At 46.8% G+C, this 124,880-nt stretch overlaps 5 protein-coding genes across 11 annotated transcripts in view; 3 read left to right on the top strand and 2 right to left on the bottom strand.

The window, feature by feature from the left end:
* The first annotated feature begins 3,576 nt into the window (after nt 1-3,576).
* On the top strand, nt 3,577-67,186 carry cacna1fb (calcium channel, voltage-dependent, L type, alpha 1F subunit). Of its 4 annotated transcripts, XM_072366585.1 has the most exons (51): nt 3,577-3,807; nt 22,968-23,224; nt 25,777-25,877; nt 26,355-26,460; nt 29,777-29,916; nt 33,569-33,723; nt 33,789-33,941; nt 34,181-34,377; nt 34,446-34,549; nt 34,658-34,809; nt 36,862-36,936; nt 37,811-37,892; nt 38,008-38,034; nt 38,107-38,267; nt 39,656-39,881; nt 39,961-40,168; nt 40,240-40,360; nt 40,910-40,985; nt 41,061-41,109; nt 41,181-41,241; nt 41,706-41,808; nt 43,554-43,683; nt 45,779-45,838; nt 45,914-46,020; nt 47,000-47,087; nt 47,388-47,495; nt 48,779-48,831; nt 48,901-49,047; nt 49,126-49,327; nt 50,724-50,882; nt 50,956-51,066; nt 51,146-51,229; nt 51,324-51,452; nt 51,920-51,985; nt 52,349-52,440; nt 52,555-52,714; nt 53,009-53,136; nt 54,257-54,353; nt 54,439-54,541; nt 55,453-55,554; nt 55,627-55,757; nt 57,529-57,657; nt 57,735-57,795; nt 59,226-59,445; nt 59,574-59,681; nt 61,823-61,956; nt 62,034-62,146; nt 65,331-65,529; nt 65,605-65,667; nt 65,750-65,850; nt 65,928-67,186. In XM_072366585.1, exons 1-51 carry the CDS (start codon nt 3,786-3,788, stop codon nt 66,189-66,191), a joined length of 6,225 nt encoding a protein of 2,074 aa, XP_072222686.1. In that variant the 5' UTR covers nt 3,577-3,785; the 3' UTR covers nt 66,192-67,186. The 4 variants fall into 4 exon arrangements, with proteins under 4 accessions (XP_072222686.1, XP_072222684.1, XP_072222685.1 ...); XM_072366583.1 differs by having other exon boundaries at nt 57,738-57,795; nt 65,331-65,667; XM_072366584.1 differs by having other exon boundaries at nt 61,853-61,956; nt 65,331-65,667.
* An 8,012-nt stretch (nt 67,187-75,198) lies between these two features.
* On the top strand, nt 75,199-96,124 carry sypa (synaptophysin a). Of its 2 annotated transcripts, XM_072366586.1 has the most exons (8): nt 75,199-75,271; nt 81,439-81,504; nt 83,411-83,535; nt 84,518-84,716; nt 84,880-85,071; nt 86,536-86,748; nt 92,382-92,462; nt 93,776-96,124. In XM_072366586.1, exons 1-7 carry the CDS (start codon nt 75,254-75,256, stop codon nt 92,445-92,447), a joined length of 879 nt encoding a protein of 292 aa, XP_072222687.1. In that variant the 5' UTR covers nt 75,199-75,253; the 3' UTR covers nt 92,448-92,462; nt 93,776-96,124. The 2 variants fall into 2 exon arrangements, with proteins under 2 accessions (XP_072222687.1, XP_072222688.1); XM_072366587.1 differs by lacking the exon at nt 92,382-92,462.
* A 3,446-nt stretch (nt 96,125-99,570) lies between these two features.
* pcsk1nl (proprotein convertase subtilisin/kexin type 1 inhibitor, like) lies at nt 99,571-114,065 on the top strand. The gene is made up of 5 exons (XM_072367570.1): nt 99,571-99,858; nt 110,827-111,082; nt 111,461-111,704; nt 111,777-111,869; nt 113,189-114,065. The coding sequence occupies exons 1-5, from the start codon at nt 99,805-99,807 to the stop codon at nt 113,580-113,582; spliced, it is 1,041 nt and encodes a 346-aa protein (XP_072223671.1). The 5' UTR covers nt 99,571-99,804; the 3' UTR covers nt 113,583-114,065.
* Nucleotides 114,066-114,227: 162 nt separating this feature from the next.
* lhfpl4b (LHFPL tetraspan subfamily member 4b) lies at nt 114,228-122,830 on the bottom strand. 2 transcript variants are annotated; one of them, XR_011907897.1, is made up of 8 exons: nt 122,493-122,830; nt 120,816-121,036; nt 120,433-120,637; nt 119,611-119,690; nt 119,280-119,427; nt 119,163-119,199; nt 118,960-119,076; nt 114,228-118,891 (listed from the first exon to the last, which is right to left on the bottom strand). XR_011907897.1 is itself a non-coding variant. In XM_072367571.1 (7 exons), exons 2-6 carry the CDS (start codon nt 121,032-121,034, stop codon nt 119,171-119,173), a joined length of 681 nt encoding a protein of 226 aa, XP_072223672.1. In that variant the 5' UTR covers nt 121,035-121,036; nt 122,493-122,830; the 3' UTR covers nt 114,228-119,076; nt 119,163-119,170. The 2 variants fall into 2 exon arrangements, 1 of the variants encoding a protein (XP_072223672.1); XM_072367571.1 differs by having other exon boundaries at nt 114,228-119,076.
* Nucleotides 122,831-123,529: 699 nt separating this feature from the next.
* The window catches only part of hdac6 (histone deacetylase 6), a 26,495-nt gene continuing 25,144 nt past the window's right edge, over nt 123,530-124,880 (bottom strand). Inside the window, exon 28 of one of the 2 annotated variants that reach the window (XM_072366556.1) lies at nt 123,530-124,176. In XM_072366556.1, the coding sequence (XP_072222657.1) occupies nt 124,108-124,176 (69 nt within the window). In that variant the 3' untranslated portion in view covers nt 123,530-124,107. The remainder of the gene's footprint in view (nt 124,177-124,880) is intronic. The other variant, XM_072366557.1, reaches the window with a different exon arrangement.

Genomic DNA, 124,880 nt, shown 5'->3' with positions numbered 1-124,880 from the left:
TAAAACAAAACAACTCAAAGCTTTAAATGTTCTAAGTCTGTTTGTGTCCTGGATTCATAACTGATATCAGATATAAGAGGCAGCTGATGCCGGCACAGTCTCGGTTCTGCTGGACCTGAGCGCTGCTTCTGACCCGGTTCACCTTATTCCAGAGGTTAGACTGGGCTGGAACCTCTGGTCCTGCTTTAAACTGGTTCCAGTTATATCCTGAGGACAGGAAGTATGCTGTTGAAGTCGGTAACTGTGTCTCAGACCAACTGGCTATGACCTGTGGGGTTCCCCAGGGGTCCATCCTGGGGCCCCTAATGTTCAGTCTGTGCTCCCATTGGGCCAGCTGATACGCAGCTATAGATATATATATCTATATATATATATATATCAGATCTATGTGTCACTGGCAGCAGGATTTATTGTACATTTTATATATATTTGTATTATATATATATTATATCTGATTTTATGTAGCTGTAAAGTACAACGGAGCATTCGGGCCACATTAAATAAGTTTTTTTGGAATTAACTACGAGATTAAAGTCGTTATTAAATAGTTATTTTTTAAATGTGGCCCTAATACTCGTCGTTGTAAAGCACTTTGAATTGTTCTCTACTAATAAACTTTTCTCTCTTCTTCATGCTCTGTTTTTATTCCTCTGTTGTCCTCCCATCTTTCCCCACATTTTGACCCTCTTTCCATCCTTTCCTTTCCTGCTCTCTCCATCTTTCTTCTCCGGCTGTGACGCTTTGTTCCTCCACCAGGGGGCGGCAGAGATACTTTATAATCTCAGGGATGACGTCACCCAGAGAGGAAGATGAGAGAAAAACAGTCACAGAGAAAATAAATGATATTTATATATGAACATATTGTGTTCTTATGTACTTCTGTCACTGGTCTGGACCGGAACCAATCAGCACTTTAAACTCTATCTTTGATTAAAACCTCCAGATCATGATGCTGCCGCCACAATGCATCTGAGTGTGTGACCTTTAACCTCTGTGGATCCTCACAGCGTCCTCAGGCCTGCTCTGAGGTTGGAGGTCTGTTCTATTCTTTAGAAAATGTTCTTCTTCTATGCTTTTTTATTCAAAACAGCCAAATTCACTGAATTTACAGGTTAAAATGCAACAAAACAGGAAAAGGTTCCCAGGCTGGTCAGAGGTAATTTTCTGCTGACCTTTCACCTCCTGAAGGGGTTGGCCAGGACCTGCCTGAACTCCACCTTTTGGGTGGAGCATCCAGTTCTGGATGAGTAGGGAGTATGGAGTAGGGAGCAGGGAGCAGGGAGTAGGGAGTAGGGAGCAGGGAGCAGGGAGTAGGGAGTAGGGAGTAGGGAGCAGGGAGTAGGAAGTAGGGAGCAGGGAGCAGGGAGTAGGGAGTAGGGAGTAGGGAGCAGGGAGTAGGGAGTAGGGAGCAGGGAGTAGGGAGTAGGGAGTAGGGAGTAGGGAGTAGGGAGCAGGGAGCAGGGAGTAGGGAGTAGGGAGCAGGGAGCAGGGAGTAGGGAGTAGGGAGTAGGGAGTGGGGAGCAGGGAGCAGGGAGTAGGGAGTAGGGAGTAGGGAGTAGGGAGCAGGGAGCAGGGAGTAGGAAGTAGGGAGTAGGGAGTAGGGAGCAGGGAGCAGGGAGCAGGGAGTAGGGAGTAGGGAGTAGGGAGTAGGGAGCAGGGAGCAGGGAGTAGGGAGTAGGGAGTAGGGAGCAGGGAGCAGGGAGTAGGGAGTAGGGAGCAGGGAGCAGGGAGTAGGGAGTAGGGAGTAGGGAGCAGGGAGTAGGGAGTAGGGAGCAGGGAGTAGGGAGCAGGGAGCAGGGAGTAGGGAGTAGGGAGTAGGGAGCAGGGAGTAGGGAGTAGGGAGCAGGGAGTAGGGAGTAGGGAGTAGGAAGTAGGGAGTAGGGAGTAGGGAGCAGGGAGCAGGGAGTAGGGAGTAGGGAGTAGGGAGCAGGGAGTAGGGAGCAGGGAGCAGGAAGTAGGGAGTAGGGAGCAGGGAGCAGGGAGTAGGGAGTAGGGAGCAGGGAGTAGGAAGTAGGGAGCAGGGAGTAGGGAGTAGGGAGCAGGGAGTAGGGAGTAGGGAGCAGGGAGCAGGGAGTAGGAAGTAGGGAGCAGGGAGCAGGGAGTAGGAAGTAGGGAGTAGGGAGTAGGGAGCAGGGAGTAGGGAGTAGGGAGTAGGGAGTAGGGAGCAGGGAGCAGGGAGTAGGGAGTAGGGAGCAGGGAGTAGGGAGTAGGGAGTAGGGAGTAGGGAGCAGGGAGCAGGGAGTAGGGAGCAGGGAGTAGGGAGCAGGGAGCAGGGAGTAGGGAGCAGGGAGTAGGGAGTAGGGAGCAGGGAGTAGGGAGTAGGGAGCAGGGAGTAGGGAGCAGGGAGCAGGGAGTAGGAAGTAGGGAGCAGGGAGCAGGGAGCAGGGAGCAGGAAGTAGGAAGTAGGGAGTAGGGAGTAGGGAGTAGGGAGCAGGGAGTAGGGAGTAGGGAGCAGGGAGCAGGGAGCAGGGAGCAGGGAGCAGGGAGCAGGGAGCAGCAGCTACAGCCCCCAGATGCCGGAGGTTTGGCTTCAGCACCTCCTGGTGTTACCTGTCCAGGTGCCCCGCCTCTGCCCAATGACAGCTGGAATGGGCCCCGCCCCCTGATTCAGATTCTGTCCAATCAGGTCAGAGTTTCAGTGACTCCTGACTTGTTCATTTTCTTCAGATTCAGATGAAACATTTCAGAAAAACAGCAAAGATTTTTCTGCGGTGAGAAAACTGATGGAGTCAAAAATCTGGACAGAAGCAACAGAAAGAGCTAAATCCTCTGAGTCCAGCAGCCGAGGATTATGAAGGGCTTAATATGGAGGCTTAGTGACACACGCGCACACGCGCACGCGCGCACACACGATCTCTGATCTGACCGGTTTCATCCCACAACGAGCCCGCGGATCTGCTCTGAACCTGAATATCAGAACCTGCGGGGCACAGACCCGTTCACCTGGTGTCAGGGTCAGCTCAGAACCAGGTTCTGGTTCTGGTTTGCGGGTTTTTATCGGTACCGGTTACATCTCAACACAAATATCTTCATTTTTACTTCTTCTGAGGAAAAAGGCCCAAAAATGATTCGTTTTCTTTCAACTTCGCATTAAAACATTTGAAAACATGATGAAATCATTCCTCTGAGGGAGAGTTCTGTGGGTCAGTGTGTGTTCTGTTCTGTAGAAGCTGGACCGAACCGGGCCTGATGCCCAGCAGCCCGAACAGAACCGGATACTTTAAATGTCTCCTTTGTTTTTATAAATTCTCCTTTTTTTATCTTTAAATATTTAGTTTTGATGCTGTGTTCCGACTCGGTACCACCGGTCCAGTAAATCAAACTAAAGTCTGTTGCTGGAACAATAAACAGGAAGCAGAATAAAACAATTGATCAATAAAATAAATCTGATCAATAATCATCAATAAAATGTTTAAAGTCACGTGTTTGAGTGAAAAAAGAAGAAATTCATCATCATCTGGATTTTCTCTCTCTGCGCCTTTAATTCACCCCCAACACACACACACGCGCGCGCGCGCACACACAAAAAAACCACGAACACGCGCGCACACGCGAGTTTTTCTGTTTAATCCCCAATTGGGAGACAGACCCAGGCTGACGGAGGCAGATCAGCGGAGCTGGATCCCGTCGAACCTCTGGACTGACCCGTTGCGCTGGGATGTGGATCAATAACCCGGCGGATCGATGACCTGATCGGCAGTTCTGGACTCAGAAGTTCTGGAGAATCGGAGGAAGAGGAGCTGATGAAGATGATCGTCGGTGTGAGGAGCTGAGCGGCACCGGAGATGTTCGAGGAGAACCGCAGAAGTAAGATGAGTTTAAAGTTCCGATCCGGTCTCAGTGCGCCTCAGAACCAGAACCGGGACCGGAACCACTTAAACTTCTGTGACTAATGCAAACAGAACCGGTCTGATCCACTTTTCATTCCAGCACCTTCTCACACTGTGCCGGCTCCGAGATGATCTGTGCACGCGCGCGTGTGTGTGTGGTGCTGTTGGTGGGCTGTCATGACCCAGCTGGTACCGTTTAACTTTGTAACTCTGTGTGTGTCTCTGTGGAGGTTCTGGAGGGTCCGACTGGGGCTGGAGAAACAACAGAGGAGGCTGTGTGCGTGTGTGTGCGCGTGCGCGTGTGCGCGTGTCAGCACTGAGTAACTGGCACAAACGACTTGTTCTGACTTTAAACAGCAGAGTTCTGTGGGGTCCAGGGTTCTGGTTCATGCGGCCCGGTCTGGTCCGAGCTGACATTTGGTTGGTTCTGTTCTGGAAAGACGGGTCGACGACTCAGAGGCACCTCTGGAGTTCTGAATGTTTCTGATCCAGAACTTCGGCAGAATTTTGGGTCCAGAATTGGTCTGGTTTGGTGTGTTTGAGGAGAACTGAACTGGGTCGGGTTTACAGAACCAGGAGCTTGTGAGAAGCTCAGAACATAAGAACATCTGAGTGATGAATAAAGTTCTGTTAGTTCTGTGGATCGTGTTGGAAATAAGCCCGGAACCAGTGATTTATCTAAATATCTGTAAATGTTGAACAGAACATTCTGAGAAAACCCAACTCGTATTCAGAGTGATTACAAAAGGTTCTGCTTCCTGCTTCCTGCAGACTTCGGGTTTTTCTGTGAACTTCTGTTGAAAAAGGAAAATATTTCTAAGTTAAATATTCAGGAAGATTAGCTGCTGAGAGAAGAAGCTAATGTTGGTCTGGGACAGAGCAGATAAGAATCTGACATTCAGAACCGGGACAAACGTGCACAAAGACCAGAAAACAACTTCTCCTTTAAAATAATTAAATGGAGTTTCTTATGATTGATTTATTAATGAATCCTATAGTCTTTAAGCTAATTCTATGTACAGAATAAATGAGCTGGGGGGGGGGGGTCATGAGACAAAATGGCGGCAGTGATCATGTGACATGTGTTAGCCAGAGAAGCTACAACAATGGCTGACATGTAGCCCACATGCTAACTGAGATCTGTGTTAGCACCAGTTCTGGTTAACGTCAGATGTTAGCGTGTGACACATGTTAATAAATAATAAATAATAATAAACATCATTAGCATAAAATGTATCTCTGTATGGCCGGTGCCAGAGTTTGGGCCGCATTGCCGGCAGTAAGTCGGATACGTTTCCGGTGAGAGTTGGACTCCGTCAGGCTGCCCTTTGTCACCGATTCTGTTCCTAACTTATGGACAGAATTTCTAGGCACATCTTGGGTCCATTAACAGGCGTTGAGGGGGTCCGGTTTGGCTCAGATGAGATGGGATGAGAATCAGCCTCCAAATCCGAGACTATGGTTCTCAGCTGGAAAAGGGTGGAACGCTCTCTCTGGGTCAGGAATGAGATCCTTCCCCAGGTGGAGGAGTTCCAGTATCTCTGGGTCTTGTTCACAGTGAGGGACGAATGGAGCGGGAGATTGACGGCGGATCGGTGCAGCGTCTGCAGTGTTGCTGCACCGACCCGTCGCTGTGAAGAAGGAGCTGAGCCAGAAGGAGAAGCTCTCTACTTACTGGTCAATCTACGTTCCCATCCTCACCGATGGTCCCGAGCTGTGGGTAGAGACCAAAGAACGAGAATACAAGCGGCTGAAATGGGTTTCTGGGCCTCCCTTAGAGACAGGGTGAGAAGCTTCTGGGTGAAAGTGAGGGAGGCCTGGGTTCTGGCAAAAGTGATCTGAGTAAAAGTACTTTTGGCAAAAGTACTTCTGGGTGAAAGTACTTTTTGGCGAAAGTAATCCGAGTAAAAGTACTTTTAGAAAGTAATCTGAGTAAAAGTACTTTTTTGAAAGTAATCTAAGTAAAAGTACTTTTTAAAAAGTAATATGAGTAAAAGTACTTTTTAGAAAGTAATCTGAGTAAAAATACTTTTTGGAAAAGTAATCTGAGTAAAAGTACTTTTTTGAAAGTAATCCGAGTAAAAGTACTTTTTTAAAGTAATCTGAGTAAAAATACTTTTTGGAAAAGTAATCTGAGTGAAAGTACTTTTTTGAAAGTAATCTGAGTAAAAGTACTTTTTAAATAGTGATCTGAGTAAAAGTACTTTTTTGAAAATAATGTGTAAAAGTACTTTTTTGAAAATAATGAGTAAAAGTACTTTTTTGAAAGTAATGAGTAAAAGTACTTTTTAGAAAGTAATCTGAGTAAAAGTACTTTTTAAAAAGTAATCTGAGTAAAAGTACTTTTTAGAAAGTAATATGAGTAAAAGTACTTTTTGGAAAAGTAATCTGAGTAAAAGTACTTTTTTGAAAGTAATCTGAGTAAAAATACTTTTTGGAAAAGTAATCTGAGTAAAAGTACTTTTTTGAAAGTAATCCGAGTAAAAGTACTTTTTTTAAAGTAATCTGAGTAAAAGTACTTTTTTGAAAGTAATCTGAGTAAAAGTACTTTTTAAATAGTGATCTGAGTAAAAGTACTTTTTTGAAAATAATGTGTAAAAGTACTTTTTTGAAAATAATGAGTAAAAGTACTTTTTTGAAAGTAATGAGTAAAAGTACTTTTTAGAAAGTAATCTGGGTAAAAGTACTTTTTAAAAAGTAATCTGAGTAAAAGTACTTTTTAGAAAGTAATATGAGTAAAAGTACTTTTTGGAAAAGTAATCTGAGTAAAAGTACTTTTTTGAAAGTAATCTGAGTAAAAATACTTTTTGGAAAAGTAATCTGAGTAAAAGTACTTTTTGGAAAAGTAATCTGAGTAAAAGTACTTTTTAGAAAGTAATCTGAGTAAAAGTACTTTTTAGAAAAGTAATCTGAGTAAAAGTACTTTTTAAAAAGTAATCTGAGTAAAAGTACTTTTTAGAAAAGTAATCTGAGTAAAAGTACTTTTTAGAAAGTAATCTGAGTACTTTTGGCGAAAGTAATATGAGTAAAAGTTCTCTCCTGGAATGAGATCCTTCCCCAAGTGGAGGAGTTCCAGTATCTCTGGGTCTTGTTCACAGTGAGGGACGAATGGAGCGGAGATTGACGGCGGATCGGTGCAGCGTCTGCAGTGTTGCTGCACCGACCCGTCTGTGAAGAAGGAGCTGAGCCAGAAGGAGAAGCTCTCTACTTACTGGTCAGTCTACGTTCCCATCCTCACCTGTGGTCCCAGCTGTGGGGAGAGACCGAAAGAACGAGAATACAAGCGGCTGAAATGGGTTTCTGGGCCTCCCTTAGAGACAGGGTGAGAAGCTTCTGGGTGAAAGTGAGGGAGGCCTGGGTTCTGGCAAAAGTGATCTGAGTAAAAGTACTTTTGGCAAAAGTACTTCTGGGTGAAAGTACTTTTTGGCGAAAGTAATCCGAGTAAAAGTACTTTTAGAAAGTAATCTGAGTAAAAGTACTTTTTTGAAAGTAATCTAAGTAAAAGTACTTTTTAAAAAGTAATATGAGTAAAAGTACTTTTTAGAAAGTAATCTGAGTAAAAATACTTTTTGGAAAAGTAATCTGAGTAAAAGTACTTTTTTGAAAGTAATCCGAGTAAAAGTACTTTTTTTAAAGTAATCTGAGTAAAAGTACTTTTTTGAAAGTAATCTGAGTAAAAGTACTTTTTAAATAGTGATCTGAGTAAAAGTACTTTTTTGAAAATAATGTGTAAAAGTACTTTTTTGAAAATAATGAGTAAAAGTACTTTTTTGAAAGTAATGAGTAAAAGTACTTTTTAGAAAGTAATCTGAGTAAAAGTACTTTTTAAAAAGTAATCTGAGTAAAAGTACTTTTTAGAAAGTAATATGAGTAAAAGTACTTTTTGGAAAAGTAATCTGAGTAAAAGTACTTTTTTGAAAGTAATATGAGTAAAAGTACTTTTTGGAAAAGTAATCTGAGTAAAAGTACTTTTTTGAAAGTAATCTGAGTAAAAATACTTTTTGGAAAAGTAATCTGAGTAAAAGTACTTTTTTGAAAGTAATCCGAGTAAAAGTACTTTTTTTAAAGTAATCTGAGTAAAAGTACTTTTTTGAAAGTAATCTGAGTAAAAGTACTTTTTAAATAGTGATCTGAGTAAAAGTACTTTTTTGAAAATAATGTGTAAAAGTACTTTTTTGAAAATAATGAGTAAAAGTACTTTTTTGAAAGTAATGAGTAAAAGTACTTTTTAGAAAGTAATCTGAGTAAAAGTACTTTTTAAAAAGTAATCTGAGTAAAAGTACTTTTTAGAAAGTAATATGAGTAAAAGTACTTTTTGGAAAAGTAATCTGAGTAAAAGTACTTTTTTGAAAGTAATCTGAGTAAAAATACTTTTTGGAAAAGTAATCTGAGTAAAAGTACTTTTTGGAAAAGTAATCTGAGTAAAAGTACTTTTTAGAAAGTAATCTGAGTAAAAGTACTTTTTAGAAAAGTAATCTGAGTAAAAGTACTTTTTAAAAAGTAATCTGAGTAAAAGTACTTTTTAGAAAAGTAATCTGAGTAAAAGTACTTTTTAGAAAGTAATCTGAGTACTTTTGGCGAAAGTAATATGAGTAAAAGTTCTCTCCTGGAATGAGATCCTTCCCCAAGTGGAGGAGTTCCAGTATCTCTGGGTCTTGTTCACAGTGAGGGACGAATGGAGCGGAGATTGACGGCGGATCGGTGCGGCGTCTGCAGTGTTGCTGCACCGACCCGTCTGTGAAGAAGGAGCTGAGCCAGAAGGAGAAGCTCTCTATTTATTGGTCAGTCTACGTTCCCATCCTCACCGATGGTCCCGAGCTGTGGGGAGAGACCGAAAGAACGAGATCACGGATACAAGCGGCTGAAATGGGTTTCTGGGCCTCCCTTAGAGACAGGGTGAGAAGCTCAGTCATCCGGGAGGGGCTCGGAGTAGAACCGCTGCTCCTCCGCATTGAGAGGAGTCAGATGAGGTGGCATCTGGTTAGGATGCCTCCTGGACGCCTCCCTGGGGAGGTGTTCTGGGCCCGTCCCACTGGGAGGAGACCCGGGGAAGACCCAGGACACGCTGGAGAGACTATGGCCTGGGAACACCTCGGGGTCCCCCGGAGGAGTTGGAGGAAGAGCTGGAGGAAGTGGGACAGGGAGGCCTGGGTTTCTCTGTTAAAGCTGCTGCCCCCCGACCCCCGGAGAAGGAGCAGATGATGGATGGATGAGCATAAAACCTTTGAAAAAAGACTCAATACGAATCTTTCAGTGCAAAGGATGTCTTATGTTTAGCCGTGTGACGCTAATGCTAATGCTAATGTGTGTGTTCTGCTGTTAGCACGATCCTTGGAAATGGTTCAGTCCAACGATAAAGAGGCTGTGTCCAGTTAAGGTCCAGTTAAGGCCCAGTTAAGGCCCAGTTAAGGTCCAGTTAAGGCCCAGTTAAGGTCCAGTTAAGGTCCAGTTAAGGCCCAGTTAAGGCCCAGTTAAGGCCCAGTTAAGGTCCAGTTAAGGCCCAGTTAAGGTCCAGTTAAGGCCCAGTTAAGGCCCAGTTAAGGTCCAGTTAAGGCCCAGTTAAGGTCCAGTCTTTGGTGTAAACCCTTTGTGATTCTGGTCGCTTCCTCTGGTCTTGGTGGAGTTAGCACTCAAGCTAAGTCTGGGTTTCTCATTAGTCTCCTGAACATTTACGCTCCATGTTTCACTCAGTCAGATCCTCTCTGTTGCTCCTGTTGTTGTCCGGCTCACAGTTCTGTGTTTCCAGGTAATCAATAAAATGATAAGCTGTAGCACAGCAACAGAGAGATAAAGTATTTCAGCCCAAACCAAATCTGTTTCTGAACAGGTCGATGTGAATCAGCTGGAAAGCAGCGCAGCTGAAAGCTCTGAGGCTCCTTCCTCCTTCCTCCTGGTGGAGGTTCCCACCAGCTGAAGCCTGCCTGGAGTTCTGAGTAGAATTCAGTCCAATTCAGTTTTATTTATAAAGTGCCCAATCACAGCAATACAGTCCAGTTCATTCAGAGCCAATTAAAACAGTTTCTGAGCTCAGGAAACCAGCAGATTGGATCTAAACTTCTCTTTGATCCAATCCCCGTCCTGAGCTGCACGAGGCGACTGTGGAGAGAAAAAACTCCCTTTAACAGGAAGAAACCTCCATCAGAACCAGAACCAGGAAGAAACCTCCATCAGAACCAGAACCAGGAAGGGTCCATCTGCCTGGACCAGCTGGGGCTGAGAGGACAGGAAAGAGGGGACAACAAGCAGCGTAACACCAGGCCAGAGACACCTGCTGAGAGAGAGAAACACAAGTTAATGACAGCAATGATGTCATCTGTACATGGAGGGAGGAGAGGTGCATCATGGGAGCTCCCCCAGCAGGCTGGGCCTATAGCAGCAGAACTATGGGATGTTTGCCTGCCTCCCATTCTGCTTTTAGGGGCCTGATAACTGAAGGCTCTGCCTCCCGTTCTGCTTTTAGGGGCCTGATAACTGAAGGCTCTGCCTCCCATTCAGCTTTTAGGGGCCTGATAACTGAAGGCTCTGCCTCCCATTCTGCTTTTAGGGGCCTGATAACTGAAGGCTCTGCCTCCCATTCTGCTTTTAGGGGCCTGATAACTGAAGGCTCTGCCTCCCATTCAGCTTTTAGGGGCCTGATAACTGAAGGCTCTGCCTCCCATTCTGCTTTTAGGGGCCTGATAACTGAAGGCTCTGCCTCCCATTCTGCTTTTAGGGGCCTGATAACTGAAGGCTCTGCCTCCCATTCTGCTTTTAGGGGCCTGATAACTGAAGGCTCTGCCTCCCATTCTGCTTTTAGGGGCCTGATAACTGAAGGCTCCGCGTCCCATTCTGCTTTTAGGGGCCTGATAACTGAAGGCTCTGCCTCCCATTCTGCTTTTAGGGGCCTGATAACTGAAGGCTCTGCCTCCCATTCTGCTTTTAGGGGCCTGATAACTGAAGGCTCTGCCTCCCATTCTGCTTTTAGGGGCCTGATAACTGAAGGCTCTGCCTCCCATTCTGCTTTTAGGGGCCTGATAACTGAAGGCTCTGCCTCCCATTCTGCTTTTAGGGGCCTGATAACTGAAGGCTCTGCCTCCCATTCTGCTTTTAGGGGCCTGATAACTGAAGGCTCTGCCTCCCATTCTGCTTTTAGGGGCCTGATAACTGAAGGCTCTGCCTCCCATTCTGCTTTTAGGGGCCTGATAACTGAAGGCTCTGCCTCCCATTCTGCTTTTAGGGGCCTGATAACTGAAGGCTCTGCCTCCCATTCTGCTTTTAGGGGCCTGATAACTGAAGGCTCTGCCTCCCAGTCTGCTTTTAGGGGCCTGATAACTGAAGGCTCTGCCTCCCATTCTGCTTTTAGGGGCCTGATAACTGAAGGCTCTGCCTCCCATTCTGCTTTTAGGGGCCTGATAACTGAAGGCTCTGCCTCCCATTCTGCTTTTAGGGGCCTGATAACTGAAGGCTCTGCCTCCCATTCTGCTTTTAGGGGCCTGATAACTGAAGGCTCTGCCTCCCATTCTGCTTTTAGGGGCCTGATAACTGAAGGCTCTGCCTCCCATTCTGCTTTTAGAAACTCTGGGAACCACAAGGAAACCTGCAGCCTGAGCCGTTAGGGTTAGGGTTAGTTAGCCGTTAGTCTGAGCCGAGTCCTCCAGTGATAATGGACCAGTTATAAGCAGTATTCAGTTATTTCTGACTGAGGCAGGACTGGGGGGAGCTGCCCTGTCTCCTGACATGAGACTGAACTCTGACCGAGCTTCTGATCTCATCGAGGGATAAAGACAAGAATCAACTAAATCTAAGACTGAAAACAGAAAAGAAGGAACAAAGCTCAAAGAAAATCCCAAAGAGGATCAGAACTGAGACTGAGAAACAGCAGGACCCTGGAACTGACGTCTCTCTGTGTTGGACCACAGGTTCTGACCATCAGCCCTCAGCAGAACCCAACAGAACCCAACAGAACCCAACAGAACCCAACAGAACCGCCGGACTCTGGTCTCTTTTTGTCCCTCGGGTGGTTCTGTTCGCTCAGTTCAGATGATTCAGATTAAAGTGGTTCAGACCAGATTAAACCACATGTTGGAGGTTTTTAACCACTTTACACCACCCACCTCTTCAGGCATCAACACCTGATTCCTCCACTCTCTTCTTCTTCCTCTGAACGGTTCTCTTCTTCTTCTTCTTCTTCTCTTTCATGGCGGGACAGTGAATGAACTGCCGTGTCTGCTGCTCAGATAGAAATCTGATAAAAACAGAACAAAGCCTCTGAAACAGGAAGTGACCGGCAGCCATGTGGCGAGCAGAAGCCACGATAGAAGTTAGTGAGCGAAGTTTCAGCTCAGGTGGGGGCGGGGCTACCTTCTTCCATCTTTTAAAGAGGGGTTCAGATTAATCCTGTTCATGCTAATGGCGGATTTCCTGCTCTGTGCTCGCTGAATTAAGATGGCTACCACGGACCTTCTGATAACGTTGGCATGGAAACGGGCATTAACACACGTAACATCAGCTGTTGCCATGGCTACAGAGTTAATCCACCCTTTTTTCTGTCTGTGAAACAAATCTTATTGTAACTCTGCCTAAAGCTCACAGTGACCTGGAGCGAGGAGGCGGTCCTGATGCAGCTGGACGGAGACGCTCTGATGTTTCAGCCTCAGAGTTTTAATTCAAGAAGCCTCATCATGAGAAAAGGTGGAAACTGTTGTTCTTTCATCATCTTCAGATTTTTCTGACAGTCACTGAAAGATAACTGATAAAAATATGGACTTCCCAGATGTTCCCTGAACGCCTCACAGGCTGGTTTAGAATAAACCTCGAAACTCAGAACACCAGAAAACAAGTAGTGTTTAGACTTTGTGTTATTTTATGTTTTTCTGTTTTATTTCATGTTATTTTGTTTTTTTCTGTTTTATTTCATGTTATTTTGTGGTTTTTCCTATTTTATTTAGCAGTTTTTCTGTTTTATTTTGTGGTTTTTCTGTTTTATTTTGTGGTTTTTCTGTTTTATTTTGTAGTTTTTCTGTTTTATTTTGTGGTTTTTCTGTTTTATTTTGTGGTTTTTCTGTTTTATTTTGTGGTTTTTCTGTTTTATTTTGTAGTTTTTCTGTTTTATTGTGATTAATTCATCCATTAATTTAAATCCAAGTTAATTTGTGATTTAATTTGAGTTCAGTTCTGCTGTTTTTCAATCAGTTCAGTTTGTAGATGGGTGTTCTACAAGGCTCTGTGCTGGGGTCTCTGCTGCTATCATTCATGAATTTATGTAAAACTCACATTTAAACACAGATTCTGCAAGTTAAACAAAATTTGGCTGAAGATTCTTTATTTCTTGCATAATAACAAGCTGTCATATAATTCTTGTTATTATAAAAAAATCTATCACAGAATAATTTGAGTTTAATTTCAAACAATAAGCAGTTTCTTTGGGCTCATGGAGCAGCCAATCAGAGTCCAGCGTTTAAGACTGGAATGAAGGGAGCTGTCAGGCTGCGGCTCTTCAGTTTAACACTCACGGTTGGTTTGGTAAACTGTTCGCCTGCAGCTGCTTCGCTCCTCTGTGGGGAACATCTGGCTCATCTGCAGCCGCCGCTGGTCGCTCTTCTGTCGACTCACAGAGGAAGAGGAGGATTTACAAGAGATTGGAATTTTCAGGAGGCTCAGTTTTTACCTTCTGTTTTCTGTTCATGTTGCAGAAAACTGGACTAATGTGATGATTTTATATTCTTATGATGTTAGTTTGATGAGTTTGTATTTAAGATGTAAAAACATTCACTCAGGTACTTTATTTTCACTAAAAACTATTTAAATATCATCTGATAACTAAATATGTCATCTCAGGCTACTTTACATAACAAGGTTTGAGCAGCACTTTGTGACAGTTGGGAGGAAAACCTGAGGGCTTCTTCCAACCTGGATTCATCTTCAGAGAAGCACTGAGCAGCTGCATTACGAGACTCTTTTATCTAAAAGGTTTCTGCACAGATTGAATTAAGAAAAAAACTGAATAAATTATTTCAAACAGCTCAGAATCTGAGATGAAACTGAAACATTTGGACTCAGATTGTGTAAGAGGATGCATTATTCAGCAGAGAAACAGCTCAAATTAAACTAAAAATGCAGCTTCGGAGGACTCGATTCTGCCCTTTATTTTCAGTTTGAAACAGTGGAAGGAGTTTGGGGAACAGTCTCTGGGAATGTGGCAGCCTTTAAAAAACTATTCAATGCAAGAGAAAATGTGGTTCTACACGGAAATAAACAATTAACCAAAACCCAGAAAATAACTGGACATTTTCTGTTCCTATTTGTACAAACTCTTTTATTTCACTCAGAAGATGCAGCTCAACCTCTCGCTGTGCTCCTGATGACATGATGACCTCTGACCTGATCTGCTGAATCCTTTCACAAATACACCATCTCATTAAAATACAGACGGAAATATTCACCTGTTCCTTCATAAAACAGTTTCTCAAAGCCATCTTTCTGCTGCTGATACGACGCATTTCATTTCTCAAAAGTTTTTTCATTCTTCGAGCTTCCAGTGGAGCTGTTGTTTCGATATGTGCTGCATCTGGATGGAAATGTTCATGCTGCAGCCATAAAAATGTGCAGTAATCGAGCAACAGAACAGTCACAGCAACCACAGAATTCATTTAGAAGAACTGATGTCACAAAGATGCAGGTGATAGCTGATATCAGACGTGATGATGTTCACAAACTGTGGCTGCTGCTGGACCATAATCTGATCAGTGATGAAGAAGAATACCGTCATCACCAAAGAGCTGATGACCATCCAGCTGGACGGGGCTGGAAGGCATCGTGACAAACGCACACACACTGAGCCTGAAAAGTACAAAGTTAACAAGGCGGCTGGAGGATGGGATGTCCTGCTAACACACACATACACAGATGTGTTTGTGCTCATGTCTTTGTGGGGACCTCGTTGATGTGATGAATTTCCAAGACTTCAACCCGTAACCTGCTCGACACCAACTTACAGAGAGGTGAAAAGGCCCGAATAACCTTCTCCAGCTCTTTGAGATGGAGATGAGAACTTAAAAACTGTCAAAAACATACTATATGGAGCCAAAAGGCTCAGAACAGCCGAACTGCCTAAAACCAAGTGACGTCCGTCTTATTTTCATGAGTAATGATTAAGTTAAACTTCAACCAGGTTTAAGGGTCTGTTAGACTGTTCAGTCTTCTGTGGAGTTGATGATTATCATCATCAGTGGGATTATTGTAGGTTAATATGTTTCCAAAAAGTTGAGCCAAAACTTACAGAGTGAATAACACTGGACCCAATAACACTGGACCCAAAAACACTGGACCCAATAACACTGGATCCAAAAACACTGGATCCAATAACCCTGGACCCAATAACACTGGACCCAATAACACTGGACCCTAAAACACTGGACCCAATAACACTGGATCCAAAAACACTGGATCCAATAACACTGGATCCAAAAACACTGGACCCAGTAACACTGGATCCAAAAACACTGGACCCAATAACACTGGATCCAAAAACACTGGATCCAAAAACACTGGACCCAGTGACACTGGATCCAAAAACACTGGATCCAAAAACACTGGATCCAATAACACTGGATCCAATAACACTGGATCCAAAAACACTGGACCCTAAAACACTGGACCCAATAACACTGGACCCTAAAACACTGGATCCAAAAACACTGGATCCAAAAACACTGGACCCTAAAACACTGGACCCAATAACACTGGACCCTAAAACACTGGATCCAAAAACACTGGATCCAAAAACACTGGACCCAATAACACTGGACCCTAAAACACTGGACCCAGTAACACTGGATCCAAAAACACTGGACCCAATAACACTGGACCCTAAAACACTGGACCCAATAACACTGGACCCTAAAACACTGGATCCAAAAACACTGGATCCAAAAACACTGGATCCAAAAACACTGGACCCAGTGACACTGGATCCAAAAACACTGGATCCAAAAACACTGGATCCAATAACACTGGATCCAATAACACTGGATCCAAAAACACTGGACCCTAAAACACTGGACCCAATAACACTGGACCCTAAAACACTGGATCCAAAAACACTGGATCCAAAAACACTGGACCCTAAAACACTGGACCCAATAACACTGGACCCTAAAACACTGGATCCAAAAACACTGGATCCAAAAACACTGGACCCAATAACACTGGACCCTAAAACACTGGACCCAGTAACACTGGATCCAAAAACACTGGACCCAATAACACTGGACCCTAAAACACTGGACCCAATAACACTGGACCCTAAAACACTGGATCCAAAAACACTGGATCCAAAAACACTGGACCCAATAACACTGGACCCTAAAACACTGGATCCAAAAACACTGGATCCAAAAACACTGGACCCTAAAACACTGGACCCAATAACACTGGACCCTAAAACACTGGATCCAAAAACACTGGATCCAAAAACACTGGACCCAATAACACTGGACCCTAAAACACTGGATCCAAAAACACTGGACCCTAAAACACTGGACCCAATAACACTGGACCCTAAAACACTGGACCCTAAAACACTGGACCCAAAAACACTGGACCCAATAACACTGGACCCTAAAACACTGGATCCAAAAACACTGGATCCAAAAACACTGGACCCAATAACACTGGACCCTAAAACACTGGACCCAGTAACACTGGATCCAAAAACACTGGATCCAAAAACACTGGACCCAATAACACTGGACCCTAAAACACTGGACCCAATAACACTGGACCCTAAAACACTGGACCCTAAAACACTGGATCCAATAACAATGGACCCAATAACAATGGACCCAATAACACTGGACCCAATAACAATGGACCAAAAAACAATGGACCCAGTAACACTGGACCCAATAACAATGGACCCAGTAACACTGGACCCAGTAACACTGGACCCAATAACACTGGACCCTAAAACACTGGACCCAGTAACACTGGACCCTAAAACACTGGACCCAGTAACACTGGACCCTAAAACACTGGACCCTAAAACACTGGACCCAATAACACTGGACCAAAAAACACTGGATCCAATAACACTGGACCCTAAAACACTGGACCCTAAAACACTGGACCCTAAAACACTGGACCCAATAACACTGGACCCAATAACACTGGACCCAATAACACTGGACCCTAAAACACTGGACCCTAAAACACTGGACCCTAAAACACTGGACCCAATAACACTGGACCCAATAACAATGGACCCTAAAACACTGGACCCAATAACACTGGATCCAATAACACTGGACCCTAAAACACTGGATCCAATAACACTGGATCCAAAAACACTGGACCCTAAAACACTGGACCCAATAACACTGGACCCTAAAACACTGGATCCAAAAACACTGGATCCAAAAACACTGGATCCAAAAACACTGGACCCAATAACACTGGACCCTAAAACACTGGACCCAATAACACTGGACCCAAAAACACTGGACCCTAAAACACTGGACCCAGTAACACTGGATCCAAAAACACTGGATCCAAAAACACTGGATCCAAAAACACTGGATCCAATAACACTGGATCCAAAAACACTGGACCCTAAAACACTGGATCCAAAAACACTGGACCCAATAACACTGGACCCTAAAACACTGGACCCAGTAACACTGGATCCAAAAACACTGGATCCAAAAACACTGGATCCAAAAACACTGGATCCAATAACACTGGATCCAAAAACACTGGATCCAAAAACACTGGACCCAATAACACTGGACCCTAAAACACTGGATCCAAAAACACTGGATCCAAAAACACTGGATCCAAAAACACTGGACCCTAAAACACTGGATCCAAAAACACTGGACCCAATAACACTGGACCCTAAAACACTGGACCCAGTAACACTGGATCCAAAAACACTGGATCCAAAAACACTGGATCCAAAAACACTGGATCCAATAACACTGGATCCAAAAACACTGGATCCAAAAACACTGGACCCAATAACACTGGACCCTAAAACACTGGATCCAAAAACACTGGATCCAAAAACACTGGATCCAAAAACACTGGACCCAATAACACTGGACCCTAAAACACTGGATCCAAAAACACTGGATCCAAAAACACTGGACCCAATAACAATGGACCCAATAACACTGGACCCAATAACAATGGACCCTAAAACACTGGACCCAATAACACTGGACCCTAAAACACTGGATCCAATAACAATGGACCCAATAACAATGGACCCAATAACACTGGACCCAATAACAATGGACCCTAAAACACTGGACCCAGTAACACTGGACCCTAAAACACTGGACCCAATAACACTGGACCCTAAAACACTGGACCCTAAAACACTGGACCCTAAAACACTGGATCCAATAACAATGGACCCAATAACAATGGACCAAAAAACACTGGACCCAGTAACAATGGACCAAAAAACACTGGACCCAATAACACTGGACCCTAAAACACTGGACCCAGTAACACTGGACCCAGTAACACTGGACCCTAAAACACTGGACCCAATAACACTGGACCCAATAACAATGGACCCAATAACACTGGACCCAATAACAATGGACCCTAAAACACTGGACCCAATAACACTGGACCCTAAAACACTGGATCCAATAACAATGGACCCAATAACAATGGACCAAAAAACACTGGACCCAATAACACTGGACCCTAAAACACTGGACCCAATAACACTGGACCCAATAACAATGGACCCAATAACACTGGACCCAATAACAATGGACCCTAAAACACTGGACCCAATAACACTGGACCCTAAAACACTGGATCCAATAACAATGGACCCAATAACAATGGACCCAATAACACTGGACCCAATAACAATGGACCCTAAAACACTGGACCCAGTAACACTGGACCCTAAAACACTGGACCCAATAACACTGGACCCTAAAACACTGGACCCTAAAACACTGGACCCTAAAACACTGGATCCAATAACAATGGACCCAATAACACTGGACCCTAAAACACTGGACCCAGTAACAATGGACCAAAAAACACTGGACCCAATAACACTGGACCCTAAAACACTGGACCCAGTAACACTGGACCCTAAAACACTGGACCCAGTAACACTGGACCCTAAAACACTGGACCCTAAAACACTGGACCCAATAACAATGGACCCAATAACACTGGACCCAATAACAATGGACCCTAAAACACTGGACCCAGTAACACTGGACCCAATAACACTGGACCCTAAAACACTGGACCCAGTAACACTGGACCCAGTAACACTGGACCCTAAAACACTGGACCCTAAAACACTGGACCCAATAACAATGGACCCAATAACACTGGACCCAATAACAATGGACCCTAAAACACTGGACCCAATAACACTGGACCCTAAAACACTGGACCCTAAAACACTGGACCCAATAACACTGGACCCTAAAACACTGGACCCAGTAACACTGGACCCTAAAACACTGGACCCAGTAACACTGGACCCTAAAACACTGGACCCAATAACAATGGACCCAAAAACACTGGACCCTAAAACACTGGACCCAGTAACACTGGACCCAGTAACACTGGACCCAGTAACACTGGACCCAGTAACACTGGACCCTAAAACACTGGACCCAATAACAATGGACCCAATAACACTGGACCCAATAACAATGGACCCTAAAACACTGGACCCAGTAACACTGGACCCTAAAACACTGGATCCAATAACAATGGACCAAAAAACACTGGACCCAGTAACACTGGACCCAATAACACTGGACCCTAAAACACTGGACCCAATAACAATGGACCCTAAAACACTGGACCCAATAACAATGGACCCTAAAACACTGGACCCAATAACAATGGACCCTAAAACACTGGACCCAATAACACTGGATCCAATAACACTGGACCCAATAACACTGGACCCAATAACACTGGACCCAATAACACTGGACCCTAAAACACTGGACCCAGTGACACTGGACCCAATAACACTGGACCCAATAACACTGGACCCTAAAACACTGGACCCAGTAACACTGGACCCTAAAACACTGGACCCTAAAACACTGGATCCAATAACAATGGACCAAAAAACACTGGACCCAGTAACACTGGACCCAATAACACTGGACCCTAAAACACTGGACCCAATAACAATGGACCCTAAAACACTGGACCCAATAACACTGGATCCAATAACACTGGACCCAATAACACTGGACCCAGTGACACTGGACCCAATAACACTGGACCCAATAACACTGGACCCAATAACACTGGACCCTAAAACACTGGACCCAATAACAATGGACCCTAAAACACTGGACCCAATAACACTGGATCCAATAACACTGGACCCAATAACACTGGACCCAGTGACACTGGACCCAATAACACTGGACCCAATAACACTGGACCCTAAAACACTGGACCCAGTAACACTGGACCCTAAAACACTGGACCCTAAAACACTGGATCCAATAACAATGGACCAAAAAACACTGGACCCAGTAACACTGGACCCAATAACACTGGACCCTAAAACACTGGACCCAATAACAATGGACCCTAAAACACTGGACCCAATAACACTGGATCCAATAACACTGGACCCAATAACACTGGACCCAGTGACACTGGACCCAATAACACTGGACCCAATAACACTGGACCCAATAACACTGGACCCTAAAACACTGGACCCTAAAACACTGGACCCAATAACACTGGACCCAATAACACTGGACCCTAAAACACTGGACCCAATAACACTGGACCCAGTGACACTGGGGGGATTTGATTTGTCTTTGCGCTGGCAAAGGGAGGTGGGAACAGATGAAACAGCCTATGTGTATAAGGGCCCCTCAGCTGATTTTATGATGGTGACTTGCTGTTTGTTAGCACACGGCTGAGATAGTGTTTTTCTAGTCTAATTGGCATGCTTAAACACTGCAAGCCACATTCAACCGTTCACACACACTTGCACATCACGACTTATTGTCTATCACACGTGATGAACGCATTGGTTCACGCCTACGGACACTTTGACATATGGTCTGGGGAAGCTGGGAATCAAACTCCTGACCTTCCAATTGGCAGATGAATGCTCTCTGCCTCTTACAAACAGCAATAGGTTAACAAGCACATCTTTTTGGCACCAAAAGGCTCAAACACTTTGTTATTGCGCTGACCCCCTCTCGTCCCAGTCATGTGACCTCTGCTGTCCAAACCTCAGCTGCTCATTGGACAGAAGTCAAACCTGCAGGAAAACTGTCGGCTCTGAGTTCAGTACACACTGAAACACTGAACTCTGCTGCCTGTACACCCAGCAAAATGTGCTGATTACTGAGCTAACTGAGCAGCTCCGAACCATCTTACCTCATCAGAAGAGAGCTAACCGGACCTCCCATGGAAAGGATAAAGAACTCATCTAATCTCTGCAGAGATCCTCCGCCTGAGGAGACCATGAATCAGTTGACAAAAACAAGGCAAAACAACAGCTAAAATTCACTCTGTCAGTGAACACTTCAAGTCCTCCTAACATCCCATAAAAACGGGAACCAGAGATTAAAAATGACAGTTGGATAAAAAGTGCAAAAGGCTAATCAGCCATGAGAGCACGCTGGGTTCCAGCAGAGGAACGGCATGCCTGTAGCAGTTACCACAGTCAGCTTCACTCCAACCTCGAGTGATGCCTGATACTCTTGGAGCAATGCATGCTGGTTAGAAAAGTTCGTAGACTTTCTCTGGAACAGGAGAACGCCACCAAGTCACATGACACTGAAACCTGTGGGGTTGAGGCAGTTTGGATTAGTTGGACATTCTCCTCATTTGGGACAGAGCTTAGAGAAGAAGATCAGGTGGAATTTATGGAGAATGAGGGCAGAACAGCAGCAGTCAGGGGACAACCTTGGCTGAAACTCCTCAGCAGAGAGGTCTAAGATGCCGTCAGACCTTTAAAACAATCTGAACCTGTGGGGCGGTAACAGCTTCGCTGAAACTTCACAGGTGTGAGTGACGGCGTGCTTTCCCACTGACCTTGAACGTGTCATCGGTGTGCCGCTCTACCTGCCTGTAAACAAACCAACAGCTCGACACATCAGCAAGGCATTCTGGGAAAAAGGAAATCTAGGAAATAACAGCAAAAGAAGGTGATTTGGTCACTGGGTGAAGCTGCGTGTCTCCATGAGGACTTCTTGGTGGTTGTGAGGCTCAGGTTGGATCAGGTTCAGGGTTAAAGTCGGCTGTTAAACTGCACATGATGATGATGAGAGCCCAAACAAATGCATAAAGACAAAGCGTGCATGTGTGTGCAGAGTCCTCAGGTTTTAACAGATAAATCACGGCCTAGATCACACACGCAGATCTAGGTCACAGCTGTTCACTACAATATTCACTCTGGAATCTGTCACTTATCTCCTCCTCTTCCTCCCTCAGTTCATTTGACCTCCTCTCCCCTGGTCTTCCTCTTCTGTGTAACCTTGCAGGAAAACAAAGATATTTGTGGACCTCCTCGTTATGAGTTTATTCTGAACGTCTGAAGAACTGGTTCGATGTGCTTTCTAATGTTCTGCACCTGCAGAGGTAACAAAGGGGTCCAAGCCAAACATCCAATTACTGAAGCTGTATTACACATTCAGCTCAGCTGAATTTCAACAACCTCACTGTGCTTTGCTTAAAGAAAGCCAACAATCTGCTTTGAGCAGCACAGTGAGGAGAAAAAGACTCCTGCCTGAGCCTATAGCAGCAGAACTATGGGATGTTTCAGGCTCACCTGAGCCATCCCTAACTATAAGCTTTATCAGAAAGGAAAGTTTCAGCCTGATCTTAAAGGTAGAGAGGGTGTCTGCTTCCTGAAGCCAAAGCCAGGACCCTCACTGTGTCAGTGAAACCAAAGAAATTATTATCCATTAGTAATAAAAAGCTACCAACCAGAATGATATATGATGTATATCTACAATTAATCCCTCAACAAACACTCCAACCACTTCATCTACATCTTTACTAACAAACTGTTTTCAGTCGACAATCAGAAAATTGGCAGGTTTGAACTGAAGGTTCAGGTTTGATTTAGAAATAACAGGAATGCATGTGTTCTGTGTGTTTTTTTGACTCCAGCGAGTGGTCGTAATGGCTACACCAAAACAGTGGATGGAGAAGATGGAGGGGGGGAGGGGGAGGAAGAGGAAGAGGGAGGGGAAGGGGATGGAGGAGAAGAAGAAGGAGGAGGAGGTGAGGAGAGGGATGCAGAGTGGGATGAGGAGCTTGACGGAGAGAATGAGGGAGGTGGCAAGATGACAAGAACAGATACGCTTCACTCAACCACGAGTTCAACTGGAACACAGAGAAGAAGAGGCCAACATGCTAAAAAACAGGTGAGACAACATGCTAATACACAGGTGAGACAACATGCTAAAAAACAGGTGAGACAACATGCTAAGAAACAGGTGAGACAACATGCTAAAAAACAGGTGAGACAACATGCTAAGAAACAGGTGAGACAACATGCTAATACACAGGTGAGACAACATGCTAAGAAACAGGTGAGACAACATGCTAAAAAACAGGTGAGACAACATGCTAAGAAACAAATGAGACAACATGCTAAAAAACAGTTGAAACAACATGCTAAAAAACAGGCATGACAACATGCTAAGAAACAGGTGAAACAACATGCTAAAAAACAGGTGAGACAACATGCTAACAAACAGGTGAGACAACATGCTAAAAAACAGGCATGACAACATGCTAAGAAACAGGTGAAACAACATGCTAAAAAACAGGTGAGACAACATGCTAACAAACAGGTGAGACAACATGCTAAAAAACAGGTGAGACAACATGCTAATACACAGGTGAGACAACATGCTAATACACAGGTGAGACAACATGCTAAGAAACAAATGAGACAACATGCTAAGAAACATGTGAGACAACATGCTAAAAAACAGTTGAAACAACATGCTAAAAAACAGGCATGACAACATGCTAAGAAACAGGTGAAACAACATGCTAAAAAACAGGTGAGACAACATGCTAACAAACAGGTGAGACAACATGCTAAAAAACAGGTGAGACAACATGCTAACAAACAGGTGAGACAACATGCTAAAAAACAGGTGAGACAACATGCTAAGAAACAAATGAGACAACATGCTAATACACAGGTGAGACAACATGCTAAAAAACAGGCATGACAACATGCTAAGAAACAGGTGAAACAACATGCTAAGAAACAGTTGAAACAACATGCTAAGAAACAGTTGAGACAACATGCTAAGAAACAGGTGAAACAACATGCTAAGAAACAGTTGAGACAACATGCTAAGAAACAGGTGAAACAACATGCTAAGAAACAGGTGAAACAACATGCTAAGAAACAGTTGAGACAACATGCTAACAAACAGGTGAGACAACATGCTAAAAAACAGGTGAGACAACATGCTAAGAAACAAATGAGACAACATGCTAATACACAGGTGAGACAACATGCTAAAAAACAGGCATGACAACATGCTAAAAAACAGGCATGACAACATGCTAAGAAACAGGTGAAACAACATGCTAAGAAACAGTTGAAACAACATGCTAAGAAACAGTTGAGACAACATGCTAAGAAACAGGTGAAACAACATGCTAAGAAACGGGTGAGACAACATGCTAAGAAACAGGCATGACAACATGCTAAGAAACACGTGAGACAACATGCTAAGAAACATGTGAGACAACATGCTAATACACAGGTGAGACAACATGCTAAGAAACATGTGAGACAACATGCTAAGAAACATGTGAGACAACATGCTAAGAAACATTTGAGACAACATGCTAAGAAACAGGTGAGACAACATGCTAAGAAACATGTGAGACAACATGCTAAAAAACAGGTGAGACAACATGCTAATAACCTGGTGAGACAACATGCTAAGAAACATGTGAGACAACATGCTAATAACCTGGTGAGACAACATGCTAAGAAACAGGTGAGACAACATGCTAAGAAACATGTGAGACAACATGCTAAGAAACATGTGAGACAACATGCTAAGAAACATGTGAGACAACATGCTAAGAAACATTTGAGACAACATGCTAAGAAACAGGTGAGACAACATGCTAAGAAACAGGTGAGACAACATGCTAAAAAACAGGTGAGACAACATGCTAAGAAACATGTGAGACAACATGCTAAAAAACAGGTGAGACAACATGCTAATAACCTGGTGAGACAACATGCTAAGAAACATGTGAGACAACATGCTAATAACCTGGTGAGACAACATGCTAAGAAACAGGTGAGACAACATGCTAAGAAACATGTGAGACAACATGCTAAGAAACATGTGAGACAACATGCTAAGAAACAGGTGAAACAACATGCTAAGAAACATGTGAGACAACATGCTAAGAAACATGTGAGACAACATGCTAAGAAACATTTGAGACAACATGCTAAGAAACATGTGAGACAACATGCTAAGAAACATGTGAGACAACATGCTAAGAAACATGTGAGACAACATGCTAAGAAACATTTGAGACAACATGCTAAGAAACATTTGAGACAACATGCTAAAAAACAGGTGAGACAACATGCTAATAACCTGGTGAGACAACATGCTAAGAAACAGGTGAGACAACATGCTAAAAAACAGGTGAGACAACATGCTAAGAAACATGTGAGACAACATGCTAAAAAACAGGTGAGACAACATGCTAATAACCTGGTGAGACAACATGCTAACAAACAGGTGAGACAACATGCTAAGAAACATGTGAGACAACATGCTAAAAAACAGGTGAGACAACATGCTAAGAAACATGTGAGACAACATTATTTTCTAATCATTACTATAATTTATCCTTTATGACAAAATAAATCACAGGACGAATGTAACTGAAGCTGATGATGTCACTTCCTCCTCAGGTACAGGGCAGTAATCAGGTCCAACGAGCTCCTCGAGCCTTATACTGTCTGAAGCTGAACAACCCAATCAGACGGGCTGCACTCTCCATCGTGGAGTGGAAGTATCCTTTAGTCTGACCAATCAGCAGCGGCGATCATGCTGCTCCACCCTGAGCTGACATGATGGAATTATTGATGATTATTGGAGGTTTATTGCTTGACAGGAAGTGTCTCGTTTCTGATGGTGTTTTACTAACAAAGCAAGGCAGTTTATTTTATAGCACAATTCAACAACAAGGTGATTCAAAGGGCTTTACAGAGGTTTGAATGCAGCTGTTTTTAGTGGCTCTGGAAACACACATTAAGGACAAGTTCAGGATCAGGTCCGACTGCAAAATCTTTGAGACCCCTTTGATCAGAACTTGAATAGAAACAGGTAAAAAGCTAAAAAACCACAGTAAAAAAAAATCATTTTCCACAGTTTTGGTGACATTTTGCCATTATTTAAGTCTGTCAGTCAGATTTAAACAGAAAAGAAAAGCTTCTCCATGGTGTTAAGCCTTTTCACCTCTTGTTGGGCTTCCTTAGCGCTCTCTCAGACCATTTGATATCTTCATCCTGTTAGCCATCTTTGCTAACTGTGTCGCTCTGGGAGTTTCCAAACCATTTCCTGAGGATGACTCAAACTCCACCAACCACGACCTGGTGAGCACAAAGTTATGAATATGATAAGAGAGTTACTAAGTCAATGATCTCTCCTCTATCTTCCCTGCTTCTCTTCTTCTGTCTTCCCTGCTTCTCTTCTTCTATCTTCCCTGCTTCTCTTCTTCTGTCTTCCCTGCTTCTCTTCTTCTGTCTTCCCTGCTTCTCTTCTTCTATCTTCCCTGCTTCTCTTCTTCTATCTTCCCTGCTTCTCTTCTTCTATCTTCCCTGCTTCTCTTCTTCTGTCTTCCCTGCTTCTCTTCTTCTGTCTTCCCTGCTTCTCTTCTTCTATCTTCCCTGCTTCTCTTCTTCTGTCTTCCCTGCTTCTCTTCTTCTGTCCTGTCTCAAACTTCGGTGCTTCTCTCCACATTGCTTTCAAAACTAAAATCATGGAATTAGTCGACTGGTCTTGACAGAATTTCCTCGATGAGGAGCTCGGGTTCGGGGGAACCTTCCTGCCCTGACTGTTTGCTGCTGGCTACAGGAGGGACTCCTGGGGGCAGTGGAGGGTCGTGTCCCCGGCGATTCTTTCTGTTGAGGACATCGAGGATCTTTACATATTCAGATCCATGATAACGGGCTTTCTGCTGATTGGATCAGGCGTTGCTCTGGTGTATCGAACAATGTATAAGTCAGAGACAGCATCAGGTCCCATTAAGCTGCCCAGCATGTTTGAAGCAGTGGGCGGAGCTATTGGCGCTCAGACTGTGGTCATTAACACCAACATGGAAACATCCTGGAGAAGCTGGTGGCTTTGCAAAGGAGTTTGGATCTTATCAGCATTCCTGCTCCTGGCCTCGGCCTGAAACAACCCCCTGAGATCGCTGCTGTGAGACGCTCTGAACCCCCCCCCATCCCTTTCTTCACGGACACCTGGTGATTGTTGACTCCGACTGGGACCGATTGAGGACTTCTCCATGGCAACCTGCTGTGGTACCACGATGACGTCCTGTGAACTGAGGCACCGGTTGAAAGCCAGACGTAGAACTCTCTGGGCTTATGGACTTGTATCTACTGTCATGCAGCTGTGTGACGACAGGATAGCGTAGTGGTTGATTGACCTGGGTTCAAATCCCCTGCATGAAAGGTATTACCTCCAGTAGGGGTCCTTAGGCCCCCTCACCCTACATGCCTACCTGTAAGTCACTTTGGATAAAAGCGTCTGCTAAATGCAGAAACATGAGCAGCACACTCCCGTCTTTATGTGTGAAGCGAGCAAACGTTTGCTTATGTTTTCAGTTCTATGTTGGATGGCGAGCCGATGTTTGCTGTTCTTGAGGTTTTTGAGGTTTTTTGGCCCCACATTGTGCTCCTGAAGGAGTCTGGAAGCTGTGTTTTTCCTCTCCTCTTTGCCCCAGAACTCCGGCTCTGGAGATGCCACGCTAACAGTTTCCCCTTACTTTCACTCATTGTGCTAAACTAATCTGCACTGGGGATGGAAATGGTGTCGATCTGAAACGCCTGAGCTGGAGGTTTCATCTGAGGAGCTGCTTCCAGCCTGTTACAGACCAGACTTCAGGAGGTCATGTGGGAGCTCTGCTCTGCAGGGTTGTCCTGCAGAATAAAGCTCCACAGCGTTCCCAGCCTGAGTTTGGAGTTCAGTGGTCACAGATAAATGCTGGAGCAGTAGATGATGGACAGGTCTGTGATCAGTTCGGAGGAGTTTCTGCTCTGATGCTTCAGCTCTGTCTCTTTTCTGTGTGTCTCTCCACCTTCGTTTCCAGTTGGGTTGCACTCACTGTTGCATGCATTCACTTCCTGTTGGAGTGATGCCTCGCGCAGCACTAACTGTGCTGGAACTAAATGTTTGATTCAGTCCGAGTTAAAGCAGCTAAACTCATATTTCACAAGCGAAATTAGTCAAAGCAGACTAGATGTTGGAGATGAACCTAAAGAGCATCATCAGCCAGATCTGCAGCTAGTGTTCAGCTGAATGGAGAGGATCACTCTGAGCGCTCTTATTTGGCCAGTTTCAGTCTAGAAAAGTGTGGGATTGATGCTCCTTTAGATCAAATACTCACTAATTATTTTGTGAATTTGTCCCCTTGATTTAAAATAATTAAGGAAACATTTCAAACCCCACTTCTAAGTATTTAGAATATAGAAAACTGTATTTAGAAAACTCATAAAAGCTGTTCTGGAGCCAAAAGAAAGACAGAAAGTTTATAGAATCTACAGCAACAGCTTCTGGAGCTTCTCCAAGCAGCAGGTTACCTGCTGACAGGTGAGGGTGTCAGGATTGGGTATAAAAGCAGCTTCCACCAAAGGTTCAGCCTCTCCAACAAGGATGGGTCGTGGCTCACCGCTTTGGGCCAAACTCCATCAGAGAATCATCAATAAGTTCAGGAAATATTCCTCAGAGTCAGACTGGAAAGAACTTTGGTCTTTCAGCATCTACAGAGCAGAATATTGGGAACAGATTCAGGGAGTCTGGGGAAGTCTCAGTGTGGAAAGGCCAAGGACAGAAAGCCCTGCTGGATGAGCTCGGAGCCCTCAGGCAGCACTGCAGGAGAAACCGTCAGGCCACCATGATCCATACAGCCACATGGGCTCAGGAGGAGCTGGGAGAAGCATTTCCACTCAACACAGTCCACGGCTGCATCCAGAAATGTGAGCTGAAGCTGCATCACACCAGGAGGAAGCCATATATCAGCTCTGAGCAGAACCACGGCCCAGTTCTCTGGACTCCAGCTCATCTCAGAGGGACAGAAAGACAGTGGACACGTGTTCTGTGGGCAGATGAGTCCACGTTTCAGCTGCTTCTGGGAAAAACTGCTGAGAAAGAGCATCCAGCTGTTCTCAGAGGAAGGTTTCAGCTGCTTCTGAAGTGTTTCTTCAGCTGATGACCAACAGCAGAATGAGACGCTGGACTCACATGTTTGTGTGATTGTTTGAGAATCAACACTTTTGTTTTGGAGAAAATGTTAAAGTTAAAAAGTGAAGATTACAGTTGAAATGTCCTGATAATGATGGTTAAAATAAAATTATGTGCGTGTAGCAGAGATAATGACAGATTAGTAATCTGTGGCCTGGTGGAGAAGAAGGACCCGAAGGCAGATATTTAAAGTGATTTATAGTATCTGGCAATGGGCCGAGAAAACCTGGAGACTAAATACTGAGGAGGTGATGCAGAAACAGGATGTGAAGCTGAGACAGGGCAAGACTGGCTGAGGAAAACAGGGTAAAACTAAAGACTGAACAGGAACTTAGAAGTTCAAACAAAACTAACAGACATGGCAGAAAGTAGTTCCGGTTAAAGCCAACAGAAAGTAGTTCCTGCTGTGTTCTCGGTTCCGATGAATAATCTTCTGTGTTTTAGGAACAAGTGGAGTACGTCTTCCTCATCATCTTCACCATAGAGACCTTCCTGAAGATCCTGGCCTACGGTCTGGTCATGCACCCCAGCTCCTACATTCGCAACGGCTGGAACCTGCTCGACTTCGTCATCGTCATCGTCGGGTAAGAGATGGTTCTCTGTTGGCATTTCCCCAGTTCTCCGGTTCTTCTGTTGTAGATCCTGGTTCTGGGGTTCTGGACTCGGATCAGGGCCAGGACCTGTGGTGGTGCCGCAGTCTGACATGCTGCAGGAACAGTATGACCCTAAACTCTTCTGGTTGGGGCTCTGCTCCGGTTCCTGTTGTGCAGCAGACTGAACACAGCTGCTGACTGATGTCTGGTTCTGGTTCTGGTTCTGGTTCTGTCTTTGGAAGAAAAAACATGCTGTCCTGGGACAAAAAGCAAAGGGATTGAAAACAGGAAACAGGTGCAGGTTCTGACCCAAAGACGATCTGAAACAGCGGTTCTGCCCCCCGGCCCGTCACCTGCTGCGGTCCCACAGCAGGTTCTGACCCAAAGACGATCTGAAACAGCGGTTCTGCCCTCCGGCCCGTCACCTGCTGCGGTCCCACAGCAGGTTCTGACCCAAAGACGATCTGAAACAGCGGTTCTGCCCCCGGCCCGTCACCTGCTGGTGCCACAGCAGGTTCTGACCCAAAGACGATCTGAAACAGCGGTTCTGCCCCCCGGCCCGTCACCTGCTGGTGCCACAGCAGGTTCTGACCCAAAGACGATCTGAAACAGCGGTTCTGCCCCCCGGCCCGTCACCTGCTGGTGCCACAGCAGGTTCTGCCCTCCGGCCCGTCACCTGCTGGTGCCACAGCAGGTTCTGACCCAAAGACGATCTGAAACAGTGGTTCTGCCCCCCGGCCCGTCACCTGCTGCGGTGCCACAGCAGGTTCTGACCCAAAGACGATCTGAAACAGCAGGTTCTGACCCAAAGACGATCTGAAACAGCGGTTCTGCCCTCCGGCCCGTCACCTGCTGGTGCCACAGCAGGTTCTGACCCAAAGACGATCTGAAACAGTGGTTCTGCCCCCCGGCCCGTCACCTGCTGCGGTGCCACAGCAGGTTCTGACCCAAAGACGATCTGAAACAGCGGTTCTGCCCCCGGCCCGTCACCTGCTGGTGCCACAGCAGGTTCTGACCCAAAGACGATCTGAAACAGCGGTTCTGCCCCCCGGCCCGTCACCTGCTGGTGCCACAGCAGGTTCTGACCCAAAGACGATCTGAAACAGCGGTTCTGCCCCCTGGCCCGTCACCTGCTGCGGTCCCACAGCAGGTTCTGACCCAAAGACGATCTGAAACAGCGGTTCTGCCCCCCGGCCCGTCACCTGCTGGTGTCCCACAGCAGGTTCTGACCCAAAGACGATCTGAAACAGCGGTTCTGCCCCCGGCCCGTCACCTGCTGGTGTCCCACAGCAGGTTCTGACCCAAAGACGATCTGAAACAGCGGTTCTGCCCCCCGACCCGTCACCTGCTGGTGTCCCACAGCAGGTTCTGCCCCCGGCCCGGTTCGTCCTCAGTGTGGGTTTGTGTCCTCGCTGCAGGACGGTGATGTCACTGGACCTCCTCGGGGGGGGATGACGGTGGAGATGATAAAACCTGTTGTCATGGTAACGCTGCCTGAGGATGCTTTCTCCCACTCTGCATGCTGAGAGGAGGCTGCATGTGGGGCACGGACGATTTCAGGTTTGATTTGTGCTGAATGTCCTTTGATGGGATAAATAAGGCGAGACTTTATGGTTCAAAGTTAAGTGTCGAACTCAAAAGTCCAACAACTTTGTTTTTAGTACATTTTTTGGCTCATATTTGCTCCAGAATGTGCAGATGAACTACAGAAGGCTGCAGTTTCAGAGTAATTCTCCATACTTTTAACAGTTTCTACAAACTCACTGAGACTTCCTGTGATTTGTACCAAAGTAGGAGTTTATGTTCGGGACTTAATAGAAGAAAGCTCTGGGGAACCATCAGCTGACCCAGGAGGTGAAGGAAGCTGTTGGTCCAGGCTGGATCAGGTGATGGAAACAACACTTTGCTGAATCTGTGGAGGAAGCAGGCCTCATACGGCCAAAGAGTCCTGAGCAGCAGGACAACAGATGCTGCAGGAGCTCAGTGGTGGTTCCTGTGTAAAGATGACCCAAGAGGAGGATCTGACAGTTTGGATCTGATCTGATATGTCTCTGTTGAAGTTTGGGACGTTACTTACTGGTCCTGCATTGATTGATGATGAGTCCCTGGCCTCAGGTCACGGCAGGAATTCAAACTCATTCCTAGAGATGGTGTTGCTGTGGTCACATGTCCTGCTTTCCAACATCTCAAAGCTCAGCTGGGTAAAAGAGAGTCTTTCTGCCTCCGTTTCTTTCCCTTATTCTGTTGTTCTGTTGGCTTCATCAGGTCTGGGGCCTCATGTACAAAGAAAGCGTGGATTTCCTGCTGAAACTCAAACCCAAAATCCCTCCCACCTACAAAAATATCTGGATGTATCAATCCGAGCACATTTCCTTTGTTCATCCCAATCAACGTGGAACTGAGCACATGTCGGAGTACCCGACTCCTCCCTGTCCACGCACCTACTTAAATATGCAAATCATATGTAAATGAGCCCTGCACCTGCGATTCCTCTCTCTGCAGGACCAGAAAATAAAGAAAAAAGAATGAGTAAGACGGGAAAAAAGAATAACTTAACGGAAAGGTGCTACTTTCTGAAGTGGAAGTGCAGAAATGTGCTCTTTGGCAGCTGTCCTACGATATAAGCAGCAAACGTAAGAGGACTGGGGGGGGGGGGGGGGGGGGGGGCTTTAATGCTGTGGGGTCTGAGACACAAGCAGAGGTGAAGAACAAGTGGTCCGATATCAAGGCTGACTGCCCACCGCCGAAGTGAGGCCAAAACAGGTGGGGGGACAGGGGAAGAGGGGCCCACCCTGTTTGAACAGAGTCGGTGCAACTATGGGGGACACTGCTCTCAGGGGGGGTGGGTTTGGGTGTGTGGGTGACTCTGATTAAAGGTAAATACCTGTATTTGTGTAACTTACAGCAAAAGTGTTCATTCAGTAATCAGTGCAGAAGTGCTCCAGGGAAAAAGTGAGGCTGATTAAGACATTTCACACTTTATACACGGGGTTACTAACATTTGCACACAGAGACGATCAGGGGCCTGTTATAAAGATCTTAAGCTGCTCTTGGGGGGGGGTTACATGCTCAGTGCACGTCACGGGGAATAATATCAGGACAATTACAGGAATAAAGTTACTCACCAAGAAGGCACCTAACATGCACAGTGGCAGACTTGTAGTCTGTTCCCAACAATTCTGTTACATTTCTGTACATCGATGGAATGAAAATGTTTCCTGTTGATATACAAACTCATCATGTGATGAGTTACATTAACACTCTATTGTGTATATATATATATATATATATCCAATATATCCAGATTCTGGACGTATATCTGCACCAAGTCAAATGCCTTCTAAGTGCAAACCTGCTACCAATAAACCTGTTTCTGATTCTGACGGCAGGTGGATTTTTTTTACTACTTAACTACAGGGAAGAATGTTTAGAAGGTGAAGCTCAGGATGTTTAACGCATGCATTTTTCTACTTTCTGTAAACTTTGCTTTAAAGGGCTGTTCATGGTGGATTTTTCATCCTGATGAAACATTAAACATCTCTTACCGGTCAGGTGGTCTTCCTGTTTGTCTTTGGGCTTGTTGACCACTTTTTCAACAGCACGATCCTGAGCTCCCAGCTTTCTTCTTCTGCTGTTCGTACAGGTTGTTCAGCGTCGTCCTGGAGACGATGACTCATAAGCCCAGCGGGGAGCAAGCGTCCACACATCACGTGCCGGGTAAACCCGGAGGTCTGGACGTCAAAGCCCTGAGAGCCTTCAGGGTCCTGCGGCCCCTCAGGCTGGTTTCTGGAGTTCCCAGTGAGTTTCCCGGACTTTAGAGTGGTTCTGTGTGGGCGTTGTGTTCAGCTCTGTGTGTTCGGCAGGTCTGCAGATCGTGCTGAACTCCATCATGAAGGCCATGGTTCCCCTGCTCCACATCGCTCTGCTGGTTCTGTTTGTCATCATCATCTACGCCATCATTGGTCTGGAGCTCTTTATCGGACGCATGCACAGAACCTGCTACTACACAGGAACAGGTACCAGTACCAGTACCAGTACCAGTACCAGTACCAGTACTAGGGCTGAGGGACGTGGAGGGGCTCAGTAAACTGGACCCGAGCAACTCCTGAACAAACCTTAAACTGCTCACGCAGTCTATCAAATAATGCTTTAAAGATCTGTTGAGAGGGATGTTTCCAAAGAGCTGAAGCAGTTGTTTCTGCAGGACAGGTAGAAAAGCCTTTTTTAGCCTCTGACATAGTGACCCTTTTCCCAGATAATTATGTGGAGGACGAACCGGTGCCGTGTGCGTTCGCTGGACACGGCCGTCAGTGCATTGTGAACGGCTCAGACTGCCGGGGCGGGTGGGACGGTCCCAACGGTGGAATCACCAACTTCGACAACTTCTTCTTCGCCATGCTGACAGTGTTCCAGTGCATCACCATGGAAGGCTGGACCGACGTGCTCTACTGGGTAAAAGCACCACAGTCCTCCATCACCAGCCCTCAGAGTCCCCACTCCTCACTCTCCTGTCTGTGCAGATGAACGATGCCATCGGGTTCGAGCTGCCGTGGGTTTATTTCGTCAGTCTGGTGATTTTTGGCTCATTCTTCGTTCTCAACCTGGTTCTGGGAGTCCTCAGCGGGTTTGTCATCTTTCTTGAAAAATACTCTTTGGTAACCTGACATCAGAGCGATGTCAGGATGATGTACTGAGGGTGCTTGTGTGTTTGAATGTTTCCTGAATGTTGCAGAGAGTTCAGTAAAGAGAGGGAGAAGGCGAAGGCTCGTGGAGATTTCCAGAAGCTGCGGGAGAAGCAGCAGATGGAGGAGGATCTGTGCGGATACATGGACTGGATCACCCAGGCAGAGGACATGGACGAACTGGACGAGGATGGAAACTCACGTAAGACATGTTTCCATACGTTTTCCCATTCAGTTCTGCAGTTTTAGACGCTTTAGTTCAACTATGATTGTCTCATCATCCAACACTGCTTATTCAGAGCAGAGAGATCTTACCATGCAGAATGAGAATATCCAGAATCCGTTCCAACATCCTTCAGCAACGGGTTTAATACTCGGAGGGAAGTTAGAACCCAACTAGAATGTGATTCCCCTTTTCAACCAAAATGGTTCCAGTGCTGGTTAACAGTTGGTTCTGAATACAGTTCTAACTTGGTTCTATAAAGATCCCCTAACAAGTCCAGACTCTGCTTCAGTTTAGCAGTTGTTGGCTTTAATCATCTGTGTTTACGTGCGCACAAGTGTCTGGGTTTTTGATCTGACTGATGTGCATCTATCCTGATGATCTTCATCAGCAGCTCATTTTCTTTGAGAAGATGCCTGTTGTCCATGTTTGAGGCTCATGTTCTTTGAGAAGATGCCTGTCGTCCATGTTTGAGGCTCATTTTCTTTGAGAAGATGCCTGTCGTCAGTGTTTGAGGCTCGTGTTCTTTGAGAAGTTGCCTGTTTCCATGTTTGAGGCTCATGTTCTTTGAGAAGAAGCCTGTTGTCCATGTTTGAGGCTCATGTTCTTTGAGAAGATGCCTGTTGTCCGTGTTTGAGGCTCATGTTCTTTGAGAAGATGCCTGTTGTCCATGTTTGAGGCTCACGTTCTTTCAGAAGATGCCTGTTGTTCATGTTTGAGGCTCATGTTCTTTCAGAAGATGCCTGTTGTCCGTGTTTGAGGCTCACGTTCTTTCAGAAGATGCCTGTTGTCCACGTTTGAGGCTCATGTTCTTTGAGAAGACGCCTGTTTCCATGTTTGAGGCTCATGTTCTTTGAGAAGATGCCTGTTGTCCATGTTTGAGGCTCACGTTCTTTGAGAAGATGCCTGTTTCCATGTTTGAGGCTCATGTTCTTTGAGAAGTTGCCTGTTGTCCATGTTTGAGGCTCATGTTCTTTCAGAAGATGCCTGTTGTCCACGTTTGAGGCTCATGTTCTTTGAGAAGACGCCTGTTTCCATGTTTGAGGCTCATGTTCTTTGAGAAGATGCCTGTTGTCCATGTTTGAGGCTCAAGTTCTTTGAGACGATGCCTGTTGTCCATGTTTGAGGCTCACGTTCTTTGAGAAGTTGCCTGTTTCCATGTTTGAGGCTCATGTTCTTTGAGAAGATGCCTGTTGTCCATGTTTGAGGCTCATGTTCTTTGAGAAAATGCCTGTTTCCATGTTTGAGGCTCACGTTCTTTGAGAAGTTGCCTGTTGTCCATGTTTGAGGCTCATGTTCTTTCAGAAGATGCCTGTTGTCCACGTTTGAGGCTCATGTTCTTTGAGAAGACGCCTGTTTCCATGTTTGAGGCTCATGTTCTTTGAGAAGATGCCTGTTGTCCATGTTTGAGGCTCATGTTCTTTGAGACGATGCCTGTTGTCCATGTTTGAGGCTCACGTTCTTTGAGAAGTTGCCTGTTTCCATGTTTGAGGCTCATGTTCTTTGAGAAGATGCCTGTTGTCCATGTTTGAGGCTCATGTTCTTTGAGAAAATGCCTGTTGTCCACGTTTGAGGTTCATGTTCTTTGAGAAGATGCCTGTTTCCATGTTTGAGGCTCATTTTCTTTCAGAAGATGCCTCTTGTCCATGTTTGAGACTCATGTTCTTTGAGAAGATGCCTGTTGTCCATGTTTGAGGCTCGTGTTCTTTGAGAAGATGCCTGTTGTCCATGTTTGAGGCTCATGTTCTTTGAGAAGATGCCTGTTTCCATGTTTGAGGCTCATGTTCTTTGAGAAGATGCCTGTTGTCCACGTTTGAGGCTCATGTTCTTTGAGAAGACGCCTGTTTCCATGTTTCAGTTTGCTTATATTGTCTTTAATGAACTGTACACCGATCAGCCACAACAATAAAACCACTGACGGGTAAACCGGGTAACACAGATCATCCTGTTACATTTCATTGGTCTGATGGTACGTCCTGTTCACACCAACATGTCTGATCTGTAGCTCAGCTTCTTTTCTTTGTGCCTCAGGACCATCTCTGGGTGATCTCTCCGATAAGAAGAGGGGGAAGTTTGGCTGGTTCAGTCACTCCAATGAAACTCACGGTGAGACACTCATCCCTCATCAGGCTGTACTGCAGATAAGACCCTGAACCCAACTGTGAAGGTTCCTTCACCGAGTTATTTCCACTGCCTCAGTTGTGTTTTCACCTCCATTAACCCATCACACACACAGTGTGCAGCAGGTGAGTGATTGAGTTCATCTCTGGCTAAATGAGTCCACTGTCCCTGTAAAATATCTGGGACTCATATTCTTCTGACCCTGTTTCTAATCACATGAGCTCACTGAGGCACTGAAGCTGGTTTCAGCTCAGCTCACTGAGGCACTGAAGCTGGTCTCAGCTCAGCTCACTGAGGCACTGAAGCTGGTTTCAGCTCAGCTCACTGAGGCGCTGAAGCTGGTTTCAGCTCAGCTCACTGAGGCACTGAAGCTGGTCTCAGCTCAGCTCACTGAGGCACCGAAGCTGGTCTCAGCTCAGCTCACTGAGGCACCGAAGCTGGTTTCAGCTCAGCTCACTGAGGCACTGAAGCTGGTCTCAGGAATGACTAATTCCCCCATTTTAGAGCCTGTGATGTGACATATGCCACCTGGTGGTGTGGGGGTGTAACTGCAAACTGAAGTATGAGTCGTCCCGTGGGGGGGGACCGACGCAGAGCTATAAATCAGCCTTCAGGAGTGTAGAAAGGAAAGAAGAAAACATTAAAAACATGGGTACTGATGGAGATGGCCTCACATCACCTGTTCTGGGACGTTTTTATCAGGATTTATAAGGAGAGGAAGTGAAAGCAGGTGCTGTGGGGGGGGGGGGGGGGTAACTGCATCCTGAGGAAGGGTCGGTCTGTGGGGGGGTAACTGCATCCTGAGGAAGGGTCGGTCTGGGGGGGGGTAACTGAACTTTCTTCTTCTTCTGCCTGACAGCCAGTCTTCCTGCCAGTGAGACGGCGTCTGAGAACACGGAGAACATCGATGAGGAGCACACCAACTGCTGCCAGGCCTGCTGGTAACCTCACACTCAAACACATTCCCATATTTTAGAGGATGGAGGTGAGTTTCTGCACAGTCAGCAGCTTTATTCCCTCACGGTTTAGTTTAAACTGACTTCTCTGTTATTTCAGCGCTGGGATGATGAAGATCAGCTGCTGGTGAGTTCACTGACCGTCAGACGTTCCAGTTGGAACGCCAGCTGGTCACATTTCCATATTACTCTGTTTTAGTCGGACGCTGCGTCGCTGGAATCGAGTCTGTCGCAGAAACTGTCGCACCGCCGTCAAATCCGTGACGTTCTACTGGGTGGTTCTTCTGCTCGTCTTCCTCAACACCTCCCTCAGCGCCTCCGAACACTACAACCAACCTGTGTGGCTGACACAAGTCCAGGGTAACGGCTGCTCCCCGTCACTCCGATCAGTTCATTCAAAGAAATCAGTTTGTCAGGCAGCAGATCCACATCACATGCTTAAAGTTAATGCTCCTAAAGCTCAGTAAATCCAGCCTCCAGGCAGCTGAGACAAAACACAGGAGCAGTGAGTTAAAAACTAAGTGAACCCTCACTGCTTCCACAGGAACTCAGAGGGTAAGAAGCAAAAAGGCCCAGAGCTACATCTCAGACTCTACAGGCCTCAGTTAGCTTGTTAAAGGTTAAAGGTCATACATCTCAGACTCTACAGGCCTCAGTTAGCATGTTAAAGGTTAAAGGTCACCCCAAGGTGAAAAAGCCCAGAGCTACATCTCAGACTCTACAGGCCTCAGTTAGCATGTTAAAGGTTAAAGGTCACCCCAAGGTGAAGAAGCCCAGAGCTACATCTCAGACTCTACAGGCCTCAGTTAGCATGTTAAAGGTTAAAGGTCACCCCAAGATGAAAAAGCCCAGAGCTACATCTCAGACTCTACAGGCCTCAGTTAGCAGGTTAAAGGTTAAAGGTCACCCCAAGGTGAAGAAGCCCAGAGCTACATCTCAGACTCTGCAGGCCTCAGTTAGCATGTTAAAGGTTAAAGGTCACCCCAAGGTGAAAAAGCCCAGAGCTACATCTCAGACTCTACAGGCCTCAGTTAGCATGTTAAAGGTTAAAGGTCACCCCAAGGTGAAAAAGCCCAGAGCTACATCTCAGACTCTACAGGCCTCAGTTAGCATGTTAAAGGTTAAAGGTCACCCCAAGGTGAAGAAGCCCAGAGCTACATCTCAGACTCTACAGGCCTCAGTTAGCATGTTAAAGGTTAAAGGTCATACATCTCAGACTCTGCAGGCCTCAGTTAGCATGTTAAAGGTTAAAGGTCATACATCTCAGACTCTACAGGCCTCAGTTAGCATGCTAAAGGTTAAAGGTCATACATCTCAGACTCTCCAGGCCTCAGTTAGCATGTTAAAGGTTAAAGGTCATACATCTCAGACTCTACAGGCCTCAGTTAGCATGCTAAAGGTTAAAGGTCATACATCTCAGACTCTCCAGGCCTCAGTTAGCATGCTAAAGGTCAAAGGTCATGACAGCACAGTTAGAAAAAGACTGAACAAGGATGGCTTGTTTGGAAGGGCTGCAGGAGAAAGCCTCTTCTCTCTAAAAAGAACATGGCAGCACAGCTTAGGTTTGCAAAGCTGCATCTGAACAAAGCTCAAGACTTCTGGAACAATGTCCTTTGGACAGACCAGAGCAAAGTGGAGATGTTTGGTCCTAATGCACAGCAGCACGTTTGGAGGAAACCAAACACAGCATATCAGCACAAACACCTCATACCAGCTGTAAACTGAAGCTCTGGCTGTTTCCTTTCCAGACATCGCCAACAAGGTGCTGCTGTCCCTGTTCACGGTGGAGATGCTGCTGAAGATGTACAGTCTGGGTCTGGCTCACTACTTCACGGCGTTCTTTAACCGCTTCGACTGCTTCGTGGTGTGCGGCGGCATCATGGAGACCATCCTGGTGGAGCTGGACATCATGCCTCCTCTGGGGATCTCGGTGCTGCGCTGCGTCCGCCTGCTGCGGATCTTCAAGGTCACGCGGTGAGAGTCGGACCCGAGCCTGCGTGCAGCGCCATCAGCTGACCGCTGCTCTGCTGATGATGTCACTCTGTCCCCGCAGCCATTGGACAGCTCTGTCCAACCTGGTGGCGTCGCTGCTGAACTCCATGAAGTCCATCGCCTCGCTGCTGCTGCTCCTCTTCCTCTTCCTCATCATCTTCGCGCTGCTTGGCATGCAGCTGTTTGGAGGGAAGTTCAACTTTGATGAGACTCAGACCAAACGCAGCACCTTCGACGCCTTCCCCCAGGCGCTGCTCACCTGCTTCCAGGTACCACGGCAACCTGCGGCTCACTGATGTCACGGCGTGTGGAGGCGTGTCCTGATGGTGTTTGCCTTTAGATCCTGACAGGGGAAGACTGGAACATGGTCATGTATGACGGCATCATGGCGTACGGTGGCCCCGTGTTCCCAGGGATGATCGTCTGTGTTTACTTCGTCATACTCTTCATCTGTGGTAACTGTATCCATGGCAACACGCCAATTCAGTTCACCGTTTTAAGTCCATGCATGATGATGGTTATTTTATCTATCTATATCCATCCATCATCCATCCATCCATCATCCATCCATCCATCATCCATCCAACCATCCATTTATTATCCATCCATCCATCCATCCATCCATCATCCATCCATCCATCATCCATCATCCATCCAACCATCCATTTATTATCCATCCATCCATCCATCATCCATCCATCCATCCATCCATCATCCATCCATCATCCATCAATCCATCATCCATCCATCCATCCATCCATCCATCCATCATCCATCCATCCATCCATCCATCCATCATCCATCCATTTATTATCCATCCATCCATCCATCCATCAATCCATCATCCATCCATCCATCCATCCATCCATCCATCATCCATCCATCCATCCATCCATCCATCATCCATCCATTTATTATCCATCCATCCATCCATCCATCCATCATCCATCCATCCATCCATCATCCATCGGTTCTTTCTCCCTTCAAACTAACTCCTTAATGAGCTTCAGACATCCTTCTGAACGTCTTCTTGGCCATCGCTGTGGACAATCTGGCCGGAGGAGACGGAGACGACAAGAACAAAGAGTAAGTGATGAAGAATTAGAGGGTAAAAACGAAGCTGTTTATCTCCTGTCCAACTGTTTCCTGTTTGTTCTGCAGTCAGAAGAAAGAGGAGGCAGAGGAGGGAGCTGAGGAAGGAGAGGTGAAGGTGAGCAGAGCTCTGATCTCTGTCTTTACTGCCCGGTGATGGGTTTCTCTGAGCTCCGTCTGTCTCTGCAGGTGGACATCGATGAAGACACGGAGTATGAGGAGGAGGAAGAGCTCCCTGAAGGAGAAGATGGTCAGTCCTTACAGAAAATTCCTTTCAGCTTCTAACAAACTTCCAACTGAAGGTTCTGGATCAGGACGGCAGAGTCTGAAGAGTTCTGTTATCCAGAGAAAAGTTTGGTGGAACAGGCCACAGTTACAAAAACAGTTTATTCTTCTAACTCTTTACTCCTTTAGATGAAAAGCACAGAAACTGGTGGAAAGTGTATTTCCATCTTTATTTGTTCCAACTTGTTCTGGTTTTCTAAAACCAGGAACTTCAGCTTTGTTTCACACATTTCCCCCAAAGCATGAAGAGCAGTGAGTGTTTTAGTTTTTCAGGATTAAAGAATCCCTTTTAGCAGGTGAGACACCAGCATCCTCTGGATGTTCAGGCCTGTTTCAGCTGTGTTCAGCTCACCGACCGACTCCACCTGAACCTCTGATCTGATCTGATGGGTCAGAGTCTGGCTTTCATTATCTTTTCATTTCTCCTAGACGGAGGAGTCCAGCTCAAGATGCCCGATCTCACTCCTCCGAAAGAAAAGATTCTTCCCATCCCAGAAGGCAGTGCGTTCTTCTGCCTCAGCAAAACAAACCCGTAAGTACCTTCGATCAGGTGGACTACCTTTAACCGTTCAATAAGCAGCTCGTTCCTCACAGAGCCCGACATTTAGCCACCCAGACAGAGGAAGTGGAACTCTGCACCAGTCCTGATCCACAGTTCTGCAGCTTTCTGAAACCTTTAAAGTGTCCTGATCAACAGTTCTGCAGCTTTCTGAAACCTTTAAAGTGTCCTGATCAATAGTTCTGCAGCTTTCTGAAACCTTTAAAGTGTCCTGATCAATAGTTCTGCAGCTTTCTGTAACCTTTAAAGTGTCCTGATCAATAGTTCTGCAGCTTTCTGTAACCTTTAAAGTGTCCTGATCCACAGTTCTGCAGCTTTCTGAAACCTTTAAAGTGTCCTGATCAATAGTTCTGCAGCTTTCTGTAACCTTTAAAGTGTCCTGATCAACAGTTCTGCAGCTTTCTGAAGCTCTTTCACAGTTTTTCTTTGGACATTTTCTGCTTTTTCCCTCATCTTCAGTCCTTGTTCCTGAGCATTTTCAGTGTTTTTTCTTTGTTCAGCCACTTAACTCTGACCTTTGACCCATTCAGGCAGAAAAAAGGCTCCTAACTCAAGGGATGAACCAGTGTTGTGTCGACACAGAACAGACAACTTAGCAAAGAAGCCATTTTAAACTGGATCTTTAGATTCTTTAGCTGCATCTATGAAAAACAGCAAAGAAAACACAGTTTGACAGACAGAAAATAGGATTTCTGCAGCAACAAGGTGATTCCCAAAGAGCTATTAGCTGAAAACTTGGCATATCTCAGCATGGTGTGCAGTGTGTCCTTAAAACATTTGAGGAAACTGGACAAGTGGAGGACAAAAGAAGAAGTGTCAGGCCTAAAAAACTATCTCCAGCAGATGAACAGGATCTGAAAGTGATGTCCTTAAGAAAGAGGAAAAAATCCAGCTGTGACCTGACAGGACCTGAGAGATGCATCTGGACCTTCAGCTGATCCATCTACTGTTGGCCCAAGCCTCATCAGAAATGGGCTCCATGGAAGGGTGGCTGTCAAGAAGCCGTTCTTAAGGAAGGGAAACAGGGAGAAAAGGCTGAGCTGTGCCAAATGACACAAGAAGTGGACTGAAAATCAGTGGCAACAGGTCTTATGGAGGGATGAATCCTCCCCAGAGCCCGGACCTCAACATTATTGAAGCAGTGTGGGATCATCTGACAGAGAACGGAACAAAAGGCAGCCCACATCCAAAGAAGAGCTTTGGGATGTCCTTCAAGAAGCCTGGAGAACTATTCCTGAAGACTCCTTAAAGAAATGACAGAAAGCTTGTCTCAGAGGGTTCAGGCTGTGTTGGAGAATAAAGGAGCTCAGACCAGAGATTCACTTTAAAGCTGCTGAGAACTGATAAAAAAAACTCTGTTTCTGCCTCAGATTCTGGGTTTATGTTCATGTTTGAACATGTTTCAGTGAATCTCTGCAGAAATATGTAAAGAAATGAAGCTGAATGAGCTGATAAAGCTGGATCAGGACAGATTATTAACACAGGAGGGTCTGAGAGGGTTCAGCCTTGTGAACATCGATGTAAACACAGACAGAACCAATCTTTGTTCTGTTTACACGAGGCTCTGCAGATATTAAGTCCAACTCGTGTGGTTTTCCCATAGAGCAGCTCCTCCTCAGCTGGTCCAGCCACCTTCATCCCTCACAAACAGTGTTAAAGTGTTACAAACCCATGGGGTCCAGAACCCTGTAACCCAACCGATCTGTTTCTGTCTGCAGAATCCGTGTCGGCTGCCACATTCTGATCCACCACCACATCTTCACCAACCTCATCCTCGTCTTCATCATCCTCAGCAGCTGCTCGTTGGCTGCTGAGGATCCAATCAGAGCGCACTCCTTCAGGAACAACGTGAGTCCGAACGTCTCTGTGTTCTGTAGATCAATAACAGCTGAGTACCTGAGCTGCCCTAACCCTAACCCTAACCCTACCCCTACCCCTACCCTAACCCTAACCCTGACCCTAACCCTAACCCCTACCCTAACCCTACCCTACCCTGACCCTAACCCTAACCCTGACCCTACCCTGACCCTAACCCCTACCCTGAGCCTAACCCTAACCCTGACCCTAACCCTAACCCCTACCCTAACCCTACCCTGACCCTAACCCCTACCCCCTACCCCCTACCCCCTACCCTGACCCTAACCCTAACCCTAACCCTAACCCCTACCCTAACCCCTACCCTAACCCTAACCCCTACCCTACCCTAACCCTGGAGCCAATCAGAGCTGAGAGCGTCTCAGCCGCTGATGACCAGCTCCGGTTTGAGGTGGGCGGGGCTTCAGCACATCACACAGCAGAAGTGGGTCAGTGATTAACCGGGTTAAAGAAGGAAAGGGACAGAAAATCACACACATGCACAGAGCAGCTGCTGTCTTCATGCAAGACATGATAATTACCACCAGCTGAGGGAAGAGACGCCTTCCAACTCAGATCAGCAGTGTGTGGGTGGCTGTTTGTGCCGCTTTAAAGTCTCGGGTTCTGGCTCTGACCCTTCTTTTGGTTTTAAGTTCAGACTCTTGGGGAGATTCACCAATAAATTTAAACAGATTTGACTCCAGAGTTGCAGCCTTAGTGCTCTGTGTAACGTGCACCGAGGCTGCCGTGCACGCTGGTCTGGGTTGGCGACACCATCGATCACCGCAGACGGGTTTAAGGTTGTTTCAGGAACATGTGGTGACCTATGAATGCTCTGTTTCATCGACACATTGTCCCATCATGAAGCTTCCTGAAAAATAGCAGCAGCTCTCCCTTCATGAAGAACAGCCCTAACCCTAACCCTCCCCTCCCTTCATGAAAAACAGCCCTAACCCTAACCCTCCCCTCTCTTCATGAAGAACAGCCCTAACCCTCCCCTCCCTTCATGAAGAACAGCCCTAAACCTAACCCTGACCCTCCCTTCATGAAGAACAGCCCTAACCCTAACCCTAACCCTCCCTTCATGAAGAACAGCCCTAACCCTAACCCTCCCCCTCCCTTCATGAAGAACAGCCCTAACCCTGACCCTCCCTTCATGAAGAACAGCCCTAAACCTAACCCTAACCCTCCCTTCATGAAGAACAGCCCTAACCCTAACCCTCCCCTCCCTTCATGAAGAACAGCCCTAACCCTAACCCTCCCCTCCCTTCATGAAGAACAGCCCTAACCCTAACCCTCCCTTCATGAAGAACAGCCCTAACCCTGACCCTCCCTTCATGAAGAACAGCCCTAAACCTAACCCTAACCCTCCCTTCATGAAGAACAGCCCTAACCCTAACCCTCCCTTCATGAAGAATAGCCCTAACCCTAACCCTCCCTTCATGAAGAACAGCCCTAACCCTAACCCTCCCCTCATGAAGAACAGCCCTAACCCTAACCCTCCCCTCATGAAGAACAGCCCTAACCCTCCCCCTCCCTTCATGAAGAACAGCCCTAACCCTAACCCTGACCCTCCCTTCATGAAGAACAGCCCTAACCCTAACCCTCCCCCTCCCTTCATGAAGAACAGCCCTAACCCTAACCCTCCCTTCATGAAGAACAGCCCTAACCCTAACCCTGACCCTCCCTTCATGAAGAACAGCCCTAACCCTAACCCTCCCCCTCCCTTCATGAAGAACAGCCCTAACCCTAACCCTCCCCTCATGAAGAACAGCCCTAACCCTGACCCTCCCTTCATGAAGAACAGCCCTAACCCTCCCTTCATGAAGAACAACCCTAACCCTGGAAGGGTCAGAGGGGAGGAAGTCATCTGACTCCCAAACACGATATATTTTCTACATCATCCTGCTTTTGACTTCCTTCACTCTGCAGCTGCAGTGAAAGCTTAGCTCACCCATCTGTGTTCAGTCCAGTTCCTTTAACTCTGTTGTACGAGTTCAGCTGCGTAAAGGCTGTTGGGTTCAGGTTAGAACTGTTTGTATTCCAGAGCCTGAAGCAGCTGCTGCATTAACTCTGTGTTGGTGTTTAGATTCTGGGCTACGCAGACTACGCCTTCACTTCCATCTTCACTGTGGAGATTCTGCTGAAGGTAAGCCTCAGTTATCTGGGAACTGTCCGTCAGACCCTCATCATGTGGTGATTCATCACCGTCTCTATGTGCCAGATGACGGTCCACGGCGCCTTCCTGCACCAAGGCTCGTTCTGCAGGAACTGGTTCAACCTGTTGGATCTGCTGGTCGTCAGCGTGTCGCTCGTCTCCTTCTTCCTGCAGTCAGTATCATCACCTTCTTCCCCTTTAATGCTCACACTGATAAGTCATGATCACCAACATCAGCAGGTGGAGCCCCTGTATGGCGCCCTGTGGAACTCCAAAACAAAATCTTGTTCTTTAAAAAACTTTTCACAAGTGATTCCAACACTTTTCTGACCAGAGTTCATGTTTCTGAGGAAGCAGAAACTGATCCGTTATTTTGTAACAGGGACCCAGCATTTAAAATGAAGCTGGCGCCACGCAGAGGTGTGGTTACCTCACAGCTTCCAGTTAAAGACACACAGAGGCCGTTAACACGCCAAAGCAGAGTAAACGCCACTGCAGAGAGTCCCGGTGGCGGCGGTGAAGACGCAGCTGTACTGCTGCTGAAAAGAGACGCACGTTTCCTGGTCTGGCTTTAATCCTGAGGATGATGCACAAGGCATCATTTTCTGTAACTTTAACACCAGCAGAGACAGCCACTAAGCACAAGCAAACCATTCATAAATCAGATGTTACACCCTGCAAGTTCTCAACTGCACAAAGATATAAAACAGCGCTAAAGACGAAGTTCCCATCAACACTGAAAACTGTCTGCCTCGTCTGGTCTTTACAGCCAGTGAAAGCAGAGAAAGAACAGACAAAGTGCTATATGCTAATTATTTGTATTCATAAAATAACTTTCTGTTTACTTTTAGGCGTCTAAAATAAGCAAAAGACCATTTTACTGCATAAAAAGCACATTTCTACTTCAGAGCAATGAGTGAAAACTCAGGAGAAATGTTGAAAAAAGGAGAATCCCGATCTCGTATTTTAGCCCCGATACACATCCAGGTGAGGACCACAAAGGTCACTGCAGGTCAAAGGTCAGCTCCATCAGGCTGCCGAGTAGAAAACATTTCAGTTCCCAGGATCAGTGAGTCAGAGTGGAAGCAAACTGAGCATCATGTGTTTCCTGAGCCCGGCTGCTGTCATGTGATGCAGCGTCTCTGTCTGCAGCTCCAGCGCCATCTCTGTGGTGAAGATCCTCCGAGTCCTCAGGGTGCTCCGACCTCTGAGGGCCATCAACAGAGCCAAAGGACTCAAGGTAACGTCCCATTTAGCCGACTGCTGACTGCGTTTGTTGCCCCATGTGAGGACATGATGAGGAACAGGAGCTGAAGCTGTCAGAGGAGAAATCCAACTGGGTTCCATGTCCTCACTGTCAGCTTCCTCTCCTCGCTCCTCATCTCCTGTGATTTCACGTATCAGAAGATCTTTAGTGATGGTGGACTGGGCCAACTTTCAGGGTCACAGGAGAAGGGAGGAATCACGTGGAATAAGGGGCCCACAGGAAGCTGTGGGGGGTCAGTTTCTCAGACCAACTGTTGTCATGTTTGTGTTGCAGCATGTGGTCCAGTGTGTGTTCGTGGCCATCAGGACCATTGGGAACATCATGATCGTCACCACGCTGCTGCAGTTCATGTTCGCCTGCATCGGCGTGCAGCTCTTCAAGGTGAGGCGTCCACTCGCTGCTGGTTTAACCGATCAATCAGGGAAGGTTCCGGTCTCATCCCAGAACAACACAGAGCTGCTTCTCAGCGTTGTGTTGCTTGTTCTTCCAGGTTCAGAGGTCAGCTGCTCTTTCAGACAGCATCATGTTCTGCTGTGGTCCGCCGCCACTGTCAGGCGCTGGTTTTCATGCCACGTAGAACTTTTCAGTGAAGGGCTGCTTGGTTTTGGATGGCCAGTTCTGTACGATTCTTTGCCCCCTCATACAAAAGCTAATTTTATAGGATTAAGAGATTAAGATCAGATTTATTGTCATAAATACAAACAAAATTTGTCCTTTTAACCCATCCGGGTCGGCACCTGCTGACACACACATGCACAGGGTCACACACTCATGGAGACAGATGCCACACACTGGAGCGGTGGGCAGCCAATCACAGCGCTCGGGGAGCATGGGGTATGGTGCCTTGCTCAAGGGCCGTGAGAAGGAGGTGAACTGCCAGCCCTAACCTAACAGGCAGTTACAGCCTTGAAGCAAAGCTTTTTAATAGGTTTGGAGGACGTACTGCTGGCCGGATTAAGGAGGTCCTCAAAGGGCTTCTTCCTGGCCTGACAATACCCTGCTTCCCTTCATGAGTCCTCCAATGGTTTTCCAGCACATCCTTGAGGCCAACTGAAAGTCCTTCTCCATGTTGAATTCCTCCCACAGCCGGTTAGTAGCTTCAGCAGCCACCAATGCTGCAGCCCTTTTACCTGTCGGCTGCTTCAGGTGTGCCAACCTGCCCAAACGGCCTCCTTCTTCAGCCGGGTTCTCTCACTGCTGGCATTGGCATTAGCATTAGCATTAGCATTAGCATTATCCCCTGGTTAGTTCCACGGTCGGCTGGTACCAGGTACACTCACGAACCCCCTTATGTTTGTTCAGATTAGGGAGGCTGTTCCCCCTGTGGGTCACTCCATCATTGGGTATTTAAACCCCCAAACGAACAATGGAGCCACTCCACTGAGGTTTCTCTGAGGAAAACCAGTCCCTGCTACAGAAAAATGATGTCATCAAAACCAAAGCAGCATACTGGTCGAAATGTGTCACCAGAAACCAGACAACATCTGAACCCTTTCAGAACCAAACACCACCTCATAGATTTCTTTATGAAATGGTTCTGTGTTTTTAAAACTGGTTGCGGCCACTGATGCCTCAGACCTGCTGATTGATCAGGGATTGATGCCGATCAGGTGTTCTGACCCTCCAACCATGGGTCACATGTTTGACTCATCTCTGTATTTCAGGGGAAGTTTTACCGCTGCACAGACGAGGCCAAACACACTCCTGAACAGTGCAAGTAAGTTTAAACTCTGCAGTTCTGATCCCTTTGGGTCGCAGGCGTAGTCGTGACTCTGTGTGTGTTCAGAGGGACCTTCGTCGTGTATAAAGATGGAGACGTGAACCACCCGATGGTCAGAGAGCGGATCTGGCTGAACAGCGACTTTAACTTCGATAACGTGTTGATGGGGATGATGGCGCTCTTTACCGTGTCCACCTTCGAGGGCTGGCCAGCGTGAGTATTCAGAACAAAGCTTCATCAGCAGTGTTCACAAAGTTCCTGCTTAAGAGGCAAATGTTGCTCCGTCTTCAGGCTGCTGTACAAAGCCATCGATGCTAATGGAGAGAACTCTGGTCCCATCTACAACTACCGAGTGGAGATCTCCATCTTCTTCATCGTCTACATCATCATCATCGCCTTCTTCATGATGAACATCTTTGTAGGTTTTGTCATCATCACCTTCAGAGAGCAGGGAGAGCAGGAGTACAAGAACTGTGAGCTGGACAAGAACCAGGTAAGCTCACCTGAGGAGCTCTCTGCTGCGCTTTAACTGAGTTTAAAAGGTGACATTCTGCTAGTTTGTGCTAATGCTAAGGTCTTACTGACAGGTATGAGACAGACTTTCGTCAAATAGCTGTTGCTTTAAGCACAGTGTGGTATATTAGCCTCATTAAACAGAACCTGGAGACCTCCATCTTTATCAGAAACATGCCGATAATGTAACGTTAGCACAGCGAGAGTGAGGAGAGGACCGGTGTTGTGTTGGAAACACACCTTAAACACAGCTGCAGGTTGTCTGAGTTACAGAACCGAACCGTTCAACTAGAAAGCTTCAGCTAACAAAGTAATGTGGGAACAATAATGTTCATCTTTCAGAAAGGAGCAGCAGGAACTCCTTAGAAGTTGGTGTACGTCATCTTCATTAGCTAAGCTGTTAGCGTTAGCTGCTGCTAAAGGAAGAAATAAATCAGTAAATAAACCATGAGGAGTTATTTCTGCATTAGCTAAGCTGTTAGCGTTAGCTGCTGCTAAAGGAAGAAATAAATCAGTAAATAAACCATGAGGAGTTATTTCATTAGCTAAGCTGTTAGCGTTAGCTGCTGCTAAAGGAAGAAATAAATCAGTAAATAAACCATGAGTTATTTCATTAGCTAAGCTGTTAGCGTTAGCTGCTGCTAAAGGAAGAAATAAATCAGTAAATAAACCATGAGGAGTTATTTCATTAGCTAAGCTGTTAGCGTTAGCTGCTGCTAAAGGAAGAAATAAATCAGTAAATAAACCATGAGGAGTTATTTCTCAGATGCTTCCATTTCCCTGCTCTGAAGTTCAGGCTCTGAGAGTTGGAACTGATCCTCTTTGTGGCTCAGTTCCTTCAGTCCAGCGTTGAACTGGACCAAGTTGTTAAAACAGTGGGATGAAAAGTGTCTGCTGCACATTCACAGTCTTTAGCTAACTCTGCTGGAACATTAGCCTCAGATATAGTTTATCCACTGGGCTCTTATATCCTCTGAGGCTGCTGCTGGATGGAAGATGCATGCTCCTCAGTGCAGCTGACAGCAGAACATTTCCACCAGAAGCTGGCTTCATCCGTCCAGCAGGGTGGATGTGAGTGGGCGGGGCTTAGCGGAGGAGGCGGAGCCAACTTAAGGAGTGACGTACTTTAGAAATGAAAATCAGAACGGCTCGTTAAATGAGGAACTTTCACACAAAGGGAACTAAATAAATCCCAGGGTTGAGTTTTTGTAAATAATTAATAAAAAAATATTGTCAGCAAATATTGTTTCTGTTTTAACGTTTTAAAAAATAATAATTTTAGATCCATTTTTAAAGGACATCAGCAAATATTCAAAATGTCTCGGGTCAGAACCATGGTTCTGTGTTGTTTAGTGAGTTCTCTGCCCCCCCCCCAGCGTCAGTGCGTGGAGTACGCCCTGAAGGCCCAGCCGCTGAAACTCTACATCCCAAAGAACCCGGTTCAGTACAAGTTCTGGTCCATCATCAACTCAACGGGATTCGAGTACGTGATGTTCGTGCTGATCCTGCTGAACACCGTCACCCTGGCTGTTCAGGTCGGTACCGTTTCTGCTCTCAGACTCCTGTCGGATCACATCAGACCCGAGTGACCCGTCTTCTCTCCTGCAGCACTACGAACAGTCCAAAACCTTCAGCTACATCATGGACATTCTCAACATGGTGTTCACCGGACTCTTCACCGTGGAGATGGTGCTGAAGCTGCTGGCTCTCAGGCTGCGGGTGAGGAAACCAAACACACCCCCTGAACATCCACAGGTACGAGGATCCCAGGTTTCACTCTTCTGTCTTCTTCCTTCAGCACTACTTCATCGACCCGTGGAACTCGTTTGACGCTCTGATTGTGGTCGGCAGCGTGGTCGACATCGTGGTCACTGAGTTCAGCGTGAGTACTGAAACGGATCTTTGTTAAACCAGCCAGAACCAGCCGGCTGCCCTCAGAGGTTCTGATTAGCTGTTCGGCGGTTTCTGTGTCTCAGAGCGGAGAGGACAGCTCCCGGGTGTCCATCACCTTCTTCCGCCTGTTTCGAGTGATGCGACTGGTGAAGCTGCTGAGTAAAGGAGAAGGGATCCGAACGCTGCTGTGGACGTTCATCAAATCACTGCAGGTCAGAGGGGCGGGGCTAACAGGTCCGAGGGGCGGGGCGGACAGGTCAGAGGGGCGGGGTTAACATATCATAGGGGCGGAGTTAACAGATCAGAGGGGTGGGGCTAACAGGTCAGAGGGGCGGGGCTAACAGGTCAGAGGGGCGGGGTTAACAAAGTGGGTCACTGCAGCTCAGAGGGGCGGGGTTAACAGGTCAGAGGGGTGGGGTTAACAGGTCAGAGGGGCGGGGTTAACAAAGTGTATCACTGCAGGTCAGAGGGGCGGGGTTAACAGGTCAGAGGGGCGGGGTTAACAGATCAGAGGGGCGGGGCTAACAGGTCAGAGGGGCGGGGTTAACAAAGTGGGAGTGGCCACCTGCTTGCTGAGCTCTGACAGGGAGCCGGTGGCCTTGACATCAGGCGCAGCAGCACTCAGGTTGCCGGGTTGAATCCCGCTCAGGGTCAGATTCACCTCGTCCTCTCTCCTCAGGCGCTGCCGTACGTCGCTCTGCTCATCGCCATGATCTTCTTCATCTACGCCGTCATCGGCATGCAGGTGAGTGTTTCTGCAGGAGGACTCGATGCAGAACCAGAACCAGAACCAGAACCCAGGTTTTATGGACACGGCTGAACCTGTTTTATTGTTCCCTCTGATATTACCCACAATGCAACTCAGTGCTGCCAGCAGCTGATGGAACCTGAAGCTGAATGTGTCTCTTTAACAAAATGTAAAACAAATAATAAACAATATATCTGAATATAAGTCTCCTTTATACTTTATATAAGCATAAATGTGAGACCTTCTGATGGTTAAATCTGGAGCACCTCAGGACCCAGGGTTAGGACCCCTGAGGCAGCAGCTGATGTTTGGTTCAGAGGAACCAGGAACCTTTGAGTTGAAGCTGTTTGTGTTTGTCAGACGTTTGGGAAGGTGGCGATGCAGGACTACACCCAGATCAACAGAAACAACAACTTCCAGACGTTTCCTCAGGCTGTGCTCCTCCTCTTCAGGTCAGATCCTCCTCCCCTCAGCGTTCTGGTTGTTTTAGCTGCTCCGTAATCAGCCAACAAACTGTGATGTTTTAAATATGGGATCATGTCAATAAGAAACGTGCGTGTGTGCAGGTGTGCGACAGGTGAGGCGTGGCAGGAGATCATGTTGGCGAGTCTTCCAGGTAAACGCTGTGACCCGGAATCGGACTACGAACCAGGAGAAGAGTTCACCTGTGGCAGCACCTTCGCCATCGTTTATTTCATCAGCTTCTTCATGCTGTGTGCCTTCCTGGTGAGAGCACTCACACGTGCACTCACACGTGCACTCACACGTGCACACGCACGTGCACACGCACGTGCACTCACACGTGCACTCACACGTGCACTCACACGTGCACACGCACGTGCACTCACACGTGCACTCACACGTGCACACGCACGTGCACACGCACGTGCACTCACACGTGCACTCACACGTGCACACACACGTGCACACACACGTGCACTCACACGTGCACTCGCACGTGCACTCACACGTGCACACATTTTCAGTTCCTCCGGAGTCACTGAGCTGATTCTCTCTCAGATCATCAACCTGTTCGTCGCCGTCATCATGGACAACTTCGACTACCTGACGCGTGATTGGTCGATCCTGGGCCCACATCATCTGGATGAGTTCAAGAGGATCTGGTCTGAGTATGATCCGGAGGCCAAGTACGTTCCAGATGTTCAGACCTTAGTTCCAGATGTTCAGACCTTAGTTAGTTCCAGATGTTCAGACCTTAGTTCCAGATGTTCAGACCTTAGTTAGTTCCAGATGTTCAGACCGTAGTTCCAGATGTTCAGACCTTAGTTAGTTCCAGATGTTCAGATCTTAGTTCCAGATGTTCAGACCTTAGTTAGTTCCAGATGTTCAGACCTTAGTTCGTTCCAGATGTTCAGACCTTAGTTAGTTCCAGATTTTCAGACCTTAGTTAGTTCCAGATGTTCAGACCTTAGTTAGTTCCAGATGTTCAGACCTTAGTTAGTTCCAGATGTTCAGACCTTAGTTAGTTCCAGATGTTCAGACCTTAGTTAGTTCCAGATGTTCAGACCTTAGTTAGTTCCAGATGTTCAGACTTTAGTTAGTTCCAGATGTTCAGACCTTAGTTAGTTCCAGATGTTCAGACCTTAGTTCCAGATGTTCAGACCTTAGTTAGCTTAGCATGAGGGGAACTGTTAGCTTAGCATGAGGGGAACTGTTAGCTTAGCATGAGGGGAACTGTTAGCTTAGCATGAAGGGAACTGTTAGCTTAGCATGAGGGGAACTGTTAGCTTAGCATGAAGGGAACTGTTAGCTTAGCATGAGGGGAACTGTTAGCTTAGCATGAGGGGAACTGTTAGCTTAGCAAGAGGGGAACTGTTAGCTCTCTGCTCTGATTCCCTGTTTTCAGCATCAGTTCATATTCTTTAATTAGAGGGTGTTCAGACCTTAGTTAGCTCCAGATGTTCCAGATGTTTTCTTTAATTAGAGGGTGAGCAGCGAAGTGATCTGGACCAGAACCAGAACTGAGTTCAGTGCGATCTGAATGCTCCTCAGGCTCAGTTCTACTTTGGTAGCTCTGTAAACAGAACCAAGCTTCTTCTCTGGGTGGAGCTTCATTCCAGAGCTTGTTGACCTGATTTCAGATGAGTTTAAGATGAGTTTCAGATGAGTTTCAGATGAGTTTAAGATGAGTTTCAGATGAGTTTAAGATGAGTTTCAGATGAGTTTCAGATGAGTTTAAGATGAGTTTCAGATGAGTTTCAGATGAGTTTGATTGGTCAGAACCTGCTGAATGCTGTCTGCTCTTAGAGGTCGGATCAAGCACCTGGACGTGGTGGCTCTGCTCCGGAGGATCCAGCCCCCTCTGGGCTTCGGGAAGCTCTGTCCTCACAGAGTGGCCTGTAAGGTAAATGCAGGTGTACATGTGCTGCAGCTGCTGTCATGTGGGCTCAGCCTCACCCCAGCGCTCTTCCTCCTCCTCTTCACCGCAGCGTCTGGTGGCCATGAACATGCCTCTGAACGCGGATGGGATGGTGACCTTCAACGCCACGCTCTTCGCTCTGGTTCGCACCGCGCTCAAGATCAAGACTGAAGGTGCGTTGGATTCAATTCAGCTTTATTTAAAAAGCACCACATTACAACAAATGTCATCTCAGGTCATCATCATCTTCAAAGATTCAGCCCAATTCAACCCAATTAGAATCCAATTCGTTAAACTCCAAATTGGTCCAATTCATTCAGAGCCAATTAAAAACGTAGCCTATCGAAGGAGTGATTTGATCCAATCCGCGTCCTGAGCTGCACGAGGCGACTGTGGAGAGAAAAAACTCCCTTTAACAGGAAGAAACCTCCATCAGAACCAGAACCAGGAAGAAACCTCCATCAGAACCAGAACCAGGAAGGGTCCATCTGCCTGGACCAGCTGGGGCTGAGAGGACAGGAAAGAGGGGACAACAAGCAGCGTAACACCAGGCCAGAGACACCTGCTGAGAGAGAGAAACACAAGTTAATGACAGCAATGATGTCATATGGAGGGAGGAGAGGTGCATCATGGGAGCTCCCCCAGCAGGCTGGGCCTATAGCAGCAGAACTATGGGATGTTTCAGGCTCACCTGAGCCATCCCTAACTATAAGCTTTATCAGAAAGGAAAGTTTCAGCATTTAGCATTTAGCCTTTAGCATTTAGCATTTAGCCTTTAACATTTAACATTTAACATTTAGCGTAGCGGAGTTAGCTTGAACTTGTGCAGCTCTGAGCCCACCAGCTCACCCAATTATTTTTATTTTGCACCACAGCTGTTTAGCTATCAGTGAGGAAAGGTCTGGAGTTATGTCAGATGTCATGTGATTAGCATGCCATGAATTGTTGCTAGGCAACCAGCACCCTCACAGAATGACAACAACAGCTCGTCAGTGACTGAATGAAAGGTGTAATTCAGCAGCATCTGGGTTAGGGTTACTGTCTGAGCTCTGATGAGTTTGTGTGGATTTGATCCTGTTTGCAGGCAACCCTGATCAGGAGAATGAGGAGCTGAGGGTGATCATCAAGAAGATCTGGAAGCGAATGAAGCCAAAGCTGCTGGACGAAGTTATCCCACCGCACGAAGGTAGTGACTCTGCTCAGCGACAGCAGCTCTGCAGGACGGTCTGACGCTGAACTGTCCGCTCTCTCTCTGCAGAAGAGGAAGTCACCGTTGGGAAGTTTTACGCAACTTTCCTGATCCAGGATTACTTCCGGAAGTTCAGGAAGAGGAAGGAGAAGGGAGATCTGACCGGAGAGTCTGACACCACCAACCCATCTGCTATCCAGGTCTGTGCAGACCAACGAGAACCTTCGGTTTAAAATGGAGTTCATTTCTGTATCAAAAGCTAAACTCGCTGCTGAGGAACGCATTTTAAGACCGGCTCATCGGTCCTTTGTTTGTGGAGGAAATAACGAGCTACGGCTGCATCAATTTATGCAGTTAATTAATTAATTTAATGTTAATTAATTAATTAATGTGATGGAAGCAGACGATGGGCCTCACGCACAAACGTTTTCCTGTTCTTATTCTAAATTTCTCTCACTTTTCTTCATAAGAACGCGTCAGATTCAACAAACTCTGGCTGCTTCAGGCAGTGGGAGGTGCATTTACTTTATGAGACCCTGGTTCGTGGCCACATTGTGTAAAACGCAGCACGCCAAAACACTGTGGCGTTGCTTCTCTGGGCTACAGAGCAGTTCCAGTTAGAGACGAGTCTCTAACCTACAAAACAACCATCTCTGCGTTATTATGCAGCACAAAGGAGTCGCCCCCCTGCTCTGATGCATAGTTAGTATAGATAGTATTTAGCTTTTAGTATAGATAGTATTTAGCTTTTAGTATAGATAGTATTTAGCTTTTAGTATAGCTAGTATTTAGCTTTTAGTATAGCTAGTATTTAGCTTTTAGTATAGCTAATATTTAGCTTTTAGTATAGCTAATATTTAGCTTTTAGTATAGCTAATATTTAGCTTTTAGTATAGCTAGTATTTAGCTTTTAGTATAGATAGTATTTAGCTTTTAGTATAGATAGTATTTAGCTTTTAGTATAGCTAGTATTTAGCTTTTAGTATAGCTAATATTTAGCTTTTAGTATAGCTAATATTTAGCTTTTAGTATAGCTAATATTTAGCTTTTAGTATAGCTAGTATTTAGCTTTTAGTATAGATAGTATTTAGCTTTTAGTATAGATAGTATTTAGCTTTTAGTATAGCTAATATTTAGCTTTTAGTATAGCTAATATTTAGCTTTTAGTATAGCTAGTATTTAGCTTTTAGTATAGATAGTATTTAGCTTTTAGTATAGATAGTATTTAGCTTTTAGTATAGCTAATATTTAGCTTTTAGTATAGCTAATATTTAGCTTTTAGTATAGCTAGTATTTAGCTTTTAGTATAGATAGTATTTAGCTTTTAGTATAGATAGTATTTAGCTTTTAGTATAGCTAGTATTTAGCTTTTAGTATAGCTAATATTTAGCTTTTAGAATAGATAGTATTTAGCTTTTAGAATAGATAGTATTTAGCTTTTAGTATAGATAGTATTTAGCTTTTAGTATAGATAGTATTTAGCTTTTAGTATAGATAGTATTTAGCTTTTAGTATAGATAGTATTTAGCTTTTAGTATAGATAGTATTTAGCTTTTAGTATAGATAGTATTTAGCTTTTAGTATAGATAGTATACGTCTGCAGCCTGTTGCTCCCTCTATGTTTAGTCCTGTTTAGGATGGGATGCAGCTGGGGGAAACAAGCTGCCAGAGGAGATTAAACTGTCACCAAATGTTTTTAAATCCAGCTTAAAAACGTTTCTTTTCTCATGTGTCTGTGCAGGAAATCTGTTAACTTATCCAGACTGTTGACTGTCTTTAATCATTTTAATTACTTTATTTGTTTCTCTTTGTCTTCTTCTGTGTGTTTTTAATGCTTCTTCCACTCCTTTTATTTTATGTGAAGCACTTTGTTTTGTGCATGAAATGAAGAAACTTGACTTGCTTTTAGGAGACAAAGCACAGCTTCTTCTGCGAAGCTCCCAGAGTAATGATGTGTTGGTATGTATTCAGCTGTGTAAAGCCGGTCTGAAGACGCTGCAGGATCTGGGTCCAGAGATGCGTCTCGCTTTGAACGAAGACCTGGAGGAGGAGGAGGAGGCCATGATGGAGGAGGAGGAGGAGGAAGATGCTGGATATACGGTACTCATCCTGCCTTTGACACTGAGCTGGTTTCACTAAACCTGATGCGAAGTAAAGTTCTTTTGTTCCTGTCTCAGCAGGCTGAAAACGGCTTTGGAGCAGAGAAAGAACGACGAGGCTCCATTCTGACACCTACTGGTAAAAAACAGCATTACATCATATCGTTACATTGACCTGAAACTAGTAGGAGAAAATGTTGCTGAGATAAACCTGAACTACTCTGAGGATTTCTGCAGCAACAAGGTGATTCCCAAAGAGCTATTAGCTGAAAACTTGGCATATCTCAGCATGGTGTGCAGTGAGTCCTTAAAACATTTGAGGAAACTGGACAAGTGGAGGACAAAAGAAGAAGTGTCAGGCCTAAAAAACTATCTCCAGCAGATGAACAGGATCTGAAAGTGATGTCCTTAAGAAAGAGGAAAAAATCCAGCTGTGACCTGACAGGACCTGAGAGATGCATCTGGACCTTCAGCTGATCCATCTACTGTTGGCCCAAGCCTCATCAGAAATGGTCTCCATGGAAGGGTGGCTGTCAAGAAGCCGTTCTTAAGGAAGGGAAACAGGGAGAAAAGGCTGAGCTGTGCCAAATGACACAAGAAGTGGACTGAAAATCAGTGGCAACAGGTCTTATGGAGGGATGAATCCTCCCCAGAGCCCGGACCTCAACATTATTGAAGCAGTGTGGGATCATCTGACAGAGAACGGAACAAAAGGCAGCCCACATCCAAAGAAGAGCTTTGGGATGTCCTTCAAGAAGCCTGGAGAACTATTCCTGAAGACTCCTTAAAGAAATGACAGAAAGCTGGTCTCAGAGGGTTCAGGCTGTGTTGGAGAATAAAGGAGCTCAGACCAGAGATTCACTTTAAAGCTGCTGAGAACTGATAAAAACTCTGTTTCTGCCTCAGATTCTGGGTTTATGTTCAGGTTTGATCATGTTTCAGTGAATCTCTGCAGAAATATGTAAAGAAATGAAGCTGAATGATTGGTTACTCTTTGTCTGAGATATAAGGAACAGAATATTTCAGAGGGAGAAAGTCAGGCTGAACACAAAGCTCATTAACTGACATTGAAAGTTAGCTCCTGGAATCTCTCATTTATCCAGTAATGTGTTACATTTTACAAAGAAATGTGGTTTACAGGAATAACAGGAATAACTTCCAGTAAGTTTTATTTGTCGTGTCCAGAGCTTCCAGCCTTTTGTATCAGCAGTGAGAGGAAATATCACGATGTGTGGGAACACAGTGTTTGGGTTCTATCAGTGTAAAAAACCCACAAAACTGTGTCAAAAACCCGTTTTATTTCGGTGGCTCTGAAGTGAAATCAGAAGTAAAATCTACAAACACAACGGCAGCCTGAGATGATCTTTCTGCTGAACTTTTCCATGTCTGAGGACGAAGAGGACGCTTTGCTTTTTCCGCCGACATGTAGAAACCGAATTGCTTTACATGAAAGAATCTAATGAATGCAAACCCAACACGATTTAATCATGTTCACCTTTGCAATCATAGCTTAGGTTTGTGAGATGTCTGTTTGTCGCTCCCTCTGAGCGTGAATCCTCCCGTCTGCAGGTCCTGGGGGGGTCGTGGGTGACGGCGGCGTCTCTAACGGAGGTCTCATCCATCGGGTCGGCTCTCTCACTAAGATGGCGAATGGGAATGAACATGATGAACATCTTCATCGTGGAGACAGCCTGAGGTCATCTGCCAATCATCACCACCGCCACCCATCAGTCAGGAACGGCGTGCTGGACCACGCCCACAAGAGGCCGTCGCATTACAAACATGGAAGGTGTGTTCAGACCGACTGCAGTTCCTGGAACGTCCAGCAGAGGCTCAAACTGCTTTCAGTGGAAAACCTCCACTGTTGGAGTGATTGACAGCTGGCTCAGCCAATCACACTCTGCTGTTGGTCTGCAGGCGGGACTCGAGGGACCGAACCTGGAGGAACGGAGACGTGGAAACGTACGGAGAGCAAGGTTACTACAGCCGGGAGGAAGACAACGACAGCATCACGTCCACAGACAGGTACGCAGACAGACAGGTACGCAGACAGACAGGTACGCAGACAGACAGGTACACAGACAGACAGGTACGCAGAAAGACAGACAGGTACGCTGACAGACAGACAGGTACACAGACAGACAGGTACGCTGACAGACAGGTATGCAGACAGACAGGTACGCTGACAGACAGGTACGCTGACAGACAGGTACGCAGACAGACAGACAGGTACACAGACAGACAGACAGGTACAGAGACAGACAGGTACGCTGACAGACAGGTACGCAGACGGACAGGTACGCTGACAGACAGGTACGCTGACAGACAGGTACGCTGACAGACGGACAGGTACGCTGACAGACAGACAGGTACGCAGACAGACAGGTACACAGACAGACAGGTACAGAGACAGACATACAGACAGGTACGCAGACAGACAGGTACGCAGATAGAGAGGTACACAGACAAACAGGTACACAGACAGACAGGTACACAGAAAGACAGGTACAAAGACAGACAGGTACGCTAACAGACAGGTACGCAGACAGACAGACAGGTACACAGACAGAAAGGTACGCAAACAGACAGGTACGCTAAAAGACAGGTACACAGACAGACAGACAGGTACAGAGACAGACAGGTACGCTGACAGACAGGTACGCAGACGGACAGGTACGCTGACAGACAGGTACGCTGACAGACAGGTACGCTGACAGACAGACAGGTACGCTGACAGACAGACAGGTACGCAGACAGACAGGTACGCAGATAGAGAGGTACACAGACAAACAGGTACACAGACAGACAGGTACACAGAAAGACAGGTACAAAGACAGACAGGTACGCTAACAGACAGGTACGCAGACAGACAGACAGGTACACAGACAGAAAGGTACGCAAACAGACAGGTACGCTAAAAGACAGGTACACAGACAGACAGGTACGCTAAAAGACAGGTACACAGACAGACAGGTACGCAAACAGACAGGTACGCTAACAGACAGGTACGCAGACAGGTACACAGACAGACAGGTACGCTGAAAGACAGACAGGTACGCTGAAAGACAGACAGGTAAAAAGACAGACAGACAGGTACGCAGACAGACAGAAAGGTACGCTAACAGACAGACAGGTAAAAAGACAGACAGACAGGTACGCAGACAGACAGAAAGGTACGCTGAAAGACAGACAGGTACACAGACAGACAGGTACGCAGACAGACAGGTACGCTAACAGACAGGTACGCAGACAGACAGGTACACAGACAGACAGGTACGCAGACAGACAGACAGGTACACAGACAGACAGACAGGTAAAAAGACAGACAGACAGGTACGTAGACAGACAGAAAGGTACGCTAACAGACAGACAGGTAAAAAGACAGGCAGACAGGTACGCAGACAGACAGGTACGCAGACGGACAGGTACGCTGACAGACAGGTACGCTGACAGACAGGTACGCAGACAGAAAGACAGGTACGCTGACAGACAGACAGGTACGCAGACAGACAGGTACACAGACAGACAGGTAGACAGACATACAGACAGGTACGCAGACAGACAGGTACGCTGACAGACAGGTACACAGACAGATAGAGAGGTACGCTGACAGACAGACAGGTACACAGACAGATAGACAGGTACGCTGACAGACAGACAGGTACACAGACAGACAGGTACGCAGACAGACAGGTACGCTCACGGACAGGTACGCAGACAGACAGGTACGCAGACAGATAGACAGGTACGCTGACAGACAGACAGGTACACAGACAGACAGACAGGTACACAGACAGACAGACAGGTACGCAGACAGACAGACAGGTACACAAACAGACAGACAGACAGGTACGCAGACAGACAGGTACACAGACAAACAGACAGGTACGCAGACAGACAGGTACGCTAACAGACAGGTACACAGACAAACAGACAGGTACGCAGACAGACAGGTACGCAGACAGATAGGTACGCTAACAGACGGGTACGCTGACAGACAGGTACGCTTACAGACAGGTACGCTGACAGACAGGTACGCAGACAGACAGGTACGCTGATAGACAGGTACGCTGACAGACAGGTACGCTGACAGACAGGTACGCAGACAGACAGACAGGTGACTGATTGATGAAGCTTTCTGATTGATGACCTCATCGTGTGTGCAGACATTACCTTGATGAGCCTCCTCTGTACAGAGACTACGATGGCCACACCCCTTTCACCAACAGTAGCTATGGTAACGGCTACAGCGAAGGCAGGAGGACGACCCGGCGACGCCTACTTCCTGCCACACCCACAGGTGAGAGGACTGTCTAAAGAGATGTGCTCTGACATCAGAACCCATCCGTGACATCATGACTTTGTTTGGCCAATCAGGGCGGAAGCCGTCCTTCAACATCCAGTGTCTGCGGCGGCAGGGCAGCAGCGACGACCTGCCCATCCCCGGGACTTACCACCCCACATCACCGCCACGCCATACACGCACTCAGGTAACACTCAGGTAACGCACTCAGGTAACACTCAGGTAACACACACTCAGGTAACACTCAGGTAACACACTCAGGTAACACTCAGGTAACGCACTCAGGTAACACTCAGGTAACACACTCAGGTAACACTCAGGTAACACACTCAGGTAACATTCAGGTAACACACTCAGGTAACACTCAGGTAACACACACTCAGGTAACACTCAGGTAACACTCAGGTAACACACTCAGGTAACACTCAGGTAACACTCAGGTAACACTCAGGTAACACTCAGGTAACACACTCAGGTAACACTCAGGTAACGCACTCAGGTAACACTCAGGTAACACACTCAGGTAACACTCAGGTAACACTCAGGTAACGCACTCAGGTAACACACTCAGGTAACACACTCAGGTAACACTCAGGTAACACACTCAGGTAACATTCAGGTAACACACTCAGGTAACACTCAGGTAACACACACTCAGGTAACACTCAGGTAACACTCAGGTAACACACTCAGGTAACACTCAGGTAACACTCAGGTAACACTCAGATAACACACTCAGGTAACACTCAGGTAACACACTCAGGTAACACACTCAGGTAACACACACTCAGGTAACACTCAGGTAACACACTCAGGTAACACTCAGGTAACACACACTCAGGTAACACTCAGGTAACACACTCAGGTAACATTCAGGTAACACACTCAGGTAACACTCAGGTAACGCACTCAGGTAACACACTCAGGTAACACACTCAGGTAACACACACTCAGGTAACACTCAGGTAACACACTCAGGTAACACTCAGGTAACACACACTCAGGTAACACTCAGGTAACACACTCAGGTAACATTCAGGTAACACACTCAGGTAACACTCAGGTAACGCACTCAGGTAACACACTCAGGTAACACACTCAGGTAACATTCAGGTAACACACACTCAGGTAACACTCAGGTAACACACTCAGGTAACATTCAGGTAACACACTCAGGTAACATTCAGGTAACACACTCAGGTAACACACTCAGGTAACATTCAGGTAACACTCAGGTAACACACTCAGGTAACATTCAGGTAACACACACTCAGGTAACACTCAGGTAACATTCAGGTAACACACTCAGGTAACACACTCAGGTAACACTCAGGTAACACACTCAGGTAACACACTCAGGTAACATTCAGGTAACACACACTCAGGTAACACTCAGGTAACACACACTCAGGTAACACTCAGGTAACACTCAGGTAACACACTCAGGTAACATTCAGGTAACACACACTCAGGTAACACTCAGGTAACATTCAGGTAACACACTCAGGTAACACACTCAGGTAACACACTCAGGTAACATTCAGGTAACACTCAGGTAACACACTCAGGTAACATTCAGGTAACACACACTCAGGTAACACTCAGGTAACATTCAGGTAACACACTCAGGTAACACACTCAGGTAACACACTCAGGTAACATTCAGGTAACACACTCAGGTAACACTCAGGTAACACACTCAGGTAACACTCAGGTAACACTCAGGTAACACACTCAGGTAACACTCAGGTAACACACACTCAGGTAAGACACTCAGGTAAGACACTCAGGTAACACTCAGGTAACACACACTCAGGTAACACACTCAGGTAACACACTCAGGTAACACTCAGGTAACACTCAGGTAACACTCAGGTAACACTCAGGTAACACACTCAGGTAACACTCAGGTAACACACACTCAGGTAACACACTCAGGTAACACACTCAGGTAACATTCAGGTAACACACACTCAGGTAACACTCAGGTAACATTCAGGTAACACACTCAGGTAACACACTCAGGTAACATTCAGGTAACACTCAGGTAACACACTCAGGTAACATTCAGGTAACACACACTCAGGTAACACTCAGGTAACATTCAGGTAACACACTCAGGTAACACACTCAGGTAACACTCAGGTAACACACTCAGGTAACATTCAGGTAACACACACTCAGGTAACACTCAGGTAACATTCAGGTAACACACTCAGGTAACACACTCAGGTAACACACTCAGGTAACATTCAGGTAACACACTCAGGTAACACTCAGGTAACACACTCAGGTAACACTCAGGTAACACTCAGGTAACACACTCAGGTAACACACTCAGGTAAGACACTCAGGTAACACTCAGGTAACACACACTCAGGTAACACACTCAGGTAACACACTCAGGTAACACTCAGGTAACACACTCAGGTAACATTCAGGTAACACTCAGGTAACATTCAGGTAACACACTCAGGTAACACACTCAGGTAACACACTCAGGTAACATTCAGGTAACACACTCAGGTAACACTCAGGTAACACACTCAGGTAACACTCAGGTAACACTCAGGTAACACACTCAGGTAACACTCAGGTAACACACACTCAGGTAACACACTCAGGTAAGACACTCAGGTAACACTCAGGTAACACACACTCAGGTAACACACTCAGGTAACACACTCAGGTAACACTCAGGTAACACTCAGGTAACACTCAGGTAACACTCAGGTAACACACTCAGGTAACACTCAGGTAACACACACTCAGGTAACACACTCAGGTAACACACTCAGGTAACATTCAGGTAACACACACTCAGGTAACACTCAGGTAACATTCAGGTAACACACTCAGGTAACACACTCAGGTAACATTCAGGTAACACTCAGGTAACACACTCAGGTAACATTCAGGTAACACACACTCAGGTAACACTCAGGTAACATTCAGGTAACACACTCAGGTAACACACTCAGGTAACACTCAGGTAACACACTCAGGTAACATTCAGGTAACACACACTCAGGTAACACTCAGGTAACATTCAGGTAACACACTCAGGTAACACACTCAGGTAACACACTCAGGTAACATTCAGGTAACACACTCAGGTAACACTCAGGTAACACACTCAGGTAACACTCAGGTAACACTCAGGTAACACACTCAGGTAACACTCAGGTAACACACTCAGGTAACACACTCAGGTAACATACTCAGGTAACACTCAGGTAACACACTCAGGTAACACTCAGGTAACACTCAGGTAACACTCAGGTAACACTCAGGTAATACACTCAGGTAACACCTCTCCCCCCCCTCCCCCCCCCCTCTCCTCCCCTCTCCTCCCCTCTCCCCCCCATCAGGAGACCTTCAGCAGCTATGACTCCCGCCGCTCCTCAGGACGCTCCTCGGCGGCCTCCTCAGCTTCGTGGGCGAACCCGTGTCCTCGCCGTGGCCGCCTCCTCTACGCCCCCCTCATCCTGGTGGAGGAGGAAGGCAGCCCCCCCTGGGGGGGGGCAGGGGGAGGACCTGGTGAGGGGAAGAAGGGGGGGGCAGAAAGAGGTGAGGAGGCAGATTTTAACCTTTCAGGTGCAGGAAGTGAAGAGTTTGACCACAGATCTGCTTCCTGTCCTCCAGGTGTGAGCGTGACAGGAGCGGCGCCCAGACCAGCCTGGTATGGCGAACCTGCAGGAATGCCAGGTGGGAGGAGCCAAACTCACAGAGAATGACTGTCACTGGTGTGTGTGAGCGTGTCTGAGTGTGACATGTGACTGTGTTGCAGCGCCGCCGCCGTACCGGGCGTACACCACCCTCAGAGTTCCCTCCCAGCTCGGCGCCCAGTTCACCGAAAAGCGTGGATCAGCTGACAGTCTGGTGGAGGCGGTGAGGAAACCTGATCGATCGCTGATCAATGGGAATGAGAGCGTTTCGATCAAAGTTCTGTTCTGGTCTCCCTGCAGGTTCTGATCTCAGAGGGACTCGGCCTTTACGCCCGGGACCCCAAGTTTGTGGCGTTTGCCAAGCGAGAGATCGCCGACGCCTGTCACATGACGGTGGACGAGATGGAGTCTGCCGCCAGCGACCTGCTGGGCTCCGGGAGCCACGGCTTCCTCAGCAGCGCCGCCACCGACCCGGCCGCCCTCTACAGCGATGAGGAGCCAATCAGAACGAGCCGGGATGAGGACGAGCTCGCCGATGAGATGACCTGTGTGACCTCGTTCTGAGGCTCACGGAGGCGGGGCATCTGTGGTCAGGGAGAGATGTTTGACATTTGATTGACAGGAGAAGTAACCAGTTAGAAGAAGGAGGAGGAGCTTAATCAAACTGATCAGAGTGTTGACCAATAGGAGGAGGCGGAGGTCAAAGTTGAAGTCAGAGAAGAAGAGGAAAGGATGAAGCAAAGAGAGAAAAATGTGGACAAAACAAAGAATAAAAGAGAAAAAGAGGAGAAATAATTTAGGAACAAAGAAGAAGAAAAAAGAAGGAAGCAACATGGAGGATGAAGGGATGAGAAAAGAAAGGAGAGAAGAAACTTTCATTCATCCTGTTTTTATTTGTTCTGATTTAAAACTTATTTAAACTGAAGCCGGGCGGGTTCTGTTCCGGGTCCCGAACAGACGAAGGTTCTGCTGGATTCTCTGAAAACTTCTTCATCGGTTTTTATCTGAAAGAAGTTTATTTATTTTATATTATTGTCTTTATGTAATGGGGGGGGGGGGGGGGGGTGATGTCATGTGACTTTAACGTGACGATTTAAAACTAATGAGCCTGACAGAAACTAAACTTCCCGATTCATTATTTAGTTATTAAATCATTTATTCATTTTACACATTTCAGATAAATAAATAAATAATCAAATTTTTCAAATTATTTTCATTTTTCAGCAAATTAAATTTATTAACAAACGTTCGACCCGTTGAATGAAGCTCATTCTGGTGCGTTCAGGGGCTGATAAGAAAAATCTGATCTCTCTATGTTCACCTGTTATTTTCTTCTTCTTCTTGGATTTCCAACTTCACCTAAAGTCATGAACACAGAGCAGTTTAGATTAAACTTCTGTAAGATTTGGACCAGATGTTCACCTGAACCAGAACCTTTAGGCCAAAGTTTCAGGCTCGGTCAGCTCTCAGCTCCAGTGCTTCCAGAAGCCTGACCCTAACCCATCGGCAGGCTTCCAGAAGCCTAACCCATCGGCAGGCTTCCAGAAGCCTGACCCTAACCCATCGGCAGGCTTCCAGAAGTCTAACCCTAACCCATCATCAGGCTTCCAGAAGCCTAACCCTAACCCATCATCAGGCTTCCAGAAGCCTAACCCATCGGCAGGCTTCCAGAAGCCTGACCCTAACCCATCGGCAGGCTTCCAGAAGCCTAACCCATCGGCAGGCTTCCAGAAGCCTGACCCTAACCCATCGGCAGGCTTCCAGAAGTCTAACCCTAACCCATCATCAGGCTTCCAGAAGCCTAACCCTAACCCATCATCAGGCTTCCAGAAGCCTAACCCATCGGCAGGCTTCCAGAAGCCTAACCCTAACCCATCATCAGGCTTCCAGAAGCCTAACCCTAACCCATCATCAGGCTTCCAGAAGCCTAACCCTAACCCATCGGCAGGCTTCCAGAAGCCTAACCCATCGGCAGGCTTCCAGAAGCCTAACCCTAACCCATCATCAGGCTTCCAGAAGCCTAACCCTAACCCATCAGCAGGCTTCCAGAAGCCTAACCCTAACCCATCATCAGGCTTCCAGAAGCCTAACCCTAACCCATCAGCAGGCTTCCAGAAGCCTAACCCATCATCAGGCTTCCAGAAGCCTAACCCTAACCCATCATCAGGCTTCCAGAAGCCTAACCCTAACCCATCATCAGGCTTCCAGAAGCCTAACCCTAACCCATCAGCAGGCTTCCAGAAGCCTAACCCATCGGCAGGCTTCCAGAAGCCTAACCCTAACCCATCGGCAGGCTTCCAGAAGCCTAACCCTAACCCATCAGCAGGCTTCCAGAAGCCTGACCCTAACCCATCATCAGGCTTCCAGAAGCCTGACCCTAACCCATCATCAGGCTTCCAGAAGCCTAACCCTAACCCATCAGCAGGCTTCCAGAAGCCTGACCCTAACCCATCGGCAGGCTTCCAGAAGTCTAACCCTAACCCATCGGCAGGCTTCCAGAAGCCTAACCCTAACCCATCATCAGGCTTCCAGAAGCCTAACCCTAACCCGTCGGCAGGCTTCCAGAAGCCTAACCCTAACCCGTCTGCAGGCTTCCAGAAGCCTAACCCTAACCCGTCGGCAGGCTTCCAGAAGCCTAACCCTAACCCGTCTGCAGGCTTCCAGAAGCCTAACCCTAACCCATCGGCAGGCTTCCAGAAGCCTAACCCTAACCCATTAGCAGGCTTCCAGAAGCCTAACCCTAACCCATCATCAGGCTTCCAGAAGCCTAACCCTAACCCATCGGCAGGCTTCCAGAAGCCTGACCCTAACCCATCGGCAGCCTTCCAGAAGCCTAACCCTAACCCATCATCAGGCTTCCAGAAGCCTAACCCTAACCCATCAGCAGGCTTCCAGAAGCCTAACCCTAACCCATCGGCAGGCTTCCAGAAGCCTAACCCTAACCCATCATCAGGCTTCCAGAAGCCTAACCCTAACCCATCATCAGGCTTCCAGAAGCCTAACCCTAACCCATCATCAGGCTTCCAGAAGCCTAACCCTAACCCATCGGCAGGCTTCCAGAAGCCTGACCCTAACCCATCGGCAGCCTTCCAGAAGCCTAACCCTAACCCATCATCAGGCTTCCAGAAGCCTAACCCTAACCCATCAGCAGGCTTCCAGAAGCCTAACCCTAACCCATCGGCAGCCTTCCAGAAGCCTAACCCTAACCCATCATCAGGCTTCCAGAAGCCTAACCCTAACCCATCATCAGGCTTCCAGAAGCCTAACCCTAACCCATCGGCAGGCTTCCAGAAGCCTAACCCTAACCCATTAGCAGGCTTCCAGAAGCCTAACCCTAACCCATCATCAGGCTTCCAGAAGCCTAACCCTAACCCATCATCAGGCTTCCAGAAGCCTGACCCTAACCCATCGGCAGCCTTCCAGAAGCCTAACCCTAACCCATCATCAGGCTTCCAGAAGCCTAACCCTAACCCATCAGCAGGCTTCCAGAAGCCTAACCCTAACCCATCATCAGGCTTCCAGAAGCCTAACCCTAACCCCCTGAGCAGGCGTCAGAGTCAGCCAATCTCACGTCCCAACTTCCACCTACTTCGATCCTCTGGTTGTGTCTTAGCTCCGCCCACAACAGACGCCAGCCGAGGGATGAGCTGAGACACAAAGCGGGATCACCAGACCATTGATCTGCAACTCAAACTTGAACTGTTTCTGTCAGGCGAAATCCTTTTGTGACAAAGTTGAAGTCAGTTTGAAATGTAAGAAGCCACGCCCCCTTCAGACATGCAGGTGCCAAAGATAGAGAGGAGCCCACGGCTCAGAGAGTCTTTCTCCAGGTTTATATGAGCCGGACATCCTCTCTGAGGCTCCAGCAGCTTCTCGCTGAAGGTTTTCTACAGACGATGAACTCAGAATATTTTTTTTATTGATCAGAGTAAACGGTTTGTTGGGTGTGTTCAGTTTTCTTCCACATGTCTGACATTTTTTATTGTTTTTGTCTCATCTAAACGTCTGTCTTTGTCATCTTCTTATTTCTTCTCACACATCGGACAGTTTCCCAGGAGCCTTTTCACTCCACACCTGGACTTTCCTGAAAAACCTCCTCAGATGTTAAAACCTGCTGAGTTCAGCTGAGATTCTGCTCTGTCTGAAGCCTCATTTACCTCCAATAAAGACCCCAAACAAGCTGCTGGACTCATCTGTGCTCCACCTCACAGTCACAACACATTGGGATGTTTGCTCAAACACAACAGATGTATTCGTTAATTAGTTTGAACCTTTATCTAACAAACAAAAATCCAAAGAAATTATTTTCAGTCTCCAACCAGCAGGTTACCTGCTGACAGGTGAGGGTGTCAGGATTGGGTATAAAAGCAGCTTCCACCAAAGGTTCAGCCTCTCCAACAAGGATGGGTCGTGGCTCACCGCTTTGGGCCAAACTCCATCAGAGAATCATCAATAAGTTCAGGAAATATTTAAGATAGTAAAGAACTGGCAGCTGGTTCCACAGAGAGGGGCCTGATAACCGAAGGCTCTGCCTCCCATTCTACCAAAGAACTTAAGTAAACCTTAATTTAACAAGCTCTTTATGTTGACCCGTGATTATTGCTCTGTGTTAACTATAAGCTTTATCAGAAAGGAAAGTTTCAGCCTGATCTTAAAGGTAGAGAGGGTGTCTGCTTCCTGAAGCCAAACTGGCAGCTGGTTCCACAGAGAGGGGCCTGATAACTGAAGGCTCTGCCTCCCATTCTGCTTTTAGGGGCCTGATAACTGAAGGCTCTGCCTCCCATTCTGCTTTTAGGGGCCTGATAACTGAAGGCTCTGCCTCCCATTCTGCTTTTAGGGGCCTGATAACTGAAGGCTCTGCCTCCCATTCTGCTTTTAGGGGCCTGATAACTGAAGGCTCTGCCTCCCATTCTGCTTTTAGGGGCTTGATAACTGAAGGCTCTGCCTCCCATTCTGCTTTTAGGGGCCTGATAACTGAAGGCTCTGCCTCCCATTCTGCTTTTAGGGGCCTGATAACTGAAGGCTCTGCCTCCCATTCTGCTTTTAGGGGCCTGATAACTGAAGGCTCTGCCTCCCATTCTGCTTTTAGGGGCCTGATAACTGAAGGCTCTGCCTCCCATTCTGCTTTTAGGGGCCTGATAACTGAAGGCTCTGCCTCCCATTCTGCTTTTAGGGGCCTGATAACTGAAGGCTCTGCCTCCCATTCTGCTTTTAGGGGCCTGATAACTGAAGGCTCTGCCTCCCATTCTGCTTTTAGGGGCCTGATAACTGAAGGCTCTGCCTCCCATTCTGCTTTTAGGGGCCTGATAACTGAAGGCTCTGCCTCCCATTCTGCTTTTAGGGGCCTGATAACTGAAGGCTCTGCCTCCCATTCTGCTTTTAGAAACTCTGGGAACAACAAGGAAACCTGCAGCCTGAGAGCAAAGTGCTCTGTTGGGGAAATATCCAGCTGTGAGATCTTTAAGAAATGATGGAGCTCAGTCATTTAGAGCTTTATATGTGAGGAGAAGAACCTTAAATTCTATTCTGAATCTAACAGGGAGCCAATGAAGAGAAGCTGAAACCTGTACCGCTTTAAATCCTCCACTGCTGCTCAGTTTTCTGCTGTTTTTTCTTTTTTAAATTCTCTTTTTATTTAGAAATTAATATTTCCATCACATACATTAATTACAGCTTTAGTTTAGAACATAGGAAAGGATGCATGTGAAAGTTTGGGTGATTTTACTGCCTTCCTGGAGTTTTCTTTTATGGACATAAATTACTCCAATATAGGAACAATAGCAAGAAAAATATATTCATATGAATAAAACCAGCGAGACATCATACAGAACAAGAGACTTAAATCCTTTAATCCAGAGGGGGGCGGTGATGGTCTCCTGAAGGCTCGGAGCTCAGTGTTGCCAGCTGTACCATAATTATCGTATTTGTACCATAATTATCGTATTTGTACCATAATTATTGTATTTGTACGATAATTTTGCCCTGTGTACGATGTACGATCAATAATCCCAAAAAAGGCCAAACATACGATAATTTGACCACTCTGTGAATGTGTGGCTGTAATCAGCCTGACTGTCTGTGGGATGTTTCTGTGAACCCTGAAGGCGTTTCCATTTCCATGTGACAAGTTTCAGGCCCATCGTGCTTTTCTATGTGAGCTACAGTGATCTGGATGTGTTTGCCTCAGAAGTTCCTAACAGCAGGAGGCCTCCAGGCCTCATGATTTGGCTCATTAGTTCCACTCGTCTTTGCTTTTGGGGACATTTTGGGACATTTAGCCCAACTGCTGATGCAAAGCCGTGAGTCTGTTAGACGCCATAAAGCATCAATAGATGCGTTATTTTGGTTATGGCGGGTGTACGATAATTTTATGTCTCTGGTACAATAAAACTACATTTCCCACCTGGCAGCACTGTCGGAGCTGGATCCTGCCTCCCGTTCGGCCCTTCCTTGCTCGTCTGTCCACTCTCCTCCAGGACAGCCGCTGCACCTGCTCCATCAGGTGTGGTGGTTGGTGTGGTTCGTTGTCACGGTGTAGCCTCTCCTCAGCGGGTCCTCTGATGCCTCCTCCACAGTACCGTAGGTTCCTGGCAGGGAAGAGGGTGTTTTGCTGTTTGCTAGCTTAAACCTGTTAGCTGTACGCTGCACCGTGCTGTTTGCTAGCTTAAACCTGTTAGCTGTACACTGCACCGTGCTGTTTGCTAGCTTAAACCTGTTAGCTGTACACTGCACCGTGCTGTTTGCTAGCTTAAACCTGTTAGCTGTACACTGCACCGTGCCGTTTGCTAGCTTAAACCTGTTAGCTGTACACTGCACCGTGCTGTTTGCTAGCTTAAACCTGTTAGCTGTACACTGCACCGTGCCGTTTGCTAGCTTAAACCTGTTAGCTGTACACTGCACCGTGCTGTTTGCTAGCTTAAACCTGTTAGCTGTACACTGCACCGTGCTGTTTGCTAGCTTAAACCTGTTAGCTGTACACCTGCTCCATCAGGTGTGGTGTAGCCTCTCCTCAGCGGGTCCTCTGATGCCTCCTCCACAGTACCGTAGGTTCCTGGCAGGGCTACTATTCTACTGTTAACAGCAGTTTGTCCTCAGGTGTGGTTCCTGTTGTTCAACCCCTGGTTTAAAACCTGCTCTACATCCCACACTTCTTTCCAGTCTGGCTTTAAATCTTTACACGGCACAAAGATCGGCTCTTTTAAAACATTGTAATCATATATTTTTAGCTACAGATTCTGTTGACTGTTGTTCTTGTCCTTTTAGATTTAACTAACCACTAAATTTTACTCTCATTTGGCACAGTGGGGAGCATCAGGGATACACCAATGGATTGGTTCAGACCTTTTCTGTTGGCCTGGGTGGCCATATATTATCCCATGTGAGGTGCCACAGGGCTCAGGTTTAGGCCCCCTTCTCTTTGCCCTGTACGTGCTTCTGATTGGCTTCAGATTGAGGAAGCTTTGTGTGCCATTCCACTGCTATGCTGATGATAGTCAGATTTAAATCCCTCTCAAAAACAAAGATGGAAATTGTGCTAATTCGCTGCTAAAATGTCTTGAACACTTAAAATCCTGGATGGCTCTCAACTTTTTAAAGTTCAACGAGAGTAAGACTGAAGTCATGGCTTTAAGTGGCACAGCTGAGACTGAGACCCTCTTGGGTCTAAACCCTAAGATATTACCCCTGAGATATTTGGCCCATTTTAGGAAGTCGGCCATTTCATTTTTAAAGTGGATGCTGATCTGATTTGACAGTCAGATTCGGGCAGTTGTGAAGTCAAGTTTTTATCAAATAAAGCAGTTAAAATGAAGCCAATTCTCCCGAGGAAGCCCTTTGAGACTTTGATCCATGCCTTCATAACTACTGGATTACTTTCCTCTGGCAGCTCCTAATGTGTAATAACTCTGTACATCAGACAGCTGCATCGCTGGCTTTTGACACATCATCAGATGTAGATTATAGTTTGTGCTTATTTTATTTATTTTTTCATTGCATTAATGGTTTTAAAGTATTTTGGATTTCAGTATTCTATGTTTTTATGTATTCTGTTATTATTCACTTTGGTCCCTGTGGAAATCTAAAGTGCATCATAAATAAAGCTGATTTGGATCAGATTGGTTAGATCTCAGCAGAACTCTGGCTGCAGGGTTTTGGATCAGCTGGAGGCTTCTTAGAGAATCTGTGGGACAGAACAATAATAAGGAATTACAGTAGTTCAGTCCTGAAGGAACAGATGCATGGAGCAGCTTCTCTGCTCTGAGACAGGATGGTCCTGATTTTAATGATATTATGAAGATGAAAGAAGGCAGAAACCTGTTTTATATGTGAGTCAGAGAACAGATCCTGGTCAGAAATAACTCCAAGGTTCCTCCCTGTAGGACCAGAAGCCAAGGAAATACCATCTATAGTAACTATATAACTATCCATCACTGACACCGGGGGTCGGGGGGGCAGCAGCCTGAGCAGAGAGACCCAGACCTCTCTGTCCCCGGCCACTTCCTCCAGCTCTTCCGGGGGGACCCCGAGGCGTTCCCAGGCCAGCCGAGAGCCATAGTCTCTCCAGTGTGTCCTGGGTCTTCCCCGGGTCTCCTCCCAGTGGGACGGGCCCAGAACACCTCCCCAGGGATCCTCCTCAGGCTGAGGAGTGTGATTCCCCTGTAGCTGGAACACAACCTCCGGTCTGCCAGTCCAGGGGCACTGTCCCCGGTGTCCATGATGCTGCAGAGGCGAGTGAAGACAGCGCCACGACATCCAGAGCCTGAGGAGCTCCGGAGGGACCTCATCCCCCCGAGGCCTTGCCACCGAGGAGCTTTTTGACCACATCCAGCTCCCCGGCGTGTGAGTAGGACTGAGGGGTTCCTGGAAGTTTCCCCCCACCGACTCACAACGTCCCGTTGAAGTCAGCAGAGCCCCGTCCCACATTACACCCGACAGGACTCCTCCTTCAGCTCCTCCTCCTCCTCTGCTGGAGAACACAGGAAGATAAATCCACCTGCCGGCCCCTTGCTGGCTGAAGGCTGCGGTGCAACCAGAACCAGAAACCCACAGACTGACTCCAACAGAACCTCAGAACCAAGGGGGCTGAGCACAGATTTAACCGGAAGCTGGAAGCAGCAAAAACGGGACCAAAAAATACAGAAACTGAAAGGAAGAGAAGAAGAACATAATTTATCATAAATGTTTGTTAATATAAATGTAGAATAAATAAAAAATAACATGTTTTATTACCTGTTGGCTCCATAAACATTTAATAAATAAAGACTCATGAATAATAAAGCTGGTCGCATGATGCACTTAGAAGCGCATCATCATCATCCTCCTACGTCACTACCTCCTACTACCAGCTGCCCCCCCCCCCCCCCCCCCCCCACACACACACACACACTTTAAACCGATTAAGTATTTTTCTTTAAGTCTGTGACGTCATGTATTTGCTTTGTTTGTTTGTTTATTAAAATGTTTCCCCTGAATAAAAAATAAAAAGTAATAAACGCAGAACCCCCCCCCCACAGCTCGCGCCCCCCCCCCCCCCCCCCCCCCCCACACACACAGCTCCCGCCCCCCCCCCCCAGCTCGCGCTCCTCCTCCCTGTCTCCATCTCTTCTCTCCTCTCGACAGGCGGCAGGATGGACGTCGTAAATCAGGTACCAACCCGCAGCATCCTGCTTTTATTTCACCTGTCCGCCTCTGATTCGGTTCTCTTGTCGGCCCGGGGTTCGGGTCGTGTTTCTGCCGTAGTTCGGGGCGGTTCTTACCGGGTCTGTCTGGGTCGGGCCGCATTCCGGCAGCGGCGGCTCCAGCTGCTCCGGGAGGTTCAGCAGCACGGATCGGAGCCTCAGCCGAACTCACGGTCCAGATCTGAGTGCTGTGTTAGTTCTGTCGGTGTGGGGGGGTTCGGTGGTGCTGTTGGACGGACCGGGGGAGTTTAGGGGGTGTTTAGGGGGTGTTTAGGGGGTGTTTAGGGGGTGTTTAGGGCCGTCTGGGGGCTTTGAGCCCCGCGGGATGATTGAACAAAAACACCTCAAACATGAACGTTTCAGCTGCGTCGCGTGATGACAGGAAATCATGTTGTTTTGAGTGTGCGTGTGTGCGCGTGTGCGTGTTTGTGGTTGTAAAATGGCAGCCGGAGGATGAGGAGGAGGGGGGGGGGCTTCATCTCCGCCCCAGATGGTGCTGATGCTGTTAAAATAGTGACTGCTGTGGGCCGAACCGGGACCGGCTCTGTGCGCCGAACTGATGTTTGGGCCTGTTGTTTATCGGGATCAGCCGAGCCGAGCCGAGCCGAGCCGAGCCGAGCCGAGCCGAGCCCCTCCTCCTCCTCTTCCTCTTCCTCCTTCCTTCCTCTCCTCCTCCTGATGATGATGAGCTCTTCTGCTCTTCCTTCCTTCCTTCCTCCTCCTCTCCTTCCTTCCTCCTCCTCTTCCTCCTCCTCTCCTTCCTTCCTTCCTTCCTTCCTTCCTTCCTCCTCCTCTCCTTCCTTCCTTCCTCCTCCTCCTCCTCCTCCTCCTCTTCCTCTTCCTCCTTCCTTCCTCTCCTCCTCCTGATGATGATGAGCTCTTCTGCTCTTCCTTCCTTCCTTCCTCCTCCTCTCCTTCCTTCCTTCCTTCCTTCCTCTTCCTCCTCCTCTCCTTCCTTCCTTCCTTCCTTCCTTCCTTCCTTCCTCCTCCTCTTCCTCCTCCTCTCCTTCCTTCCTTCCTTCCTTCCTTCCTCCTCCTCTCCTTCCTTCCTTCCTCCTCCTCTCCTTCCTTCCTTCCTTCCTTCCTCCTCTTCCTCCTCCTCCTCCTCCTGATGATGATGAGCTCTTCTGCTCTTCCTCTCCTTCCTTCCTTCCTCCTCTCCTTCCTCTCCTTCCTTCCTTCCTTCCTTCCTTCCTTCCTTCCTTCCTTCCTTCCTCCTCCTCTCCTTCCTTCCTCTCCTTCCTCTCCTTCCTTCCTTCCTCCTCCTCTTCCTCTCCTTCCTTCCTTCCTCTCCTTCCTCTCCTTCCTTCCTTCCTCCTCCTCTTCCTCTCCTTCCTTCCTTCCTCTCCTTCCTCTCCTTCCTTCCTTCCTCCTCCTCTTCCTCTCCTTCCTTCCTTCCTCTCCTTCCTCTCCTTCCTTCCTTCCTCCTCTTCCTCTCCTTCCTTCCTTCCTCTCCTTCCTTACTTCCTCCTCCTCTTCCTCCTCCTCCTCCTCCTGATGATGATGAGCTCTTCTGCTCTTCCTCAGCTCAGTCTAGCTCCTGTTGAAGCTCTGATCTCCATCACCTGCAGCCTGTGAACTGGAGTGCAGGGACCTGCAGGTGATCAGGTCAGCTAAAAGCTAAAGCCAGCCTGGGTTAGGGTTAGTCAGGGGAGTGATGGGAAGTAACTCATCAACATGACAGACTTCATATTTCGTTTCACCTTGAACGTCCAGCTGTGTTTGAACGCCGTCACGTGATTTCAGCCGTTAAACGTTAGCAACAAAGGAGCAGCTTTCACAGCAGCTGCAGCCTGCAGAAACAGACAATCCCGCTGCCTTCTGAGTGAACCTGTCCTTTATCTATTGGTCCATCCACTCATTAAACTCCACAGTGAGTCATCAGTAACGTTTATCAGCACACATCAGACCCATTCATAAGGCTTTTAATATCAGGGCCACTAAACCAGCGGCAGCATCCGGACTTCCTCTGTCTGAAAACAGATTTTCTGTTCTTTCTTCTTCATTTCAGCCATGAAACATTTGAAATATTGTGTTTGAAAATCAACAGGATGGGTAACTGTGACCTGCTCTGCCTGTGATTGGCTGATTCTCGCTCTTGACCAATCATCTGATTCCATTTGGAACATGTGATTGTTGTTGAACTGGGCAAAAATATTATAAAAGACATTATTATCACAGTATTATTTTCAGTTATTTTCAGTTTCTAAAGTATAATAATAACTAAAATAGTTCAACTTTAGGGTTTATTAACCCAAGCTAAGAGACATTAACTGCAGCTGTTACCTCATCCAGCTTCACCTTCATATTAATCTGTTCTTCATCACTTTTCCTGAATCCAAACCACTGAGGAAGTGGAAGCTTTTCAGTCCGCCGTCATTATGGTTTTAAACTTTCTTCTGAGTCTGGACTGGAGAGTTCTGGGAGACAGTCGGATCCACTGAAAAGGCCTCTGCTGATGGCTGAGATCCACGGAAAGTTAACTGATATCTCATTTTAACATCGTTTTGTCGCCCAGCTCTCGCTGCATTTCATTTGAACTCAGAAGTTGGGATTTCTGAGAAAAATGAACAAGAAGGTCTCTGAAGTCAGACCTGAAAATCCAACATGGCTCCTCTGCACACAAAGTGCTAATAAACTGTTAGCATTAGCATTAAATAAACTGTTAGGGTTAGCATTAAATAAACTGTTAGCATTAGCATTAAATAAACTGTTAGCTTTAGCATTAAATAAACTGTTAGCATTAGCATTAAATAAACTGTTAGGGTTAGCATTAAATAAACTGTTAGCTTTAGCATTAAATAAACTGTTAGCTTCAGCATTAAATAAACTGTTAGCTTTAGCATTAAATAAACTGTTAGCTTTAGCATTAAATAAACTGTTAGCTTTAGCATTAAATAAACTGTTAGCTTCAGCATTAAATAAACTGTTAGCATTAGCATTAAATAAACTGTTAGCTTTAGCATTAAATAAACTGTTAGCATTAGCATTAAATAAACTGTTAGCTTTAGCATTAAATAAACTGTTAGCTTCAGCATTAAATAAACTGTTAGCATTAGCATTAAATAAACTGTTAGCTTTAGCATTAAATAAACTGTTAGCATTAGCATTAAATAAACTGTTACCATTAAATAAACTGTTAGCTTTAGCATTAAATAAACTGTTAGCTTTAGCATTAAATAAACTGTTAGCTTCAGCATTAAATAAACTGTTAGCTTTAGCATTAAATAAACTGTTAGCTTTAGCATTAAATAAACTGTTAGCTTTAGCATTAAATAAACTGTTAGCTTCAGCATTAAATAAACTGTTAGCATTAGCATTAAATAAACTGTTAGCTTTAGCATTAAATAAACTGTTAGCATTAGCATTAAATAAACTGTTACCATTAAATAAACTGTTAGCTTTAGCATTAAATAAACTGTTAGCTTTAGCATTAAATAAACTGTTAGCTTCAGCATTAAATAAACTGTTAGCATTAGCATTAAATAAACTGTTAGCTTTAGCATTAAATAAACTGTTAGCATTAGCACTTTGGCCATTTGTGTCTCAGTAAACCAGCTGCTGTGCAGCCTGAAGCACTTGTTGCCACAGTGTCTGTTAAACACAGAGGAACACAGCTAACGTGTCGTCGACTTTTATCACCAACAAAGGCTCGTCGCTAACAACTGAAACACAGCTGACTCTGAACATCATCTGGAGCAACTGTAAACGCGTCTCTGAGTGTAACCGAGCAGCCAGTAGGGCGGGTCACGCTTCTACCAAAGATATGGCCGAAGGTCGTGGTGAACATCAGGTGGATTCAGAGTTTCTCAGCACTGTAGATGAGCAAAATGAGCCCAGTCTCACCAGAAAATGTGTAATAAGTACGATCACATCTCCTAAATATAATGGTAAGATCCTGAGAGGGATCCTTCTCATGGTGGTTTTTTAATGCTAACCCTGTATGTCTAACTTCTTCTGACCAATCACGAGTGAGCGGATGTCGTATTTTCCCACGTCACCAAATCTGAACCGACCTGGTGCTTTGGACATCTGCGCTAATGCAGTTTGTCCGAGACAAACACCGTGTTCCAGCATCGGTGAAGAGAGGAAGCCGAGCTGTGAGCACCACCTGGTGGTGAATCGGACCAGGTAGGAGGAGGAGGATACCGGACAGGCTCGGTGTGGAGGCTGCAGTCCAGGACGTCTTCAACCCTCATCTCCAGCAGAGCTTCTCCAATGTTTGGAGTCTGAGGCTGAGTGGGTCTCGTTCTGGGAATCCGTTGCTGAAGCAGCTGTAAGATGGTTGTCATGGCAGCGAGGGGAGCCATCAGGCCAAAGAAAGAGAGTTTCGTTGGCTTGTGGGACTCCGGAGGTCGCCGACAGGTCGCCGACAGCCGGTGAAAAGCCTGGAACCCAAAACTCAGGTGTGAGGCGTTTGCTGAGGCTGCAGAACATTACTTTTAGCTGTGCTCAGACAGATTCGGGTAAATCGGCGCCCTGCAGGCACTGAGGCTGTGGATACTGCAGCTGTTTCGGTTCCACATCAGTTCAACTCTGCATGGAGGCTGGGGGCAGAGCCTCTGAGTCTACAGAGCTGATGTGTTCACTTCCAGAAACAAATGGACCGACAGACAGTATCACATGCTGTGTTCAAACAAACAGATCAATAACTCTTCTCTGGTGTCAGTCTCCGTGTTTGACTGATGACAGATTTAATATTCACCGTATCTGAGACCAGAGTCCATGAAAACAATCTATAAAAAGATCAGTGGAGTTCAAATATCTATCAAATTTCACTTCATGGCTCTTTTATTGGGGCTGCAGGTTGGTGTGGAGGTTCCTCACAGCAGGAAGGTTCTGGCTCCGATCCCGGCTGGTTCTTTCTGTTCTTTATCTCTGGGTTTTCTCTGGGTTCTCTCTGGGTTCTCTCTGGGTTCTCTCTGGGTTCTATCTGGGTTCTCTCTGGGTTCTCTCTGGGTTCTCTCTGGGTTCTCTCTGGGTTCTATCTGGGTACTCTCTGGGTTCTCTCTGGGTTCTCTCTGGGTTTCCTCTGGGTTCTCGCTGGGTTCTCTATGGGTTCTCTCTGGGTTTCCTCTGGGTTCACTCTGGGTTCTCTCTGGGTTCTATCTGGGTACTCTCTGGGTTCTCTGTGGGTTTTCTCTGGGTACTCTCTGGGTTCTCTCTGGGTACTCTCTGGGTTCTCTCTGGGTTTTCTCTGGGTTCTCTCTGGGTTCTCTCTGGGTTCTTTCTGGGTTTCCTCTGGGTTCTCTCTGGGTTCTCTCTGGGTTTTCTCTGGGTTCTCTCTGGGTTTCCTCTGGGTTCTCTCTGGGTTCTTTCTGGGTTTCCTCTGGGTTCTCTCTGGGTTCTTTCTGGGTTCTCGCTGGGTTCTCTATGGGTTCTCTATGGGTTCTCTCTGGGTTCTTTCTGGGTTTCCTCTGGGTTCTCTCTGGGTTCTCTCTGGGTTCTCTCTGGGTTCTCGCTGGGTTCTCTCTGGGTTCTCTCTGGGTTCTCGCTGGGTTCTCGCTGGGTTCTCTCTGGGTTCCTCCCACCACCCAAATACATTCGTGTGTTAACTGGAGACTCTAACCCGCTGGCTGGCATCGATGAGCGGCCGGAGTGACCAGCGTTGAAAGTTGAAAGAGGCTCAACTTTATGCAAATGAGCAGCGTAACGCTGGTAACAGCCAGTTATGGAGCGAAGGTGGAAAAAGGCAGAAAGAGGGAAATAATGGAGGAGAAAATAATCTCCGGTTTCCCAGAGCGGTATCATACAATCAAAAATGATCCGGTCAGAAATAACGCTGGAACCAAACATCATGGGAGCGGAGCTCCTGAATCAGCCGTCTCCATGGAGACGCCGGTTTCTCTGGATGTTATGGACCGACGGCACAGGCCCTGCGTTTCCATCACAGATGTGCAGGCTGCCCAGAGTGCGATCCATGGAATTTATTATATTATATTATATTATATTATATTATATTATATTATATTATATTATATTATATTATATTATATTATATTATAATATATTATATTATATTATATTATATTATATTATATTATATTATATTATATTATATTATATTCCAATGATATAAACTGTAATGTTCTTCTTCCTGACCGTGTATAACTGGTGTTTATGTGTCTCTGCAGCTGGTGGCCCAGGGTCAGTTCAGGGTTCTGAAGGTTCCTCTGGGTTTCATCAAGGTCTTACAATGGGTGAGTTAAATAATGAGTGAAAATAACTGAACACCAACAACCTTCCTAAGTTTAACAGTTATTCACACAGCAGCTGTTTCACGTGGGAAATACTTTATGTTCTGTCTGGTTCTGCCAGAGGTTTCTTCCTGGTTCTGCCAGAGGTTCCTTCCTGGTTCTGGTTCTGCTAGAGGTTTCTTCCTGGTTCTGCCAGAGGTTTCTTCCTGGTTCTGGTTCTGCCAGAGGTTTCTTCCTGGTTCTGCCAGAGGTTTCTTCCTGGTTCTGGTTCTGCCAGAGGTTTCTTCCTGGTTCTGCCAGAGGTTTCTTCCTGGTTCTGGTTCTGCCAGAGGTTTCTTCCTGGTTCTGGTTCTGCTAGAGGTTTCTTCCTGGTTCTGCTAGAGGTTTCTTCCTGGTTCTGCCAGAGGTTCCTTCCTGGTTCTGGTTCTGCTAGAGGTTTCTTCCTGGTTCTGCCAGAGGTTTCTTCCTGGTTCTGGTTCTGCCAGAGGTTTCTTCCTGGTTCTGCCAGAGGTTTCTTCCTGGTTCTGGTTCTGCCAGAGGTTTCTTCCTGGTTCTGCCAGAGGTTTCTTCCTGGTTCTGGTTCTGCCAGAGGTTTCTTCCTGGTTCTGGTTCTGCTAGAGGTTTCTTCCTGGTTCTGCTAGAGGTTTCTTCCTGGTTCTGCCAGAGGTTCCTTCCTGGTTCTGGTTCTGCTAGAGGTTTCTTCCTGGTTCTGCCAGAGGTTTCTTCCTGGTTCTGGTTCTGCCAGAGGTTTCTTCCTGGTTCTGCCAGAGGTTTCTTCCTGGTTCTGGTTCTGCTAGAGGTTTCTTCCTGGTTCTGCCAGAGGTTTCTTCCTGGTTCTGGTTCTGCCAGAGGTTTCTTCCTGGTTCTGCCAGAGGTTTCTTCCTGGTTCTGGTTCTGCCAGAGGTTTCTTCCTGGTTCTGCCAGAGGTTTCTTCCTGGTTCTGGTTCTGCCAGAGGTTTCTTCCTGGTTCTGGTTCTGCTAGAGGTTTCTTCCTGGTTCTGCCAGAGGTTCCTTCCTGGTTCTGGTTCTGCCAGAGGTTTCTTCCTGGTTCTGCCAGAGGTTTCTTCCTGGTTCTGGTTCTGCCAGAGGTTTCTTCCTGGTTCTGGTTCTGCTAGAGGTTTCTTCCTGGTTCTGCCAGAGGTTCCTTCCTGGTTCTGGTTCTGCCAGAGAGAGGTTTTCAGTGAGCTCAGAGTTAAACCCTTGATTTCCCTGAAGCTGCAGCAACAGAGTGAACAGGAAGTGATGTCATCCCACCTGGTATCTGTTTAAACACCCACACAGTGCACAGATGGCCGCAGTCAGACTGTCCAATCCCTGCTTGGCCTTCTATCTCTGTGAGGACCAATAGGATTTCTGACCTTCTGTGGACATTTGGACAAAAAGAGGTCATTCAGGGACTGTTTGTGTTTGTCTTCAGTAGATTCAGTGTTAGATTCAGGTGAGAATCAGCTGAAGTGAAAGGTAAAAATGTTGGGGCGTGTCCCATTTTGGTGCTATTGGGCAGCACAGCACTCCAGCTATATCTGCCTCATCCTACTTACCTGCACTCAGCAAACACCAACTTTCTCCAATTCAGTTCAGGTTCATTTCTAAAGCCCCAAATCACAAAAAAAAATTAATCTCAGGGCACTTCAATTCAAGCCAATTACAGTCTAATTCAAGCCAATTACAATCCAATTCAATCCAATTCAAGCCAATTCATTGTAACAGGAAACCAGCAGGTTGCACTGAAACTTCTCTCTGATCCTGAGCTGCTCGAGGCGACTGGGAGAGAAAAAACTGCCTTTTAACAGGAAGAAACCTCCATCAGAACCAGAACCAGAACCAGGAAGGACGGGCTTTCTTCACCGTAGAGAATCAGTCATCCTGGGAGAATCTCTCCTTTACTAAATAACTTTTCTTCCTCCAGTTCTTCGCCATCTTCGCCTTCTCCACCTGTGGCAGTTATTCTGGGATGTTCCAGGTGGCGGTGGAGTGTAAGAACCGAACGGAGAGCGACCTGAGTATAGAGGTGGAGTTCGAGTATCCGTTCAGGTCAGAACACGCCGACACAGAAACAGGCTTCCTGTTTTAACAGGAAAACCTCCCCATGCAGTTCACAGGAATGAAGCGCATGTGATTATCTAAGTTTATCAGAATCAGAGTTAGAATTACCTTATTTATCCCAGAGGGGAAAACACAGCATCCAGACTATACTCCTGGGGGTTAGGGTTAGGGTTATAGTAGAGTAGTAAAGTATAGTTAGAGTATAGGGCCGGGAAAAAACCTCAGCAACAGAACAAGAAGAAGAACAGAAGAAGAACAGAAGAAGAACAGAAGAAGAACAGAAGAAGAACAGAAGAAGAACAGAAGAAGAACAGAAGAAGAACAGAAGAAGAACAGCAAACATCAGCTCACCATCCAACATAGAACTCAAAACATAAGCAAACATTTGCTCGCTTCACACATAAAAATGCAAAAAAAGCCAGAATGCAGATTAGATTATGATTGTTAGGGCGAGTCGGACACGACTCACTCTTTTTGTCCATTCTGGTCACAGAAACCGATCCAAACGCCTTTGCAAAGCCACCAGCTTCTCCCAGATGTTTCCATGTTGCGGTTAATGACCACAGTCTGAGCGCCAATAGCTCCGCCCACCGATTCAAACTTAATGGGACCTAATGCTGTCTCTGACTTATACATTGTTCGATACACCAGAGCAAAGCCTGATCCAATCAGCAGAAAGCCCGTTATCATGGTTCTGAATGTGTAAAGATCCTCGATGTCCTCAACAGAAAGAATCGCCGGGGACACGACCCTCCACTGCCCCCAGGAGTCCCTCCTGTAGCCAGCAGCAAACAGTCAGGGCAGGAAGGGATGATTTTAGTTTATGAAATCTGAATTTCTTCATCAAATCAGATAAAACAACTGATCTTCTGTTTGTCACAATGCTGACAGGAAGTCTAATAAACGTAATATTCATCCATCTGGTTGTTTTTTGGTCTTCATCGCCACTAATTGACTCTTCTTCTATCAGACTCCACCAGGAATACTTCGATGCCCCCACCTGTAAGGACGGCAACAAAGATCGCGTCTTCCTGGTTGGCGACTACTCTTCCTCGGCTGAATTTTTCGTAACCATCGGTGTCTTCGCCTTCCTCTACTCCACAGCGGCTCTGAGCATCTATGTCTTCTTTTTTGAAAAGTACAAGGAGAACAACAAGGGCCCTCTGATTGTAAGTAGAGCCGTCTGAGTGCCCCGTTAAATAAACCCGTTGTTCCACGCTATGCTACAGAGGGTGGAAGTGGAGGAAAGAGCACAGGCTGGTCATTACAAAGCCCTGACCCCAAAATGAAAAGGTTGTCACATGATTCACCTCCACCGGGGTGCTGTTGCAGGACCTGGGAGTGACGGGGGTATTTGCCTTCATGTGGCTGGTGAGTTCGGCAGCTTGGGCCAAAGGTCTCTCCGATGTGAAGACGGCGACCGATCCGGACAAAGTGACCACCATGATCAACGCCTGCAGCAACAAGGAGAACCGCTGCCGCGAAGTCCATGACCCGGTCATGTCCGGACTCAACACCTCTGTGGTAAGAGGCTCTGAGGCTCAGGTGCATGTGACCTTCACCGTTTGGGTGATATCAGAGTTTTAGCTTCAAAAAACTCTCAAATATGATTTACCGTCTAATCCAACAGTCAGAACCAGGATGTACCGATGAGTCGTCAAGATAGAAAAACCTCTTTGATATTCAGTAAGACTGAAACAAGTCATCGATTAACTCGATTAACTCGATGTAAATGATCTGCTTCGATGCTTCATTTAACTCCCACCAACATGTTCTGCTCACCTGTTTCACACAGACAGTTTTTACTGTCGCACAATGTGCTCAAAAAGAGAAAATACTGTAAAGTGTGTCCATTGTAAAAGCCAGTTAGCTTGTTAGCATCTTAATGGAAATCAGTTAGCTTGTTAGCATTTTAATGGAAATCAGTAGGCTTGTTAGCATTTTAATGGAAATCAGTTAGCTTGTTAGCATTTTAATGGAAATCAGTTAGCTTGTTAGCATCTTAATGGAAATCAGTTAGCTTGTTAGCATTTTAATGGAAATCAGTAGGCTTGTTAGCATTTTAATGGAAATCAGTTAGCTTGTTAGCATCTTAATGGAAATCAGTTAGCTTGTTAGCATTTTAATGGAAATCAGTTAGCTTGTTAGCATTTTAATGGAAATCAGTTAGCTTGTTAGCATTTTAATGGAAATCAGTTAGCTTGTTAGCATTTTAATGGAAATCAGTTAGCTTGTTAGCATTTTAATGGAAATCAGTAGGCTTGTTAGCATCTTAATGGAAATCAGTTAGCTTGTTAGCATTTTAATGGAAATCAGTTAGCTTGTTAGCATTTTAATGGAAATCAGTTAGCTTGTTAGCATTTTAATGGAAATCAGTAGGCTTGTTAGCATTTTAATGGAAATCAGTTAGCTTGTTAGCATCTTAATGGAAATCAGTAGGCTTGTTAGCTGAGAAGGATGCTAGCAGAGAACAGAATGAAGCTGAGGCTGGGTTGTAGAGACATTTTATCATTTCTGTCCCTTATTTTCCCCAAAAAGCAACTTGTTTAACTGTTTATCGTATTGGACAAAACGTGTCAAAATTCTGCTGAAATAGCTCTGGCCTCCCTAAACTGAGCACTTGTTTTGTCATTAATGTGCCTCTTCTTAACCGAGAAGCTGGTTGTTTGAACATTCTGAGTAATCTTAAGAAACCTTTAGAAATGACCAGGTCCAGAGCGTGACCTCGACGGTGGGTCGGTTCTGTTACATGGTGCCACAAACCAAACATGTCCAGCACAGAATTCTCTGGCTTTACCATCATATTATCTGTGTGAATGTTAAAGTCCCCGGTCAAGATTAAATGGTTAAAATCAGTCTGAGAGAAGTTCAGTTAAAGGTAACGTTACTTCAGAGAAGAGCTCAGATTCATGCTGAGACCGAGGGGTCATCAGGTGGGACTGAAAGTAGGGCTGGGTGTCTGTTCTGACCTTCATCGTCTCCTCGCAGGCGTTTGGTTTCATAAACCTGGTCCTGTGGGTGGGAAACCTCTGGTTCGTCTTTAAGGAGACGGGCATCATCGCTCCCTTCATGCGGGCTCCACCTCCCGAGGCGAAAGCGGCTCCTGATGCGTATGACCAGCAGGGGGCGTACGAACAAGACCCCTATGCCAGCAACCAGGGAGGCTACCAACCTGACTACAGCCAGCAAGGATACAACCAGGTGAGCTGAAAGGCTGCTGCAGGTAACTGTAGGGCTGGTTTGATTTGAGCTGCAGCTGGAAGATGTTTCACATCCTCCTGATTAAATATGTAAGACTCTTTAGACTCTTTAGACCCAAAAACCAAGCTGGACCCTGACTGTTTAACCCCTGCTCAGAACAAAGAGGATCCAAAGCACCAGAACCAGCTCCAGAAACTCCAACTAGAACAGCGCGAAACATGAACCACCACAGATATCTCATCTCACATCACTGCTCATCATTCCGTGTTTCCAACTCCTCACATCTTTGTTCCTGAACTATTGATTAGCTGATCAATTTAGCTGATTTTAGGGTCTGCAGCCCCTGAATGCAGCACGAGGCGTTACATAACCGGCTGCTATCCTTCATCTGAACAAGCTGCAGCAAACTGTGAACATCACATTACTTTAAACGAGAATCTTTTTGTTTTTTTAGCTTTCTGTCGTTTCTCACTGTGATATTTTCAGCCTGAGGGGTGAAGTTGTGGTTTTAGTGAAGCCTGGAGCTCTCTCTGTTAAAGTCTGTGTGAGTATTGGCCGGAGTCTGCTTCTGACGTCTGGCTCCGATAACTGCGAAACAGATCTACCCGAGGGGATCAGTTAAGGAAGGAGGCTGCGAAAAAGATCTACCTGAGGGGATCAGTTAAGGAAGTAGGGTGTGAAACAGATCTACCTGAGGGGATCAGTTAAGGAAGTAGAATGCGAAACAGATCTACCCGAGGGGATCAGTTAAGGAAGTAGGCTGCGAAACAGATCTACCCGAGGGGATCAGTTAAGGAAGTAGAATGCAAAACAGATCTACCCGAGGGGATCAGTTAAGGAAGTAGGCTGGGAAACAGATCTTACTGAGGGGATCAGTTAAGGAAGTAGAATGCGAAACAGATCTACCTGAGGGGATCAGTTAAGGAAGTAGAATGCGAAACAGATCTACCCGAGGGGATCAGTTAAGGAAGTAGGCTGCGAAACAGATCTACCCGAGGGGATCAGTTAAGGAAGTAGAATGCAAAACAGATCTACCCGAGGGGATCAGTTAAGGAAGTAGGCTGGGAAACAGATCTTACTGAGGGGATCAGTTAAGGAAGTAGAATGCGAAACAGATCTACCCGAGGGGATCAGTTAAGGAAGTAGGCTGCGAAACAGATCTACCCGAGGGGATCAGTTAAGGAAGTAGAATGCGAAACAGATCTACCCGAGGGGATCAGTTAAGGAAGTAGGCTGTGAAACAGATCTACCCGAGGGGATCAGTTAAGGAAGTAGGCTGGGAAACAGATCTTACTGAGGGGATCAGTTAAGGAAGTAGGCTGCGAAACAGATCTACCTGAGGGGATCAGTTAAGGAAGTAGAATGCGAAACAGATCTACCCGAGGGGATCAGTTAAGGAAGTAGAATGCGAAACAGATCTACCCGAGGGGATCAGTTAAGGAAGTAGGCTGTGAAACAGATCTACCCGAGGGGATCAGTTAAGGAAGTAGGCTGGGAAACAGATCTTACTGAGGGGATCAGTTAAGGAAGTAGAATGCGAAACAGATCTACCCGAGGGGATCAGTTAAGGAAGTAGGCTGCGAAACAGATCTACCCGAGGGGATCAGTTAAGGAAGTAGGCTGTGAAACAGATCTACCCGAGGGGATCAGTTAAGGAAGTAGGCTGTGAAACAGATCTACCCGAGGGGATCAGTTAAGGAAGTAGGCTGTGAAACAGATCTACCCGAGGGGATCAGTTAAGGAAGTAGAATGCGAAACAGATCTACCCGAGGGGATCAGTTAAGGAAGTAGGCTGCGAAACAGATCTACCCGAGGGGATCAGTTAAGGAAGTAGGCTGTGAAACAGATCTACCCGAGGGGATCAGTTAAGGAAGTAGGCTGTGAAACAGATCTACCCGAGGGGATCAGTTAAGGAAGTAGAATGCGAAACAGATCTACCCGAGGGGATCAGTTAAGGAAGTAGGCTGGGAAACAGATCTTACTGAGGGGATCAGTTAAGGAAGTAGAATGCGAAACAGATCTACCTGAGGGGATCAGTTAAGGAAGTAGAATGCGAAACAGATCTACCCGAGGGGATCAGTTAAGGAAGTAGGCTGCGAAACAGATCTACCCGAGGGGATCAGTTAAGGAAGTAGAATGCAAAACAGATCTACCCGAGGGGATCAGTTAAGGAAGTAGGCTGGGAAACAGATCTTACTGAGGGGATCAGTTAAGGAAGTAGAATGCGAAACAGATCTACCCGAGGGGATCAGTTAAGGAAGTAGGCTGCGAAACAGATCTACCCGAGGGGATCAGTTAAGGAAGTAGAATGCGAAACAGATCTACCCGAGGGGATCAGTTAAGGAAGTAGGCTGTGAAACAGATCTACCCGAGGGGATCAGTTAAGGAAGTAGGCTGGGAAACAGATCTTACTGAGGGGATCAGTTAAGGAAGTAGGCTGCGAAACAGATCTACCCGAGGGGATCAGTTAAGGAAGGAGGCTGCGAAAAAGATCTACCTGAGGGGATCAGTTAAGGAAGTAGAATGCGAAACAGATCTACCTGAGGGGATCAGTTAAGGAAGTAGAATGCGAAACAGATCTACCCGAGGGGATCAGTTAAGGAAGTAGAATGCGAAACAGATCTACCCGAGGGGATCAGTTAAGGAAGTAGGCTGTGAAACAGATCTACCCGAGGGGATCAGTTAAGGAAGGAGGCTGCGAAAAAGATCTACCTGAGGGGATCAGTTAAGGAAGTAGGGTGTGAAACAGATCTACCCGAGGGGATCAGTTAAGGAAGTAGAATGCGAAACAGATCTACCCGAGGGGATCAGTTAAGGAAGTAGGCTGCGAAACAGATCTACCCGAGGGGATCAGTTAAGGAAGTAGAATGCGAAACAGATCTACCCGAGGGGATCAGTTAAGGAAGTAGGCTGCGAAACAGATCTACCCGAGGGGATCAGTTAAGGAAGTAGAATGCAAAACAGATCTACCCGAGGGGATCAGTTAAGGAAGTAGGCTGGGAAACAGATCTTACTGAGGGGATCAGTTAAGGAAGTAGAATGCGAAACAGATCTACCTGAGGGGATCAGTTAAGGAAGTAGAATGCGAAACAGATCTACCCGAGGGGATCAGTTAAGGAAGTAGGCTGCGAAACAGATCTACCCGAGGGGATCAGTTAAGGAAGTAGAATGCAAAACAGATCTACCCGAGGGGATCAGTTAAGGAAGTAGGCTGGGAAACAGATCTTACTGAGGGGATCAGTTAAGGAAGTAGAATGCGAAACAGATCTACCCGAGGGGATCAGTTAAGGAAGTAGGCTGCGAAACAGATCTACCCGAGGGGATCAGTTAAGGAAGTAGAATGCGAAACAGATCTACCCGAGGGGATCAGTTAAGGAAGTAGGCTGTGAAACAGATCTACCCGAGGGGATCAGTTAAGGAAGTAGGCTGGGAAACAGATCTTACTGAGGGGATCAGTTAAGGAAGTAGGCTGCGAAACAGATCTACCTGAGGGGATCAGTTAAGGAAGTAGAATGCGAAACAGATCTACCCGAGGGGATCAGTTAAGGAAGTAGAATGCGAAACAGATCTACCCGAGGGGATCAGTTAAGGAAGTAGGCTGTGAAACAGATCTACCCGAGGGGATCAGTTAAGGAAGTAGGCTGGGAAACAGATCTTACTGAGGGGATCAGTTAAGGAAGTAGAATGCGAAACAGATCTACCCGAGGGGATCAGTTAAGGAAGTAGGCTGCGAAACAGATCTACCCGAGGGGATCAGTTAAGGAAGTAGGCTGTGAAACAGATCTACCCGAGGGGATCAGTTAAGGAAGTAGGCTGTGAAACAGATCTACCCGAGGGGATCAGTTAAGGAAGTAGAATGCGAAACAGATCTACCCGAGGGGATCAGTTAAGGAAGTAGAATGCGAAACAGATCTACCCGAGGGGATCAGTTAAGGAAGTAGGCTGCGAAACAGATCTACCCGAGGGGATCAGTTAAGGAAGTAGGCTGTGAAACAGATCTACCCGAGGGGATCAGTTAAGGAAGTAGGCTGTGAAACAGATCTACCCGAGGGGATCAGTTAAGGAAGTAGAATGCGAAACAGATCTACCCGAGGGGATCAGTTAAGGAAGTAGGCTGCGAAACAGATCTACCCGAGGGGATCAGTTAAGGAAGTAGAATGCAAAACAGATCTACCCGAGGGGATCAGTTAAGGAAGTAGGCTGGGAAACAGATCTACCCGAGGGGATCAGTTAAGGAAGTAGGCTGGGAAACAGATCTTACTGAGGGGATCAGTTAAGGAAGTAGAATGCGAAACAGATCTACCTGAGGGGATCAGTTAAGGAAGTAGGCTGCGAAACAGATCTACCCGAGGGGATCAGTTAAGGAAGTAGAATGCGAAACAGATCTACCCGAGGGGATCAGTTAAGGAAGTAGGCTGTGAAACAGATCTACCCGAGGGGATCAGTTAAGGAAGTAGGCTGGGAAACAGATCTTACTGAGGGGATCAGTTAAGGAAGTAGGCTGCGAAACAGATCTACCTTAGGGGATCAGTTAAGGAAGTAGGCTGCGAAACAGATCTACCTTAGGGGATCAGTTAAGGAAGTAGGCTGCGAAACAGATCTACCCGAGGGGATCAGTTAAGGAAGTAGGCTGCGAAACAGATCTACCCGAGGGGATCAGTTAAGGAAGTAGGCTGCGAAACAGATCTACCCGAGGGGATCAGTTAAGGAAGTAGGTTGCGAAACAGATCTACCGGAGGGGATCAGTTAAGGAAGTAGGCTGTGAAACAGATCTACCCGAGGGGATCAGTTAAGGAAGTAGGCTGCGAAACAGATCTACCCGAGGGGATCAGTTAAGGAAGTAGGCTGCGAAACAGATCTACCCGAGGGGATCAGTTAAGGAAGTAGGCTGCGAAACAGATCTACCCGAGGGGATCAGTTAAGGAAGTAGGCTGCGAAACAGATCTACCCGAGGGGATCAGTTAAGGAAGTAGGCTGGGAAACAGATCTACCCGAGGGGATCAGTTAAGGAAGTAGGCTGGGAAACAGATCTACCCGAGGGGATCAGTTAAGGAAGTAGGCTGGGAAACAGATCTACCTGAGGGGATCAGTTAAGGAAGTAGGCTGTAAAACAGATCTACCTGAGGGGATCAGTTAAGGAAGTAGGCTGTAAAACAGATCTACCTGAGGGGATCAGTTAAAGAAGTAGGCGGGGAAACAGATCTACCCGAGGGGATCAGTTAAGGAAGTAGGCTGCAAAACAGATCTACCCGAGGGGATCAGTTAAGGAAGTAGGCAGTGAAACAGATCTACCCGAGGGGATCAGTTAAGGAAGTAGGCTGGGAAACAGATCTACCTGAGGGGATCAGTTAAGGAAGTAGGTTGCGAAACAGATCTACCCGAGGGGATCAGTTAAGGAAGTAGGCTGTGAAACAGATCTACCTGAGGGGATCAGTTAAGGAAGTAGGCTGGGAAACAGATCTACCCGAGGGGATCAGTTAAGGAAGTAGGCCTCACCTGAAATGTGACACTGACCTATAAACAAAACAACATGAATCATGAACAAACCCGCAGCTTTATTTATAAACTGGTTTGTTGTGGAGCACAGCTGGCGGGCCTTTTTCTGAGCACTCGGTTGTTTCCGTCTTCACCAGGATGCAGAGTACGGTCAAGGCTACGGCCAGCAGGGGGCGCCAACCTCCTTCTCCAATCAGATGTGAGCTGACAGGAAGCAGGTGAGTCCATGCAGGGATGATCAAGCTACCAGGGACAGGTTTGGGGATTATCATGTGAGGGGCCCCTGGACCAGAGGCAGGCTGGAAACAAAGAAAAGTGAAGCGCCATCACTGTTTCAGTCTGATGTTGGTGTAGATTCTCAGTCCTCCGGGTCAGGTGACCCCGAATAAGGTCAGCTGGACTTCTTCTTCTTCTTGGACCGTGAAGACGTTTCACGTCTCAGCTGAAAGGTTCTTCAGTTCTAAACTAGTTGTTGGAGAGTATCAGCTGTCTGAAAAAGCATGTTTCGGTCACATGATCCAAGGTGTGAATGGTTGTGAAAACACGTGGAGCAGAGTCCAACATTCTTCTCATTCTTAAAATCTTAAAAATGAGGTTTTCTAACTTCACCTCCTGTTTTTCTTTGTGTATGAATCCTAAATGAAACATTATTGCAGATGTATCCCATATTAAGACTGTTGGGAGGAAGCAGTGAGATGAGGTGAATCACAGCTTAGAGCCAATCAGCAGTTGCTTTGGGTTTGTTCCACTAACCTTGATGAATTTCCATCTTCCTGCTTTAGTTTGTATTCTGCTATAATGTGAAGAGATTTACACTCAATGTCTATAAAGAAAACTTTAAACTTTTACACCTGAAACCTAAAGCTGAAATAATCTGGTCATCCTCACCTCTGGGTCAACGACTCTAACGGGTTCTGAGCTGTGGCACAAAGTAACAACAGGAAGTGACGAATGAACGATGCCGATGGGTTAAATAACCAGGAACTGAATACACTGAGCTTTGGCAGAACCAGTCAGAACCAGTCAGGGCCAGTCAGAACCAGTCGGGACCAGACAAGATTAGTTAGAATCAGTCAGGACCCGAGAGGAGAGAACCAGTCAGAACCAGTCTGGGCTGGTTAGGAGCAGTCAGGAGCAGTCAGAACCAGTCCAGGCTGGTTAGGGCCAGTCAGGAGCAGTCAGAACCAGTCCAGGCTGGTTAGGGCCAGTCAGGAGCAGTCAGGACTAGACAGGAGCAGTCAGAACCAGTCCAGGCTGGTTAGGGCCAGTTAGACTCAGTCAGGACTAGACAGGAGCAGTCAGGACCAGTCCTGGCTGGTTAAGACCAGTCAGAACCAGTCAGAACCAGTCCGGGCTGGTTAGGAGCAGTCAGAACCAGTCAGAACCTTGTGACCTTAACGACCCAGAGGTGAGGGTCTCCAGATGACCATCTTCAGTTCTGAGGATCAGTTTTAGTTTTCACATGAAATGAATGACGACAGAAACTCTGACATCACAGAAGCTACTAAAGAAGTTTGTTTTTCCTTCACAGGAAGCATCGGAGTGAACCAGCAGTGGGTCGCCTGCAACCTACCCACAATGCAACACTCCTGTCTGTCTGCAGAGTCAACGGGTGGGTGGGTGGGGGAGGGTTTAGATGTTCACTATAGAGAATCAATGTGTAAATGATAAGAAAAGAGAATTATAAATAACAAATCCACAACTTGAACAAACAACATCACTGATGAGTAGAAACCAGTGACGGTGGTGAAAAGTCATATTCAAGTTCGTAATCTGTGGAGAGAATGTATGTTTGTGTTGTATAGATATCACTCTGAACAGATATATAATATAGACTGAAATGTTTCCTCTTGTTCCCCAACGAGCCCAACGATCAGCCACACCCCTTGTTATAAGCCCCACCCCCTAACCATGAAACTGCTCAGACTGGGTTCAGGGTTAGGGTTAGGATGCCCTAGGTTGCCCTAGGTTACCCTAGGTTGCCCTAGGTTACCCTAGGTTGCCCTAGGTTGCCCTAGGTTACCCTAGGTTACTCTAGGTTACCCTAGGTTGCCCTAGGTTACCCTAGGTTACCCTAGGTTGCCCTAGGTTACCCTAGGTTGCCCTAGGTTACTCTAGGTTACCCTAGGTTGCCCTAGGTTACCCTAGGTTGCCCTAGGTTACTCTAGGTTACCCTAGGTTGCCCTAGGTTACCCTAGGTTGCCCTAGGTTGCCCTAGGTTACCCTAGGTTGCCCTAGGTTACTCTAGGTTACCCTAGGTTGCCCTAGGTTACCCTAGGTTACCCTAGGTTGCCCTAGGTTACCCTAACCCCAGGCCCGGACCGCCAAACAGGATCTGAGCAGCTGCACGTCCACCAGCATCACCTTCCGGCCGTTTGTCTTGCTGCATGTAAATATCTACACAGGAAGTGATGTCATAGTGGACTGCAGCTTCATAGTGGTGCCGGTGGGTCCAACATGGTTCCCAGTCAGTACAGTTTAAGTGTTTGTATGTTAAGTTGCTGCTGAACAGACGTCCGTCTGAAGGATTATTACAGATGAACAGGTTTCTGCTGCTTTACTCCAACTTCTTCACTCTAACGACACTTTGCTCGCAGTTTCATCCCTCTGATGACATCAGATATAAAACATATATATATATATATATATATATATATATATAAATGTGTATATTCTACAGGAACAGGAAAACATGTCCTGATGTGCCACACCTTCATAATTTGGTCTGTGATCACATAGATAATAAACAACTGCTTTCTAATTATTGATAAACTACCTGTTTTCATCAATAACTGTTAGTATAACTTTGAGTTCTGTTACTGTTACGTTAGCACTGAAAACACTCAGATTTTTCAAGTTTAATAACCTTCCTGTTGTCATTTACAGACTGAACTGATGAACCTGAATCTGAACACAGATGTACTGCTGACGTACGAAAGATGAGACAAAACTACATAAAACAAGACAAAACTAGATCAAATTAGACAAAACTACACAAATCAAGACAAAATTAGATAAAATTAGACACAATTAGATAAAATTAGACAAAACTACACAAAACTAGATAAAAATTAGACAAAATTAGACAAAATTAGCCTGACTCTGTACCACAGAAGTACTATTTTCAGGTGATTTAAATAGCTGCTAACCTGCTAGAATTTGACGTGTTTAAAGTAACGTTATAACTGTGTTTTTCACTGGTTACACGACTTCCACCGGCCTCCCTGCCTTTAAATCTCAGAGACGTCGTCGTTGTTTTGTTGCTTCATACTGAGTGTGTTCAGATGTCTGAATCCACTCCTTCAGCAGCCTTCAGGCCCTGGAGTTAACTCCCTCTGTGGTGTAGCTTCCTGTTGCCTCTGCTTTAGGCTTCAGACGGACGTTTCTGTCAGCTTTTGTTTCCGTCTTTCAGGAAAGTTTAGTTCTGAGAAAATGTGATGCTTCTTCCTCCTCTTTGGTTGTTTTTCTGGAAAGTATAGCTGTGAGTATCTTCCTCCGCATGGCGACGTGTTTTCTGCTCGTGTTGTTCAGTAACTAATGACCAGTGTGATTCTACTTCCTGTTTCCTGTACAGGTGTGTGTGTGTATCATTACCTGACCGCACTTCTTCTGTCTCCATCTTTATGCTTTAGTTAGTTTGGATTTTTCTTTCTTTTTTATCCTTTTTTAAGTCTCTTCTTCTTCTTCTTGTTCTTCTTCGTGACTCTCCTCTCGGCCTCTGTGATGTAATTTCCTGTGATGATATTATACCCAGCATCAGTAACCATGGCGACAGTGTTGACAGTGATACAGATGATGTGTGTGTGACTTGTTGCTAAGGAGATGCCCCCCTGCTGTGTTTATTCAGTGGAAAGTTTCAATAAAGGACAAACTTGTCTCAGCCTGGTTCTGTTTCTTCTTCTGAATGAAGACATGAAATGACCTCATCAGAATACGACTTAACGATGAATTAACTGATGAAGAAGTGAAGGGGTTAGGGTAACCCTAACCCTAACCCTAACTGACTGAATGAACAAGTAAATGGGAAGAAACAGAAAGGGTTTCAGCCAGTCGGATCCAGAGAGGACAGGAGAGGAAAAGGTAAGTTTATTGATCGGTGAACAGATCAGTCTTGGGTGGCCCAGAGGATCTTCTCAGTTAGTCTGGTGAAGGTGATGATGGCAGAGCGGCTCCAGGTAGAGGCTCGGCTGGTGGATCCGCTCACAGTACCGGGAAACATGAGGGTCAGGAGCATCCTGGCTGGTGCCGTCAGGAAAAGAAAAGAAAAGAAAAGAGCCTCCAAAGCAGACCGGAGGGAACAAAGAAAAATATATTTAACAGGAAATACTCGTGATGGAGACTTCCAGGCTTCCAGGATTCTGCAGAGGGAGGAGATGGTTAGAGGAGGGTTAGGGTTAGAGTGTTAGAGGGTTTTAGGGTTTTAGGGTTTTAGGGTTAGAGAGTTAGAGGGTTAGAGGGTTAGAGGGTTAGAGTTAGAGGGTTAGAGAGTTAGAGGGTTAGAGGGTTAGAGGAGGGTTAGGGTTAGAGAGTTAGAGGGTTAGAGGGTTAGAGGGTTAGAGGAGGGTTAGGGTTAGAGAGTTAGAGGGTTAGAGGGTTAGAGTTAGGGTTAGAGGAGGGTTAGAGGTACAGGCTGTCGGTTGGGGTCTGAGCAGAGGCTGGCCGGGAAAGAGAGTGTGGAAATGTGGCTGACGGGGTATTATCCCGAGTACAAAGAGTCGGGTACAGGTTGGAGTCAGGAAACCAAAGAGTAGGACCAATGGGTCGAGAAAGGCAGAAGCTGCGAGAACAAGGGTCAGATAACTGTGAGAGACACTGGCAGAGCATAGGGTGAGCCGATGTAACACTTAGTGAGACGATCTGGAGAAGACGGGTTGCTCTTGCAGCTCCTATAAGTCCTAATGAGGGATGAGGAGGAGCAGGTGTTGGCAGGAGCAAACCAGGCTCCGCCCACCTAAGACTTGGACCCAAAACACAGCCATGAAAGGGCAAGAGCAGGAGACACTGGATCAGCCACAGGTGGAGGTGATGATGACCAACCCCAGCCGCCATGCCCACCAGCCACAGGTAAAAATCAGCTAAAACAGACCCTGACATAAGCTAATGAAGATGAAAGAGTAAAGTAAGAAATGTGAGTGAATTAATCAATAAATACATTTAAAAAATGACAGATGACTGAAACAAATAAATTATCCTCTGAGGCTGCTGCTGGATGGAAGATGCATGCTCCTCAGTGCAGCTGACAGCAGAACATTTCCACCAGAAGCTGGCTTCATCCGTCCAGCAGGGTGGCTGTGAGTGGGCGGGGCTTAGCAGAGGAGGCGGAGCCAACTTAAGGAGTGACGTAGTTTAGGAATTAAAATCAGAACGGCTCGTTAAAGCAGGAACTTTCACACAAAGGGAACTAAATAAATCCCAGGGTTGTGTTTTTGGGGAGTTTTACACTTCAGACGCCCTGATATCTGCTCCCAGGAACAGGAAGAAGGAGTTTTACACTTCAGACGCCCTGATATATGCTCCCAGGAACAGGAAGAAGGAGTTTTACCCTTCAGACGCCCTGATATATGCTCCCAGGAGCAGGAAGAAGGAGTTTTACACTTCAGACGCCCTGATATATGCTCCCAGGAACAGGAAGAAGGAGTTTTACACTTCAGACGCCCTGATATCTGCTCCCAGGAGCAGGAAGAAGGAGTTTTACACTTCAGACGCCCTGATATATGCTCCCAGGAGCAGGAAGAAGGAGTTTTACACCTCAGACGCCCTGATATATGCTCCCAGGAACAGGAAGAAGGAGTTTTACACTTCAGACGCCCTGATATATGCTCCCAGGAACAGGAAGAAGGAGTTTTACACTTCAGACGCCCTGATATATGCTCCCAGGAACAGGAAGAAGGAGTTTTACACTTCAGACGCCCTGATATATGCTCCCAGGAACAGGAAGAAGGAGTTTTACACTTCAGACGCCCTGATATATGCTCCCAGGAACAGGAAGAAGGAGTTTTACACTTCAGACGCCCTGATATCTGCTCCCAGGAACAGGAAGAAGGAGTTTTACACTTCAGACGCCCTGATATCTGCTCCCAGGAACAGGAAGAAGGAGTTTTACACTTCAGACGCCCTGATATCTGCTCCCAGGAACAGGAAGAAGGAGTTTTACCCTTCAGACGCCCTGATATCTGCTCCCAGGAGCAGGAAGAAGGAGTTTTACACCTCAGACGCCCTGATATATGCTCCCAGGAACAGGAAGAAGGAGTTTTACACTTCAGACGCCCTGATATATGCTCCCAGGAACAGGAAGAAGGAGTTTTACACTTCAGACGCCCTGATATATGCTCCCAGGAGCAGGAAGAAGGAGTTTTACCCTTCAGACGCCCTGATATCTGCTCCCAGGAGCAGGAAGAAGGAGTTTTACACTTCAGACGCCCTGATATCTGCTCCCAGGAACAGGAAGAAGGAGTTTTACACTTCAGACGCCCTGATATATGCTCCCAGGAGCAGGAAGAAGGAGTTTTACACTTCAGACGCCCTGATATATGCTCCCAGGAACAGGAAGAAGGAGTTTTACACCTCAGACGCCCTGATATATGCTCCCAGGAACAGGAAGAAGGAGTTTTACACTTCAGACGCCCTGATATATGCTCCCAGGAACAGGAAGAAGGAGTTTTACCCTTCAGACGCCCTGATATCTGCTCCCAGGAACAGGAAGAAGGAGTTTTACACCTCAGACGCCCTGATATATGCTCCCAGGAACAGGAAGAAGGAGTTTTACACTTCAGACGCCCTGATATATGCTCCCAGGAGCAGGAAGAAGGAGTTTTACACTTCAGACGCCCTGATATATGCTCCCAGGAACAGGAAGAAGGAGTTTTACACTTCAGACGCCCTGATATCTGCTCCCAGGAACAGGAAGAAGGAGTTTTACACCTCAGACGCCCTGATATATGCTCCCAGGAACAGGAAGAAGGAGTTTTACACTTCAGACGCCCTGATATCTGCTCCCAGGAGCAGGAAGAAGGAGTTTTACACTTCAGACACCCTGATATATGCTCCCAGGAACAGGAAGAAGGAGTTTTACACTTCAGACGCCCTGATATCTGCTCCCAGGAGCAGGAAGAAGGAGTTTTACTGAATATGTCACCTTTAATGTCTGCCATGCCATAAATCGTAACCCTTTAGGGCGGTGGTTCTGCCTAAAGGTGGTTGTTGTGGTGTGAGGAGCAGTGACGGCTGGCATTAGGCCAGTGATCCCTGTCCAGCCTCCTGGGGGCGCTGTGGGCCAACTAGACGAAACACTGATGACCCCAATAGTTGGTCTGCGCTGCTCACTGGTCTGAAGGGATTATTCACTGAGTCTGGTCCATTTTCTTCTTTAGTTTCTTGTGTTTACCTTGAATATCTGTATTTATTCTGATGGATTTTCACGGTTCTCATCATCATGGGGCCAGAGAGTAAATACCCCCCTCCCCCCGGCTCAGAGCTCCTCCCCTCCTGCCCTGAGTCATCGCCCCTCCCCCGCCACCACAGAGCGTCGGCAGGCTGCCTCACTGTGTGTCCGTCTGCAGCATGGCGTCTCTCGGCCTCCTGCTGCTCAGCGCCGCTCTCATCCACACCGCTCAGGTAAGACGGCGCCAACCTAACCTGTTCCTCTTCTGCCTGTCATCACTGTTATCAGCTCCCTGTTTCATTTGACTGATCGTGGATTTATTGATGTGCTCGTGTGTCAGAGGGAGAAAGATATCTTTGTGAGGACAGCGTTGGATTTCCAGCCTTCGGTGAGAGGGTTCGGCCCGGTTCTGAAGTCATTACCGGGTCCAACACACGGCTGCAGCTGAGCGGTCCTCACAGAGATATCAGGGCAAACATGAGTGGGTGTGTGTGTGGGAAGCTGCGACTGAGGGAACATTTTTTTTCATCTGCTGTCACCATAGCGACAGGAGACAGTAACCCACGGCAACAGCAGGTCTCCTGACATACGATGACGCTGCGTGTGTGTGTTTGATTTTATGGCCTCATTGGGGCTGTTTCTGGTGGAATCACCCACCTTATAGGGACCGGCTGTCCTCATTGGGTCCAAAGCTCGGTCCAAAGCCCGGTCCAAGGCCCGGTCCAAAGCCTGGTCCAAGGCCCGGTCCAAGGCCCGGTCCAAAGCTCGGTCCAAAGCCCGGTCCAAGGCCCGGTCCAAGGCCCGGTCCAAGGCCCGGTCCAAAGCCCGGTCCAAACCCCCGTCCAAAGCCCGGTCCAAAGCTCGGTCCAAGGCCCGGTCCGCCCAGTCCAAAGCCCGGTCCAAGGCCCGGTCCAAGGCCCGGTCCAAAGCCCGGTCCAAGGCCCGGTCCAAGGCCCGGTCCAAACCCCCGTCCAAAGCCCGGTCCAAAGCTCGGTCCAAAGCCCGGTCCAAAGCCCGGTCCTAAGCCCGGTCCAAAGCCCGGTCCAAAGCCCGGTCCAAGGCCCGGTCCAAAGCCCGGTCCAAGGCCCGGTCCAAGGCCCGCTCCAAGGCCCGGTCCAAGGCCCGGTCCAAGGCCCGGTCCAAAGCCCGGTCCAAAGCCCGGTCCAAGGCCCGGTCCAAAGCCCGGTCCAAGGCCCGGTCCAAGGCCCGCTCCAAAGCCCGGTCCAAAGCCCGGTCCAAAGCCCGGTCCTAAGCCCGGTCCAAAGCCCGGTCCAAAGCCCGGTCCAAAGCCCGGTCCTAAGCCCGGTCCGCCCGGTCCAAGGCCCGGTCCAAGGCCCGGTCCAAAGCCCGGTCCAAAGCCCGGTCCAAAGCCCGGTCCAAAGCCCGGTCCAAGGCCCGGTCCAAAGCCCGGTCCAAAGCCCGGTCCAAGGCCCGGTCCTAAGCCCGGTCCAAAGCCCGGTCCAAAGCCCGGTCCAAGGCCCGGTCCAAAGCCCGGACCAAAGCCCGGTCCAAGGCCCGGTCCAAAGCCCGGTCCAAGGCCCGGTCCAAGGCCCGGTCCAAAGCCCGGTCCACCCGGTCCGCCCGGTCCAAACCCCGGTCCAAGGCCCGGTCCAAACCCCGGTCCAAAGCCCGGTCCAAGGCCCGGTCCAAGGCCCGGTCCAAAGCCCGGTCCAAACCCCCGTCCAAAGCCCGGTCCAAAGCTCGGTCCAAGGCCCGGTCCGCCCAGTCCAAAGCCCGCTCCAAGGCCCGGTCCAAGGCCCGGTCCAAAGCCCGGTCCAAGGCCCGGTCCAAGGCCCGGTCCAAACCCCCGTCCAAGGCCCGGTCCAAAGCTCGGTCCAAGGCCCGGTCCGCCCAGTCCAAAGCCCGCTCCAAGGCCCGGTCCAAGGCCCGGTCCGCCCGGTCCAAGGCCCGGTCCAAGGCCCGGTCCAAAGCCCGGTCCAAGGCCCGGTCCAAAGCCCGGTCCAAGGCCCGGTCCAAGGCCCGCTCCAAGGCCCGGTCCAAGGCCCGGTCCAAGGCCCGGTCCAAAGCCCGGTCCAAAGCCCGGTCCAAGGCCCGGTCCAAAGCCCGGTCCAAGGCCCGGTCCAAGGCCCGCTCCAAAGCCCGGTCCAAAGCCCGGTCCAAAGCCCGGTCCTAAGCCCGGTCCAAAGCCCGGTCCAAAGCCCGGTCCAAAGCCCGGTCCAAAGCCCGGTCCGCCCGGTCCAAGGCCCGGTCCAAGGCCCGGTCCAAGGCCCGGTCCAAAGCCCGGTCCAAAGCCCGGTCCTAAGCCCGGTCCAAAGCCCGGTCCAAAGCCCGGTCCAAGGCCCGGTCCAAAGCCCGGTCCAAAGCCCGGTCCAAAGCCCGGTCCAAGGCCCGGTCCTAAGCCCGGTCCAAAGCCCGGTCCAAAGCCCGGTCCAAGGCCCGGTCCAAAGCCCGGACCAAAGCCCGGTCCAAGGCCCGGTCCAAAGCCCGGTCCAAGGCCCGGTCCAAGGCCCGGTCCAAAGCCCGGTCCAAATCCCGGTCCGCCCGGTCCAAAGCCCGGTCCACCCGGTCCTAAGCCCGGTCCAAATCCCGGTCCGCCCGGTCCAAGGCCCGGTCCAAAGCTCGGTCCAAGGCCCGGTCCAAGGCCCGGTCCAAAGCCCGCTCCAAGGCCCGGTCCAAAGCCCGGTCCGCCCGGTCCAAGGCCCGGTCCAAAGCTCGGTCCAAGGCCCGGTCCAAGGCCCGGTCCAAAGCCCGCTCCAAGGCCCGGTCGAAAGCTCGGTCCAAGGCCCGGTCCAAGGCCCGGTCCAAAGCCCGGTCCGCCCGGTCCAAAGCCCGCTCCAAGGCCCGGTCCAAGGCCCGGTCCAAGGCCCGGTCCTAAGTCCGGTCCAAGGCCCGCTCCAAAGCCCGGTCCAAAGCCCGGTCCAAAGCCCGGTCCAAGGCCCGGTCCAAAGCCCGGTCCGCCCGGTCCAAGGCCCGCTCCAAGGCCCGGTCCAAAGCCCGGTCCAAAGCCCGGTCCAAAGCCCGGTCCAAGGCCCGGTCCAAGGCCCGCTCCAAAGCCCGGTCCTAGGCCCGGTCCAAAGCCCGGTCCAAGGCCCGGTCAGAACCAACCGGACCTCATTTCACACGTCTGAGACCAGGAGCACAAACAGAACCAACTGGACCAGGTGTCAACAGAACCAGTGCATGCTGGGAAGCCAGCACACAGTAAACTGTTCAGAACCAGAACCAGTTCTACACAGGTTACTCGGATCAGGATGTTCCAGTTTTACTGAAAGGTGGTAAAAACTGAGGCATTAATCTTTATGTAAAACTGGATTTTCACACATTAAGAACAGTTTCAGGCATGAAATGCTCCAGGATGCTGCTGGATGCTGCTGTGATAGTGTCTCAGTGACCTCTCACCTGTGAGCTCACCTGTCTGTGATGTCATCAGTCGCAGCCGGTTCTGTTCCAGTTCAAACTGTGGATTCAATTCAATTGGATTTAAAATCCAAACGAATGTCCTCTTTACTCCAAGGCTCTTCGATCTCATCAAAGTGGGAACAGCCAAGAGTTTACCCAGGATGCATCTGGGGCAGCCTCGTATCCCAGAATGCACTGCAGTCCAGGTGAAAGCCTGGGAGTGTGTCCCTGAGTGATTTCAGGAGATAATGTAGCTGTTTAACCTTTAAATATCAGGTTAATTCATTGTTTAAGTGAATATAAACTTAGATTAATGGTTAAGGAGAGATGCTCTCTGACCATGTTAAAGGTTTACTTCCTGTTTTCTGTTCTCACTGAAAGCAGCTAACACAACCACCGCTAACCGCTAACCACCGGAATGTGGAATGATTTATATCAGTTGCTATGAGTCTAAAATGAAAACACAGCCAGGCACAGCAGAGCTGACTTCACCGACTGTCCTGAACCAAAAGGTGAAGGAACCTGAAACCTTAACCTTGTTTAGGGAAAGGTGAAGGAACCTGAAACCTTAACCTTGTTTAGCGAAAGGTGAAGGAACCTGAAACCTTAACCTTGTTTAGCGAAAGGTGAAGGAACCTGAAACCTTAACCTTGTTTAGCGAAAGGTGAAGGAACCTGAAACCTTAACCCTGTTTAGCGAAAGGTGAAGGAACCTGAAACCTTGTTTAGTGAAAGGTGAAGGAACCTGAAACCTTAACCTTGTTTAGCGAAAGGAGAAGGAACCTGAAACCTTAACCTCTTTTAGCGAAAGGAGAAGGAACCTGAAACCTTAACCTTGTTTAGCGAAAGGTGAAGGAACCTGAAACCTTAACCTTGTTTAGCGAAAGGTGAAGGAACCTGAAACCTTAACCTTGTTTAGCGAAAGGAGAAGGAACCTGAAACCTTAACCTTGTTTAGCGAAAGGTGAAGGAACCTGAAACCTTAACCTTGTTTAGCGAAAGGTGAAGGAACCTGAAACCTTAACCTTGTTTAGCGAAAGGTGAAGGAACCTGAAACCTTAACCTTGTTTAGTGAAAGGAGAAGGAACTTGAAACCTTAACCTTGTTTAGCGAAAGGTGAAGGAACCTGAAACCTTAACCTTGTTTAGCGAAAGGTGAAGGAACCTGAAACCTTAACCTTGTTTAGCGAAAGGAGAAGGAACCTGAAACCTTAACCTTGTTTAGCGAAAGGTGAAGGAACCTGAAACCTTAACCTTGTTTAGCGAAAGGTGAAGGAACCTGAAACCTTAACCTTGTTTAGCGAAAGGTGAAGGAACCTGAAACCTTAACCTTGTTTAGCGAAAGGTGAAGGAACCTGAAACCTTAACCTTGTTTAGCGAAAGGTGAAGGAACCTGAAACCTTAACCTTGTTTAGGGAAAGGTGAAGGAACCTGAAACCTTAACCTTGTTTAGCGAAAAGTGAAGGAACCTGAAACCTTAACCTTGTTTAGCGAAAGGAGAAGGAACCTGAAACCTTAACCTTGTTTAGCGAAAGGTGAAGGAACCTGAAACCTTAACCTTGTTTAGTGAAAGGTGAAGGAACCTGAAACCTTAACCTTGTTTAGCGAAAGGTGAAGGAACCTGAAACCTTAACCTTGTTTAGCGAAAGGAGAAGGAACTTGAAACCTTAACCTTGTTTAGCGAAAGGTGAAGGAACCTGAAACCTTAACCTTGTTTAGCGAAAGGTGAAGGAACCTGAAACCTTAACCTTGTTCAGCGAAAGGAGAAGGAACCTGAAACCTTAACCTTGTTTAGCGAAAGGTGAAGGAACCTGAAACCTTAACCTTGTTTAGCGAAAGGTGAAGGAACCTGAAACCTTAACCTTGTTTAGCGAAAGGTGAAGGAACCTGAAACCTTAACCTTGTTTAGCGAAAGGAGAAGGAACCTGAAACCTTAACCTTGTTTAGTGAAAGGTGAAGGAACCTGAAACCTTAACCTTGTTTAGCGAAAGGAGAAGGAACCTGAAACCTTAACCTTGTTTAGCGAAAGGTGAAGGAACCTGAAACCTTAACCTTGTTTAGCGAAAGGAGAAGGAACCTGAAACCTTAACCTTGTTTAGTGAAAGGTGAAGGAACCTGAAACCTTAACCTTGTTTAGCGAAAGGTGAAGGAACCTTAACCTTGTTTAGCGAAAGGAGAAGGAACCTGAAACCTTAACCTGGTTTAGCGAAAGGAGAAGGAACCTGAAACCTTAACCTTGTTTAGCGAAAGGAGAAGGAACCTGAAACCTTGTTTAGCGAAAGGTGAAGGAACCTGAAACCTTAACCTTGTTTAGCGAAAGGTGAAGGAACCTGAAACCTTAACCTTGTTTAGCGAAAGGAGAAGGAACCTGAAACCTTAACCTTGTTCAGCGAAAGGAGAAGGAACTTGAAACCTTAACCTTGTTTAGCGAAAGGTGAAGGAACCTGAAACCTTAACCTTGTTTAGCGAAAGGAGAAGGAACTTGAAACCTTAACCTTGTTTAGCGAAAGGTGAAGGAACCTGAAACCTTAACCTTGTTTAGCGAAAGGAGAAGGAACTTGAAACCTTAACCTTGTTTAGCGAAAGGAGAAGGAACCTGAAACCTTAACCTTGTTCAGCGAAAGGTGAAGGAACCTGAAACCTTAACCTTGTTTAGCGAAAGGAGAAGGAACTTGAAACCTTAACCTTGTTTAGCGAAAGGTGAAGGAACCTGAAACCTTAACCTTGTTTAGCGAAAGGTGAAGGAACCTGAAACCTTAACCTTGTTTAGCGAAAGGAGAAGGAACCTGAAACCTTAACCTTGTTCAGCGAAAGGTGAAGGAACCTGAAACCTTAACCTTGTTTAGCGAAAGGTGAAGGAACCTGAAACCTTAACCTTGTTTAGCGAAAGGAGAAGGAACCTGAAACCTTAACCTTGTTTAGCGAAAGGAGAAGGAACTTGAAACCTTAACCTTGTTTAGCGAAAGGTGAAGGAACCTGAAACCTTAACCTTGTTCAGCGAAAGGAGAAGGAACCTGAAACCTTAACCTGGTTTAGCGAAAGGAGAAGGAACCTGAAACCTTAACCTTGTTTAGCGAAAGGAGAAGGAACCTGAAACCTTAACCTTGTTTAGCGAAAGGTGAAGGAACCTGAAACCTTAACCTTGTTTAGCGAAAGGTGAAGGAACCTGAAACCTTAACCTTGTTTAGCGAAAGGTGAAGGAACCTGAAACCTTGTTTAGCGAAAGGTGAAGGAACCTGAAACCTTGTTTAGCGAAAGGTGAAGGAACCTGAAACCTTGTTTAGCGAAAGGTGAAGGAACCTGAAACCTTAACCTTGTTTAGCGAAAGGTGAAGGAACCTTAACCTTGTTTAGCGAAAGGAGAAGGAACCTGAAACCTTAACCTTGTTTAGCGAAAGGTGAAGGAACCTGAAACCTTAACCTTGTTTAGCGAAAGGTGAAGGAACCTGAAACCTTAACCTTGTTTAGGGAAAGGTGAAGGAACCTGAAACCTTAACCTTGTTTAGCGAAAGGAGAAGGAACCTGAAACCTTGTTTAGCGAAAGGTGAAGGAACCTGAAACCTTAACCTTGTTTACTGAAAGGTGAAGGAACCTGAAACCTTAACCTTGTTTAGCGAAAGGTGAAGGAACCTGAAACCTTAACCTTGTTTAGCGAAAGGAGAAGGAACCTGAAACCTTAACCTTGTTTAGGGAAAGGTGAAGGAACCTGAAACCTTAACCTTGTTTAGGGAAAGGTGAAGGAACCTGAAACCTTAACCTTGTTTAGCGAAAGGTGAAGGAACCTGAAACCTTAACCTTGTTTAGCGAAAGGTGAAGGAACCTGAAACCTTAACCTTGTTTAGCGAAAGGTGAAGGAACCTGAAACCTTAACCTTGTTTAGGGAAAGGTGAAGGAACCTGAAACCTTAACCTTGTTTAGCGAAAGGTGAAGGAACCTGAAACCTTAACCTTGTTTAGCGAAAGGAGAAGGAACCTGAAACCTTAACCTTGTTTAGCGAAAGGTGAAGGAACCTGAAACCTTAACCTTGTTTAGCGAAAGGTGAAGGAACCTGAAACCTTAACCTTGTTTAGCGAAAGGTGAAGGAACCTGAAACCTTAACCTTGTTTAGGGAAAGGTGAAGGAACCTGAAACCTTAACCTTGTTTAGCGAAAGGTGAAGGAACCTGAAACCTTAACCTTGTTTAGCGAAAGGTGAAGGAACCTGAAACCTTAACCTTGTTTAGCGAAAGGTGAAGGAACCTGAAACCTTAACCTTGTTTAGCGAAAGGTGAAGGAACCTGAAACCTTAACCTTGTTTAGGGAAAGGTGAAGGAACCTGAAACCTTAACCTTGTTTAGCGAAAGGTGAAGGAACCTGAAACCTTAACCTTGTTTAGCGAAAGGTGAAGGAACCTGAAACCTTAACCTTGTTTAGGGAAAGGTGAAGGAACCTGAAACCTTAACCTTGTTTAGCGAAAGGTGAAGGAACCTGAAACCTTAACCTTGTTTAGCGAAAGGTGAAGGAACCTGAAACCTTCTTTAGCGAAAGGTGAAGGAACCTGAAACCTTAACCTTGTTTAGCGAAAGGAGAAGGAACCTGAAACCTTAACCTTGTTTAGCGAAAGGTGAAGGAACCTGAAACCTTAACCTTGTTTAGTGAAAGGTGAAGGAACCTGAAACCTTAACCTTGTTTAGCGAAAGGAGAAGGAACCTGAAACCTTAACCTTGTTTAGCGAAAGGTGAAGGAACTTGAAACCTTAACCTTGTTCAGCGAAAGGTGAAGGAACCTGAAACCTTAACCTTGTTTAGCGAAAGGTGAAGGAACCTGAAACCTTGTTTAGCGAAAGGTGAAGGAACCTGAAACCTTGTTTAGCGAAAGGTGAAGGAACCTGAAACCTTAACCTTGTTTAGCGAAAGGTGAAGGAACCTGAAACCTTAACCTTGTTTAGCGAAAGGAGAAGGAACCTGAAACCTTAACCTTGTTTAGGGAAAGGTGAAGGAACCTGAAACCTTAACCTTGTTTAGGGAAAGGTGAAGGAACCTGAAACCTTAACCTTGTTTAGCGAAAGGAGAAGGAACCTGAAACCTTAACCTTGTTTAGGGAAAGGTGAAGGAACCTGAAACCTTAACCTTGTTTAGGGAAAGGTGAAGGAACCTGAAACCTTAACCTTGTTTAGCGAAAGGTGAAGGAACCTGAAACCTTAACCTTGTTTAGCGAAAGGTGAAGGAACCTGAAACCTTAACCTTGTTTAGGGAAAGGTGAAGGAACCTGAAACCTTAACCTTGTTTAGCGAAAGGTGAAGGAACCTGAAACCTTAACCTTGTTTAGCGAAAGGAGAAGGAACCTGAAACCTTAACCTTGTTTAGCGAAAGGTGAAGGAACCTGAAACCTTAACCTTGTTTAGCGAAAGGTGAAGGAACCTGAAACCTTAACCTTGTTTAGCGAAAGGTGAAGGAACCTTAACCTTGTTTAGCGAAAGGAGAAGGAACCTGAAATCTTAACCTTGTTTAGCGAAAGGAGAAGGAACCTGAAACCTTAACCTTGTTTAGTGAAAGGTGAAGGAACCTGAAACCTTAACCTTGTTTAGTGAAAGGTGAAGGAACCTGAAACCTTAACCTTGTTTAGCGAAAGGTGAAGGAACCTGAAACCTTAACCTTGTTTAGTGAAAGGTGAAGGAACCTGAAACCTTAACCTTGTTTAGTGAAAGGTGAAGGAACCTGAAACCTTAACCTTGTTTAGTGAAAGGTGAAGGAACCTGAAACCTGGGAAGAAACGTTCGTTGTTTTCTGAAATAATAAAGTGCAGCTCAGGCTGAAACCTAAGTTGGAAAGTTTCTGTTAACCTCAGAAAACCTCACCTTTCTCTCATTTGTTTGGTGCACGTCTTCAGAAATGTTAACCTTCGATATGCAGGTGACCGGCGGAGGTTTGTTTTTGATGTTGGTATCGTTAGTTTCTTGCTTGATTCAGCGGCTTCTCACTCCATCTATGATACGCCGCTGTCGCTTACATCCTGTACATCCAGCTCTGCCTCCAGTTAGCTTGTTGCACATCGATGCACAGAACTGAACAGATGCCTCACTGACCACTGAACGCTCCTCTGATCACCGAACGGACGTCTTTAGAGTTTATCGTGTCTGAAAATGGCTTTCATGCAACTCTACACCTCAGCCGAGCCACGGCACGCCTCCAACTCTTTGAGTAAAACTGGAACATCTTCTGTGTGCAGCCTGAAGTGAAGGTTCACAAACTTTCAGGGCCCAGCAGCTCCCATCCTGCAGGTTCCTCAGAAGTAACAGAAGAGCTGTTACTTCTGAGACAAATAAAACTGGGTTTGATCCCGTTGCTGTGGTTACCGCTCCCATAAACATAACCGACACCTTTCACCACAAGACAAACGGAACATTCAGCCCACATTTACAAGAAAACATTTCATCCATCCATCCATCATCTACCAAGTTGTGACCCATTTTAAAGGCTGCAGATTAAAAACATCCATCCATCATCTGCAGCTCCTCCGGGGGTCGGGGGGGCAGCAGCTTTAACAGAGAAACCCAGGCCTCCCTGTCCCCGGCCACTTCCTCCAGCTCTTCTGGGGGGACCCCGAGGCGTTCCCAGGCCATAGTCTCTCCAACGTGTCCTGGGTCTTCCCCGGGGTCTCCTCCCAGTGGGACGGGCCCAGAACACCTCCCCAGGGAGGCCTCCAGGGGGCATCCTAACCAGATGCACCTCATCTGACTCCTCTCAATGCGGAGGAGCAGCGGTTCTACTCCGAGCCCCTCCTGGATGACTGAGCTTCTCACCCTGTCTCTAAGGGAGGCCCAGACACCCTGCGGAGGAAACCCATTTTGGCTGCTTGTATTCGCGATCTCGTTCTTTGGTCTCTCCCCACAGCTGGGACCATCGGTGAGGATGGGAACGTAGACTGACCAGTAAATAGAGAGCTTCACCTTCTGGCTCAGCTCCTTCTTCACAGATGGGTCGGTGCAGAGCAACACTGCAGACGCTGCACCGATCCGCCGTCAATCTCCCGCTCCATTCGTCCCTCACTGTGAACAAGACCCTGAGATACTTGAACTCCTCCACCTGGGGAAGGATCTCATTCCCGACCCGGAGAGAGCATTCTGGCCCCTGGAATGCATTTGACTGGTCGCTGGTGTCTCTAATGCCACGTTTCTGACTATAGAGCTGCCAATTACCAGGGTTTTGTCCTCAGCGGGTGTGTCGCTGAGTGGAAAATCTATTAGAAACGTGGACAGGTTGATGGTGAACCGCGGGCTTGACTTTAGGACTATGACTCCTCTTCCTGACAGTCACCCAGCCACTCTTAAGTCCCGGCTGCTCGGGATCTGCTCGGGGACGACTAACAGAGCTAGCTACGCTAGGTGGCTCCGCACAGACTAAAGGGGCCTGGCTCGCTATCGGGTGGTTTTCAACAGTGCAGAGCCGAGCTTCCAATTCAGATAACCTTGCCTCCAAAACTACAAAAAGACTACATTTGTTACATGTACCATTACCACTAAAGGAGGCAGAGGAGTAACTAAACATCTGACACACGGAGCAGGTGAAAGCAGGAGATGGAGGAAGAGAACTGGTAGCCATGCTAAGCTAGAGAACCAGACACACCGCTAAAAAGTGAAAAATAAAGACTAAAGATCTGTAAGAGTGAGCGTTAGAATATAACAAGTATGGGATAGAGTCAACTATGCAAGATGTGTAAATTATAGGGAGAAATAAGGTGATTATTAGTAGTTCAAGAGGAGGAAGAAATATCACAGTGCACACACAAGGCAACAGGAAGTGATGCAATACAAGTGCTTGTCATATCCATTTCTCTGTTTCTCTGACCTCTGACCTCTTTGGCTCAGTCTCTTCCTGCAGGTCGTAATGTGGGGCGTGGCCTAGATGTCTCAATGGGCGGAGCCCGACGCCAGCGCAGAGACCTCCATAACCTCCTGCCTTATGAGGACCAGATGATGTCATATCCTGGCATGCAAGCAGGAGGCGGAGCCAACGACATGTACTACCAATCAGAGGACTGGAGAGGGAGGGGCTTGGACCAGGCACTGCAACGATTGGTTGAGAGAGACCAAAGGAGGGAGCAGGAGGAGGAGCAGCGAGCAGGTCGGAGCAAAGTTTCCTTTACAAAATATTTATATCTCAGAACAACAAGAATGTTTTTATTTTGCTCGATTTTCAACAACAAACTGTGACTTTTTGAATAATTTCTCCACATAAAACTTCTTAATTTTTCTTCCAGAAATATATGCATTTTTATATATTTATATTCAAATATTGGAGTATTTTTAGTATTTAGTATATTTATAGTATTTTTAGGCATGTTTGTTTATTATAATAAAAATATTTCTGTAATAATGAACCAAACCAGCTCTGAAGTTGTGATATTTGAGGACTTTTTAAAAAGATCAATCATCGCCATGGCAACAATAAAAAGTTTGTCAAGAGAAGAAAGCTCAAGGAGCCAATCATTTGTGTCCGCAGCCTACCTGGCGGCTCTGCTCCGCCTCCTGAGCGAGGCGGAGAGCGCCGGGTTGGTTGGGCCGGGAGACGTGGAGGTGGTGGAGGAAGAGGAGGAGGATGAAGATGATCAGGGGCCCCCGGGGGACTTCCAGGATGCTGCTGTGCCAGACTACGATGAGACGGGGCGGGGCATGAGCATGGCGAGGCCTCGGTCCCCCTGGAGGGGCCTGGTGGAGCCCCAGCTGACTCAGGTGCTGCTGGACAGGTGAGTCTGCTCAGGGGTTCATCAGTCAGGGGTGGAGGACGTGAATGTTAACGGGAGGCATGTGACCTTCAGGATGGAGCCTCAGCTGGTCCAGAATCTGCTGCAGAGGGCTGGACAGACGGGACGAGTGTCATCAGGACTGAGCAGAGACCAGGACGCACTCAGGTGAGGAAACTACAGAATACATGACCAACAGACTTATTTATTTAACTTATTAAACCTTATTAAACTTATTTAACCCAGCTGCACGTGCATTTTTAAATGTTTTATAACTCTTTACATGCATGATGCAAGCAGGAGCTTTTAATAAACTTCTTCTTCCACGAACTGAAACAAAGTCACTGTGGTGTACGGCATCGTTTTCATACAATGCTCACATATCGTGTCTTTATCAGTCGCTCTGCTGCCGTTTATCATTTCCACCGGGAACCCAACATGCTGCCAAACAAACGATTTGAAAGGGTAATATCGGTGGTAATACCGGTATTTTCCAACGTCATTCTGGCTGCTTCTCCTTCATCTCTTCTCCTTCTGTTGGTTCTGGCAGGCGAGGCGTAGCAAAGCCGCATTACTGCCCCCACAGGTCACAAATAGAAGTTTGGAGTTTGCTCACAAGTCTGGCGAAACAGGCTTTTAACTATCGTCGAGTTTAATCTCACGAGATCTCGTAGCAGACACACACCTTTACATATGATGGACAGTAGTGATGGGAATTTCAGCTCTTTTTAGTGAGCCAGATAATTTGGCTCCGCTCACCAAGAAGAGTCGGTTCTTTCTGCTCCCAAACGGCTTTTTAGAAGTAAAAAGTAAAAGTGGGAGGAGGAGCTCCACCATCCGGGGGAGGAGCTCCACCATCAGGGGGGAGGAGCTCCATCATTCGGGGGGAGGAGCTCCATCATTCGGGGGGAGGAGCTCCACCATCAGGGGGGAGGAGCTCCATCATTCGGGGGGAGGAGCTCCATCATTCGGGGGAGGGGCTCCATCATTCGGGGGGAGGAGCTCCACCATCAGGGGGGAGGAGCTCCATCATTCGGGGGGAGGAGCTCCACCATCAGGGGGGAGGAGCTCCACCATCAGGGGGGAGGAGCTCCATCATTCGGGGGGAGGAGCTCCATCATTCGGGGGAGGGGCTCCACTATTCGGGGGAGGAGCTCCACCATCCGGAGGGAGGAGCTCCATCATCCAGGGGGAGGAGCTCCATCATCCAGGGGGAGGAGCTCCACTATTCGGGGGAGGAGCTCCACAAGTTACCTGCTGACGCTGGGTGTGACATCATCAGCTGAGTTGTTGCTAAGCTACAGAAACAGCAGCCCAACCCACTGATGGAGACCTCTGAAGGTTCCTACCTTCCTCTCTGCTGCACTTCAGCTGATTTATATTTTGTTTTGTCTGAAACAGCTGATCTTTGATAATAGTTGATAATGAAGGGATTAAAAACGTTTCCTTGAAGTGAATCTAATTATATTCCCATGTCTCCTCTGCAGGCGGATGGTTGCTAGGATACTGTCCAGCATCGGCCCTAATGACGCCCCGGGGATAGTCTCCAGTCGCAGGGCGAAGCGGGACCTTTCTCTCAGAGCAGCCGAACCGGTTAGCTCCGCCCACAGGAGAACCCGCCGTTCCCTTGATGACGCGGCTCCTCCGTCGCCTAGCAACAGCCCTCCCCTCCTCAGGGTGAAGAGGCTCGAGGATGAGGAGCAAGAGGAGAAGCTCCGCCCTCATGTCGCCGGGCTGCAGAGAATGAAACGTGTCGACAATATGGCAGCTGCTGACGAGGAAGAACTGAATCATGGGAATCGCCGCCGCCGCAGGAGAGCCGCCCCGAACTACGATCCACAAATATTGATCGATCAGATTCTGGAGTACATGAGGGAGTGAGAGGAAGAAAGATTAAATTCGTTGTGTCTCAATTTGTTTGTTTTTGTATAACTTTTCTGTTTTTGCTGCTTTTGTGATATTTGGGTTAAGGTTCGGCTGTTTGTTGTGGAAATGAGGAAGAACGATGATGAGGGGTCACGTGTGTTCACACTACATTACCCATGAGCCTCAGCAGGCGTCTTGGCACAACTTCAGCTGTTAAACCAAAATCTAAAAGATAAACATGTCACTTGATAGTCTGACAGGCTGGTTTCCTATAGCAATGGTTTCTGGGATTGTAGTTAACTCCGCCCTCTGCAGGATGTTTCTTCCCTTTATGAGAAAAAACAGACACAGGATGACCAGCTTCTGTAACCTTGGCGACAGCTCCTGAGCTCTGTGATTGGTCGCTTGTGTTCCTGTAGTTCAGCTTGTTGCTGTGATGTCTGTCTGGTGAACTTTTGATTTTCTGTCACAATATGAAATAAAGTCTCTGCTCCAACAGCTTTCACTCCCCGGTGGTCACATGTTTGAAGGAGCCCCGAAACGCTTCGTCATTAAACTATAAAACATAACTAAGAAACTCTGGAATTATTATTTGATGTGAACAAAGAAGGTCTCATTGATTTCAGACTCAAGAAACAGATTACAAACTTTATTTCTCATTTAACCAGCTGAACGCTGTGGAAACACCAGTCTCTCAGTTTCACTGAGCTTTACATTTTTAGCTTTTGTTCAACATCTCATTCGTGCAAATGAAGACAGCTCCTGGCTCTTATTAATGGTGTCATTTTGACAACTTTTAGAATAAAGTCTTTGAAACCAGTCGTACATTTTGGGCTTCGGAGGATTCATGTTCAAGGCTCGAATGAACAGAACTAAAACCCTAAAACTCTAAAACCGTAAAACCTGCATGTACACTGTTGGAAGCTTGATTAGCACGTTATAAGCTAACAACACCAAGTCCCAACATAATTTTTATTAATTAATAGAACATTTTTATTCCATATATAAAACCACTCATTCATATCGAGATCTAAATGAATAAATTAGTGCTCCGACCATCCGGTGAAGACAGCTTTATTCATCGAAGGCAGAGGCAGGTGGGTTCTTTTAAACAAATGGACTTTCAGAACAATAATGAAAGTGATGCACATCAGAGAAGATTCAGAAGTGGGTTTACTCCCTGAACACTGAAAATATACAGCATAAACCCTAAACTACTCCACTGGCTACTCATCTCAAGTTGTTGCAAAGTAAAAACAACAGGTGCTACATTTCCATTGGATAATAACACGATCTAAGGTCTGAGCGTGACATTACGCAGGATGTTCATGCACCAGAGATAAAGCCTGTCAGATACCAGGATCCAAACATCAGTACATTTAAAATGCTTAAAAGTAGCTAACCAGCTGAGTAACCCAACCTGGATGTTGAATGAGAATGAATGTGTTCAATGGAGCTACAGATAAGCTAACTGTCAGTTAGCTGTTAACTATACAAGCTAACTGTAAACAAGCTAACCACCAGACAGCTGTTGTGGAAGGTTGATCATTTCAAATGCTAATGCTAATACTAACGACTTAAAAGCTTCTCGCTTCCTGTTAGCTAACACGTTATGCGCCACGGATCATACATTTCTTTATGCTGGATATGCTACCTGTCTGAAACTACCACACATTTATCATGCTGATCATGCTAACAGTTTCCTCCTGACTGCAGGGTTTATGCTAAGCTAGGCTAACTCCTGGAGATTAGGCTGTTGTGCTTCGGCTCTGAAGAAATAGCAGGAGATGAATATGTATAAAACACACTGAACAGCTCCTCTTTTTTCTCTTAATTTCAAGCCTTTTTCTGACCTGTAACATTTAATTACATTAAAGGGGATGTTTTCTGCTAATTTCTAACTCCATCTGAGTTGCATTACATCAAGTTAAAAACAATCCCCGTTTATCTCGTACTGCTGCTTCATGTCTCCTCTGCTCAAACTGACCGAACCAAGCTGGTTTAGCTCCCGTCTCTTTAAAACTCCCACGAAGGCCCACTTTTCTCTTATTGCTCAGCTTCTGGAAGCCTGCAGACGAGGAGCACCTCGTGTGAACTATACTTGTGGCTCAGCACAACGTAAAGAAAACTATTACAAAGTGTAATCTGCTCATCAGAGTAAGGATGAAGACAGCCAGGGGTGCAAAGCTACATTACAGAGACCCCAAAGAGTCCACAGCTGGGTTTCACCGATACTTAAAGGTACAAACGCAAGTCAAGAATACAATAAAGTGTCACAGAAACGGTTTTTGCTTCTTTTTCCTCCAAAGAATTGTTTCTACAAACCTTTTCCTGTTTTTTCTAATCATTTGGCCACACTGAATATGAACATCTGTCTTCATAGCTTTAGCTTGGCAGAAAACGGTAAAAGAACAGGTTCATCGTAATGTGGCTTCAGTCTGCTGAGGATTAAAGGAAAAACCTGAAGGTTACACTGACAGAACATAAAAATCTGTACATTTCTCTTTAAGTATGTGTGCTATGTTTTCAGGAGACTAGAAACAACCTTTAAAGAATTTTGTAAATGTTTCAGTATTTTAAAAAAGGACATTTAAATGGACACTAACTACACACTGATACTCTTCAATACAAACTAGACCCAGAAGTGAAATGGACCCGAGGATAACTGGAAGTTTAACTGAAAGCTAACAGCTTGATCTGATAAGTGAACTAAGCTAACTGAGCTAACTGGATCTAGAGGTTAACTTTAATGCTGAGCTAATGACAAAGACTTAACAAAACAGAAGGTTTAAAGTTATGCCTTACCTTAGGTAAGACACAGTCCTGCTAGAACTGATGCTGTGGTTCTGTTTCTCCTCAGCAACAGACTAAACCCACTGTGGCAACAGCGCCACCATGTGATCAGCTTCAAACTAACACATTTTGCTGAATATTTTGGCAAAAATCTCAGAGATACATCCTCATGTCTGCAGATTCAGAACAATGATATCAGTCGTATCCATTTAAGTCACTAAGATGTTCTGCTATTGTGACAAAGTTCGTCCAATCTTCACTGAACCAGGTTCACACCATAAACTCTTAAGCTCAATGAAAGTTGGCATTACTCTCGCTTTTATTGGCTAACTTTTACAATTTTGGTCACACCAACTGATACTTCTGACTTGCTTTAACAAAAATAAACCAATTTTCCTGCATGTATACAGAATAACATCCAAATGAGAGTCTTCAGCAGCAGGAAGTGATCATTCAGAAAGACAAAATGTTGCCATGTGTTAAAACATTTGGTTCCATTTAGAATATTAATACAACTTTGATCATTTCAGCTTTTAAATACACATTTGTCAAAGTTTCAGCTAAATATTGAACACATTTCAACCAAACTTCACCAAACAAAAACAGAATGTTTGGACCTCAACCCTTGTCCATATGGTTGCTTCTGGATGCCTTGTGTCTCTTTTCTATCATTGTATAACACATTTATGTCTAGTCAAATCAATTCAACCGTCTGTAATACTTAAACACTTAACAGACGTTTTGACGTTTCCAGTAAAACAGGAAGCAGCTGCAGAGATTCACTGAAACATGATCAAATATGAACATAAACCCAGAATCTGAGGCAGAAACAGAGTTTTTTCTCAGTTCTCAGCAGCTTTAAAGTGAATCTCTGGTCTGAGCTCCTTTATTCTCCAACACAGCCTGAACCCTCTGAGACAAGCTTTCTGTCATTTCTTTAAGGAGTCTTCAGGAATAGTTCTCCAGGCTTCTTGAAGGACATCCCAAAGCTCTTCTTTGGATGTGGGCTGCCTTTTGTTCCGTTCTCTGTCAGATGATCCCACACTGCTTCAATAATGTTGAGGTCCGGGCTCTGGGGAGGATTCATCCCTCCATAAGACCTGTTGCCACTGATTTTCAGTCCACTTCTTGTGTCATTTGGCACAGCTCAGCCTTTTCTCCCTGTTTCCCTTCCTTAAGAACAGCTTCTTGACAGCCACCCTTCCATGGACACCATTTCTGATGAGGCTTGGGCCAACAGTAGATGGATCAGCTGAAGGTCCAGATGCATCTCTCAGGTCCTGTCAGGTCACAGCTGGATTTTTTTCCTCTTTTGTTCTCCACTTCTCCAGTTTCCTCCAATGTTTTAAGGACACACCATGCTGAGATATGCCAAGTTTTCAGCTAATAGCTTTTTGGGAATCAGCAAGTAAAAGAATAAAGTCTTTGGAAAATGGTCGAGTACAAGGACTAGACTGAAAATTAGTGAAAAAGCAGCCAATATATCCAAAGAAAAACTCTGAAAGCCCTTAAGAAAGCCTGGAGAACTATTGATCAGGACTATTTCAAAGATTACAGGAAAGTCTGAAAGCAATGAGGCTGGGTCGTTACCCTGGGTCGGGACTCTGGGTAGGGACCCTGGGTAGGGACCCTGGGTCGGTACCCTGGGTAGGGACCCTGGGTAGGGACCCTGGGTAGGGACCCTGGGTAGGGACCCTGGGTCGGGACCCTGGGTCGGTACCCTGGGTAGGGACCCTGGGTAGGGACCCTGGGTCGGGACCCTGGGTAGGGACCCTGGGTAGGGACCCTGGGGTTGGTACCCTGGGTCGGGACCCTGGGTAGGGACCCTGGGGTTGGTACCCTGGGTCGTTACCCTGGGTAGGGACCCTGGGTCGTTACCCTGGGTAGGGACCCTGGGTCGTTACCCTGGGTAGGGACCCTGGGTCGTTACCCTGGGTCGGGACTCTGGGTAGGGACCCTGGGTAGGGACCCTGGGTCGGTACCCTGGGTAGGGACCCTGGGTAGGGACCCTGGGTAGGGACCCTGGGTAGGGACCCTGGGTCGGGACCCTGGGTCGGGACCCTGGGTCGGGACCCTGGGTCGGTACCCTGGGTAGGGACCCTGGGTAGGGACCCTGGGTCGGGACCCTGGGTAGGGACCCTGGGTAGGGACCCTGGGGTTGGTACCCTGGGTAGGGACCCTGGGTAGGGACCCTGGGTCGGGACCCTGGGTAGGGACCCTGGGTAGGGACCCTGGGGTTGGGACCCTGGGTAGGGACCCTGGGGTTGGTACCCTGGGTCGTTACCCTGGGTAGGGACCCTGGGTCGTTACCCTGGGTAGGGACCCTGGGTCGTTACCCTGGGTAGGGACTCTGGGTCGTTACCCTGTGTCGGGACTTATTTAAACACGACATTAAAATCCCATCTAATTTCAGTTAAGATCTGCTGTCGTTATTTTCACAAAGACAGACTCATCATACTGACCTATGAGAGACTGAATGGCTGCTGCTTCTTGTTTACAGCTCAATGTTTTCTCCAACAAACATCACACAGCTTGGTTTCAACTGAGAGGCACGATGACCACAAAGTGTGGAAATTCCACCGCCGTAAGTTAAATTCACAGTAAAATATTTTCATAAAAGTTTAATCATGATGACATACATTTGCATCTGTAAAATGTGTCCTCCTGACGATGATGAAGAGAGCAAAAACGTGAAGAAGAGGAAAACCAAACTTCCCTGAGGACAAAGACAAAGGAAGAGTAAGCAGGAAGAGAATTGTTTGAAGCTTTAAAGAGACAGCAGCAGAAGAAGAAGATCCTCACCGGGTGAATCACGCTGTCATCAGCAGACCTGCCGTCACTGCAAAAACACGAAGCGTTTCAGTATCAAACAGAGAACTTAACAGTGTGGTTACACTTCATCGCCCTCCTCATCCTCACCCTCTTGGGCATCTGGCGGCAGCAGCGCGTCTTGTCGGTTGGCGAGAACAAAGGCCAGAGTGGCCAAGATGGCATAATCAAGAATGCCGAGGATGGCCAGGATGTAGGCCCAGTGGACTGTGCAGTTACCCGGTGAGAAACTTCCCACCTGAAGCCAGAATCAGAACCAGGTGTGGCGTCATCAATAAAAAAGTGCATGTGATTAAAGACAGATGACATGTTAAATAAATAAGGACAATAATCCCAGGAAAGAGTTCATGAAAACAGGCCGACATTTATGAAGCTCTGATGTTTTCACAGTATTTTCAGGTTCACAAACACAAAGCCTCACCGAGTCTCCACACAGAGCCCTCATCTCTGGACTCTCCCACGAGTCCGGAAACAGAAGACAAGCCAAGGCCAGGCAAAAACCTGCAGAGAGGCAGAGGCATCAACCAACACTGCCCCCTACAGGTAGAGGTGAAAAATACAGAAACCACATCCTCCACATAAACCCGCCTTTTCAGAGTCTTTGCTGTAGTTCTGCTTTGTGTTGATTTTATAAAGATATGTTCAGGTCTAAAGAAGAAGTCCAACCTCATTATTTTTAAGGTTTTACACATCAGGACATAATTAAACCAGCTGCTCCTCAGCAGGTTCCAACCTCAGATCAACACGATTCATTATTTATGGAACTTTATTTATGGAAGTTTGTGTGAAACTAAGTGAACCCTGATCCAGCAGCTTCAGCAGCAGTGAGTGTGAAACTAAGTGAACCCCTGATCCAACAGCTTCAGCAGCAGTGAGTGTAAAACTAAGTGAACCCCTGATCCAGCAGCTTCAGCAGCAGTGAGTAAAACTAAGTGAACCCCTGATCCAGCAGCTTCAGCAGCAGTGAGTAAAACTAAGTGAACCCCTGATCCAGCAGCTTCAGCAGCAGCTTCAGCAGCAGTGAGTAAAACTAAGTGAACTAAGATGAACAGAAGGTCTTTGAGAAGAAGAAGTCTGGTTTTAAATGCAGACACAGCTGTGACAGATACACAATTGGACCACTTACCTGGTTTTAACTAGAAAACCTACACCTGACAACCTGAGAGGTCTGATTATGTTAAAGATGCTTCATGTGAAGTAAGTCAAACCTTCCCTGAGAGCATCGGTAGAAGCAGTGACTGACCTGCAGTCAGCTGCAGCCAGCCGCAGATCTTGTAGACAGTTGCAGCGCTGCAGAACCTGAAGAGACAAAGACAGAGGACGCTGGTCCACACTGCCCACAGAGACACTCCCACCAACACCGCCACCGACTGGAAGGACGGCAGCGGAGATAGACTGGACAGGCTGCCACGACAGTCAGGGACCGGCCAATCTGACTCCAAACACACCTGACAACACACACAAATACAGGGACACAGGGTGAGACACAGCCATACAGGGACCTCCGGGTACAGGGGGGTACACAGATATACGAGGAAACGGGTATATGGAGACACAGGGTGAGACACAGCCATACAGGGACCTCCGGGTACACGGATATACGAGGTTGGGGGAGGGGTTTCTCACCTCAAACAGTCCCAGGGTGCCACTGGGCAGCGGTGGCCCCCCCTTCTGACTCCTGGCGTCTGTGGTACCGATCCATGACGGCTGCACCAGGATGACCACCTGGATGATGGCGAAGCAGAGCGTGCAGACGGCCCAGAGGACACCAACGGCACGAGCACTCCGCACGAACTCCGTCTGGTAAAGACGGGAGAGGTCGGCGAGGCCGGGGGACACTGACATCCCTGAGAGGGAAAGAGAGATTTCAAACCGATAAAATGTCCAGAGACTTCATTTTAAGAACAGAGGGTTCTGACTGAGGCTCCTTCAGGAGGGAAACTGTGAAACAATCCATGATTTTGCTGTGGTCCAACACTTCATCTGTGTCATGGTGTAAAATCAGTAGGAACTGAAATGAAAGAACGACTTTGGAACATTTGAATGAACTCAAATCAGCCAATTAGGATTCAGATCCACTAATCTCAGTATTTTTGGATATTTCAGGATATTTAAAGGTTCAGGCTGGAGCCACATACCACCAGGAAACAGATCTTCCAATTATATTTACATTTATTCAGAAGGCATTGGTTTAGTTAACTGAATCAGATTCAATATACTAAACAAAGATGCAAAATAAATCATATTCAACATTGCATTCATTTAATAAGTAAAGCAAACTGTAAATCAACTCATTTCAATCAATGTTAATTCAGATAAAATTCATCATAAACACAAAATAAACACTTTGCATGAACAAACTTTAAAGTTTAAACTGGAGCCAACATTAAGACAAACTCACAATGCTGCTGAGCATGGAAAACACTTTTAGGTGAAGCTGGTGGTGAAAAGACAAAAGGAACAAGATGGCTGACTCTGGGTTTCCTTTATCCCTTCAGACAGGAAGTGAGCGTTCCAGGTTGTGTTCCTGGAGTTGGGTGACGCCTTGTGGAGTGGAGGGGAAGTTCACCCTTTCTTTAATTAAGGAGCTGAATATCTAACATCTTGGATTATTAAATTCCACTTATAAGTGAAACACTTTTGCATCACAAACCCTTTTATTCTGGCACCCATTTATGTTTCTGTGGTGTTTTGACACGTTTTCCCTTTTTAGCAGTGAGTCTGGTTCTTCGGCTGAGGATGGCTGCCCCCCCCCCCCCCCCCCCCCCCCCCGTACCCAGTGCCACCTGCCCCCCTGACAAAGTCTGATGGACAACCAACATGTTGATTTTAATAGACGTTCACCTGGGATCAGCTGCTCTCTGATTGGTCCCTGACGGTCAGAAGGAGCCAATCAGAGAGGAGGAAACTGCTGCTGAGTCTCACTTATTTTCAAAGAAACATATCAGGATCTGCTGCTGCTTTCAGTTCAAATGAAAACGACATTCTGCAGACTTCATATGAGCATTAAATCACAGATTCAAAGACATACTTTCATGTTTGTAACAGATGACGTAAACAGATCAATAATGATGAGAATCAGTGATTGAACAGCTGGAAACATGCAGATTCTCCTCTGAACTCCAGCAATAATAATTCATCTGGATGTAAACAACAACAACAACAAACAGCGTGAAGCTGACAACCAATCAACGGCTGACAAACATCACAACACTGACACACCGACGTCACGCCATCAGCGCGTTATTTACCAACGCGCACGAGACGAGCCGCGCTCCGGTGAAAATGAGAAAAACAGCAAACCTGCGGCAGCAGCTCCACCTGTCCGTGTGTCCTCTGCAGGATGGAGGGATGCAGCAGCTCCACCTGTCCGTGTGTCCTCTGCAGGATGGAGGGATGCAGCAGCTCCACCTGTCCGTGTGTCCTCTGCAGGATGGAGGGATGCGGCAGCTCCACCTGTGTCCTCTGCAGGATGGAGGGATGCGGCAGCAGCAGGGGGGGGGGGGGGGGGGGGCGGAGCCCCGGATGTTGAGCTTCTGACGTTTAAAAAACAACCGAAGATCAAAAAATGACTCGGAGGGAGGAGCACGTGACGAGAAGAAGATGGGGGTGGAGCTAAAGGGAGCTGCTGTGTGATGAAGATGTTGGAGCCTCCAGAACCTCAGGACTAAAGGGCCACAGAACCACAGAACCTCAGAACCACAGAACCTCAGGACTAAAGGACTAAAGGGCCACAGAACCTCAGAACCTCAGAACCACAGAACCTCAGAACCTCAGGACTAAAGGACCACAGAACCACAGAACCACAGAACCTCAGGACTAAAGGGCCACAGAACCGGTCCTCCTTTTGTTTTTAAACTGAACTCCTCTTTTCAGTCTTTGTGGGTTTCACCTGAAACTGATACTTTATAAAAAAAACTTTATTGATCATTTATCAGAGACCTGCAGGATCAGCTGATGGATAAATAATAAATAAAATCATTTATCAGAGACCTGCAGGATCAGCTGATGGATAAATAATAAATAAAATCATTTATCAGAGACCTGCAGGATCAGCTGATGGATAAATAAAATATAAAATAAAGCTACTTTCAAACAGTAATCTGATTACTTCCTCCTCGTGGCTGAAGTATTCGGATACTTTCACATCACATTCAGATTCTTCTCGGAGTTCTTTTCACTTCCTGATGCGGGAACTTCTTCTTCTGCAGATGTTCACTAAATTACCCAGAATGCCTTTCATTCGCCAGCGTCCCACTGAAGGTGAAGGGTTCACTTACTTTGTCACTTAATCAGCAGAAAGAATTCACTTCCAACGCTGATCAATAAAACTTCTGAATGATTTTATTTCAGGGCTTTAACACTGATTATTGATCCATCTGATCGGGAACAAACAGAATCATTCAAACTGAAGCTTATGGTTCTGATCGGACTCCTGAACCAATAACTGCAGTCAGACGATCGATCAGTTTGATCAATACGAAAATCATAAACTTTTTAGACAATCGAAAAATGTTTTATTACAAAAAAGAACCTGAAAACAAACATAAGTCAATCAGATCAGAAGTATTGATCACCTCCTGATCAGGTTACCACTGCAGGGCTTCAGGTGACTCTGTGTGTGTGTGTGTGTGTGTGTGTGTGTGTGTGTGTGTGTGTGTGTGTGTTACTGTGTGTGTGTGTGTGTGTCTGTGTGTGTGTGTGTGTGTTTGGTTACTTTGTGAGGTCACAGCCGACAGATTAAAGGAACATTTTGTTTATTCTGATTGGTCATAATTTCAGGGAATCGAACCACCAGCTGCTGATGAAGATGATGAAGATCTGCAGTTAAAAGATTAAAACGCAAAGAACGAGAGCTGCTGGTATCCATGGCAACACGCTCAACTATCCAATCACAGGGAGGAAGACTCGGGTCGGCTCAGCTCCACGGAGGGATCTCCTCTCCAAACTTGGCGCAGTGAGCGGCGTTTTTAGCCTCAAACAGACCCTGAACAACAGAAGAAGAAACACGTCGTCACCTCCTCAGGTGTTCAGCAACTACCTGCCTGAAAGGTAGGACAGCGCCGAAATATAAACCCACAAACCCAAAGAAATGACTTTTTTAAACTTTTTATTGTGACTTTCACTTTTAACTAAAATATTTCAGACTTGAAAACACAAACCTGGGGTCCAGTTTTCTGCATGTGGAGGAGATATCAGCACTTTAAATAACTCACATGATATGAGAATGATTATGAAATATGAACTAACACACGAGAGGTAAAGTTATTATAAAATGCAGCAGGATTTGGCCCAACTCAGAGCTGCCCGGGGCAGGTTGGAACCGGTTTTGGCCGCCTGACAACACAAATGACACCGGAACCTCAGGCCAGACCTCGAACCAATAGGAGTCAAGTACTGCGTGTGATGTAACTGTTGCCAGGCAGAAGAGAGAGTTTTCTGACTCCAACAAACACATAAAAGAAACTCTGTTTTTGCTAGCATTGCTGTAATGAGGCACGTTTTGAATAAAAGTTAGTGTTAAAGTGTTAAAAACTGGCCCTAACTTGGATATTTCTTCCACAGCAGCATCTTTTAGGAATATGTGTGTTTGTTCCAGGTCTGACTCTGGAAAACCAAATCAGTTCCAAACAAGACAGAAAAACAAAGTCATTTTCTTTATGAACTAAACTGTTGAAATAACGGCTAAAA

The sequence above is a fragment of the Leuresthes tenuis genome, unplaced genomic scaffold, assembly GCF_036924035.1.
Source record: "Leuresthes tenuis unplaced genomic scaffold, fLeuTen1.0.hap1 SCAF_16, whole genome shotgun sequence".
Taxonomy (NCBI): domain Eukaryota; kingdom Metazoa; phylum Chordata; class Actinopteri; order Atheriniformes; family Atherinopsidae; genus Leuresthes; species Leuresthes tenuis.
Note: the sequence above shows the minus strand (reverse complement) of the source record. Positions and strands in the feature narration are given on the sequence as shown.

Coding starts and splice junctions, on each gene's coding strand:
- cacna1fb (XM_072366582.1), top strand. CDS start 3,786: ATGTTCGAGGAGAACCGCAGAA. Junction 29,917..33,568: donor TTCGTCATCGTCATCGTCGG/GTAAGAGATGGT, acceptor CTGTTCGTACAG/GTTGTTCAGCGTCGTCCTGG. Junction 47,088..47,387: donor ACAGAGCCAAAGGACTCAAG/GTAACGTCCCAT, acceptor TTTGTGTTGCAG/CATGTGGTCCAGTGTGTGTT.
- sypa (XM_072366586.1), top strand. Junction 84,717..84,879: donor ACAACAAGGGCCCTCTGATT/GTAAGTAGAGCC, acceptor GTGCTGTTGCAG/GACCTGGGAGTGACGGGGGT. Junction 86,749..92,381: donor GCCAGCAAGGATACAACCAG/GTGAGCTGAAAG, acceptor CGTCTTCACCAG/GATGCAGAGTACGGTCAAGG.
- pcsk1nl (XM_072367570.1), top strand. CDS start 99,805: ATGGCGTCTCTCGGCCTCCTGCTGCTCAGCGCCGCTCTCATCCACACC. Junction 99,859..110,826: donor CTCTCATCCACACCGCTCAG/GTAAGACGGCGC, acceptor TCTTTGGCTCAG/TCTCTTCCTGCAGGTCGTAA. Junction 111,870..113,188: donor AGAGACCAGGACGCACTCAG/GTGAGGAAACTA, acceptor TCTCCTCTGCAG/GCGGATGGTTGCTAGGATAC.
- lhfpl4b (XM_072367571.1), bottom strand. CDS start 121,034: ATGTCAGTGTCCCCCGGCCTCGCCGACCTCTCCCGTCTTTACCAGACG. Junction 119,691..120,432: donor CTGGCTGCAGCTGACTGCAG/GTCAGTCACTGC, acceptor GCCTCTCTGCAG/GTTTTTGCCTGGCCTTGGCT. Junction 119,200..119,279: donor GCCGCCAGATGCCCAAGAGG/GTGAGGATGAGG, acceptor GTGTTTTTGCAG/TGACGGCAGGTCTGCTGATG.